This window comes from Cupressus sempervirens, chromosome 11 (assembly GCF_028749045.1).
Source record: "Cupressus sempervirens isolate cs-2001-9-10 chromosome 11, ASM2874904v1, whole genome shotgun sequence".
Lineage (NCBI taxonomy): Eukaryota > Viridiplantae > Streptophyta > Pinopsida > Cupressales > Cupressaceae > Cupressus > Cupressus sempervirens.
In genome coordinates, this window is record NC_143128.1 from 148,900,713 (window position 1) to 149,044,891 (window position 144,179).

General features: G+C 32.9%; 1 protein-coding gene across 1 annotated transcript; it reads right to left on the reverse strand.

The window, feature by feature from the left end:
* Positions 1–11,798: 11,798 nt before the first annotated feature.
* On the reverse strand, positions 11,799–13,519 carry LOC149528634 (bark storage protein A-like). The gene is made up of 6 exons (XM_089810190.1): positions 13,265–13,519; positions 13,086–13,153; positions 12,823–12,981; positions 12,526–12,732; positions 12,260–12,442; positions 11,799–12,164 (listed from the first exon to the last, which is right to left on the reverse strand). Exons 1-6 carry the CDS (start codon positions 13,482–13,484, stop codon positions 11,961–11,963), a joined length of 1,041 nt encoding a protein of 346 aa, XP_089666316.1. The 5' UTR covers positions 13,485–13,519; the 3' UTR covers positions 11,799–11,960.
* Positions 13,520–144,179: the final 130,660 nt, after the last annotated feature.

Below are 144,179 nucleotides of genomic sequence, written 5' to 3' on the forward strand. Positions count from 1 at the left end.
GGGGTCCTAGGACACCTAGGAACATATTATAATAATTTATATTGGTCGAAAGGGGTGACAGGATAGCCTATGACACCTTTTGATATATTTAATGATATCATGTGTTGCTAGGGGTCCTAAGACCCCTAGGGGCATATTATAATCATTTATATTGGTCAAAAGGGGTCATAGTATAAAGTATGACCCCTAGCGACATATTATAATTATATATATGGGTCAAAAGGGGTCATAGTATAACCTATGACCCATTTTGACACTTTTTATTACAAAATATGTCTCTAGGAGTCATAGGAGACCTAGGAACATATTATAATCACTTATATAGGTATGAAGGTGTAATAAGATAACCTATTGCCCCTTTCAACAGATTTCATTACAATATATGTCGATAGGGGTCCAAGGACCCCTAGGGACATATTATAATTGTTTATATGGGTCAAAAGGGGTCATATGATAACCTGTAACCCCTTTCGAAATGTTTCATTACAACATATGTCTCTAGGGTTCTTGGAACCCCTAGGCACATATTATAATCATTTATATGGGTCGAAAGGGGTCATAGAAATAGCTATGATTACTTTTAATACATTTCATTACAACATATGTCTTTAGGGTTCCTATGACCCCTAGGGACATATTATAATTATTTATATGGGTTGAGAAGAGTCATAGGATAACCTATGACACCTTTCAACACATTTAATGATATCATATATGTCTCTAGGGGTCCTAGGACCCCTAGGGACATATTATAATCATTTATATGGGTCGAAAGGGATTAGAGTATAATCTATGACCCCTTTCAACATATTTCATGGTAACATATGTAGCTAAGGGTCCTTTGGTCCCTAAGGATATATTATAATCATTCATATTGGTCAAAAGGGGTCATAGTATAATCTATGACCCATTTTGACACATTTCATTACAACATATGTCTTAAGGGGTCCTAGGACACTTAGGGAAATATTATAATTATTTATATGAGTCAAAATCAGTAAAAGGATAACGTATGACCCTTTTCGACACATTTGATCACAATATATGTCTATAGGGGTCCCATGACCCCTAAGGTCATATTATAATTGTTTATATGGGTCAAAAGGGGTCATAGGATAACTTGTGACCCCTTTCAACACATTTCATTACAACACATGTTGCTAGGGGTCCTATGTCACCCCTTTTTAAAAGAAAAGGCTAACAAGAGTAAAACTGTTCATCTTCAATGACATAAATTTGTATTATTATTTTGAATTTGAAAATAAAGTAAACTAATAAAATGTATAGAAATGGATGAAGTTTTGGATTATAATTTTTAATAATTATTTGTAATAAGGATTGGTATATTTTCCTAATTCTTATAGATGAAAATTTAGTTGCTGAAAAATGTTGAAAATTAGGGGCCTATTTCCCACCACAAAAATAGATGCAAATAAACTTATTTTCCTTTGATCTTAGACTATGTTATAGATAACATATATAGATAAAACAATCAAAAATAAAAGTTAGATTTAGTCCTATATTTTCTCTTTTGTACTTATTCAAATTTCAACTCACCTAAAATTGATAGTTTTCATCTCCCACCACATTTTTCAAAACAAATATATTATGACCAAGAGAAAAATTATACATTCTAAAAGAGGACTCTCTCCTCTATAATGTCGTATAATTCTAATTTTTTTGATATGATTTAAATTTTTTTCTTTCTTAAAATTGGCATATTTTTTAGTGTTAAAGTACGTGCTTGTAGAATTTTTTAATTACAATATATTATATCTAATTAAAACACTATAAAATTTATATGAGAATATTCTTGACTCTAATCTCGATAAAATGGTGTTTATATGTTATTAAAAATATATCATAAAAAATAGTAAGAGTTATTGAAATGCCACTTTTCTGGAATAATTGTATTTGTTTAGTAATTGGATACAAACTAGTATAAAACATACATTTAATAGACATTTCCAATTGGAAAAGTTTGATACCATATATAACTTAGCTAGAATGAATTTATCTAGATCATATGTTTGGAAAATTTTTATTTTTAGATAGAAATACTCAAATTCAGTCATTTTGATAGGTCAGCCTAAAAGGTGAACAACTTTGTACTTTTACCCAATCATTTCTATGGTCTGAAAGGGGTCATAGTATAACCTATGACCCCTTTCGATACATTTAATGACAACATATGTCTCAGTGGGTCCCAGGACCCCTAAGGACATATTAGAATCATTTATATAGGTCAAAAGGGGGTCATAGGATTAGCTATGATCCCTTTCAACACATTTCATTACAACCTATGTCTCTAGGGGTCCTAGGACCCCTAGGGACATATTATAATCATTTATATGGATCAAAAGGGGTCATAGGTTAAACTATGACCCCTTTTGACACATTTCGTTATAATATATGTCTCTAGGGTTTGCAAAACCCCTAGGGACATATTATAATCGTTTATATGGGTTGAAAGGAGTCATAGGATAACCTATGACCCCTTTCAACACATTTCATTATAACATATATCTTTAGGGGTCCTAGGACATCTAGGGACATATTACAATCATTTATATGGGTCAAAAGGGGCCATAAGATGACTTATGACCTCTTTCAACACATTTTATTATAACATATGTCTCTAGGGGTTCTAGGACTACTAGGGACATATTATAATTGTTTATATGGGTCAAAAGAAGTTATAGGATAACCTATGACCCCTTTCAACAAATTTCATTATAACATATGTCTCTAGGGGTCCTAGGACCCCTAAGGACATATTACAATCATTTATATGGGTCAAAAGGAGTCATAGGATAACCTATGACCCCTTTGGACACATTTCATTACAACATATGTCTCTAGGGGTCCTAGGACCCCTAGGGACATATTATAATCATTTACATGGTCGAAAGGGGTCATAGGATAACCTATGACCCCTTTCGACATATTTCAATATAACATATTATAATCATTTATATGGGTCGAAAGAAATCATAGGATAACCTATGACCCCTTTCGACATATTTCATGACAACATATTTATTTAGGTGTTCTATGACCCCTAGGGACATATTATAATTGTTTATATGGGTCCAAAGGGGTCACAGTTTCTTAGGGTTCCTGGGACACCTAGGGGCATACATTATGTGTTTGAATGGGTCAAATGGGATCATAAAGTTCCCTATGACCCCTTCTAACTTGTTAAATAAGAAAATACATTCCTAGGGGTCCTAGGAATATATATTATGTGTATGAATTAGTTGAAAGGGGTAATAGAGAGTCTTATGACCCCTAAGCATACTTAATGTCATCAAATGGGTCAAAAAGGTTCATAGGGTATTCTAAGGACATTTTGAGTCATTAGATCACATCATTTATCTGGTTAGGGGTCGTAGGAACCGTAAGCACACATATTGTGATTGAATGGGTTAACGAGTGTCAAAGGGTACCCTATGACCTCTTTTGATCCTTTTGAACCATTATATGTATTGTTAAGGGTCCTAAAGACTTTAAAAAGCATAAATTAAGTATCCTAAAAAGGGGCCATACTATTATAAATAATTTAGAAAAAAAAAATTAAAAAAAACTCATTCAAAAAAACAAATTAAAAAATGGGTATTTGATTTGAGAATAGGTATTCGATTTGGGAATGGATACCCAATTTGGGAACTATCAAGCACCTGATTAGGCTTTTTTTTCTCTAAATACCAACCCTCCATGGTCAACACCAAAAAATTCTTAAAAACGTGTTTTGGGCCTGTTCTTGTCAGTTTTTAACTTTGACAATATAGCTGATGACTTTTTTTTAGCTAAATTTGATGAAACTAAAAGGATTTCTTGAGAAAATTCTCTATTTTCCATTGATATAATGTTTGTCAAATTATGAGGCAAGTAAGTAATTATTAGTTATTTTTTAATGGAGTTAGCGACAAAGTGTTGATTGACATACTAATTGAAAAATAACGATAACTCTCAAACCATATAAGGTTTTTCAAATCCAAAAGATGCATCACATTCTATGCTTCGACTAGTTTAATAATAATAATAAAATTTATTTTTTTGAAATAGTTAAGTTAGTTAGACATGGGAGTTTTTTAATTCTAAAAACCAATATAGTAGAAAATTCATAATTAATTATTTATTTGGAATAAAAATTCCCAAAAATATGTGTCACATCTGGGCATATCATTTGATTTTCATTAAGGTGGTTAGATATACACCTACTTTTTATTTTTGCTCTGAAATTTTTGTAGTATTGCATTAAAATCCAAACTTTTGACCTTCTTCAGATAAGGCCTAGTACTTTAGAAACTAGATTAAATTTCCTACAAATTATTTTCTTACAAATTTGTGATATAAAGTTTAGAACCACTTTAAAATTATGTGTCAACTTGACATAACCCTTATTTGATAGTTTTTCACTACCACTTAAGGCCATAGTTTGGTTGACCATGATCCTGCACATATTGTTCACACTAAACTAAATTTAACCCTAACTATAAACCTCAATACAATGAAACTCTAAACCTACTCAGAAGTCTTGACATTTTTTAATGATAGAATGATATTAATTATGGGGTACCTGTGAGACAGATAGTGATAGAATGAGGAGAGGGTGAGAGACAAGAGGTGGAGATATAGGGTAAATAAGGAGAAGGATCTGGTGAGGGGAGAGAGGGGTGATAGAAAAAGAGACTAATTTAGGAAAGAGAGAGAGAGTGACGTGGGGTGGGGAGTGTCCAAAATATGAGATACTAGAAATAGTAAATAGAGTGAGGGCTAATATTTCAGGTTGACAAGTTTTTCTTTGTGTGTGTGTGGGTGTGGAGAGAGAGAGAGAGAGAGAGAGAGAGAGAGAGAGAGAGAGAGAGAGAGAGAGAGAGAGAGAGAGAGAGAGAGAGATATGGTGAGTGAGAGAAGAGGAAGAGGGTGAGATATGTAAGTTCAAGGGGTATATGTTAAGTAGGGTAAAGATATTATGAGAGAGAGAGAGAGAGAGAGAGAGAGAGAGAGAGAGAGAGAGAGAGTACATTAAAAGATAAACTAAACTCTAACCACAAAATAACCTTAAATACAATTTAATATTAAACATTTCACTAATTCATTACATAATAACCCTAGCCAAAAGTGAATCCTATTAGTGATTAAATGTTGACCGAAATTGAATCATAACCTTAAACCTAATAAACCTATAAATGATAATGAATCCTATATATAATACTAAATCAACTAAAAACCACATCCTTAACACTAAACTAATTTAACCCTAATTATAAACCTCAATAGACTCAAACTCTAAACCCACTCAGAAGCCTTGAAATTTTCTAGTATTAAACTAAACAACTACAACTCCAAACCTACATTAAGTTAGACTTATTTGTCAAATTAAAAAAAAATTCTTATACATATTAGAATTATACGAATGCATATTATAAAATTTATGTAGTAATATAATATTATATAATAAATATTAGAATTTTATTCTTTTAACATCCCCTTTGGATGCTACTAGCTATATATATAGAAAACTGAGATATAACGAGGCTTTCATTTACACATAAAAATATATTCATATTAAAAAATTAAAGTCTTATTATTTGTTGACTTTTTGTATATATATTATATAAATATATAATATGTATATAGCTAGTTAGTCTTTTCTCTTATCATATCATACTTTATATTACGTCTTCAAAATTTTCAAACTAAATAATTATTATGAAATTCTTTGAATATTAATTTAATATACAAGTTAACACTTCTATTATTTAAGATGTAAAGTCATGAAAGTTTCACTTTATTTATTCTTAAATTTTAATGTATTCAATCAAATAATTTTTACTTTTATTTTATATTATCTTTTAAATAAAATAAATTATTTAAATTAATTGATAATTAATTTTAGAACTTAAAAAATATATTTTAATTAATTCTAAACTATTATAGGCACTTGTTATATTTTAAAAATTTGTAGAATATTTAGATTTTAAGAAGTGGGTCTTCTAAACCTAAAACTATGGAGAACTACCCACAATCTTAAGCCTCTATAAGTGGCGAGGCTTAGGGTGGCCCTAATTCATAAAATTGTTGTTCCCAAAAGTAGCTTATACAATGATTAACAAGTGCCACACTAAGAATGCTAACTAATTTTAAAATTCATAATTTTTATTCATATAGTGACAAATACAGTATACATTTGAATTGATTTTAAAAATGATCTATTATAATAGTAAAAATAATAATAAAACTCATATATTCTAAACCATCTCTAACTCATCCCACTCATGAATATCCATCCATCACTTTAGTACTATTATTAAATCTAATAATGTTAAAGCATGAACTAATCCTTTGTGAAGATAAAATTCACACCTCAAACACAACAATTAGATTCTCTACTATTTGATGCAATTAATGAGACATTACACCCTACATACATAAATAAACATATGTCTAAGAGTTACACACGATCATCTTATTATGATAAAGTGGATGATAACTATCATAGATGATCAATTTTATGTTTTAACAAATAGACTATATTCCTTTTTATAATTTGAAATGTTCTTTAAAAAAATATTTAATCAACCTAATGAGGTTTGAAAATATTACTTAGAAATATGAATCATAACAAAATTTAAAAATGAGTATCAATATAATTCGTTATATATATATATATATATATATTGAAAAAAAAATGAACCAAAATATAATTTAAATTGAATTTTTTATATTAAAATATTATTTCTTTATTTAAAAGGAAATAGAAGAATTTTAATTAGGTATAATTTCCTATTGATATTTATGAAATAGAATTAAAACACACTAGCAATATAGAGGAAATAAGAATATTTTTATGAAATTTGTTGTTAAATAGATTTCTATTTTAGAAAAAATAAGAATATTTTTATGAAATTTGTTGTTAAATAGATTTCTATTTTATTGAAGTTATTTGATTCTTAATAAGATATATGATTTTTAAATTTACAACACAATAATTTATATATATTTTATTTTGTTCAATCTAAAGTTTTAAAAAATTCTTCAAGAAAAATAAATATATAAGAAATTGGTAACAATTTTTCTTCCTCTTTGCAGATCTTTGTATGCAAAGTAAAGTAAAACAACTGCTTGACAATTTTTAAAAATACTTCCACAACTACACATATTGTACGCGACGATGCGATGCAGGATAAACAAATGATTCGAGCGCATATTCGCACTTCCTAATATGCCTCCGTGAAGTGAGACAAGCTAGAATCTAGTCTCAGCATGCCGGCAACACGTGTTTTTTATTTTATATGTCCTCCTATGACATTGATTAGAAAAGACAAATGCATTAAATGGGAATTCCATATCTTTTAAAAGATAAGGTCCCTCCTCTGTTGATAACAAACATTTCCAACCACACAAGAATTCTTCCCTTTGTACCAGACCACACGGAGAAAGATAATAGCACTAATTATATTTGTGACGAATTCAGTCAGACAGTATTCCGAATCATACACGACACATAAATTGAAGTTAGATTGTCCAGATTGAATATAACACGTTTCCTTTGGGATGTGGATAGAAATAGGTAGCGAAAACGATAAGAGAGCGACTCGCACATTCACTATATGTACGCTTCCGAGTCACCACATGGCCTCTGCAAGCAAGACGAATACGCATCATCGCATTTAAATTGCATATGCAGGGTACTTGTAAAACATCGAGCTCATGGTAAACATCCCGACGCTATTGAGAGTAATAAGCAAAATTTATGGTATATCTTTGAATGATCATATCTTGATAGGCTCCTTGTCTTAATTCACTTGGGCAAAACGTATAGATGGGTTGATTCATAATATGAATCTTGACTTAGAACTATTGAAATTTTGTGGACTTCAATGAAGGTTTTGAATTTTAAGACTAAACTTATAATATAGTTATGAATTAATAGTTTAAGCTAAAATCCAAAGAATTTTCTATTGAAAATTAAAAGTAATTCAACCAATCTTTTGTCATAATGAAAATATAAATAAAATTTCAATTTTTGTTGAATTTAATCATCTTTAAATAAATTTCATAAGCAATAATATTTTATTGTTTTGAGACTCCTTGTTTGTAATTTTTGTAAGACTAATATTACTTTTTTTGATGGAGGTCATCCACAAAGACGTTTTAGGTACCCAATACGGGCTCACGCGTGCCTGAAACCTCTTCGGCTAAGAGCCAATGACTGAGGAGCATCCACATTGCCAAATTCGCTCGGGGCACGATCCCGACCTCATCCCTTTTTGATGTCTTTGGACCTTGCACTCAGCAATACTTGATCATTGGTGGGCTCTTTGTGAGCCATTCAACTTCACCAATAGACCAAGGGCCCATCGACAAGACTGATATTACTAAAAACATAACGAAACATAAAATGCATATTGTATCATAAAAAAAAATGAGAAGAAAAAGAAGAGTCATATAAGTTAAAGAAATGCAACTATTATGATCATATTATTGTACTTGTTGTAGGCTAGTACTATTACATTCACTTTGCAAGATTATTCAAATAGTTTAACATCAATCCACCAACCACAAGCACTTATTTTATAATTATTAAAATATATCTAAAGGTTTTTTATTCATATTTTAAGTTTTATATTTTATAGAAATTATATGATTGGTTGATTTGGTTTTGCATTATAGGAGCCCTTTTTTCGAAGGTTCTCCATATTGCAATATTTTTGGCTAAAATTTATGACATAGAATATTGAATTAATATGATTATTAATTTTTCACTACATTTAACCTTTACGAAATACTAACAGTATTTAAATTTAGTTGTTTACTTTTTTTAACACACCCTTTATTTGTCATCTTAAATTCTAAAACACCTTATACTGTAATTATATTGTAGTATATTCTAAATTCTAAACCTAATTATACTTAAAAATTCAAAAAATTCAAACAAAAATCAAATAAAAACTCTTATCAACCTAAATGGTTTTCACTTCCAAAGTTAAGTATGTTTTGAATTTAAAGTTTTTAACTATTCAAATGCTTTGTATGACTAAATATATTAAATTATCTAAATGATTGTAATAGGAGGACTATATTATTTATTAAATTTCTGAATCATATCATAATTCTTTTGAATTTTTCCAAAACTTAATATCAAAATCACAACCAAGATGAAGGTTAAGGAGGTTAAAAAATATTAAATTAAAAATCCCAAAGCAAGAGATATTATAATGATGTCAATTGATCAAATGCTTTAGTTTTCAAAGATGTATAATTCACACGTTGAAAAGAAAATCAAATGAGTGTACTCAAAAAGGTATATTCATTTAAAAAAAAGAGGTTCTCCATAATTTAAATTTGTGAATTCTAATATACTATAGTTTTATTTGAATGATAATATAAATTAAAAAATTTCTACACAATAGATAATTATTTATTAAATTATATAATTATATTTTATATATATATATATATATATATATATATATATATATATATATATATTAAAAAACTATTAAAAATTTTATTAACCACAAAAATAAGCAAGTGACATTATTTTTAAAATTTTTGTTTGAAATTTTTGATTAACAAAATAACAAATAATAAAATACAAAAGAAATTCTTTATATGACAAGTGCAATTAACATAATACAAAAGAAATTTTCACATATAAAAAAACATTACCATATAAATTATTTCTTATTAACTTTTAATTTATTTTTATTTAAATTAAAATTAGCATGGTATGTAAAATCATTGTATTTTCTATAATATTTTACTATAATATAATTTGACTATACCATTTTTTTTAATCTATGAATAAATCTTTCTATAACGATACATTATTCTAACAACAAGTACATGCCACTATGTGGCACTTGTTAAAATATCAACTTCTAAATCTTAAGTATTAATGTGTTTTAAATCGCACTCTTTCTTTTAAGCTAATTCAAAAATGAAACGATATTACAGATCAAGAAGATTGGGTCTAATATGTGATGTAATTACTATTATATTGTAAAAAAAGGTTGAGATTTTTTTCCTCCAATTTCTTCAATAAAATTTTGAAGTTAAAGAGCTTGTGAACCTTAAAAAATGATTGCCATATATTCTTCTTTCTTGGATAAGAGAATAACAATTTTATTAGTTTAGATTCTAAGTTATCAATTTAGAACCAAGGAAAAATAGTTACCAATGGTAGACTAACAATGATCTAAACTTCCTCCCTATTCTTGATTATAAAAGCTAACAAAATTGAAAATTTAGATCAGCAATATAAATACCAAAATTCAAAGTTCATTTTACATATTACTATTGACTTGGTGGTCAACACCTCCTTCAGCATTTGTGGTATGGCTTAACCGCCTCTCGTGGATCTGGGTAAGTCTGGTGTTTGCAACATTCATTGATAGTTCGAGCTTTTGGCATGAAGGAAAACATACCAACAATTGGTATCAGAACCTTAGGTCACGGGTTCAAATCTTGAGAGGTCTCCTTCATTCCATTGGTGTGGAACCCTCAATCGATGCTGAGGGGGAGATTGTTGACTTGGTGGTTAGCACCTCCTTCATGGTTCGTGATATGGCTTAACCACCACTCGTGGATCTGAGTAAGTTTGGTGTTTGTGATATTTGTTAATATTAGGTCTTATGTGGGTTAGAAAGCTAACACACCTAAATAAACTTTTTAAAGTTGCCCATCAACAATTTTAGCACCATTATACCTATTAACACAAATCCATGAGGTCTTGGAGCGGGGTATGGATTAAATCATCCATGTCAATTTTCTTCAACATATCATTTACATTGTTTTTTTTATAGATGAAAATTTTATTCTTACTTTGATAAGCCTTCATTCTAAAAAAATATTTCATGAGACCTAGATCTCTCACCTCAAATACAAATGGAAATTTTTAATTATGTTTCATTTTATAAATACAATACATATATAATAGATCACAAACATATAAAGTCATGATAAGAATATCAATACCTTCTTACTTAGAGTAAAATGTAGGTTCATATTACCTCTTTTGAGGCCATTCTTCTTAAAGTAGTCATCAATTATTACATACCATGATCATAGCTCTTTCTTGACGTCATAATTTTTTTCTTCAACTTGTAGACATCATATTATTTTCCTTCCACTTCATTGTGGTTAGATTACTTATACGTCTTCTTCTATCTACTAAAGAAGGAAATTTTCACATTTGTATGATGTATACTAGAATTATTTTGAATTGCTAATTAATTCATCATTCCAATAATCTCTTACTTAACTAATAGTGCAAATGCCTATTCATAATCAATGTCAATTTTTTTTATGTGAAACATTTTAACAACTAGTCTTTGTTTAGGTCTTTCAACACTCCCATTACTGTTTACATTTATCTTATAAAACCATTTGATGTCAATCTTCATCTTATCATGTGTAAGATTTGTAAGTTCCCTAGTATCATTCCCATGAATTATACTAAAATGTAAATTAGTTCTACGCAGCTGTTTTATTATTATTGCAAAGTTATAATTTGTTAAACTTACATCTATTATTTACATCCGTCTCCAAGATGCTTTAAAAACAGGAGAAACATATAGGGCAGTTTGTAGAAGTATAGTTGGGCACATTTGATGATAATGAAATGCATAGGATTCCAGCGAATTGTTGCGGAAGCAAACACCCTTTTAGGCGCCCTTGTAATAATAATTAGTTTTCTCTCGGTTTAAGATCAAAATATAGAAAACCGCACCATATTTTATACCGCACAGAGTCATTTTAACAACATTTTATAGAGCACCGGGTCATTTTAATATATAAAACTGCGATTTATTTAGAGGGAGCTGCCACCGTACTGATTAGGCTCCAAATACATAGTAGTAGGACTGACTCTGATAAAGCTGAAGCAAAATAAATAGATACATATTTACTAGTTACTCTGGTCATACGTATTTCACTGTGCCCATTTACTAAATTTCACCACCAGTTATCGAACGCAGGTTTGAATGATATTCCTGCGATACGAGTTCCTTGAAAAACGCACCGATTGCGGAACGAGCATGGGAACCCCACAGCTGCGGAATCACAAATGCATCGTTTCCTGCCGAAGACCCGCCTCCGTAGTTCGTCACCGATCTCATCGCAAGGAACGCTTTCCTCTCGCTCGCACAAACCTGCACATTATATTATTATTCCCATCTTAATTACTTTTACCCACTTGCCCAAATAAATAAATATGTTTCAAACACTGGTAGTGAGTCATACGTACCATTGCTATTGCCGCGCTCTCGGTGTCGATCGAAGCGATGTTCAACTTGTTATGGAGGAAGTCTCTGAATGCCTCGTTGTTCACGTAAAAGTTTGCACTGCCGCCCCTCTCGACTCTCCTTATCTCCGGCTGCTCTTCCAGACATATCAGCGATCTATGCACGCACCTCTCCAACTCCGTATCCTGCATTTATTATAAGGATCTCATGAGGACCCCAATCAATTTAGCAACACAAGCACCACTTGAAACAACTATGCATACAATACCTGGATCCTCTTCGCGGTAGCATACAACTTGTCATCCACATTGAACCAGAATTTGGAGTTGCCGTCTTCGGGCTTCGAGTAGAGAGTCTCTCGCTGGAAATATACGCTCTGCAGCCGATTGTTCACACTCTCTTCTCCGACGTTGTACTCTGCAAACGTCAGGTTTGCAATCTTGCGAGTGTAACTTCCCTCGTCCCCTCCAAATCTCTGAAATCACTCGAAATGAATATTTACCAACAAACCATATAGTTTATTAATCAGAGCAAGCGAAGGTAATGGAGCGTAATATGTAAGTACCTCCCAATACCAGAGGCCAACGTGTGCGAACTGTTGGGGAATGGCCACGTCACCAATCCTTAGACCTTTGGGGTTCGCGCTGGCAGCTCTTCCATAGTGGATTACCCCCTTCACTCGGAAGTGAGTCAGCAGCAACTGTGTCGTCTGCGCCGCATTCACCTGTGATCACCATAATCATACAATCAGTATGACCAAACTGCTCTCAATACTGATTTTGACTAGATCAAAACACACATTGTAATAATAATGAGTTTTATATATACCGATCCGCTTCCGCTCATAGCGAGAATAGTCCTGCACCCCTGAACTTCTCCCACGTAGAACCTTCGAGCTGTATCATCAGAATAAAGACAGGCGCCAGTTAGTATAACACCTCCGCTAATGTTAAGTGTGAAAAAGAGAAAAAGAAGATTGGGTGAGTAATGGTGAGAAGAAGTAGAACCAGAGATATCGAGAGAAGGCATGTCCTGGTCAGGGCGGAACCCTCGCTGATTCACAACTGCTTTGAGTTCTGCTTGACCGGCCACAACGAGAGCGTAATAGCCGCCCTTGGAATTCACAAGATTGATCTTTTCAGCCAGCTCCTCTGGAATCTCGGCATGGGAGAGAAACGGAAATGCAATCAGCAAAACGAGAAAAAATGCAGAGCTGTGGAAAGCCATTGGAAACTAACTCACAAGTGCTTCTTCTGTGGTTTGAATCAGCCTCCTCTTCGCTGCAATTTATAGCGCATGGCACCGATTAGTTCCCACTCTTAAAACTGTGTTAGGACCTTAATTAATTAAAAGTGACAACTTCACTTACGCACGTGAGAAAAAGGAAATAAGTCTTCTATGGTTTAAAATGTTTCTTATCCAGACGGGAGGAGCCTTATCTAATACGGACGATGAATTCATTTGTCTTTTGCAAATGAATGTCATCTCGGGACTCTGTTCTGTCACTTCGCTCTGAGTACTGGGCATCCTTTTTCTAGTCTTAGCATTGCAGAACTTGTACCTTTTAAAAAAAAGGTCAGATGTTTATTGTGGGAATCCGAGTTCTGGAGACCACCTTTCAGAATAAAGAATTGTAATGGAATGGAACTCTCTATGTAGTTTCTGGATTTGATTGGGTAAGTTTTTCTTTGCAACAATGATTCAGATAACACACATCATGAAAATCATGAAATTCAAATGAATGTAATTACATGTTTTTGCTTCAAATTAATCTTTCCTTTTCACAATTATTTGTTTATCAAATTTCAAAATAAGATTTTTTAAAGTTTTCATTTGAAAAAATGTTAAAAAATTTATAAAATGATTTGGAAAATGACAATAAAGGAGGGGAAAAGTTATAGAAGTCTGTTTCTTTAAATAAAAAAATCTTTGAGAACAATCTTAGGTGAATTTATTTACAGTGATCTAGTCTATTTTTAAAATATTTTAAGGAACTCATCAAGTCAATTAATTCAATAAGGAAGTGGTCTATTTTTATTAGAAGAATTGTCAAAAGGAATCAAATTTTTTGTACCTTTTTTTGCTAATACACAATTTTACCTCTTTAGTTATTTCTATTTTGTCTTCAAAACACTAGTGATTCACACTCTACTTGTAGTTCCTAATGTTGATCTCTTGTTTTTACAACATTTGTCATTGAGTTTGTTGAAATTAACATATTCCAAGATATGTACGCCATGTAACTTCTTCTAGGGGATCTATTTTAATAAAATTGTTATATTAACTTGGATATTCATCTCTTAGCAAACATGATTTTAGACATTTAACTATTGTAGTAGCTTATGAGTCAACCTTGCAATCAACATGACATCATCAATATACTTAATAAGTATTATAATTCCCATAACCCATATTAGATCTAACCAATAATCTAATTTGTTAATATAATCAAAATATGTTCGACCATGATAATCATCCTCACTTCAACCCAATTTCAACCCGAAATGTTTTTTAAATATTCATTTTCATTTTTAAGTATATCTCTTAATCATTATTCTAAATATACTCATACCTTGATCCAGACGCATCCCTTTCTACATTCAGCATTAAAGACTTTAAGATGTTTAAGGTGAGTAATGACAAGACCACCGAGCAAGTACTAGGTAATACTTTTTCAACGGCGGCTAAATCTGCTCCAGGTATTGGCATTAGTAACCCAGTCTCTCATAACAGTGATCAACCTAAATCTTTTTCTGAGGCTGTGGGTCGATCATCAGTCATTAACAATAGAGCTAGGTTTGAATTTCCAAGCGCAAATAACAATGATGTCTTCGAATTCGGTAAGACTCCTTCAGCTTCTCTGTCTCCTTTTGCCATTGTTCCTAATCCTGAAATGTTGGAAGAAATTGTTAAGGAAAAAGATAGATTAAGAGATACTGCAATTTTTTTCTCAGCTGTTGAAATTGATAAATGTCCACCAAGGAAATTTATGGATGACTGGTTCCATCATCACTGGAATAACAAAATTGGGTTGCATATTTCATTCTGTAGGCAAATACAAAAGGGTTTATATGTGATTTTTTTTGTGAATCATGATGCTCAAACGGAGGTTCTTAAAAAACAATATTGGAATGTGGGTTCAACATCATTTAGAGCTATTGCTTGGTCGCCAGAGGCCGTCCATGAGGAGGTTCTCGCACTTTCAGCTCCAAGATAGATACTGGTTAAAAACATTCCCCCTTTTTTGTGGCATTTTTTGCCGCAATTGCTTGAGCCTTTTGGTAAAATTAATCGAATGGATGAAACTATGAGACTCATCCCGCATATGGACACTAGAATTCTTATCTCTCTCTTGCCTGGTAAGGACCTTCCTTTCGATATTTCAATTAACATCCTTAATGATGCTTATATCTGTCCTATAGAGGTTTTGGGGGGGTTGAATGCTTGTTTTCTCTGCCGCAAAGAAGGCCACCTCCGTAAGGATTGTCCTATCATTAGGAGAAAACCTAATCCCTCCAATGATTCAACTAAAAATGTTATTAATCCTCCTGTCACCAGTAATCCTCCCCTTGAGAATGCTCTTTGTCGATCAACCCTTGCTTCTTCTTCATCCCCATCGCCTCACACCGAAACCCTTAACCCCACTATTGTTTCGACTAATGTTGGTCCTAAGATTGTTCAGTCTCACATTGTTTCATCTAAAATTGTTCCTAACCCTCTCTCTGCTATTACTGTTCGGCCTGAGAACATTTTGTGTGATACCACTCCTACATCTGAAGGTCTTCAAATGCTCCTGAGTCTTGATTTAGCTATTGATCTTAATACAAATGATGGATTTACTGTTGTTCAAGATAAGAAAAAAAGAAGAAGAGGAAATAGTTCCTCCATGCCTAAAAATTTTTGCCCCAACAACAGTGATAATCATCATGTTAAATTGTTAACTGGTCCTGCTTTGACTAATGCGAATACTGTCAGTCAGATTGTTGATATCAATCGTAAGCCCCAACCTAGTGAGTCCTCTCGAAAATTCCCTCAAAAAATCTTCCAAGAGATTGGGGAGGATTATGAATTTGAAATTATTCTAGCTGCCCCTGTTGCCCTGAAGTCTAATCATGGGCAGTGCATGGATGTGGATTCTCTAGCAAATATTGAAGATGACGTTAGTACCTACTCTCCTACTGCCAAGCGAAGAGGGAGACCACCTGGCTCAAAAAATAAGCCATCTATGACTAAACCAGGGAATTCCTCAAATAATTTTTTGGTCCTAGCTGATCAAGAGGGTATTGCGTGCTCCACTTCTAACATATTGTCTCAATGAATTGCCTATCTTGGAATGTGAGGGGTTTAGAGGCCCCCGATAGAAAGTTTGTTATTAAGCAATTGTTAAACTCTCTACATTCTATAGACTTCTTTATGATGCAGGAAGTTAAATCTGTGGGATTCACTTTGGATTCCAATCTCAATTTTATTTGGAAAGATGCTATTAAGTTTTGCACTAACCATGAGAGAGGTAGAGGGGGACTTGCCCTGCTTATTAGTAATAAATGGGAAAAACATATTACTAATAATGGATGTTCTCCTTGTCAGAGAGCAGTGTGGGTTACTTTGCAATATGATGACAAAACCTTCGGGGTCTGTGCTATTTATGCTTCAAATGACCCTAAGGAAAGAATTGAGCTCTGGAAATCGCTTATAGACCTCCCAAATATGCCTTGGCTTTTTGGTGGAGATTTCAACATGATTGAATCTCAGGATGACAAGTCGGGGGGCATTCCCTTTCATTGGAAGGATAATGAAAAATTCTATTGGAATAGATTTTTAAATTCTAACTTTCTTTTTGATCCTATTGCTGGTAACTTGAAAACCAACCCTGGATTATGGCACACTTGGTGCAACTTTCAACAGGAAAATGCTAGGATTTATTCCAGGCTTGACAGGTTTTATGGTAATAAGTATTTTTTCTCTTTTCCTCCAGACATCTCTGGAAATATTGTTTGGGTTATTGCCACCACTTTGTCTGATCATCACCCTATTTTGTCTAAGGTTAATTTTAATAGTAGTCCACTTCAACACAAGGCTAGAAGTAGTAAATTCATCTTAAACACTAGTCTCCTCATGGATGAGGATGTTCTTGCTGCTGTGTAGATTATTAGAGGTATCAATAAAATTAACCTTCAACACCTCTCCCATCTTGATAGATAGAAAACTAACCTTTCTTCATGGAGGATTTTTCTTCAAACCATTGGTCAAAAAAAGGTTAAGGATTACAAGTTTGTTGAAAAACAATTATCTTCTGAGTTGCAAATAGCTGAGAACAACATCCAAAGGGATTCCTCCAATTTGGATCTTCTCTCCCGTGTTATGGCTGCCAAAGATGCTCTTAGGAAGCATCAACAAGTTAGGATTCGTGGAGCCAGGATCAGATCTAGAGCCCACTGGCTCCAACATGGGGACAGGGGTTCAAAATTTTTCTTGAATCTTCTTAAACATAAACATATTAAAGAGTCCATTGATATACTCTCAATTGATAATCAAGACATTTCAGACCCTGAGATTATTATTCAGGCTTTTGCTGATTATTACAAGACTCTTTTTACTTCAGAGGACTCCTCTGATGCTGAGTCTTCAAGAAATAAATGCAAAATGCTTATTCCCAAAAAGTTGGACTCTGAGGATATTGCTGTGCTTGCTAAGGATATCTCTATTGAGGAGATTGAGGGAGCTATTAAGGCTCTCAATGATGATAAGGCCCCGGGCCCTGATGGTTTTCCTGTTGAGTTCTATAAATCCAATATCAGTTGGATCTATAAGGATCTCCATGACTTATACTCTGAAGCTTTGTCTATTGGCTCCTTGGGACAGGATGTTAATAGAGGGATCATTAAGCTCCTCCCCAAGGATGGAGATAAGACCCTCATTAGGAATTGGAGGCCGATTACCCTTCTTAATGTGTCATATAAGATTTTAGCTAAAAGTATGGCTCTTAGGTTAGTCAATATTCTTCCTAAATTTGTTAACTCTACCCAAACTGGTTTCATCAAGGGTAGATATATTCTCGAGAATCTCATAACTAGTTGGGAAGCCATGGAGTGGTCTAAATGCTCACACCAAAACTTGGCCATGCTTCTTTTGGATTTTGAAAAGGCTTATGATAGGGTTGAATGGAGGTTTATTCTTATGATGCTAGAGGCCTTCGATTTCCCTCCCTCCTTTTGTAATACTATGCAGGTGCTTCTTAGTGATGCTTGTGCTCAAGTTGAAGTTAACGGTGTTCTTTCTGCTCCTTTTTCTCTAGGGAGATCCATTAGACAAGGGTGTCCTCTGGCACCATCTCTTTTTGTGATTGCTTCGGAGGCTCTCTTCTATATTCTCAGAGATAATTCTTTATCTCTTGATGTTAGAGGTATCTATTTGCCTAATGATGAAGAGCTCATCAATTGCCAGTTTGCAGATGATACCGCGTTGTTCTTTGAGCTTTCAGAAAGAAATTTTAAAGCTTTGCAATATAAACTTAGTTTCTTTTGTTCTATTTTTGGGGCTAAAATATCTCAAGCCAAATCAGTTTGTTTGGGGTGGGATGTGCAGCCCCCAGATTGGTTTCCTCAATACAATTTTCTTTGGGGAGGCCCCAATAAGATCACTAGATATCTTGGTATCCCTTTCTCAGTGGATCCTGCCCTCAAGGACATGTGGTCATGGGTTCAAGAGAAGATTGATAAGAAACTTAACAAATGGCATAATAGGGCATTATCTCTGGCAGGCAGAATTCAAGTTTGCCAGAAGATGTTGTCCTCCTACACCATTTACTATTCCTCTGCATGGTTTTTTAACAATTATCAGATTGCTGAAATTCAGAAGTCCATCAGACAATTTCTTTGGTTTGATGGAAAGGGTAATAATAAAATTCATTCTGTTAGGTGGGCTTGGTGCCACACTGACAAGGCCCTTGGGGGACTTGGGTTGAAGGACTTAAGAATTCAAGGTATTGCCCTATCTTCCAAATGGATTTTTCAATCCATGGAGGGTGACTGTCCTTCGAAAGTGTTAGTTAGAAATAACATTGAAAGGGGTGTGCCTAAGAAAGCCAAATCTTGGACTAATCTCCCCTTTTGCGACCTCATTATTGGTAACTTTCGTGTCATGGTCCAAGGTTCCATAGTTTTTAGATCTATTTGGAAGGCTTGGGACCATGTTAGGAAATTCATCACTAACAAGGATTTTCGTTGTAATGATCAACTCCATGGTGATAGATCAATTTGGTGGAATCTTCACCTAAATGGTAAACCTTTGGCCCTTACCCAAGGGTGTTCTGCCAGATTGTGGGCTAAGAAAGGTATTAAACAGTTCATAGATCTCTTTGAGCAGAACATAATCACTCCTTGGGATGAGCTTAAAAATAAATATGATATCCCTGATTCCCATAAAAGAACTTATAACATGATTGTGCAAGCTGTTAATGGTCTTCCCACTATATGCCATGTTGATTCTCAAAGGCACCTAAAGTGTAAATGGCCTGGTGGAGTTGTCACGAATCTGCTTAAGGCCAAGAATATATACAGAATCTTTGATTGTAATACTAATATTATTGATCATGTCAATGTTGTTTGGTACTCTTCTTATGATGCTGATGTTTGAAAAAAATACTTTGATATCTTGTGGAAGAATTCTGTTGAGCCTAAAATTAGATGCTTCAGATGGTTAGTCATGTTGGACAGGCTACCTATTAAGAGAGATTTATCTAATTCTGATTTTTGTAACTTATGCATAGTTCCTGAAACTGGTAGACATATTCTTTTAGATTGTACTTTTGCTAAAGAAATATGGAGAATGTTTGGCATTGTTTATCCTATTGATGTTAATATTCTTGATATTATCACTGGTCATATTAAAGGTCTTCCTAAAGATACCAATTTATTTTGGAATATATTGTCATCTAACATTCTCTGGCAGATCTGGAAATGCAGGAATGAGGAAAGATACCAAGGTAAGCCAAGGGACCTTACTGAATTTTTTTGAAAGCTCACTTATTTTAAAATTTCTTTGCAGGTGCAAGCTACTATGTTGATCGAGCGAGACAAGATGAGACGGTTCCTTCATGATAGGCATGCTTCTTTTAAGCATGGATACCAATGGCGTAGAACCTTGGATGATTTGCAAGCTTTTGAGCAAGCTTACATTGGGCTAAATAGAGAAATTCGTAAGAAAGTGAATGCTAGAAAGGATGATTTATTTAGGCTGATGCAGATTCAAGAACGTAAAAGTGTCGTTTGGATGGAGGGTCCCTTAGGTTGGACTGCCTAGGTGGTCAATTACTATAATGTTCTTAGTTAGCTAGTCTTTCTCCTCTTTTTGTTATGTTGTACAGCTGAATCTGTTCTTCCTTAGTGAGGCTTGGCCTCCTTGTTGATTTTTGTGTTGGTACTTTGATTGCTCTTTTTGTTCCGAAACTCTTATATCTAATAGAAAAAAAAAATATACTCATACATAGAGAATCATCTCTCAATCTTATAATAAAATAACTAAAAATAACAATAAAATTCATCTTTGATATTCTATACTCAATAAAATACTATTTAGATATTTTAAATTTCTTTCTTTCATTTCTTTCTTCTTCAACAAAAATAATTCTGTGAAGGATTTTAATCTATTTAATTGTCAAGCAATTGCATTAAGTTCATTAAATGAACATTAATTTCGTAGACATTTAAATAATGAAAATTAGATAAATTGAGACGTGCCTCCAATTGCTTTTTATGTCTAGAGAGGCAGAGGCAAATGCAAGCGAGGCATATACAATGCTAGAAGCAAATCCAGTAGAGGAATATTCTAAGGAAAGAAAAAAATAGTATGACAGTTACAAAACAATATTTGAATACTAAAAATGAAATAAAAATATGAAATGTCATTTTTCTAGAAAAAAGATTTGGTGTAGGTTACAAACAAGATTTGGTATAAGTTCGTTCTGTCCAAGCACATATTTTTTGTGTCACTTAGGCTGGGGTCCTATGGAAGCCAGCTTCCTTAAAAATAGAGCTGCACCCGCTGAGATTTTTTAAGAAATTTGTAAGCTAAGCGGTCCTATGGATTTTCTAATTTGAGTTTCAGCTCCCAAATTTAAAGAAAAACTTTCTAAAATTTATTTTATGATAAAAGACTCTTTTAGTTTTAAAGTTTCAGTCTTTGACAAATGGCTAGATTTTTCCCTAAGCTGGTGGAGCTATTTCCAGCCCCACCCCATTTTTCATCCGCTTCCTAAAAAATGTGGGGCTCCTATTATGAAGGAAAATATTCTAATTAAACCTGTAGCCCCTAAAAAAATTTCTTATGGGACCTCCTCTACCTAAAAAATAGCCCTGTAGCCCCCCCTCATTAGACCCCTGCCTTATAACGGCTTCCAATCTTTGCTCCGAATCAGTAGTTTATTTGAATTTCTTGTCTGATTTTCCCATTCTAAATTAGCGTGAGAGAAAGCAGTTTCCTTTACATGATTATTAGAAAAAAATAACAGAGCGCTTGCAAATTTAAGTTGATTATAATAAATAGTAAATGTAAAGGAACTAGTCCTCCTTCAATGTTGCGCAGACTGTACTGAGTAAGTCAAGTTTGGAAAAATGAATCGTAAGCTGGATGACTGGAACTATTCTTCATGCCAGCATCTTAACTTCAATAAGAAGTATTCGTGCCAGAATTGTGGAGATCCAAGGCCCAGAGGGTCCCGTTTAGGCTGCTTTGAATATGGCTCTTGTAAGGAGATGGGTTCTCATGAAATTCCAAACTACTCGGTTGATTCCAAACAAATAATCACACCTGTTTTTTATTCTTTCGAATTTTTTAACTCCAAATGAGAAAATGAGCTTCAATATCCATGATTGGATAACTCAAAAATCAATAAGATTTTGGTCAAAATAGTTATGTAATCAATCTTATTAATTCTATTTTATGCATATTATTCATTAATAATTTGTTTAGAGTAATGTTTAGACAAAATCTTAAATTAATGAATGAGAAAATAGAGGAAATAAATTTTTGTGAAGCTTTCATAGTTCTTTTTCTAATTATGTTAGAAAATTAGAAAAGGAAGAAAAATATTATAATAACTACTTTAGAGAAGCTTTGTGATCAAGTAATCTAGATTCTAATTCTGTTGGACAAGATTATTATTATTTTTTTATATAAATTCAATTTTGTTTTACAAGATGGTATAATTCTATATTGCATTAAAAAAAAAATCACATTATATAGAACATTCCATAATTTCATTAGATTTTGGCATTATTTTTTAGGACAAATAGAATTATTAATCTCTAATTTTTTAATAGCTCAAATTATTCATTGAATTATAGAATTTATAAAAAACATTCTATTTCTATTATATTTTTTCTCTAGATTTAATAGAATTTGCAAAAAGTAGATATTTTATAGAATTTATTTAAAAACATTCTATTTCTCTTATATTTTTTCTCTAGATTTAATAGAATTTGCAAAAAGAAGATGTTTACTAAAAATTATTTTAAAACTAGGTAATGATTCATTTGTTTTTGTTTCAAATTCTAAAGTTATTTTAGAACTTAATATTTTTAATACCATATGCATCTAAAAATAAAATATTCAATGTTACAAGGAAGTAAATAAAGAAATAAAAAATATTAAATATAATTTTTACCAAAAAAAATTATAATATAAAACTATTTTAAAATTTCCTACCAAAAAATTGTTACCCCATGTTGAATTTTAGATTTTCCCGTAATAATGCTTACCTTTCATTACCCACTTTCTAATTATTTCTATCTATCATCTATATTTCTAATCCAAACTATTCATTCTATATATTTCTAATTCAAACATAAATTTATATTATCTACCTCCTTATTTGAAGGATTTTATATAGCTTTTGTTTATAAAAATAATATTTTCTTCAAAATTGAATGCTTAAGTCTTCTTAATCGATAAAAAAGTTTTAGAAATCTGTTATACATGTAACTTCTCATCTCTATTACCTAACCTATGGTTGCATTAGCCTTTGTATTTTATATTTTATGAGTGTTAACATTTTGTACATTTTTTATATGTTTATATAATACATTTTTAGCCTATCTTTTTCAGATCTTATAATATTTAATGGGGTTTTAAACTTTTATAGTTTACACTATATTTAATATTTTTATAAAAATTTCTACATTTCAAAAAAAAATTAACTAGAAGTTTTCAAATTTCAAATAATGAATTTCTCACTTTGTCATTTTAAAAAAATTTCTTTGTATTTATGATATAACAAGTAATGTAAGGTCTTTCAAATATGCAATGGATTTATTTATATGAATGATATAACAAAAATATAAGATCAAAATAGAAATAAATCAAATTAAATTTGCATACAAATTTTCTAAATAAATATTTTATTATTTACTCAATAATTTTATTCTAGATTGATCATATTAGTTTTTTGAACTTGAAAATTGTTAAATTATTTAGATTATAAAAAATAGCATAAACTTTATATGTAAAGAGTTTGTAGAAATGAACAAAATAAGAATCACCAAGAAATTGCCATGTTAATGTTTGGAATAAGTTTGGGGCATTCTTTTCGATCTTATGACATTTTCTCATGATGTATTATTATATTATTAATATTTGATTATTTGATAGTGTGAATTTATTGTCATTATTTTTATGATTTTATTATTTTATAGATAATATATGTCAATATGTATTATAGATGGTTAGCAGTCAATACTACTTGAACTTGAACTATTAAAACTACATGGTTTTAGATCTTTCTCAAGTTATAATAGGTTGAAGTTTATTTTCTATCATTCACGCATATCTACATACAATAGATTTAAATAATTTAATAAATACAATTAAATTCAGAATTAAAAATGATAATTTTTATATTAATATAATATAAAATAAAAATAAGTGATAATCAGATGATATATAATTTGTAAAGTCTATTTTTTAGCAAAATATATTTATTAATTATATCTATTTTTATTTCCATTCAATATATCACTTCTATCAGCTTTTTTGTTGCATGTACAAAATGCGCAACTGCCAGCATCAAAAAATATTTACAACATACAATAGAACATTTAGAAACATTTATTTCTAAATTAGAAATGGTCAATATTAGAAACTAATACAAAGAATTAAATAGTTCAAAGTTATTTTTAAAAATATTTTTGGTTGATTTTTTTAAAATAGAACCTTATCTTCAAATTTTAAAAAAGATAATGAATATTTGATTTATTAAGAATTTATATGGGAAACATATATCAAACTTCTTTAAATGAATGTAATTAGACATCAAGTGAAAAATATTTAGAGAGATATATTCTAGAATAAATTTAACCATAAACATTAAAAAAATAGCAACTTTAATCCCAATCAAAATTAAATATTAACCCTCATTATAAACAATAATTTATCTTAATCTTAACACTAAAACAAAACTAAAAACTATAATTCATTACAATGCTCATCATAACTTTAAACCAATATCCTCATCATACATATCAAAATATAATTCCAAATGGTGAAATCTAATCATAACCCTAATTTCTAAATTATATTATTAATGCTAAATCAAACATTCTAACCTAAACCCTAAATCCTAATTCTTAAGATAGATCATAGTCCTAATGTTAAACCTTAATATTAAGTGGCCCACCTTGAATTCTAAACCTAAATTCTAACCTTGATTTCTAGACTCCAACCATGGATAATAAACCCTAATCCAAAAGTTAAGCCACACTCCTAAATCTAAACACACACACACACACACACACACACACACACACACACACACACACACACACACACACACACACACACACACACACACACACAAAGAGAGAGAGAGAGAGAGAGAGAGAGAGAGAGAGAGAGAGAGAGAGAGAGAGAGGGTAAACATAGAAAAAGAAGGTGAGAGGATGGAGAGGATATATTGAAATATAATAATTAGCATTTGAGACATGTAAGTGAAAAAGAAAGAGAAGAGAGATATGGAAAGAGACATGGACTAGAGCTATATGATAATTAGTGAGAAGAGATGGTAAGAGTGCAAGGGGTATGGGAGAAAGAAGGAAGGGGAGAGGGGAGAGGGAAAATATGAGGTAAATATAATGATTATATATAATAGATGGACATGGTAATGGATGAATGAAGATGGGATAATAAAGAGAGTGAGGGGGGCAGTGGGAGGAGAGGAGTGGGTGCAAAATAAGCGAAAGAGATGTTGAGAGGAGAGATGGGAGATATGTATGTATGCCAAGACCGATCTTTCTTGAGTTCCATATTTCAATGCTAAGTTTAACCCTAACCATATTTTTAATGCTAAGTTTAACTCTAATGCTACTTCTAACTAGGCACTCTTTTGCTAAACCTAAGTCTAATTGTAACTCTAACCATATTCCAAATGCCAAATCCAACTATACCCCTAATTCTAACTAGACATCCTTTCACTATACCTAAGTCTAACCATAACCCTGCTTCTAATGCTAAGTCAAACCTTGACCTTGAATATAAATCTAACCGAGTCTAACTATAATCCTAACCTAATTCTAAATACTAAGTCTAAATATAACCCTAATTCTAACAAGACACCCTTTTTCTAAACTTAAGTCTAAATGTACCCTTAACCATTTTCCTAATGCTAAATCTATCTATAACCTTACTTCTAACTAGGCACCCTTTCCCTAAGTCTACTTGCATCCACATCCATAACCTTGTTCCTAACTATAAGCATACAAATATAAATTAATGGTTAAATATGATTCAAAGTTAAATAAATTATTAACATTATACTAAATTCAAGAAAACAAATCATGTATTCAAATTATTCAACTAAACAACTACATATACAATATTATTTTAAAAATAAGTAAGAGAATAATTTGATACTGACCTTACAAAAATAGAACTAATAATTGCAATCCAAACCCTGAGCCTTATTGCAACGATATCTGTAACATCACTAAAAAATGAAAAATAATTAGTATCATCTAAAATTATTCAAATCTATTTTTTGTGGTGCGTGACTATTGCTACTAGCTTATATATACTTCTATATACAATATGCTGAGAGCCATCCTTCTCGAGGCACCTATTTTAATTCAAATCATAAGCCACACAAAAAAACCATAGAATTTGAATTAAAATAGGTGCCTCAAGAAGAATGACTCTCGACATATTATATATATATATATATATATATACATATATATATATATATATATATACATATATGTATATGTATATATATATATACATATATGTATATGTATATATATATATACATATATGTATATGTATATATATATATATGTATATGTATATATATGTATATGTATATATATATATATATATATGTATATGTATATATATATATATATATGTATATGTATATATATATATGTATATGTATATATATATATGTATATGTATATATATATGTATATGTATATATATATATATATATATATATGTATGTATATGTATATATATATACATATATATATATATATATATATACATACATATATATATATATACATATATACATATACATATACATACATATATATATACATATACATATATATATATATACATATACATATATATATATATATATATATATATATATATATATATATAGAAGTATATATAAGCTAGTTCATACATGCAACTATCATGCTTTCTTATTAGCTGTGTATAGATATTGAATGATTGCATTCCAAGTGATAAGGCTAAAGTATTCGTTGATGTAAAACATATAGGGATTTACACAACCTATGAGAGCTTGGCATTGCATGCTTGCAAAATGTTACAAAGTTAAAGTGATATCATGCTTTTATTTTGTTTTGCTCGAAATTAATAAGTATAATTTAAACATCACAATAGCCTCTCCTATTATCCTTGACAATAATTTAACTAAAGAATGCAATACAATAAGAGCTGAAATTTGACATTATGGGACATGACTTTTTACAAAGGGACTAATGGTATCACATAGATTAGGGGGATGACATCTAAAACTTAGAATTACAAACCAAGGCTGCATCCACATTGGAAAGTTTTACTCTACTATTGGAAATCCATATTAACACTCATCTTAGGCCCAAGAAGTGTAAATCGATGGGCTCATTAACTGAAAAAATTATTAGTAAGAAATGCCAATATATCAATCTAAAAATTATTTTGCAGTCATTCATTATTAATTTCTTATTTTAAATAATTGTTGAACCAAAAATTTATTCATAGCTAAAATTAAAAATAACACAACTTCAACTTCACCAACAAAAATAAGGACAAATCATCCTTGCAAAAAATAATAAGGAAAGCCAATTCTACAAAATGAGGAATTATATTAAACTTTAGCAAATCAAGAGATACAAAATTCATTCTCTTACTAGCAGAACTCCAACAATCTCCAACTATCACTGGGCCCTTGCTCACACTTCAAGATTATTTTCTCTCATTGCAAAGTCATTTGCTAATAGTGCAAATGCTTCTCAATCTTGTGGTCTCCAAATTTCCCTTCACCCCCATTTATACTACTCCTATTGGAAAACCAATGGCCACGATTGATTCTCAATTGATAGTTGAGATTAAAAACACCCCAATAAAAAATAATAAAATTGGTTTCTAGTTTCTTTTAAAAGAGGTCATTTTTTAACAAATAATTGTTCCTACTCTAAAAAGTTTATTCCTACTTTAAAAATTTTATTAGTAGAACAATTTTTTACTAAATAATCACATATAGACAAACAATTTTCTAAGCTACACTAATTAACACTTCCTCTTAGTGAGGAACTTGTATTGCATGACACCCAACTTATCTATGAAGAAGATGAAATTTTCCTTCCCCAATGGTTTAGTCAGAATGTCTGCTACCAACTCCTTTGTACATATGTATTGTAGCTAAAAAAATTCTCTTTGTGCACAATCCCTGATGAAGTGATATTTGATGTCTATATGTTTAGACCTATCATGAAACACTAGATTCTCAAACAACTTGATGCAACTTTAATTGTTGTAGTGTATTATAGTACTCTCAACCCTCTAACCAAACAAGGCTACTAGCAACTTTTGAATCCATATAGCATCACATGTTTCCATGCTACTTGCTATGTATTTTTCTTCTACTTAACTCATAGCCGTAGACTTCTGCTTCCTACTATACTAAGATATAACTCTTGGTCCCAAACTCAAACAACACCCTGAAGTGCTCCTTTTTTCTGTTCTACTACCTACCCAATCTACATTAGTATAACCTATCAACTTGATTCCTTCACCTCAAATATATCTAATCCCATACGCAACTGTGCCATGCAAATAACAAACCACACGCTTCCTTGTTGTCCAATGCACTCTCTTTGGTTCAACCATGAAATAACCAAGAAAGTTTATTGCAAATGTATATATGTCCTAGTGTTAACCAAATACATGAATGACCCAATCAATTGCCTATGGAAGGTTGGATATACATCCTTTTCTTTGGATGTATCTACCTTCTTCCAATTCATGATCATAGGTATAGACATGGCTTTGCAATCCTCAATTCCAAATCTCTTTAAGATTTTAATGCAATATTTCCCTTACCCAAGAGAAATCTCTCCATCTATCTACCACACCTCCATGCACTAAAAGTAGTGTGCAAGTCTCAAATAATTCATCTCAAAATCTTCTACAAGGTCCCTCTTACTATCTTCTATGAGCCCTTGTAAACCTGTAAGAAATAGTTAATCTACATATAGATCAAGAAAGTTAACCTCACCCCCAATGACCAAGTAGTAGATGTTAGCATCTTCCTCACTCTTTGCAAATCCCATTTCTTGCAAGTATGTATCAATGTGCTCATATAATGATCTGGGAGCCTTCTTGAGTTTATAAAACTCTCTTTCTTCAACTTTCACTTGTAGGTCACTTTGTGGTGTGCTACAAATCCTTCTGGTTGTTCTACATATACCTCCTCCTTCAATTTTCAATTAAGGAATGTTATCTCGACATCTATTTGATGGATCTATCATCCCATATGTGTTGCAAATGAGATCAAAGCTTATATAGAGATATAACTGGGCACTAGAGAAAATGTATCTTCATAGTTTATTCCCTCCTTTTGAGAGAACCCCTTTTCCACTAACCTTGCTATGTATATTTTGATGCTACCATCTGCATCATGTTTTATCTTATAGATATAATATGATCCAAATACTTTCTTATCTTTTGGTCTAGGCACTACCTTATACACATCATTCTACATTATTGAGGAATATTCCTCAACCATAACATCTCACCATACATAATACTCTTCATCCTCCTAATAGAAGTAGGCTCACTATCTACCAAGTGATTAACTAATGCCACATAGTCATTGAACTTAGTTAGTTGTCTCTATTGTCTATTACTCTTCGTAGTAGCTCCCACAAACTCTTGAGCATCCCTTTGTATAACTTGAACTCCATGGTTCCCACTACAAATTGTAGAGGATGAAATATCAACCTCTATGTCTTCTTCATACATTTCCTCTTTGACTGGTTGCTCCATATTTTGCGAGTATTCACCAGCCAAGCCTACACTTATAAGTAACTCTACTTGAGCTTTGTTTCCCTTTGTTTGACTTTGAAGCTTCAGCTAGCTATGCACTTTGACCATTTCCTATGAAATCTATGGACCTTCTAAGCCTTGTCCTCCATGAATTTGATGTCATATACGACTATATTTCTTTTGGTCAATCCATTAAAAGTCTTATATGCCTTTGAGGTTTCATTGTACCCAAAAAAGTACCCCTTCTATAGATTCAGATCTAACTACATACATGTATCATTTGGAATATGACAATATGCCAAACTTCCAAATATCATAAAGTGACTAGTATCTAGCTTCTTTTGTATGAAAGCTTCTTCTAACATCATCTTCCCTAGTACCTTGTATGGAACCCTATTTTTTTTGTATACTATTGTACTACATGCCTCTACCCATAAGTATCAGGGAATATCCTGGTCATGCAACATAAACCTCCCTACCCTTGATATAGAATGGTTCTTCCTCTTAGCAACTCCAATCTGCTACATATTGTAAGGAACAATCACCTCTCTCTTGATTCCTTCTCTAGTACTTAACTCTTGGAAATCATTTCCTTCGTCCTCGCCTCCATTATCTCACTAAAGAACCATTACGTTCCTTCCTATCAAGTTCTCTATAAGAGCCTTGAACTCTTTGAAGTGACTAAAAACCTCATCTATGGTCTTCAAGAAGTATATCTAGGTCTTCCTAGAGAAATAATGAATAAAACTAACATAGTAATCATATCCACCAAGGGACTTTTTCAACATTGGTCCACATACATCTAAATGTACTTGATCAAGAACACCCTAAGATTTGGTGTAACTCTTTGGAAATTTTTTTTTCTCAAACTTCCCCAACACACATCCCTTAGACACATCATCATGCTCTATGCTTACCTCTAGAACACCTGTCATTATCTCATGAAGTAATTTAAGTGCCCCATGATGAATATGGCCCATCCTCCTATTCCATAGCTCTCCAAGATCACTAGGATTACTACTTCTCATGAGTGGCTTAGGAGTATCAAAGCACAACATATAAAGGTGACCACTCCTAACTCCAATAGTTATTGGTGATTTCCAATCGATACATGTGTACCTCTAAGGAATAAATTATACCAATTATCATGAAGGATATATATAGAAATTAGATTTATAGCTAACCTTGACACATGTAACACATCATGAAATGGAATTATCTTTCCATTCTCCCTCTAAAACTGAATAGTCCCTTTCCCAGCTGAGCTGAGTTTGGACAAGTTTCCCATAGAAACCTAGATATTGGTATTCTCTTCCTTAGAACTAGAGAAATAATCTCCCACTCCTATCAAATGAAATGAAACCTACTTATCTATAGACCAAACACACCATGAGGTTGAACTCAATATATAAGCCATGAGTGCAAACTCATCTTGCATTCTACTATAGAGCGCTTTTGTGCTTGCTGAAGATTTCACTTGCTTCCTTCATGTCTTCCTTTGTAGTTAATCACTAACATAATATCCATAATCATGACAACCAAAGCACTTGATCTTAGACATGTCCTTCTACTTATCACTTTGTGAATTTGATCTTATGCTAGAACCCTTCTTTGATTTCCTTTTCCCTACTAGGGAAACATTTTCTTATTCCACCTCACTTTTCTAACTCTTGTTGGCCCCATTGACAAGACTTAGTCTAAAATACTCTTCAGTGAAATTACTCTATATCTGATCCCAACTATTTAAGGCAAGATGTCCACTAAAAACTTGAAAGACATCCCACATTTTACTAAACCCATTTAGGCCTATCTGTATCATCTCATCATCAATAGGGCTATCTTCAACAACTACTAACTCGTACTTGACAAGTCTAATTCTAGTGAGATAACTTGCGTGAATTTTTAAAAATTGGCTGGGTAGATAAGTTTGAGTTGTCATTTATGCAAATATATACTCATTTTTAAGTGAGAAAAGTATGAAGATGAAGTTTTGGTATAAAGGTCTAGAAAATTGTCTATGTATCATGAAGGTTACCTATTAGCAAAGGACCAATTTTGATTGGTGAGCTTCATGGTTATATTATTGGCACATATGTAGTTACATGGTAGTAGAATAGTATGTCGGGATACTATACTTAAGTGCACAAGTCAATACAACTAGTATGGAAAGAGTTATTATGGTTTTACTAGTTGCAATTATGCACTGAGGGAACAAGAAATATAAAAGGAATAAGATATTTTATGTTAAGAAATTGTTTTATTTAGAAAAACAATACTTGAATAATTAGGGACCAAATTCTAAATGTTAATCCTAAGTGGGAAAAATATTTTTTGCATTTTGGGACATGTGTAAAAACACAAAGGCCGACATGACATAATAATATTGTATAATGAATAAATTTTGGAATGTTAAGTTTGTGACATTTTCTAGATATTGTGGTGTACATGTTTTATGATGAAAACTTGATGATTAAAAGAGTAAAGAATGAGTATGTGAAGATAGTATAGTGAGCTACAAATATCATATCAGATATTGAAGATATCAACAATGTAAAGAGGTTATTAGATCTTTAATTTTGTATATTGAATGTCACTGTATATTGTATGCTTAGGCAGTGGGTTCATCTTGCATAGATTTTGTAATTATAGTAAAAACTCCTATCAAAGTTGTGACTTCTAACAAGGCCTACTCCTCTAACAAGTACTGGTCCTCTAACAAGAGCCGAGACACTATATGGATGTAATAGATTTGTAATAGGGTTAATATCTTTCACAAGATACTTTTGATTAGTGGATCATTTGTGTGTACCATCCCCACTAGGGTTTTCCTTAGTTAAAAAATAATGGTGTTATGTGTTACATTTCTTTATGGTTGTGTTTATTGTTCAATTTAATTAGTTTATTTACTTATGCAAGTTATAAGATTATTCATGATAACCATAGTTGGGAAAAAGATTGTAGAATATTGATTCATGCCCCCTCTCAGTATTTCATATTTCTAACAATTTGTATCAAATCACAATTACTCATAAAAGGTCTAATAGCTTGAGTAAGATCTGTATGGATATGGACCAGTTATAGAAGACCCTAGAAGAAGCTCTTGAGAAACTTGATGTACTTATAGAAGAAAGAGTTACTCTGAAGGGCAAGTATGAAGATGCAAAATATTACATTAAGAAGTTGAAAGACAAGATATAATATATCAGATCCAAGAAAGAGCCTAAAGATCAAATCAAGGGTAGTGATGAATTTTCAAGGCTTAAGAAAGAGAATGAGATCCTAAAGAATTAGCAAGAGATTATAAATCTAAAATTGAGCTTGAAGGATGATGACAAGAATATTGAATCAAATTTGAGATATGATAATATAGATCCAAGATCAAAACTTGTGAACCTATGACATTAGAACTTGAATCTTCAATATTACAATGTATGCAAAACTGGAGAAGTACAATGTGATTGTGTAAGGAGAGCTTACACAGTCTACGAAACATCTTAAAAGGTTGTACTCAAGTAGTGAAAATATTTATGAGAAGATTTTGCACAGAGACCTTCTTATGGTAAGATTGGTCTTTGATATCTTGGAGGAGGATCATATAAGAGATATGAAACTACTAATGAACCATATCTTGTGATCCAACAACTTGAACATAGCAAAGGATCTCAACAAGGTTCAATCAAGTCAATTTGGAGACGTAACTAAATAATTGACCACCTAAAGAAGTAAGAAGACAATTTAATGGAAAGTGTTATGCATGCAATGAAGGTAGTCACAAAAAGAATAATTGTACAAGTAAGTATACTAACCCTATTTCTAGTTATTGTTATAATTGTTATGGTTTTGGTCATAGAGCTAGTGAATGTAGAAAGCCTATATTTAAAAATAATAATGGTAGAATGTTTAGAGGTACTAAGCTTTTAGATAATAAACCCATTAGAGGAACCAATTTTGTAAGAAATAGTATCACGTGCTATAAGTGAAACAACTTTGGCCATATTGCTAGAGATTGTAGATTACAGACTAATCAATTAGGACCTAGATATGGAAACAATGTGATAGCATGTCAAATTTACAACAATATGGGATATACAACAAGATTTTGTAGGATGAACAATACATGAATGCCAAATAACATGAGGAACAACATGACAAACTCATACCTTAGAAGGAATGTGAACAATGCTAAAAGGAATGAGAATAATAATGAAATTCATCAAGAGAATCTAAAAGAACATGTAGAAGACTACAATGAAACATTTGTTGCAGCTCAGAATCTAGCAAGTTTACAAGCATTGGTATAAAAGAAGTCTAGCAAAACATCTAAGGATAGGTTAAAGTCGGTGATAGTTGCTAACCAATCCCAATTAGACTAAATAATTTATCTCATAGTAAACATAAGGTAATTAGTATCAGAAAATTATTATAACCCTTAAAGATAGAATTGAGCTTTGTGGAGTTAGTGGGATGTAGAAATGGGTGTAAGGAAGCTATAGTTACATGCACATAATATTTTGAGTTCATATGTCAGTGTGTGAAGAGAAAGAAGTTCGTTGTTTATCAATAACAATATTTTGATGCCCGTGTACTTGTCCAATTAATTCATAAGTTAATTTGAAATGATTTAAGGATTGAAACCATATTTATGTGTACCATTTGATTATGTGAAGAGGTAAGGATAAATTCAAGTAAAATTAAAGAATGAATTGAAGTAAGTTGAAGAGAATTTGGAGAAAATTTGAATGAGCCCTAATTTTGTGATATAAGAGGTAATATACAATCTTGTCAAGTTAAATTGTGATGTTGTGTTCAATACTTTATCAGTTAGGATGGAAGGAACTACAATTCACAATCTTGAGGATATCCATAGACCTAAGATGAAGATAAACCCTATTCCACCATTGGAAGATGACCCTACAATAACATTTTCATAGATCGAAGATGAAGTGATGTATCTAGAAGATATAGGTACTATACAATGTGTAAATTTGAGGCTGTGGGAGAAGGAAAATTTTGAGGAAAATTTGATAAGATTTTCAACCAAAACATGTCATTCAAGGAAGGTTTCAATTACCTAGGTCAAAATGATGTTGCCAAAACATGAAGTATAACTTAGCTAATTTGGATATTTTCATTAAAGAGTTAAGGAGATGTATACATGAAGAAAAGGAACTATATGAGAAACATGTATTTTCGCATGATCATATGAGTACCCTCACATTTAACATCAAGGATAAAGAGAATGAATTGAAGAATGTAATCAATGAGATCAAGAACGCAAATGTTCAAGTGATTTTCTTGGAGCAAAAGATAAGAGAAATTTATGATGAAAGAAGGATATTGGAAAGCACCGGAGAGAAATTATAATAGAGGTTTTCTTTGTTGAGATAAAATTTATCTTTGAATATTGATACAACTTAGAGGTAGCTTGAATATTGTCTAAAAGTGAAGACATCTTATGAACAATTCAACAATGCAGATTTTTAAGCCACTAAGCTAGCATCTTATGGATTTACCTCTATCTCTAATGATATCAATCCCAATAATATATCTAGCTACACATAGATATTTCATTTCTTGTTGTGCTTCTAACTAAAACTTCAAATCAAATATCATTCTTTTAGCATTCCCAATAAGCAACATATCATTCACATATAGGACTATGATAAGAATCTAACCATTTTCAGATTTATAATATACACAATGGTCATATTTAGATCTCAAAAATCCCAAGGAAAACACACGAGTCTTAAACTTTTGATACTACATTCTAGGAGATTTCTTTACCTTACAAACAATATTTTCTTTACCTTTTTCAACAAAATTCTCTAGCTGTGACATGTAAATTTCCTCCTCCAAATCACCATGAAGAAATGTTGTCTTCAGACCCATTTTCTCAACTTCAAAACCATAAAATGATACAAGTGATAACAAAAATCAAATGGATTTCAAATTTTCTATAGGAGAGAATATTTCACCATAATTAATTCCCTCTAGTTGTGAGACCCCTTCACAACCAACTGTGCCTTATACTTCTCAACACTACCACTTGGACCCACTTTCTTCTTCACAACCCATTTATATCTAATAGGTTTATATCCTTCAATAAGGGCACCATATTCCATGTAGCATTCCTTTTCAATGCTTCCATCTCTTCATTCATGCCTTCCATCTAGGAAACTACATCATTCATACCAATGGCCACTCTAATAGTCCTAGGCTTATCAATGTTAGCAATCAAAGAAAATATAGAACTAGAATCCAAAAAAGGCTATCCAAACCTTTCAGGTGAATAACCATATCTACGAGGTCACTTCTTATCATGAGTAGGCCTCCTCATTTAAGTTTGAGGTTGAAGTTCTTTCTCTTATGTAGAACTTTCAGAGCTACTTAAGCTCTCATCATTATCAGGTCCATTAGGAGCTTGTAGTTCTTCCTCCTTATGAGTATAAGGAATATGAACTACTTCTTCTTTATGCTTCTCTTCCTTTACTGGTTGAAAATCAATTGTGGAAGGTTTAAACTCATGAAATATCACACTTCTACTATAGAGCACCTTATCTCACCTAGATCCCAAAGCTTGTAATCTTTCACACTCACTCCATAGCCAATGAAGATACACTTGACTTCCTTGTTCTATAATTTTGATATTTTCCCACTTGGCACATGCACTATGGCTCACAAGAAAGGCTCTAAGATGTCCCAACAAGGACTTCTTTCCAAACCACACCTTTATGGGTGTGTTCACAACAAGTGTTGAAGTAGGAGATCTATTAATTAAATAAAATGCAATGGCTACAAATTCAGCCCAAAACTTTTGTTCAAGGCCAACCCCACTCAACATACTCCTATCCCTCTCCATCAATGTTCTATTTATCCTCTCTACAACTCCATTTTTTTTGTGTGGATTGTATGTAGTTTTCTTATGTGCCTCATTGCCATGATCCTTACAGAACATGTTGATTTTTTTTTGAAAAAAACTCACTGCCATTGTTAGCCCTCAAACACTTAATGCTTCTACAAATGTTATTTTAAACCAAGAATTTAAATTCCTTAAATTGATTAAAAAAAAAAGATTTACTTATGAGGAAATACACAAATGTCCTCCTACCACAATCATCTACGAATGAGATAAAGTACACAAATCTATATATTGAAGGAACATTAACTGGGCCAAACACATCTGAATTAATTAATTTGATAATAATTAATTAACTAAAATAACATCTTATAATTACCTCTCACTTTCCTCAATCTACCTTTCCTCATCAAGTACCCCCCTTTGAATGTTAATGGAGTTGGGACCCAAATGAGATCTACATGGATCTTTGATGCAAACTTGGGAAGATATTCACTAATGTACACCATGGCCTAGTATACCATAAATACCTCTACCATAGAACCCTTAAGATGTGATCTTTTTCAAACCAAGCCCTTCATAAATTTGAAGTGCCTCTTAATCATCCACATTGACTAGTTTGTACAAGTCCACACAATTCAATCTCCTCAATTTGATGTGAGGTAGTGTTATTGAACATTGAAAAAAGTGTAAGGTAGACACTTTTTCATTTCAAACATAAGCTATGGAGTTTTTCTCCTCAATATTTTATATTTTTTTGATCAATTTCTTTAGATGATAACCATCTAAAAGAGATACAACACACAAGAACATATAAATCATATTTTAGATAAAAATATACAATGAATTACATAAAAAGTAAATCAAGTCATAAATATAATACATTCAGAACAAATCTATGAAATAACACTTCTAACCTCATGTATTTTTCAAGATCATATATAACTTATTTAATACTATTGTAAAATTGGTGTGGGAGGGATAGAGGTGAGACATAAAGCAATCATTAAAAATAATCTTTTTAATTTATTATGAAATAATAAAATAAAAATTTATTCATATATTGTAAATAGAGACCATGACTTACCTTGAAGAATGTATATCAATCATGTATTTTCAACCTTAGGCAAAAATCACCTTTCTTTGATATAAGACTGTTTATATTTTGACATGAGGAGGATAAGAAGAACTAGGGCCACAGGCACACCCAATAATCCAAACCACCTTGCAAATTTAACACAATGAATGAAAATGCACAAAGAGAACAACACAAAGAGAGAGAAAAAAACACTTTATTGATTCATAAAATAATCAACATACATGCCCAACTATAAGACCTTTTGGGTTATGACTAGCTGCAAAATACATTCAAGATCCAAGGTCCAACTTCAAATTTTCACATCCAGATACATATGCTTCTAACTTTCTAAGTTCACCCAAATCTCTCTAAAACCTCTCTTAACTCTAAACCTAAACACCCTATTTATACTTTCCAAAATGACTTACAAAAGATTCTAGAACATTAGATAATAGAAAGGTTGACCTTAAAAAGGTCTAGACATAGCCCAAGATAAGATTGTGTCATTAAAGTCACGATCAAAATTGAACACACAAGTCAGCTCCCAAAATAGAAAAAACTCTTCTAAAGTGCTAACACTCGACATCAATAGGAACACTTGGCACATGAAGGATCACCTAGCACACATTGTGGAACTTTGTACATACTACAGAGTGAGATGGGATAACACACTTAATGAAGATTAACATGATGTGGGATAACTTCAACTTGGAGATACTACAAAATTATTGGCATTCGACAATTGTTGCAACTTGGTAGTGACTCCAACTAGGAAACCACTGGCAGAATGAACACAAAGGAGCAGGATAATATATCAATCTAGGATGCTCCTGCATCAGACAACCAGGGTAGAAAGAAATGATTCTCTTGAATCATGCAAGTGTCACAACTTGAGATGAATCCAACTCAGATTGAGAAATCCATGTAGCATCTTCAACTAGTCTATTCTTCCACTTCACCAAATATTTATAGTAGTCTTTTCCTCTTGTGCTTTAACCAACCCTCTAATCCAATATCTATTCAACTTCTTCAATCTACTTCTTAGGATAATCATCAAGTACAATAATTTCATCATCTAACTCATGATACTTATACAGATCGACAACATTGAATATAGGAGATATATCCATGTCATTAGGTAACTCAACTTCATAAGCATTTGCATTGTCAAACTTCTTCCAAATCTTACAAGGTCCAAACTTCTTCATCTTCAACTTACTATATGTTCCAACTGGAAATATTCCTTTCTTCAAATGAACCATCACCTCATCACCAACCTCAAAAATATGATGCCTTTTAGACTTATCAGAAATCTCCTTGTACTTTTTATTACTTTGTTCTAAATTGAGCTTCACTTCCTTATGCAAAGGCTCCATCAAATCAACAAATTCTTCTCCTACAATACTTCTCTTTTCTTCACCAGCAACATCGCTTAAATATGATACTCCTCTAGGCTGCATTCTAGTAACAATCTCAAAAGGTGTCCTCCCTATACTTCTATTCACAAAATTATTATATGCAAACTTAGCTTGTGCTAGTACCATCTCCCAATTATTTTGTTCATCTCCAACTAAGCATCTCAACAAATTACCTAGGCTTCTATTCACAACCTCTATCTGCCCATTAGTCTACCGATGGAATGTAGAACTAAATTTCAACTCAATACCCATCTTCTTCCACAAAGTTCTCCAAAAATAACCTACAAATTTACTATCTCTATTGGAAATAATACTTCTTGGTAGTTCATGCAATCTCACAATCTCTTTGAAGAAAAGTTTAGCAACACATGCTCAACATATGATGTCTTCTTACAAGGTATAAAATGAGACATTTTAGAAAATCAATCCACAACAATAAATATAGAATCATACCCCTTTCTAGTTTTAGGAAATCTAAGAACAAAATCCAAACTGATGTCCCTCCAAGGTTTCTCAGGAATAAAAATAGGTGTATACAATCCAGTATTCTGACTTACTGCTTTTGCAACTTGACAAACTCCACAAGTCTTCACAAACTTGTACACATCCTTATACATCTGTGGCCAATAATACTTCTCTTTTAATAAACTCAATGTCTTATAAATTCCAAAATGTCGAGCCAATCCACCACTATGCTTTTCCTTAATTAGATTAACTCTCATAGAACTTCTAGGGATACACAATTGAATACCTTTGAGAAACATACCTTCTTGAATGAAATATTCATCATACTTACTGATGTGATCTGTTAGATTTTGTGCTCTACACTCTCTCCATACCTTAGAAATATCAAGGTCAATATCATACAACTCTTTCATTTCATCAAAACTTAGAACCTTAACCTTCATCTCATTCAACAAAGAACATCTTTTTCTCTATGCATCAACAACTCTATTACTAACTCCACTCTTATGCTTGATAAAAAATATAGAAATCTACAAATGCTCAACCCACTTCATATGTCTCTGATTCAATTTATGTTGACTTCTTAAGTACTGTAAAACTTTATGATCAGTATACAACACAAAATCCTTAGGAATCAAATAATGCCTCCACTTCTTCAAACTTTGAACAATAGCATAAAACTCTTGATCATACACATAATACTTCCTTTTAGCATCATTCAACTTCTCACTAAAGAAAGCAATAGGTTTACCAGCTCCATGTGTCCACTTAAATTCTTTTTTATCTCTTCTATTGTATCAGTCATAGCATTACAAACAACACTGGAATTCTTTATAAAATTTTTGTAGAAACTAGCCAAACCATGAAATGATCTTACCTCACCTGCATTCTCAAGTGTAGACCATTCCAAAATTACTTTAGCCTTCTTAGGATCCATTCTCAAACTATCATCTAAAATCCCAAGTCCCAAATACACAACCCCTTCTTGCATAAAAAAATACTTTTTTTAGATTAATCATTAACTTCTCCTCTTTCAATCCCTGTAATACTTGTCTAACATGATCAAGATGTTCTTGCTTAGTCTTAAGAAATATCAAAATATCATCCAAATAAATAATCACAAACTTGCCTTGAAATATTTTTAAAACTTCATTCATCAATTTCATGAAAGTACTAGTTGTGCATTAGTCAAATCAAAAGGCATAACCAACCATTCATACAAACCATATTTTTTCTTAAAAGTAGTCTTCCGTTCATTACCTTCTTTGAATCTAATTTAATGATAGTCATTCTTCAAATAAATCTTGGTAAAATACTTTGCTCCACTCAAATAATCCATTATGCCATCCATCCTCAGCATAGGAAACCTATATTTCACTATGATATTTTTAATAGCTCTGGAATCAATGTACACATTCTCCATTCTTCTTAGGTGCTAATATAACAAGTGCAACACATGGACTCAAAATTTCTCTGATTAATCCCTTCTACAACAATTCATGCACTTGTCTATTAAGTTCTTCATTCTCTGTAGGTGTCAATCTATATGGTGCTTTTTTTGGAAAACTAGATCTAGGAATCAAATCCATACAATGACTTACACTTCTCACTAGTGGAAAACCATTAGGAATATCCTCTACAACAATATCCTTATACTCATTCAACAATTCTACAATTTCTATTGGTACTTAGTCAATATCACCATTTTCTACTGTCACTTGGTCATTATTACCAACACTCGATCCTCTAGGAACTATATAGAAACAAACTTGATTCTTCTTCACTTCTTTTTCAAATTGTTTCACATTAACTATGAAATTTTTTATTATATTACAATTAACCTCATCTGGACTTTCAATCAAAGGCAACAATATTTTCTTTCTGCGATTCACCCAAAGAGTATATTGATTCAATCTTCCATCATGTACATCATATCTATCATATTGCCAAGGTCTACCTAAAAAAATATGAAAACAATCCATAGGCATAATATCACACAAAAATTCATGAAAGTAATGTCCAATCTTGAACTTCACAATACATTGTTCACTTACCAATATCTTATGCTCATTTTTTACCCATGAAACATGATAGGGTTTAGGATGCTTTAGCCTCTACAACAACAACTTTGTAATTAGCTCTTATAATGCCAAATTAGTATAACTTCCACTCTCAATGATCACCTTGCAGAATTTTCCATCCATCTTGCATATGATCTTGAAAATACTTCTTCTAAAGATAGGTTCCTTATCACTTCCCTTATTACATAAGGCTTTTCTCACCATAATATTTTCTCAAGCCTTAGGTCCACTAGGTGAACTCTCAATGTCTTCTTGAATCACAACATTTCTATTACCTTGCCCACTTTCACAAAATCTACATTCAAAAGATCTATGCCCGTCTTTACCACATTTGAAAAAATTTCCTTGAAAACCACTTCTAGAATAAGAATTACCTCTTCATGTTGGTAAGAATGAATACCTCCTTAGTAAGAGCTACCACAACTCAGTCTTGTCTTTGTCATCATTCCTCTATTTAGATTTTCGCTTATCTTGCATAGAACTGTCAGATCTACCAATTTCACCATAAGCTCTACCTCTACCTCTTTGGAACCTACCACTTCTATCTCTTTATCTTTTTTCATACTTCTTTGTCAAGATCTCCTCAACTTTCAAGGCATATTGACATGCTTCTTCCACACTTTCCAATTTTACAAAACTTATTTCATCCTAGATTCTAGATGTCAATCCATTTAGATATCTTGCAATTTTCTCAACATCATTATCCACATGTCTTGACATGATGTCCAATCTATAGAATTCTTAAGTACACTCTTTCACAATCACATCTTTATGTCTCAAATTTTTCATCTTTCTCAACAAGACAACTTGGTAATTAGTAGGAAGGGATTTGTTCTTTACCTTGTTCACCATCTTCACCCAAGTTTTGATCTTTTTATTTCCTTTCCTTTGTCTATTAGTTTACAAATGCTCCCACCAGAGTGAAGCATGACCTTTCAACTTAGTAACCACAAGTTTCACTTACCTATTATCAGGAGTTTTTTCATACTCAAAGAACTTCTCCATATCAAAGATCCAATCCAACACAACATTGGGGTCCAATTTTCCATCATAAAGAAAAAATTCTACAGTAGGCTTCAAATGTGCACTAGACAATACCCTAAATAATATTTCTTCATCTTGATCTTCTTTAGGTTCTAGATTAGGGTTTGGTACTACTACTATATCATCACTCACATCATCAAGATGTGCTCCTCTTCTCTAGGCTATCTCCACAATATCTAATCTAGCTACAATTTGTCTCAATGTATCCAATATTGCATTATCAACATTTCCTCTACCATGAACCATTTTTAAAAATCAGGTTCCTACAAGATCACAACCCTTTGCAAGTTATAGGTCAAATCCATAGATCTTCAACCCTACAATCAAATTTAAATTAGGGTTCTATACAATCCAATCTCCACAAGGATGAACCTCAAGCTCTGATGCCACTTGACACAAAGTGGGTAAGAAAAACTAGGGCCAAAGGCACACCCAACAATCTAAACCACCTTGCAGAGTTAACACAATAGAATAAAACACACAAAGAGAACAACACCATAGAGAGAGAGGACAAGATTATTTATTGATTCATCAAATAATTAGTATGCATGACCAGCTGTAAGGCCTTCTCTATTATGGCCAAATAAAAAATACATCCAAGATCCAAGATCTAGCTTCAAATTCACACTCCCAAACACATATGCAATACACTTTCTAAGTTTTGCAAAATCTACCAAAATTGCTGCGTCTAACCTAAGCCTAGACACCCTATTTATACTTGCCAAAATGAGTTATAGAAGATTCTAGAACATTAAAAAACAAAAAGGCCAACCCTAAAATGGAATGTACACATCCCAAGACAAGATCTTATCATAAAATTCATGATCAAAATTAAACACACGAGTCAGCTCCCAAAATACAAACAACTCAAAAAAATGTTGTCACTCGACATCAAAATAGGTTCACTCAGCACATGAAGGATCACTTGGCACACATTGCTAAACTCAACACATACTAGAGAGTGAGATGGGATAACACACTAATTGAAGGTTAACATGACGTGGGATAACTTCAACTAGGCATATACTACAAAATTACTAGCACTCGATAATTGTTGCAAGTCGACAATGACTGCAACTTGACAACGACAGGAAGAATGAACACAAATGAGTAGGACAACACATCAACATAGGATGCTCCTACATTATATTCACAACAAATCATGTGGAATTTTTTTTTTTTAAATTACTTCCTTTAATGCATCACTTTGCTGCTACATGAATAATCAAGGAAGGGCACTCGTATTTATGCGGTATGATTCATTGCTATTTTATTCAATCAATTTTTTTAGTGTATGATTGGATTCATGAATGTCATTAAAAAATTTGGCAATTTTTTCCCTATTACACCTTCCATCCAATATTTTCCATAGAGTATTTGTTACATTCTTTTCAATATGCATATGATCAAACAAATGCATGATAGAGAGATCCTTGTAACTAGTATAGTAACCTAGTATATTGAGTAAGATGACCTTTTATTCCTCTAGGAAGTTGGTCATTGATGCCTTGTTGACCTTCAACATCATCAATTACATCATTACTAAATAAAAGACAATATCAAAATATAAATTTCAAACTTTGGACCACAAATTGGACATTACCTCGACAGTTTAGTCGATTATATTTTAACTTCCATAGATGAGGTATCATTCTTCAGAGCATTGATGTTGTCTCTTCTTTCCCATTAAAAAGATATTTTTAGTAATTCAATATTTATGATTATTGTGGAGAAAGTTCCTAAACTCATGAAACAACTATTTTTCTAAACTTCTTGAGTGATGATATTTCATCTTTAGAGTACAAACTAGACATGCAAATTTTCCCTTTGTCTGAAGACCTAAAAGATCATGTATAATTATCATGTGCAACTTAAAGATAGAACAATAATGTGTCAGTACTATAAGATACCAATGATATGTGACCTTAATAATATAACATACAAAAAAAATGAGTTAGCCCAGGGGCATCATGTATTGTCCATATACACATTGCATAGAATTGAAATTATCTTTGTTCAATTGGTCTAGAGATGTCATACATAGTGACTGCATTCCATAACTTGAACAACTCATTAATAAGGAGCTCAATATACACATTCATATCTTTAACTTGGTATTGACCTATTAATTAAGTGAACATAAATATTACATAATTATTATGATTATTTTGATGCACTATTTATAAATTAATTTAGATAACTATTAAATAAAAATATAACTGGTATAATCATTGACAACTATTGGTGTAAATATGTATTCACTATTTACACTTACTTAAGTTTACTTAGGTTAATGCATTATTTTAATATTTATTTATTAGTCACCAAGGAGTATGTGCACTCTTGTGAGTTGTCATGTTGACAACACAGGAGTTCGTACCTCATTTATGCACATGGTGTCTACAACATGAGAGTTAGCACACTAATTAAGCACATGGTGTCTACAACATCTCCACATGTGGGACACCTCATCATGCTTATCCTCTCATTGTTGGATGTACATTCATGCACAATGGAGGACTTGTGCTTAGTTGTCAAGCTTATCTTCTGGCACCTTCTAGAGACATTCTAGATACACCTTAGAGGTCTTTATATACAAGCACTCCCAGTGTGTACAATCATCTGAAAACATAGTGATGTATCATGACATGCTATGATATATTAATCATACTCTTTTTTGCTCTACAGTTGTGCTTGTATTCAAGTTCTATGATCTTGGGTGAATTTTCCCTACGACAAATTATTACATGGTATCAGAGCTATACCAAATTCTTACATGGTATTAGAACTCTTGGAGAATTTCTCTTCACATAGCCATTTGAGACCATCTTCGTGCTTCATCACCTTAGCTCGAATCTAAAGTATCGCTATCATTGGGAGCATCTAGAGCCAAATATGACCTCATCATTACATCTAAAATGTTGATTCGGTTAAAATCGACTATAAAGTTACCTAGTCGAGACACGAGTCAATTGTGAGGAAATTTTTTTTTGCAAACCGGCATTCGAAGGACTAATTTGTAGAATTGGTATGATCATTTCAAATATGTACATTTAATTTTTAGATCTACATTTTTTTCATCTACATCTTTACAATTTTTTTTGAATTTGCATTATTTTTTAGAATTGTTTTCACCATCGGGCCATAGGAGAGATTTTTTGTAGGTGAAATTGGCGCTTGCTGGTGCAAATCAAATATTTGCATCATATTTAGAAGGTCAAAAAACCCCCAAATCAGATTTTGTTTCATCCAAATCAGACATCTAAGGAAAAATCTAGAGCATTTGATTTTTGGAGGCATGATGGCGATGATTCAGGAAAAATAATTCCAACAACTATCTTCAAACATCGATATCTCCCTCATACGGACTCCTTTTTGCGAGCAATTATTTTTGTTTCGGGGTAGAATTTCGTGATCAACACATTGGTGTAGGTGGTTTGAGATATTTGTTCTTGAACTTTTTTGCAACTTGCAAATCTCAATTTTTTCCACTTCAAATGCTTAGTACGGGCTCATCTGGACACATAATCAAGTTCTATTTATTTTGAAAGTGCATTTTTTTTTGTCTACTTTCCAAATCTACAATCAGATTATAGATTCTGTAGATGAAAATACTGCTTTCAAAAATAGGCCCTAAATTGGCTATTGTAATTGCACTAAGTATAGAGTGCCCAAATCATACATTGCGGGGTGGGGGGGGCAATTGATTTATTTATTTTGCATCCTTGGGGGTTACATTGATTATTCCATCATGGAAGAGGAAGATTTAATTATCTTGACACTAGACAGTTATAAGGAATGGTGTCAATTGGTTATCACATATCTTAGTTAGTACAATGTACTACCATATGTGAGAGGACTTACCTACAATGCAAACACAAGTGCCCTAATTTGGCATACTCTCTTTCTATTTATGGATATGGAGGTTATAGATTCACTTGAGGACATTAAGTCATATGATCCATATGTTTATTGGATTTATCTTTGGGAGACATATGGAGATCCTCATATTCCTCCATTCCTAAAAGATCTTTTACCTCTAGTTATAGATGCATCCTCTCCAGATGAGATTACACCTCCAGATGCTCCTATTGCTCCTACTAATCTTGTTCCAACCATAGATGCTTTGAATTTAGTCCAGCAGGAACCTTCATGTCTTCCTACTTTACCTTCATGCGATGACTTCCTTCCAGACATTGTAGATTTGTTCATAGAGTCTCACATTGAAGATGTGGGAGACATCATTGATGATATTCATATTTTCTTTGAGGAAAATTCTGTATCCATTTCCACAATGATCGATTCATGTACTTCACCACAACAAGATACAGTTTGTCCCAGTTCCAGCCTCAGGTGATGACTTCTTGACTAACATTTTAGGTCTGTTTGTGGAGTCACACATCGCAGATTTGGGAGACTTCTATGATAATATACTACTTCTCTTTGCTAAAGATTATCCTTCTACAATTGTTGCGAGGGCCCACTCTAACCCTCATGTCTATTCTCTACATGATTAATCTTTATAGGTTGGCATGATTGTGGATACTTATGTACAACATCTATAGGAGGTCTCTCTATCATTTGAGGATATTGTTAGATCTTTGAAATAGGTTCTACAATAATCCTTGCTAGATCTGCGCTTCTTCTTAGTAGTTTTGGAAGGAGCCATCATCAATATCAACACAGGGACACTTATGCAGGTTTCAGAGACACCGTTCATTATAGAGATTCTTTCTCTATATAGGGGAAGCATCTCACAAGTACCCTTGCAATTTTTTGTTTCCAAAGGGGAGGAACATCATTCAACAGTCATGGATCAGCTTCTACATTGGAGCATTTCTCACTGATCGACACACTACTTTTGGGGGGGGGGGAGAGGACTACCTTGTGTCCTTCTTCTTCTCCTTTATGGGTAGAACATTTTCCTCTTAGGGGGTTTTTTCCTTCTCCCATTTCTCTTTTGTATATACTTGATGTATGTCATAATGGGGGGTCTTGAATACTCCATCCATCCGTTCATCTTGTTTTCATCTCTCTTTTTGGGGAAGGGTTTTTCCCACAAGGTTTTCCCTCTTTCTCCACTTTATGAGAGATTGCATTTCATTATGTACATGGGTACCTAACATGGCCTAGTAGCTGGGACCCATTGTGTATTTCATCCTAGTTCTGGTAAGCTTAAGGGCATTCCCTTAGGTTGCACTTAAGAGGGGATGTTGGTGTAAATACGTATTCACTATTTACACTTACTTAAGTTTACTTAGGTTAATGCATTATTTTAATATTTATTTATTAGTCACCTAGGAGTATGTGCACTCTTGTGATTTGTCATGTTGACAACACAGGAGTTCACACCTCATTTATGCACATGGTGTCTACAACATCTCCACACATTGGGACACCTCATCATGCTTATCGTCTGATTGTTACATGTACATTCACGCACAATGGAGGACATGTGCTTAGTTGTCAAGCTTATCTCCTGGTACCTTCTAGAGGCATTCTAGATGCATCTAGAGGCATTTATATACATGCACTCCTAGTGTGTACAATCATCTGAAAACATAGTGATTTATCAGGACATGATATGATATATTGATCATACTCTTTTTTTGGTCTATAGTTGTGCTTGTGTTTGAGTTCTATGATTTTGGGTGAATTTTCCCTAAGACAAATTCTTACATGGTATTAGAGCTATACAGAATTCATACAACAACATTATGTGCTCACTCTTTATTGACATCCAAGGAGGAATGTTATTGTTAATAACAAAAAAAGGCCAGACTATGTAAATATATCTCATATCTCCAAATGGATTGACATCATCCATTGCTAATGAAAGCTTGAGATTACGACGTTCTTCTTTAAAGTGTGGTCATTTTTTTCCTATGTCTTTAAATGTAGAACCATCCTCAATCATTCATATAATGTCATCTTGACTTCTATTGTATGCATGGTAATCCATATATTGTACCGAGCTAGTACACTTGAATAATCATTCAAGACATGGAATAATGGAAATGTACCAAAGAACCTTGCAAGGCACCTTTTTTCTTATTTGATCTAACCAATATCTACTAATATGAAAATCAGAGCATTTTGTTGCAAATTCATGTTGTTTATGATATAGAATGTGATCATTGGGACATGCATGTATTGTCTAATACTTCATTCCAATTTGATTCATAATGGTAGATAATTTTCAGTACAAATGAGGCAAAATTTTTGATGGTGGTAACAAAACCCACCTATCAACCTACAACAACAAATATGAATTGTTAATATAATGAATATTAATGGTATGCTAATATTGAAGGTGATAAAATTGGCATACCTTAGCATATGTGGCATTGCTACATTGCACAAACCGTTCATAACCTTCAAGTTCACCAACAATACTATAATAGAGAGAAGAGTTGTTTGAGAGCCTTGGTATAGGGGCTGCTATGCCTTCTCAAATATAGGTATATCAAGACCATCTTCTTCATCATTATAAGATGTGCCAGTACCATCATCATGATCATATTGATCAACTATGCTAATACCATCTTCTTTAATCATGTCCTATGACACATTATCAGCTACACCAATACCATCATCTTTAATTGTGTTATTTTTCATAGGATCATCTTCTTCCATGGGAGTATTATCCTCATCTTGGATATTCACACCTCCATGTTCCTCTAGTTTGAAATCCACATTCACCAATTGACAAGAAACATGCCCCTCTTCAACATGACCATGTTGCCTACAATGACTCTAGACTGTTGTGATTAGAATTTTTTGATTCTTTAAGTCCTTACACTTTTTGCAAGGACAATTTTATTTATCAACATTTCTTTAGAACCAAGACCACAATCTAGCAATTAATTCATTATTTTTTTATGGGTTCATATTGCAAGGCATGGTCTTTCTTAACAGGAAAATATATCACATTTCAAATGAAAAAATTGGTGTAATTAATGTGTATATCTACAAAAAATATTGGACATCTTGTACTTAATGTTTATATCTGCACATATGGTTTTGAAAGAAAAAATTGGCGTATTTAAATTTGTATATCTACAAAAAAAATTGGACATGTGCTTAATTTTTATATCTGCACATATGGTTTTGAAAGAAAAATTTGTTCTAATTAATATATATATCTGCAAAAATATTGGAAATGTTGTACTTAATGTTTATATCTACACATATAGTTTTGAAATAAAAATTTGGTCTAATTAATGTGTATATCTACAAAAATATTGGAGATGTTGTACTTAATATTTATATCTACCCATGTGGTTTTGAAAGAAAAATTTTGTCACCTAGCTCAAATTCACCATTATTCTTTTTCAAAATCCCACCTTTGCATTTCATCCCTATTCATCACATTCTCACCCAAGGATCAATCCATCTCACCCCTATAAATATGCTCCATTTATATCTCCATCTAATGCATCAACACAACTCCCATTTCATATTGATTACTTATTTGGACTATCTTTCTCCCATTGATAAATTTTGATAGTGGTGAAGAACTAATTATCTTAGTTGTTGATGCGAACCAATAGACATTATTGTCTAGCTTAGGGATATAACGAGAAGATATGTGTGCAATGAAGGAAATGTTGTAATTTTTCTTCATTTATGCCCCTTCATTTTGGATTTGTTCAAGAAAATCCCGTCAATGCTAATATAAAACAATGATGTATTTTCTAAGAGTTTACAATTGTTCAAAAAAATTAATATTTTACAAGAAAATGCACTTGAAGAACTATTAGCTTAGAATCAAGAACATGGTGTTGATTTCCCTCATTAGGTCTAACATAGGCACCATGACAATGATCTCGTATTTTACTAGCATGCCATATTAAAATATTGGGCATCCTACACAACTTTTGTACACTTTGCGTCTTTAATTTCTTTATTAAAACATTCATGAAAAAGAAAAAAGACATGTATCATTTCCCTTTAGGTCCGACATAGATGCTATGACAATGATCTCATATTTTCTCATATTTTACTAGCCTTCCATATTAAAATTCTATGTGAAGTAACAAGAAAAAATCTCTTCAAACAAACTTGAAAAGACAATTTTATGTTAGATTATGTTGAATTCAAGACTTCTCACAATCAATCAATTTGAACAAAGAAGATACTTTTATGTCCAATTTTTTTAAATTCAAGATTCCTCACAATCAATCTAAATGGATTTGCAAGCTCAAAAAGATATTTTTATCAAGACTTCTCATAGCCAGTCTGAGCATATTGACATCTACAAGAACATGATCCACAATAAATGTGGATATAAACCAAGGAAAGAAATGGAAATAAATTGAATGTGTGAAAATGGTCATTCCTCATCTATAATTGTATGTAAAGATATTTTGTAATCTCTACTAAAAAATAATGAAACAAACATCCAAAGAATGTGTGAAAAATGGATTCCTCATCTATTATTGTATTTAAAGATATTTTGTAATCTCTACTAAAAAATAATGAAATAAACATCCATTTCTATCATGGTGATTAGTGAGCTATCCCAATTCAGAACCTTATTCTGAAGAGGAAAAGAGAAAATTTGAATGAAACTATAGGATATTGAGCTAGTAAAATTTCTTATGAAGAAGTCTTCTCTAATCCAATAGGATTTTGTTTTTAGCTAGGAGAGATATGGAAGAGTCCCCACCATTTATTTGGTGGTCAAGGATGATAAACTCATTTGGGAATAGTTAAAAGGATTTATCGTAACCAATTTAAGACTAACCTACTTTATTCTTTCTTATCTTTGACAAGCATCTCAATAATATATGACAAAGAGGTAAAATGATTTATCATAATGAATTTAATTTAATTTAACTTAATCTTTGACAAAAAATTATATATTTTGGAATAACAACATTTATACCACTAGATCATGAAAAAATATATCAAAATATGTGAAAAGGAATATAAAAAGATTGAAGGAATATATGAACATGTTATTTGGAAAGGGTATCTATAGCTATTAAATAACTAATTTCATGTACTCTAAGTTCTTAATAATATAGGGCTATTGTTTTGGCTTATAGAGAGTTTAAGGATTTCCAAAATTAATGAAGATGAATTTGAAGTTGTCATCAACATATTGGTTTATAACAGAATCTTTGAAGAGGGGCTACATTCATGAAAATATCATGTTAGAATAAGTCCTTATCTATATGATTGTGATCTTCAAAATAAAATATATAATTGTAGTTAAAATTCCTTATCAATTTGATTGATATAGCTGCCATGATGATTTTCGAGTCAAATTGTAATGCTAGTAATCTTTGACTTGTTTGATTCACTTGATCATGTCATATAGATATGTTTCATCATTCAAGTTTTTTCCTTAAATTTATGTCATATGATATGATATATCTATTATATGTGTTCATATTTTCTTCATATCAACTATTGATGACACATGTTGGTAGTAAATGGTTATTTCAAACAACATTGAAGTTTTTAGTTTTGAATGTAATTTATATGTTCAATATGAAGAAATGTGAGATGATGTGATGTATCCATAATAAGTCATATTGGTATTCAATATTTTTAATGCAAATGATCTTTTATTTCTTGATTTACTTGATCATGTGATTTGGAAATATCTTATCATTCAAGACTTTTTCTTCAATTTATATGAAATATTGTAATATATCCATTGTATTTGTTCCCTTTCTATTTAGTGGTCTCTCTTTTAAAAAATGATGACACATGTTACCACTTGGTCATTATTTTCAATCAAGTTGTGATGCAAATATCCTTCACTTTCTACTTTCTTTGACTTACTTGTGAAATGTATGTGTTTTATCTTTTTCTTATATTGACATGACATGGCATGATGTCATATATCTATTGTATTTGTTCTCCCTTTTCTTATAACCAAATATTGTGAAAGAGTCAATTTATTAAAGAAAATTAGTGATGGAGGCAAAGGTAGTGGCAGGGGAAAACACACACTTTATGTTGGTTCATGAAGGATGTCATGGAGGTTGGTGTTGGTTAAAACTTCTCCCTCTCATAAGAAATGCAAGTCATTAAGGCTTAAATATTGGAATAATAGATTGAACAAACTTCTATGCTGGAAAAAAAATTAAAAACATAAAATAAATTTAAATTTTTTTTTGTTCAAATAAACACAACAATATTTTTTAATCAAATATCACAACCATTAAATTTTATCACAATATTATAAATTATTCAAAATCCCAAACATGCACAAGAGAAACCACTCCAAGCAAAAATTTAGTAAACACTAAACCAAAAAGACAACTAGGTAGTCTACTTAAGTGAATGAATAAAAGATTTCAATATTGTCCATGAGGTTGAAGCAACCTATGGGACCTAAAATAACACACACCTCCAAAACATGCCACAGAAGCCTCAAAATAATTTGTAACCTCCTCTTTAGGTCTAATCTTTGAAAGTGAGTTTTGGTCAATAGCTTTGTTGTTTTCTCCAAATTTTACCCTTAAACAAGAGCTTAAATTATTTATTTTTAATATGTCTTTGTAACTCATATAGATGTCATTATACATTAGGTACTCCATGACAAGATGTCACTCTATCTCTACCACTTCCATATTGAAAAATAGAAATATTATCTTTGCTCATTCTTAGAAACAATGCAAGAACTAAATAATAGAGGCCAAGAGATGTAACATCCTCTTGAGTTCCATATATATAAGAGATAATGTAAGCTACACCAATAGAATATCCAACTTATCAATTCAATTAGTACCCACTAAATTGAATTCTTGTAGCTATCCTCCTCACATTGAAATCAACCTGCATGAATACAAGAACATAAACAAAGAAGACAACTAGGTAATATATACTTTAAATGAATGAAATATTTCAATATTGTCCACGTGGTTGAAGCAACTTGTGGAACCCAAAATAGCACACACTTCAAAAACATGATAGCAGAGCCTTAAACAATTTGTAATCTCCTCTTTATATTTGTCCTTTAACAATGAATTTTGATCAATAGGTTTGTTTCTTTCTTCGCTCAAATGATAGCCTACATTGCTTATTTTCAAAACGTCTTTATAACTAGTATATATGTCATTATACATTGGGAAATCTATGGCAAGATGTCAATCTATCTCTACTAGTCTCATAATGAAAAATATTATTTTTCCTCATTCTTACAAAGAATACAAGAGCTAGAATAAACATAAGCCTAGAAATGAACAATTAACTTGAGTTCCACATACAAAATTCTTGTGTAAGCTAAACCAATAGAATAACCAACTTATCAATTAACTTCATACCTACTAGATTGAAATAAGCTCTCACATTAAAATTAACCTCCTAAGGATACAAAGACACAACCTTAGATGACCCTCCATTAAAGAGGCCTAAGGATCTAGTATCCTCTTAAATTTCACATGCAAGATGCTTACATAAGAAAGTATGTGAACTACACCAAATATAGTAACTTATCATTGGAATTATTACCAACAAGATTGGATTCACATTCCCTCCTTTCCCAAAAATCAACCTTCGTCCAATCATCTTCCACCACATGTATGGCCCTTAGTGTCTATAAATGTAAATTATTCAACTTTAAGTGGGATAGGTACCTATAAAATCTCCCTAGTCATTGTTTTGAGTTATAATCAACTATATGTAAGACCCAACAACTCACCATGGAAAGATCAACTTTTTTCTATAATATGAATACATTATGATGATTTAGGTTCAATTTGTGTCAATCAACCTACCCAAAAATCTTACACATAACATCATTGTGGGTATCAATAATTACATAAAATAAACAATACAATAATCCAACTATCTCAAAATGAGATAAATGTAATGTTTGGTGACATTGAATTCATTTATATCATTAAGACAATATATAATTAACAAGACCAACTTACTAATAGGAGATATAGACATAACATGCTGGTTTCAGAAGCACTTGAAGTCATTTAGTTTAAGTAAATTTGACAAATTGATAAAGTGTTGAAAGCATTGAGGTAAGTCACTCAGCACAGGTTGAGTGCATCTTCTTTTTTTAATAGCATAGTATAAGTAAATTGATTTGATGTTGGGTCTTTTTGCACTATGAGAAGGAAAGTAGGTGGTTTTTTTGGCTTGAAAAATGGAAGGGAAATGATGGTGGGTTGTTGGGGCTCTCTCAATTTGTAAAGGTAAGGAGATTCGGGCTCCCAATCATGAACAAAGGGAGGGAGGTTGGGGTGGTCTTTCCTCTCCAATTCCAATTCCTAAAGTAGTTGTTCCATATTGAGATCACCTATAGATAGTAGGGGGCAGGTTCCCAAGGTGATTGTAGTTGACCAATTTGAAATGGAAGCATTTGCCATAGAGATTGGAGGTGTAGTTTTAGTAGCATTTGACCTAGTGCTAGTTGTTTCAAATTTGAACAATTATGTCTAGCTACTCAGCTGAGACCATGGTTGAAGTTGTCCTTATAAAGTATAGAATAGGGGTAGAGCATTACCAAAATCAATACGTAGGAACATACAAACTCATTAAGACCCATATTCCCCCACGATGTTTAGCTCCCGCGCACAATGAAAAAATAAATGATTTGAACTATTGATGGAGTAGATCTAGAAACAAAACATAAATAAAAATATATCGATGCAAAATTCTCTTACCTCAAATGGCTCCCATGCACACAAATCGCATCCCACCTCCTTTGGCCAAATTGATCATGTGATGAAGCTTTTTTTCTTTTTTAATTATCATGAACCTGTTTTGGTCAAAATTTTGACCAATTTGGTAAAACCTAATTTGGTAGAAATTTTGACAAACTCTAGCATAAGAACAAAAAATATATATTCAACAATCCAATTAAGGGCTTGGTCGAAATGAAAGGATGAAAATTGACCTATAATGTATTAGTGAACTACATGATTCAATTCTTATATAGTACTTCAATTTTATCGTTATTTTTTTAAAATGTATGATTAATCCATTTTGAGTGTACCACTATTTAAAAATATGGATATTTATAATTTCTACTTTATTTAATAAATTTCAACAATTTTAACCATATTTTTAGTTAAAGGTTTGGCTTTCACCTAGTTTCTTTGATTGAGACTTTGACCATATTTCTACAAAGATACATGATTATGATTTTTAGAGTAAATATTGCTTTTAAATATTATTCATATTTTAATTTTAAATTAAATCATATTTCTTGTTTCATACAAATATGTATTTAAATACAATACAAATTTCATTAAAAAAAGTATTATTATCATTTTGTTTTTTTTTAAAATTCTTTTAAACATCATGAATAATTAAATATTAATTTTATATATGTTTGGGGAAAACATAGCCAAAGCTATCATATATAAATCTATAAAATAAAAACCTAGTTGAAGGGCTCCACAAGGAAAGAACTATGAAGAAAACCTCATTTCACTACCCAATTACAAAAATAATGAATCCAAATAATCATCATTATCTGTTAGCTAGATCAATGTTCCTTACCTAGACATTGCTCACTTTTTAGAAGATCAATAAGCCCCTTATTTGAACTAAAACAATTTTTTTATAGAATGGGCTTCGAAACTAGTACAATCATACCCCAAATTCAAAAGGAACTCAACAACACATTTTCCTTCCTGGTATGTATGAGATATTGTACAAATGTTAAAAGTATCAGAGAGTCTCCATATTTGGACAAAAATAAATGTCAACTTACGATTACAAGTTTTCCTCTTAATACATGCTTGAATAATAACCAATGAGTCACCCTCTACATGAACTCAAGGGATCTTCAAGGAGCTGGCTAGAAATAACCCATGCAATAAATTTGTGGCTTCAACAATATTATTTGTGCTTGGTGGAATAGCTAAGGATTTCAAAGCAATTGAAATCCCAAAATGATTCCTTGGACAGATACCAATACCCGATTTCCCCAAGTAACATCTCAAGGCTCCGTCAAAATTAATTTGTATAACTCCATGTTTAGGGGGGAGCCATTTGATCTTATTCATGTCCATACCTCACACATTACCATTGAGATGCATGAAGCTTGGGAGATCTAAATAAATTTCCACTCTTTAAGCATAGAATCATCCCAACTGGAAAAGAAGATACGCGAAGACTTATTCTTAATATTATAAAATATATTCATATAATATAAATGACTTATTTATTAAAAATTAATAAAAATAATTAAATTATTAAATACTAGATGTATTCGTATTTTTAATTTTTAAAAATTCTTATATTTAAAATTAAGAACATGAAATTGAAACTATTTATATGAAGAATGCAAAAAAACAAGTATTTTGAATTAGATCATACAACTTGAAATTGCAATGACTTCATATTAGCAAACATTCTCTTATACCATTTATTTATTATTATTTAGCCTATGTGTCTATCTAATAAGGCATAATTTCAACATTATCCAACACACAATATGAACTTACATGTTTATGGTCATTAGGGGAAGAGATCTAGTTGGGATCCAACGATCGATATTGTATTCTTATAGATTTTCTCTAATCACCGCCTTTATAAAGCTCCTAAAAATGATAACACATGGACTAATAGCCGATAACAAGTATACTAATAGTGATCACATGGGTACTAATATAGATCGTTGTTTATCTTTCTTGGTTGTTTATTGATATATTTGTGCAAATAGGAATTTTTTTTATGACTAGCTCTAGACTAACATTTTGAAATGATGCTTTTCTACCACTTCACATTGTAAGACTTTTAAAGAAACCTCTATAAATGTAGAAACACCTAAAGTGTAGCTTTAAGCTCTTAAATCACATAAAAAATAGCAAATTTAAACTAAAGTTAGCCTAAACAACTTTGGGGTCTCTTTGCTATTGTTTATACTCATAATCCAATATTTCACTTTGTAATCTATACTTGAGAGAAGAAAAGATATCTTCATTTCACTCTTACCTATCACTTTTTGCAAGCACCAACAATGGGTTCTAGAAATTTTTATACATTTTATATTAATCAATATTTTGGCCTTATTTCTTGTTAAGGGAAATCAATCACTATCTATATGAACCTATTCAAAGTTGTCTAGATGAAAATAAAATTAGGCCCACATTTCAATTTTTACACTTATTTTATTATTATTTTAATGTATGTAAAATTGGTGTTCATTTAATGAATTTAATACAATTGATTGACAATTAAATTGATTAAAATCCTTGGTAAAATATTTTTTGGAGGATGAGAGAATTTAATGTTTGAGGATGATAGTATAACTAGCAATGGCACCTTTGGGTGTAATGGGTACATCGAAATGTACTAGTAGGATGTTGATCTCTGCAGGCACTCTTAAGAAATACAGAACAATAGTTTTTTCATGTACACAAAGGAAAATGAGGCTAATGTATGGTTCTAAGATACTATTTGTAATTGTAGATTCTTTAGAGAACAAGACCTTTTGGTTGTTCTCTTTTGTGAACCACATGCTTACATATAATTGAGATAATATGAATATGTATGAGTGAAAAGAAGCAGTTCTCCATCTAAGATTAATAGACACCTCCAAGTAGTTTAATCAAATGTTTTCATTTCATAGGGTTAAATCTCTAGTACTATATAGAATAAATTACAATCCAAAATTAGCTTTTTGAGATTTTTTTGCCTAATTATAAACCATACATATAAACAACTTTGTAACACTTCTATTTGGCACAATGTAAACTATAAAAAATCTTCTTGTAACCAAAATCTTGTGTCCTACTTAGAATGTAAGTAGCATTAGGATACAACAGACTATTTCTCCCCTGAAGCATTGCCCAATTGATACCTTCAAGGAATGTTGCTACATCTCAACTATGAAAGATGATCAACACCAATGAAAATGACAATATTTAAGATAGTAGTTTATGTCTTCATATCCAAAAAACATTTATATATATCCACCCAGATACCTCACATGTGAATAAACACCACATCATTTTTCCCAAAGTTTCATGCATCTAAGTATTGTTTGAAAATTCTGCATTCAAATTCACATTAGACAATTACATAATAAACACTCAGACCTTCAAGAATCTATGAAATGATAATATATATGAATTTTCAATGATTAACTTATTTTTTTAGGGAGAAATAGAAACCTAAATATTTGGCACCAAATGTGAAATTTGATCAGTTACTTTGTACTCATTTAGACTTCTACTGCTCTATTCATCCAAATCACATAAGCAAATGCAAACAACACCTCGTGGATCATGAGATGCCCGAGAAGAGTTATGTCTAGTGTTTTATTGTCTAACTAATACATGAAATAATTAGTACTAAGCTATATAGAAAATTAATCATGAGTCCTACTTGACAACCTTATAGCAGTCAAGAAGGTATTTTATTAAAATTTATACAATTAAGATAACTATTATTGCAAGGTCTTAAGGGGTTGTTTACCTCATAGCCAATCACGCTCTTCATCAAGAAGACAATTTTTTTTTGTAAATGGGTATTTGGGAAGATAGAAAGAATTTGAAAACACTTGTCAATCTAAAATCATTGCCCTTGGAGAGTCAAGATCCTTCTTTAAGAGAAGAAATTGCAAACATGATAAATATTAATATATTAATAATTTAGTAAAATATATTTTGAATTCATTTGAAAATACCTTAGTAGGTCCTACATTGCATTAAGAAAATAGTTTAGCTAGCCCATGAGCATTGTAAGAATTGCGAGCACAATGAGGACAAACAACAACATAGATGGCTATTAACTTTATTGTACTTTAAAGCACAATAGTAGCAAACAATATTTTTTTTTGAATAGAAGCCTTTTAATGCTAGAGAAAATGTGTGAAAAAAATGTATAATATTTTTGGATCCTTGTGATTTCTTGAGAAATAGGCAATAATAACTAAGGAGAGTAGGATTAGTCACGAGTCTTTGGTATCTAATGTTTAATCTCTATTAATCCCAAATGAGTGCTAAATATTTTTCTACATTTTGATGTTCTTGATAGTGAAAAGTGTTCAAGAATGAAGTTCCCAGAGATCTTATTAGTAGATTGGAACATAATAGTTTGATTTTTCAGCAATGTCAAATAAATGTTTATAAGTTGCAAACATTGATGGACAAAACACAAATGGAATATTTTAATTGTTCAACCATGTAGGATAATTATTTATAAGTTTCAAACATTGATGGACATAACACAAATGGATATGTGTATTTACATAACACTATAGAAGTTATTTTACATTAAATTAAAAAGGAGGCCATATCTAAACTTGTATTTACATTCTCTTATATGTAACATTTTGTTTCTCTCAGTGTTCTTCCCAACTTCATTCCCAAAAAATTAATATCTTTATAAAACCTGGTATATCTTTGGATAGAAACCCTACATGGTCAACTTTAAAAATGTTCCAAAAACGTGTTTTTGGCCTGTTCTTGTGTATTTTTTTAAAAATTCAAACATGTATGTGACAACTTTTTTTTCAATTGAATTTGATGAAATGAAAAGGGTTTCTTAAGAATTTTCTTATCTTTCCATAAATGTAATGTTTGTCAAATTATGAGTTCATTAAGTAATTATTAGTTATTTTCTAATGTAGTTGTGTATAAAGTGTTGATTGACACACTGATTGAAAAATAACTGTAACTTTCAAATGATACTACATTTTTTAAATCCAAAAGATGCATCTCATTCTATGCATCTTCTACTATAAGGGAAAAAAAGAAAAAATAATTTCTATAGAGTTTTGAATTAGGTAAGATGGTCAGATATGACAATTTTTTTATTCCAAAAATACTATCATAGAAAATTCATAATTAATTACTTATTTAGAATAAAAATACCCATAGGCGTGAGACTACTTAAAACTAGAAGCTTATTAAAAATATTATCATTTAATTTTGATTAAGGTGGTCAGACATACATCCACTTCTTATTTTTATCCTAAAATTTTTGTTCTATTGCATTAAAATTCAAAATTTTGACCAATCAATTTCTATTTTTTTAAGATAAGGTCTAGTAGTTTAGAAACTACATTGAATTTCCTAGAGACTCTTTTCTATCAACTTTTTGATAGAAAGTTCATCACAAGTTAAAAATTGCACATTGAGTTAACATAACCCTAATTTGCTAATTTTTCACTACCACTTAAGGGCATAGTTTGGTTGATCATGATCCTATACATACCCTTTATGATGACATATGTTAGCACTTAGTCAGTGTTTTCAATCAAGTTGTGATTAAAATAGCCTTTACTTTCTACTTTCTTTGACTTACTTGTGAAATGGATGTGTTTCATCTTTTTCTTCTATTGACATGAAATGGAATGATGTCATATATCTATTGTATTTTTTCTCCTTTTGCTTATAATCAACTCTTGTGAAAGAGTCAATCCATTAAAGAAAAACAATGATGGAGGCAAATGCAGTGGTAGGGGCAAACACACACTTTGTGTTGATTCATGGAGGATGTCATGGGGCATGGTGTTGGTACAAAATTCTCGCTCACCTAAGAAATGTGGGTCATTGAGGCTTAAATATTGGAATGATAGATTGAACATAAAGGATTAAATATTGGCATAATAGATTGAACAAAGTTCTATGCTGAAAATAAATTACGAACATAAAAAAGAAATTTGTTGAAATAAACACAATAATGTTTTTTAATCAAATATCACAACCATTAAATTTTATCACAATATTATAAATTATTCAAAATCCCAAACATGCACAAGAGAATCTACTGCAAGCCAAAATTTAGTGAACACTAGACCAAAAAGACAACTAGGTAATCTACTTAAATGAATGAATAAAAGATTTCAATATTTTCCATGAGGTTGAACCAACCTATGGGAGCCAAAATAGTACACACCTCCAAAACATGGCATTGAAGACTCAAAATAATTTGTAACCTCCTCTTTAGATCTACTCTTTGAAAGTGAGTTTTGATCAATAGCTTTGTTATTTTCTCCAACTTTTATCCTTAAACAAGAGCTTATTTTTTTTGTTTTTAATATGTCTCTATAACTCATATAGATGTTATTATACATTGGGTACTCCATGACAAGATGTCAGTATATCTCTACCACTCCCATAATGCAAAATAGAAATATTATCTTTTCTCATTCTTAGAAGTAATACAAGAAATAAATAATAGAGTCCAAGAGATGTAACATCCTCTTGAGTTCCATATACATAAGAGATAATGTAAGCTACACCAATAGAATAACCAGCTTATCAATAAACTTAGTACCCACTAAATTGAATTCTTGCAGCTATCCTCCTCACATTGAAATCAACCTCCTTGAATACGAGAACATAAACAAAGAAGACAACTAGGTAATCTACTTTAAATGAATGAAAGATTTCAATATCATCCACATGGTTGAAGCAAATTGTGGGACCGAAAATAGCACACACCTCCAAAATGTGATAGTAGAGCCTTAAATAATTTGTAACCTCCTCTTTATATTGTCCCTTTGGCAGTGGGTTTTGATCAATAGTTTTCTTTCTTTCTTTGCTCGAATAATAGCTTACATTGCTTATTTTCAAAATATCTTTATAACTAGTATATATGTCATTATACATTGGGCACTCCATGGGAAGATGCCAATCTATCTCTACCAGTCTCATATTACAAAATATTATCTTTCCTCATTCTTACAAATAATACAAGAACTAGAATAAACATAAGCCTAAAAATGTACATTCCCTTGTATTCCACATACAAAATTCTTGCATAAGATAAACCAATAGAATAGCCAACTTATCAATTAATGAACATACATACTAAATTGAATTAAACCATCACATTGAAATCAACCCCCTATGGAGACAAAGATACAACCTAAGATGACTGTATATCAAAGAGGCCTAAGGATATAGTTGTTAGAATGGGGTTGTCATTACACCAGCAGATTGATCTATCCAATGCCTGATAGAACCACTCAACTTATACTATAGAAGAGGTAGTTAAGACCTTGTCACGAATCTTGAGGGGAGTGCTAAATAAATTTCCAACAATCTCCTCCTTAGTATTACCCAAGGGTCCAGGATTCGAACCTGTGACCAAGCTCTAATACCACTTGCTAGAGTGAGGTTGTCATTGCACCAAAAGACCAATATATTAATGTCTAATATAACCACTCAACTTATAATACATATGAGGCAGTTAAACCCTTGTCATGAATCCTAAGGGGAGCATTGAATAAATTTCCAACACTAGTATCCTCTTGAATCTCACATACAAGATGTCTACATAAGCAAGTATGTGGACTACACCAAATAGAGTAGCTTATCATTAGACTTAGTACCCAGAAGATTGGATTCCCATGCCCTCCTTTCCCTGAAATGAACCTCTGCCCAATCATCTTCCACCACAAGTATGACCCTTAGTGTCTATAAATGTAAATCATTCATCTTTAAGTCAAATAGGTACCTATAACATCTCCCTTGTCACTGTTTTGAGTTGTAATCAACTATATGTAAGACCCCATAACTCACCATGGACAGATCAACTTTCTTCTCTAATATTAATACAAAATGAGGTTTTAGGTCCAACTTGTCTCAATCAGCTTGCCCAACAATATTACACCTAACATCATTGTGGGTATGAAGAATTACATAAAATAGAAAATACAATATTCCAACTATCTCAAAACAAGATAAATACAAAGTCTAGTGACATTGAATGCATTTATATCATTCAGAAAAAATACTCTTAACAAGTCCAGTTTGTTAATAGGAGATACATACATAACATGTTGGTTTCAAAGGCACTTGAAGTGATTTAGTTTAAGTAAACTTGAGAGATTAATAAAGCATTGAAAGCATTGAGGTAAGTCACTTAGCACGGGTTGAGTGATTTTTATAGTTTTATTATGTTTTTAATAGCACGATATAAGTAAATTGATTCAATGTTGGGTCATTCCACGCTATGAGAAGAAAAATAGGTGGGTTAGGTGGCTTGAACAATGGAAGGGAAAGGATGGTGGGTTGTTGGGGCTCTCCCAATTTGTAAATTTAAGGAGAGTTGGGCTCTCGAACATAAACAAAGGCAAGGAGGTCGAGGTGGGCTTGCATCTCCAATTAAAATTTCTAAATTATTAGTTCCATATCAAAGTCTCCTACAGATAGTACGGGGTTGGGTTCCAAGGGTGATTATAGTTGATCAAATTTAAGTGGAATCATCTGGCATAGAGATAGGGGGCATAGTTTTAGTAGCATTTGATCTTGTACTAGTTGTTTCAAAATTGAACAATTCTGTCTGGCTCCTCAGCTAAGACCATGGTTGAAGATGTCCCTATAAAGTACACAAATGGGGTAGAGCATTACCGAAATCAATAAAAAGACATATAGACTCATTATAACTTCATAATCCCCCATGATGTTTAGCTCTTGTGCACAATGGCAAAAAAATGATTTGAAGTATTGATGGAGCAGATCTAGAAACAAAACCTAAATGAAAATAGATCAGTGCAAAATGATCTTACCTCAAATGGCTCCCATGCACACATACTACATCCAACCTCCTTTGGCCAAATTGATCGTCTAACGAAGCTTTCTTTTCTTATTTTTCATTATGTACCCAATTTGATCAAAATTTTGACCAAATTGGGAATATATAATTTGATAGAAATTTTTGGTCTAATTTTTTACAGAATAAAAAATTAGAATTGAGTCAAAATTATAGCCCCAGTTTTGAGAATTTTGAGAAAATCAAGCCCTTTAAATGTTCATAAATGCATAATGTACCCAGTTGTACTTTTGATCCCTAAGAGGTGTTGAATGTTTCTAAAACCTTCCATTCAACCTATCCACTTATTCCATGAAGTTAAATTGTCATTTTGAGCCATTTCCTGAAGTCTCATTTTGAGCATTTGTCAAATCTGCATTTTCACCTTAGTGTCAAATAGCAGCAAGAGGCCATGTTTGCAAATGAATATCTCACACCCAAATTTGTTTCATGACTTGCTACTTTGGGAGTATTTACTGTCCATACTAGAGAGCCCATATTTCAGATTTGAAGTCATTTTGAATCTATTTGACTAGGTTTCGAACCACTCAAAGTTGTGTAGTGCCTGCCCCTAGTTCACTTTTTTTGTTTTAATTGCCAAACTCTTTTAGGCCAGTTTTATACTTGATGTTTAGTAGCATTACTTTCAGATTATCAGATGTTGTTTTACACTCAATTTATTATATGATGAGATTACTTGGTACTCTATATTTCATGCATGTATGATGATTATTCAATGTTTTCAATTATCGATGATGATTAGTTAGATGGTTTATTATCACATGTGCTTTCTTATGGATACTTACCCCATACTGCATGTGTATGGTGTGCGTGTTTTTTTTTCTTTATGTATGGTGTTTCTGATGTGGTTAAGGAAGGGAGTCATAGTCACCTACTAGTCGGGATCTACACGATGCACCACTTCCTGCCATTGTCTGTTTAGCTTAGAATATTGTGTCTGTACATGCGTGGATTTTATGCAGGTTGCAGGTACCGGGTATCGACTTCCCTGAATTGCCAGGATGAGCGTACCCTATCGCATTATCTCAATGGTAAGAGAGGGGAGATAAACTCTTAAGTCCAATTCCTAAACCCTTTAGCCAATTGTCCTAATTGGTAATTAGGACAAGTATCTGAGTTAAGTACCCTCCGAATGCATCAAATGATGTTATTTCGTGATTACAAACCTTTTGTTTTATTTAGTATGTGTTTTTCTATGATGGGTTTTCGTATGTTTCTTTATGAGTCCTTGGTGTATTTTCTATTAATTAAGTCTAATTAAAAAGATTAATTAATGATTTAATTTAATGAAAAATTAATTAAATAAAATAATTAAATTTGGAGATAAAAGTTCAAAGATAAATTTAGAACATGATAATATTTATTTAATTTAATAATAATATATTTAGAGTTCATTTTTAAATAAATGGTAAATATTATTGTTATTTAAGTTAATTAAATATTTTATCAATTAAGTTTCTAAAATAAATTAAAAAGTGAAAATATATTAATTATTAAAAAGTTGTAAGATTGCATGATGCAAGCATGAGTTGAAAATATAAAAGAAATTAATTAAAAAAGATTAAATAAGTGAATATAATAATATTATTTTAATTTCATAAAGTGTGCATGAGATTAAAGTAATAAGTTATTAAAAATAGAAGTTAAGTGAAAATTGAATAAAGTTATTTGATAATTCATTTAATCTGCATTAAAAGATAAAGCAAAGAATTAATAAAAGTTAATTTTGGAGTTAACTTAGTTGACCAAAGAGTCCTCTCGAGTGAACGCACAATTAGTGCTCCGATTTGAGGAGAAAACTCCTTATCACAACTTGGGGGTTCATTTTTCAAGGGAGGTGAATTTTGAAGAGAAAATTTTGGACCGTGAATTTTAGAGACAGGAATTTTGGGGAAGAACTTTGGAAGCAAATTTCAGAAGGAGAATTCTAGGAAAGATTTTCAGAAGAAAGTTATTGAAGAGGAGCGAGTTCTCTTATAGTTTTTGGGGTTTTTGTATTAGCATCAGGTTCAGGTAGGGTCTGGTATCTTGACCCCTAATTGATTTAAGAAATTTAATATGTTTTGTCTACTTCGTGATTGTAAGAACTTGTCTTCTCAAATGTGTGAATTATTCGTTCTAGATCTGTTGCTATTCGATTTCATCTGTAAATTTAGATTGGAAAGCTAATTTAAAAACCTCATTCGTAGGTAAAAAAGGGAAATTGGATTAAATCGAGTTTTGGGTTGAATTAAAATTGAATTGAGAAATTTAACTTGGAAATGAAAATTTGATTGGTTCAATTTATTTTCCTATCAAATTAAATGATAATCTTTTAAAATTTTTAATATATATATATATATATATATATATAATATATATATATAATAGAATAAACATAATAATAATAATAAATTATTATTATTATGGAGGGACTTTGTATTGTTATAGATATCGTTTTTAAAAAATAAAAAAAATTTATATAAAAAAAATATATTTATATTTATTTATGGGGTGGGGGGGGGGAGGGAATTACCCTATGCCCCACCCACTGCTACGGCTCTATGTGATAGTGCCTGCGTCGCAGGTACTGCGACGTCAGGTACCAAGTACCTACCGCCGCAGGCCCTGCGACCGCAGAATTGTGGCAGGCCGCAGGCCGTTTGTTAAGCCGACAGACTTATTAAAACACGCATTTATTTATTTATATATATATATATATATGATTTTAATTAGTATTTAAATTAATATTATTTATATAAAGGTTATATTATATGTAAGATTTGGTAATAGTTTGTTTAATTATTAATAAATTTAAAAATATTAATATATTAAAAATTTATAATATTAAATTATTATATATGAATTTCATATAAGTTTATTTAACATTTATTTATTTAATAAATAATAAATAAATAACTTTAATATGATTATTTTTTATTACATGAATTATTAATTAAATTAGTTGAATATAAATTAATTAAGTTTACTTAATAATTGAAGATTAATTTAACGAAGTTTAAAATTTATTTAGTAGTGTTAATAATTAACAATTTTGATTTTAATAAACTTATAGTTATTTAAAATCAATAAATCGTTATTTTTATTAACTAAATAAATGAATGGTTATCTTATTATTCTTTTAAGAATTTGATCTTTATAAAGAGGGGAACTTTATATAATTGAGTCGAATAAATGAATGAGTTATTGGGTGGATTTAACTGAGAACATTATAAACTTGAAATAGACGTTAAACTGGAACATAAACCTTACCTTAACTCAACAATATATTATCATTCAGACCCAACTGTGTGATGACTCTGTTTTTCTATGAGATTATTTTGTTGTCTATGTTTTCAGGTTTTGGGGTTTGTTCTAGTATTGACCAGTTTAGGTTGTTACCAGACGCTCGGGGTTGTGAATGTGATGTTATGATGATTTGGTCTCGATCTTTCTTAACCTGACCATGGTAATGAGATGGAGTGCTCTATGATATGGATGTTTTTACTATTTGTTATTGCTTTCTAGTTTCCTTGTGTGAAGCTGATGGTGTATGTATTTGAAGTTACCTGACTTGACCATTTTGGAGTCTTCGATCAGTTTTGTGTTCTATTATTGGGATTCTTTCTAGTTACTCGTTGGAGAACCATTGGATATTTTGATTTATCATTGATTCCTTCATGTGCTGATAGAGATTTGTTGTGATCATTATGATTATTATTTGATGCTATTTAGTTGCTCATGGAGAACTGATGTGATGATTGTGGATTATATTTATGATGTTTTCAGTCGCTTGTATAGGACTGAGGCGATTTTATTATGATTCTTTGATTTGTGATTTCATGAGCCTAGGGTAGGTTATCTATGTGTAGTGTTGGGAAGTGGCTTGCAATGGGGATCGGGGCCCTAAGAGGCTGCCTGGAGTAACCCATTGTAAGTTGTTTTAACAAGTGAAAACATCTCACCTAAATACTGACTTAAATGAACCTAATAAGATAACTGTATGTTCTCTCCCATAGCTTAAGTGCTAGTATAGGCTAGGATGGGGTAGAGAGAATTCTTGGTTACGAACTTGCATTCTGTAGTATGCGTCGTCAATATGAGGGGATACTAGTGGCTGCAGGGATCACTAGGGACCCGAGATTCCTAAGGGATTGCTCGGGTAACTTCTACGTGACTTTTGCGATGAAACTTTCCCGCTTGCATAGCAGGTTTCCTACGTGTCTTTTTGTGCCTCTGGGTCTAGATGTCTATCTATGTTGGAACCTTTGAGTTAGTGTACTTTTAGGATTTCCCAGACTTAGAGAGTACTTGTGTTTTATGTTTTGATATCTTGTTTGGGATTGAGACTATCTCCTCAGCGCGGTGGGAGTGGACCATTTAGGTTCCACGTGATCGGGTGGTAGTGATTTTTACTCTTACCATTGAGATCCGTATGTAGTTGTCGTGGCTGGAGTTTTCTTGGTTGGCATTTACCTTCATTCTATTCATGGATGTTTTATCATTATGGATGTGTTGATGTTTCATGTATGGTGAATGATTTCATTTATTTTTACTGTACTTGGTATCATGGATTCATGGAGGTTGATGCATTTCTATTTTTACATATGTATATTCTTTTAAGCCTTTCATACCCTGTGACATGTACAATGGATGATTGAGCATTCCGAATTAATTTGCCAAGAGGCATTCGGAGCAAATGTATATTATGGACATTGGACTTTAGTATTATTCTTTAATGTGGATGTGGTAGTTGTTAGACTTAGAATTAATTAAATTTAAAAGTAACTCAACATCTTGGGATCCTTAAGGAATGTAACCTGTTATGTATGATTGTTGATGATTACATGTTATTGCTTCCGCTACTATGTGTTTGATGTGTATGTTATACATTCTTACTTTAAAAAAATATTTTTTAGCAAACTTAGTAAAACTTTAGGTTAATTCTTTTGGATCTCTTGGCGGGGCATTACAAGTTGGTCATTTATTGTTTTGTGCATGTGTAGTTGTTCACAATTTTGGGAAGCCCTGTTTGAACAATTATCTCTTTGATCCAGCTGACTGAAATGAAGAAATTATTTTTGCATTGTGTTCCAAGGGTCAAACCCTTCATATGTTCCAATTTTGAGATCATGAAAAATCCATTTGATTAGTTTGCTGACATGATTAAAAACCTAGTTTACATTGTTTTGTTATGGTTAAGGTATCTTGATTGATCCATACCCCTGTTCGAAATGTTATAACTTTGATTCTATGATTGGTTACCCTAAATGGATTGTACCATCATGTTGTTCCTAAAAATATTTGAAGTATGCCAATTATTAAGTCATGACGAATCCATCTGCATACTTTCTTATGTCTATCCGTTTACCAAAAATTACTTTTTGGCACATTTTCCAATTTAAACTTTCTAAGTGCCTATTTTTAGAAATTTGCCTAATTTGTCCTATTATTTTTCATAAGCCCTAATTATGGATTCTTATCATTTGAATGGAAAAGAACCTATATCCTGGTTTTTAGAACCCTAAGTGATCAATAACCTAGTTTATAATGTCGAACCCGAGCCTAGTTTATGTTTTTTAACACTGTTTGCCTATAGGATAATTGAAGTATGGATGTTCATCAATGAAAATCATTTGACTAGGGATTTGTCATGGGTTGAGAATATGTAGTGTGATAGAGGGTGTAGGATTGAACACTCATGCCAACTTTCGTGGCCTAGTTACTTGATTGAGTTAGTTTTTAAGGCCAGCTGGCAGGCCTCCAGACACAAATTCACAATTTGTAGAATTGATTAAAAGTGAGTTTTAAATAATGAATTGATGATCGAATTTGAATCTTGTCAGTCTAAGATGTCCAAATGAATCAATTTGATGGGTCAGTTGTTTGAAATGAATTTTTTTTTAGCCAGACCCATTTTGGGGCCCAACTAATTCTATCAGATTGATAAGCTATTGGGAAGTAAAATAGCTCAGAAGATGTTTTAGTGACTATGATCATTAAATGATTGTGATAGGAAGTTGGATAAAATAGATCAAATTATTTAAAGAAATATGGAGAAAATTGGCTGGAAAAAGTCTTAATAAAAACAAATTTGAATGAGGGTCTTGCTATATATTGAGGCATTTAAAAAAAAAAATGTTCATAGTTTGCAATTATAGTTGATATCTTATGGTGGGTATAAAAACACGTCTCAATTTTTTGTCCTTTCTCCACAATCAAAACTCCATGATTTTCAATCTATAAATTAATAATAGAGAGGGAGATGAAAATATTAGTGCCTATCTTGGATAGACATGAACAGAAAAAAAAGCATAGCAAAATCAAGTTGCAGGTGGAAACAACTAAGAAGACAGTTGTGTTACTTTGTACAAAGGATGGTGATCAGCATAATAACTTATATGATGTGCAATGCATGTGGTATGAATTAGCTTCTGGTGAGAATTTATTTCAGATAACTTTCTCTTAGGTGAGTTTTAAAGAAGTTCTTAGCAAAAGAAAACTATTATCCTAATATGAAGGAAGACCAACTTGACTTCCATTCATATTGCTTAAGGAAAATTATAGGGGAGCAGCCTTGCAGAAGGAAGACCATTGTAGCAAACTTGGAAGCATAGAGAAAGCCACAAGTCAAAGATAGAAAGCCTTTCTCAAGGCATACATACCTAGGAAGAAGCCACAACAATGTTTTGAATCGTAGCATAAGAGGACACCAACATTTTGTAGTAGAGGAGTATGACATATAAAACATTTTGAAAAGGAAGAAGACACTCGTGACTAAAAGGAGTGACATGCAAAAAGAGAAAAGTCACTTCAAAGACAAGCCCATAGCAAAGAGACAAAAGGTATTAGAATTAAAGTGCACAACAAAGAAATAGAGCCATATGATCAAAGGGAGTGCCACAAGTTTTTTTTTTTTTAAATAGTGAGAGCTCACACCAAGAAGGGAGTCGTTTGGAGCAAAAAGTTAGCAGCTAGCTAAGATAAAAGGTAGCGGCAAAGATTAAAATAAATTTTCCCACATCAAAGGAAAATGCATGAAGAAGATACCATGCCAGGTCAAAAGAAGAACAAAGGGAAAACAATGTAAAGTGATATATCCCACATTGGGTAGATAAAGTTTTTTTTAGTTGTTTAAATAGAAGATCAAACCATATGCTTAGTTTCTAAGGACAAGAGCATTTTAAAAGGTCATTGACATGTGAGGACCTCACCACTGACCTAGTCATTGACAACTAGCATGAAACATAAGGATAATTTTAAATGAAGATGTACTTTTGATGATGTGGCAATGGAGGCTAAGATTTTGACACGTGTCTTCATCCAACAGTGGGTGCATGCCTACAAAAGAAAGATGCTTGAGGTTTAAGAAATGCGGGTATGTGAGAATTTGACACATGGCAAAGGGTCCCAACTGGTGATGAGGTGGTGCCATAAGAGCAGATCAAGACTGGTGCATGAGATCATGCAAGAAAAATATGCAAGGTAGTTAAGGAATGCAGGATTGCAGGAGACCGACATGTGTCAGCGAGCCTCGCTCAGATGGTGACATACAGATGCAATGGAATGGCCAATTAGATCATGACACATGGCACTCGATGGCAAGGTTTAGCCAGTCAAAGACTGCCACATGGGACCCAGTCAAGCCTAGGTTGACCCCAAAATTGAAGCAGGTGAGGAAGAAACAAAATAAGTTTAAAATGTCATCTTAAATTTTTTTTTTTTCAAAAAGGGTATATACGTCAATAAATTTTAAATTCAAAAAGGGTTTAATATAAAGTTTTAACAAAGTTTAAACTTTAGATTATTTTAAATTTTTGAAAATTTGAAATATTAAAGTTGCAGACCTGAGTTTTTATAAGAGGGGAACATTTTTCAAAATGGCTTTTTGGAGGTTCTTGGTAGGAAAATAGAGCGATGTTATATATCACTGGAATCAGGAGAAGACTAACTTTCCAATTCTAAAGTTAGTTTTTGCATAGGAAGCAGTCTGTTCGAGCAATAGGAGGTTTTCTCCTAGATTCCCAACTTGCAACTATATTCAAATGATGAAGTTCAAAACTATTTTATAACATGGAAATGACCTGAATGTAGGCAAAAGACAATGAAAATGTAGTTTTGGTCAATTTTGATCACTTTTAAGTTAGTTAGATGGGGATTTCACCAACATTTCATGATGCAGTTTAGATTTTTGGTAACACAAGTTTTCATCATTTCAACAAAGATATTTTCAAATTAGTTACAGGATGATGATGAAAACCATATCAGATCAGATAGGTAGAAACAAGAGAGAGGTTATTCAGTTGCAAGGGATGGAATTCCAAGTGGACACGTCATTTTGAGATCAAATCTAGGAATTCATCTATCTTCTATACCTTTCTTTCTTTCATCCATTATAAGGGTTCCAATTTTTTCACTGTGAGACCATTGTTGGTTGGAAATTTTCAGTCCTTCTATGAGACCACTTTGTTGGATCCAGATCTGTGATTCCACCTTCATTCTTCAGCAAATTTCTTTTATATGAACACCAGTAGGAAAGATAATACAACTAGTTCAGATCTTTTAGGTGTTTCATGTTTTGATTTCATGCATATGAGTGTATTGTTTCAAGCAAATAAATACAATGAAGTAGAATTTCCTTAGTTTTATTCTAATTATCGTCTCTTGTCTCAATAATTTGCAATCTCATGTGGTCTAGGAACAAAGATCTGAGATCCATTTGCATCCCTTTAAAGCTATATGTCAAATAGGTTTTGTTGTTGGAACAAAGGACCAAGTAAATGCTTGATGTGTTTGATAGGATTGTTGGTTATGTTGAGAAGGATATTTCGTGAGAATGAGCTCTAAATGAACACCAATGTCTGAATCACAACTTGATTAGATAGATCTAATGTCTAGGTATATGAAATATGTCCTAATATCACAAATGTATGCATTGAATTCATGAAATTTCCCAATGGTTAAGACACTGATCAATTATAGAATCACTTGCTATATTGCAGCATATTTGAGGTTTTGCTGAATCAACATCATTAATCAAATATTTTATTGAAGAACCTAAATGTGATGCCCTCACTCAGCTTGTAAATATTATAGGATTTGCATTTAGCTACTACAAATTTATGTCATTTCATAAGTCATTAGGAGACATAAGGGTCTTTAATCTACTTAATAGATTTAGGAATATGCTTTGCACTCGTACCATATTGATTAAATCTGAGGTCCATCCACCTAGGTTTCTCAAAGCCTAAAGTAGAAGAAGGGTCAAGCCTTATAGTTGGCCTGGTGTCTAAAAGGATATGTTGAAAATGGGAGTTACCTACCCCTAGATGTGTCATATTCTCATTGGGGTAATTGGAAACCTACAACATTTTCAAACACCAACAAAATGGCAACTCTACTAGGGAATCTGTGAAGTAATTCACTATTAAAAGGACAAGAATATCTGGTGTAAGTTGAATATTTCAGTCCTATTTTCAATATGATTTTTCCCATCCGAGTCACCAACAAAATGGCAACTCCATTGAGGATGTGCATATAGAAAGAACCAAAATCTCTGGCATGAAATAGATTGGATATAGCATATATATTACAAGAGGTGTTTCTTATTTCCTTTCTGAAGTTTCATGCACCCCAGTAAGTTTTTATCCATTTGCAGCAATAACTTCAATGTTGAATCCAAATTGTGTTGTTACTAAGTTTTGTTTTCTATCAATTCAGTCGGTTGTGGTTTTCACAATGCTGTTGTAAATTTAGAGTCAGAATTGTTTGAAGTGGTTTCTCTCTTTTAAGTGTTTAGAGATTAGCAAAGTTCTACAAGTTGACAATCCAGTTCAGATCTGTCATGTTATGAATCATGTTTTAAATCTTTCTCACATTTGTGAGTGGTGACTCTCTAAAGGACCTCTGTACCAGTGTAGATTGGTTATGTATAGTTGTTTTCAAGAGTTTTTAGTTGAATTAGGCAGGTCTAAAAGTTGTGTTGAATTTTAAACAAGAAGAGAGAGTATATGAATTTTTATCTGATAAGTTTTAAAGTGTTGATTGATTTGCTATCATAAAAAATATGAATGATTAAAAATGAATAACAACAATGTTTTCATCTAGTTCTCCTCAAGGAGATGACGGCTCTATAAGGATTCGATTAGTAGTGTGAGGAATTGAGATCAACACTAGTGCCAAACTAGCAAATCAGTGTTTTCAGCATCAACACTTGAGGTATTTTATTTTTCATGAAGTTATTCTTGTCATGAAATAAAGTGGTATATGTGTGTGTTCTCCATCAAGTGATTTTTAGTACTAGGAGGAGGAGAATAGTTTAAAAAGTTTTATACACTTCATTGGATAGAGTTTCAGCTATTATTTTTAAAGTTTTGTGAAGTGTTTGAAGAGTGATTCATTGGTAGAAGGTTATGAGCCTACTGCAAATTACAAATTAGAATTATGGGTGAATGAGTTTCATACCTTTGAAGAATGTCAAGTTTCCTTTCATCTAGTATGTAGTCGGTCAGTAATATTTGTAGATCTATTTCTACCAAGTGATATATGCCATTAAATTTCAATGGTATTCATGGTTTCCCAAATCTCATTCCTAATGATATTACAATAAATTGCCTAAGTTTAATGGGAACCATCTTGTTTTAGCTAGTCATCATGTTGAATTATTTACTAATTTGATGGGTGACTATGAGATTGCTCATGAGGATGTGCACATGAAGTTGTTTGTTCAAACCTTAGAAGGTGATGCTAGAGACTGGTTTTCTTTTTTACCAGCGTGTTTCATTTCATCTTGGGGTGAGTTGCATTCCACCTTCATGGAGCAATTTGGAGAATGGGTAAGCATATCTGATTCTTATGATAAGTTCTTGAAGATTCACATTGAGAGTAGTGAATTGGTTCCTCAATTTAACATTAGATTTGCAAAAGTTCTGAATGAGATCCCTGTGAGCTATAGACCTAATGATCAAATGTGTTTAGTTGTTTACATTGATGCATTTGACAAGAAAATGAACTATCTACTAAGGGATAAAGAACCACAGACATTATATCAAGCTTTTATGACCGCTAGGGATATTGAAAATAATTTGAAGTATGGATTGATTAGAGGTCATTTTTCTATGAATAATTGCCGGTATAATGTGTTTGAAAGAAAGGATGAACATAGTGTTGATGCTTCAATTTCAAATTAGAATATCAACACCCTTGTTGTGGGTTTTAATCAAGTGGAAAATTCAAATCAGAATATGTGTATAAGGTCAGTTTGGTTACAAATGAAAACACATATGTTCATGATGCTACAATAGTAAGAAATATTTTAGACTTTGATAAGGTTCAACATTATATTGATTTTATGGATCAAGGTTTAGCTATAGCAGTAAGTTCTTCTCACGATAATTATATGTATGATGATGTAACTAATGCTTCAAACTTTGAGGTTGCTACACCTAGGTCTCAATCTTGTACAAGTGAGGAGGTAGAGAGTTATCTCTCTGATCATGAGTTTAATGTTGCTGACCTGACATGTCATGGAGAGATAACACAAGATGAAGAATGCGAGTCACATTTATCTCAGTCATAGTTAGAAGAACAAAGCACAAATGTTTGTAATGTTTCAACAATAGATGGTAAGATGGATTCACTTGAGAATGTTATAAAGGTTTAAATTGAAATATATGCATCTCAATATTAGTATGAAGGAGTTGAAAGTTATCTTCCAAGTGATAGAGGTGAAATTGTTGATCCAATGTATTATGAAGAAGCCTCATGTGAAGATAATGATGAGAGTGGTAACTCAAGTCAAGAAGAGGAAAGTGCTAGTATGTGTTCATTTTCATATGAATCAGATGCTGATTTGGAAGAAGAAAGCAATGGTGGTAATGAAGATTCATTTGAAGGTGAAGGTATGACTTCATTTTCTAAATCTAAAAAGGAAAGTGCATCTCAATTTTTGCATCATACAAGTTAGTTAGTCAATGAATGATTTAAGAGTGATTTGTCCTCAAAGTATGAAGATAAAGAAATGTTGAATCCAGTTGATGTTAATGAATTTGAATATGAAGATTTCAGTAAAGGGTTGTTAATTGTTCCTACATTAGACAATAAATTTTCAGCATGTACTGAGGGGTTTAGGAATGAATCATTGTTTATCCATAATGGTTATCCTAAACAAGATAGTGAAGAGAGCATAATTATGGACACTATATGTTTGGTAGAAGAAATAGCAAGTGAGTCTTCATATGGTTCTGACTTTTCTTCATACGATGAATGTTTCCATGAGGATGAAATGGTTAGTGAATTTAAAGTATATACTAATGCCTTATACGATGAAGGTTGTGATGATGAACAACCCATCTTTGTCCAAATGTTCAAAGATGATCTTTGCATGGAGTCATCAATCCATTATTTGAAGAGGACACGAAAGTTTCAGTTTTAGTTGGGTTAGATGTAAATGATGATGAATTATCATACTGTTGTAAGAAATAAGTTTATTCTTCTTCTTGATGTGATAGTGAATATACTAATCAGCATTTCCAATATGATCATGATGACAAGGTGTTTGATGAAGATATTATTGAAAATCAGCATGCACCTTGTAATGAATTTTATGATGGACACTCTAATGTGGAGACTAATCTGTTTGCTGATTGTGAAGAACCATTTGAAGATTATGGATTAGTTCTAGACTATGACATTGATGATATCTATGAGTATAAATCTTATAGTTCCTCTGAGTACCATCCGATTATGCATAAGGATACACATTTTCAAGGTATGTGTGATTCATTTCCCTAAGTTGAGTATGGAGCTTTCATATTCAAGAATGATAGCATCCATGAGTCATTAAATGAAGAGGATTTTTAGTTTCAATTTGATAGTTATAATCATGTTTATCAGAACTTTCGTAATGAGCAAGTTGTAGAAAATGAAGTTTGTTGTCATATGCATTGTGAAAGTCAAGGTTTAGACTCAGTTTTGCTAAGTGAATTCATTAAGAGTGATAATATGATTGGTGAAACTGATAGGAGAAGTAATTTCAGTTTACCTCATGCAAGTTTAGATGAAAATTAGGTTTTTGATAGAGGTAAAAAAATTTATTGAAATTCGATGACCCGAGGTCATCATTTGTACATAGTAGGTAGTTGTTTTCGCTTTCAATAAAAGCTATTCGAGAGAGTTTTTGTAGTCAAGTGTGCGATCTGCTTATCCCAGAGATTTGAGTCCTTGCCATGCCTACAAGGGACATGCATCCCCAGATAGAGCCACTGTTGGACTAATTTTTTACCGAATAAAAAATTAGAATTGAGTCAAAATTGTAGCCTTGATTTTGAGAATTTTGAGAAAATCAAGTCCTTTAAATGCTCATAAATGCATAATGTACCTGGCTATACTTTTGAGCCCTAAGAGGTGTTCAATGCTTCTAACAACTTCCATTCAGCCTATCCACTTGTTCCATGAAGTTAAATTGTCATTCTGAGCCATTTCATGAAGTCTTGTTTTGAGCATTTGTCAAATCTGCATTTTCACTAGTGTCAAACAACGACAGGAGGCCATGTTTGCAAGTGAATATCTCGCACCCAGATATGTTTCATGACTTGCCACTTTGGGAGTATTTACTGTCCATACCAGAGAGCCTATGTTTTAGATTTCAAGTCATTTCAAATCCGTTTGACTAGGTTTTGAACCCCTCAAAGTTGGTCATTTACTGTTTTGTGCATTTGCGTAGTTGTTCACAATTCTAGAAAGCCCTGTTTGACCAATTATATGTTTGACCCAGTTGACCCAAATGAAGAAATTCTTTTTGTATAATGTTCCATGGGTTAGACACTACATATGTTCCAATTTTGAGATCATGAAAAATGCATTTTATCAGTTTACTAACTTGATTAAAAACCTAGTTTACATTGTTTTGTTATGGCTAAGCTATCCTAATTGATCTGTACCCCTATTCGGAATGTTATAACTTTGATCCTATGATTGGTTAGCCTAAATGGATTGTACCATCATGTTGTGTCCTAAAAATATTTGAAGTATGCCAATTCTTAAGTCATGACGAATCCATCTGCATACTTTCTTATATCTATTCGTTTACCAAATAATTACTTTTTGGCACATTTCCTAGTTTAAACTTTCCAAGTCCCTATTTTAAGAAATTCACCAAATTCGTCCTATTATTTGTTATAAGTGCTAATTATGGATTCTTATCCTTTGAATGGAAAAGAACCTATATCCTAGTTTTCGGAACTCCAAGTGATCAATAACCTAGTTTATAATGTCAAACCCGAGCCTAGTTTATATTTTTTAACATTGTTTGCCTACATGATAATTGAAGTATGGATGTTCAGAAATTAATATCTTTTGACTGGAAATTTGTCATGGGTTGAGAATTTGCAGTATGATAGAGCATGTAGGATTGAACACTCATGCCGATTTTCGTGGGCTATTTACTTAATTGAATCAATTTTTAAGGCCAATTGGCAGACCTCCAGACAGAAATTCACAACTTGTAGAATTGATTAAAAGTGAGTTTTAAATAATGAATCAGTGATCGAATTTGGATCCTATTAGTCTGAGATGTCCAAATGAATCAATTTGATGGATCAATTGTTTGAAACATTTTTTTTTTTAGCCAGACCCATTTTTGGGGCCGACTAATTCTGTCAGATTGATAAGCTATTGGGAAATAAAATATCTCAAAAGATATTTTAATGACTATGATCATTAAATTATTATGATAGGAAGTTGGATAAAATGGATCAAATTATTTGAAGAAATAAGGAGAAAATTGACTGGCAAAAGTCTTAATAAAAACAAATTTGAATAAGGTTCTTGCTATATATTGAAGCATTTCTTTAAAAAAAATGTTCATAGTTTGCAATTATAGTTGATATCTTATGGTGGGGATAAAAACACGTCTCAATTTTCTATCCTTGCTCTATAATCCAAACTCCATGATTTTCAATATACAAATTACTAATAGAGAGGGAGATGAAAATATTAGTGCCTATCTTGGATAGATGTGAACAAAAAAAAGAGCATAGCAAAATCAAGTTGCAGGTGGAAATGGCTGAGAAGACTACTATATTACTATTTAAAAAGGATGATGATCAGCATAATAACTTATATGATTTGCAATGCATATGGTATGAATTATCTTCTAGTGAGAATTTGGTTTAGATAAGTTTCTCTTGGGTGAGTTTCAAAGAAGTTCTTAGTAGAAGAAAACTATTATGTTGATATGAAGGAAGACCAATTTGACTTCCATTCATATTGCTTAAGGAAAATTGTAGGGGAGCAGCCTTACAGAAGGAAGACCATCATAGAAAACTTGGAGGCATAGAGAAAGCCATAGGTAAAAGATAAAAGACCTTTCTCAAGGCATACATACTTAGGAAAAAGCCACATCAATGTTTTAAATCGTAGCATAAGAGGACACCAACATTTTGTAGCAGAGGTGTATGACATATAAAACATTTTGAAAAGAAAGAAGACACCAGTGCCTAAAAAGAGCAACATGGAAAAAGGGAAAAGTCACTTCAAAGACAAGCCCATAGGAAAGAGACAAAAGGTATTAGAATTAAAGCCCACAAGCAAAGAAATAGAGCCATATGATCAAAGGGAGCACCACAAGTTTTTTTTTTAAATAGTGAGAGCTCACACCAAGAAGGGAGTCATTTGGAGCAAAAAGTTAGCAGCCGACTAAGATAAAAGGCAATGATAAAGGTTAAAAAAAAGCTGCCCACATCAAAGGAAAATGCATGAAGAAGAGCCCACGCCAGGTCAAAAGAAGAACAAAGGGAAAATAATGTAAAGTGATATATCCCACATTGGGTGGGTAAAGTTTTTTTTTAGTTATTTAAATAGAAGATCACATCATATGCCTAGTGTCTAAGGACAAGAGCCTTTTGAAAGGTCGTTTGTGCATGAGGACCCCACCACCAACCTAGTTGTTGACAGCTAGCACAAAACATAAAGATAATTTTAAATGAAGATGCACCTATGATGATGTGGTGATGAAGGCTAAGATTTCAACATGTGTCTTCATCTGACGGTGGGCGCATGTCTACAAAAGCAAGATGCTCGAGGCTTAAGCAATGCGGGTATGCTAGAATCTGACATGTGGGAAAGGGGTCCAGCTGGCGATGAGGTGGTGCCATAAGAGTAGATCAAGACCAATGCATGAGATCACACCACGTGTTCAGATTGACAATCAATGCAATTTTGCAAGACAAAGATGCAAGGTAGTTAAGGAATGCGGGATTGCAAGAGACTAACATGTGTCAATGGGTCCCGCTTAGATGGTGACATGGCAGATGCAAAGGGTAGGCCAATTAGATCATGACATGTGACACTTGATGGCAGTGATCAACCAATCAGAGGCTAGCACATGGCACTCAGTCAAGCCTGGGTTGACCTTGAAATTGAAGGGTGTGAAGAAAAAACAAAATAAGTTTAAAATGTCATTTTAAAATTGTTTTTTCAAAAAGGGTATTCAAAAAGGGTATACATGTTAGTAAATTTTAAATTCAAAAAGGGTTTAATGTAAAGTTTTAACTTTAGACTATTTTAAATTTTTGAAAATTTAAAATATTAAGTTGCAGACCTGAGTTTTTTAGTAGAGGGGAACATTTTTCAAAATGGCTTTCTGGAGGTTCTCGATAGGCGAATATAGTGATGTTATATATCACTAGAATCGAGAGAAAACAAACTTTCCAATTCTAAGGTTAGCTTTTGCAAATGAGGTAGTATGTTCAAGCTATAGGATAGTTTCTCCCAGATTCTGAACTTGTAACTATATTCAGGTGATGAAGTTCAAAAGTGTTTTATAACATGGGAATGACTTGAATGTGAGCAAAAGACAATGAAAATGTAGTTTGGGTCAATTTTGATCACTTATTAGTTAGTTAGATGGGGATTTCACCAACATTTCTTGAAGCAGTTCAAATTTTTGGTGACACAAAAGTTTTCATCATTTCAACAAAGATATTTTCAAATCACTTACATGATGATGATGAAAACCATATCAGATCAAATGGGTAAAAACAAGAGAGACGTTATTTAGTTGCAAGGGATGGAATTCCAAGTGGACACATGCCATTGTGAGATCAGATCTGAGAATTCATCTATCTTCTATATCTTTCTATCTTTCATCCATTGTAAGGGTTCCAATTTTTTCACTGTGAGACCATTGTTGGTTGGAAATTTCCAGTCCTTTTGTGAGACCACTTTGTTGGATCTAGATCTGTGATTCCACCTTCATTCTTTAGCAAATTTCTCTTATATGAACATCAGTAGGAAAGATAATACAACTAGTTTAGATCTTTTAGGTGTTTCATGTTTTGATTTCATGCAATTGAGTGTATTGTTTCAAGAAAATAAATATAATGAACTAGAATTTCCTTAGTTTAATTTTGATTCTCATCTCTTGTCTCAGTAATTTGTATTCTTATGTGGTCTAGAAACAAAGATTTGAGATCCATTTGCATCCCTTTAAAGTTGTATGTCAAATAGGTTTTGTTGTTGGAACAAAGGACCAAGTAAATGCTTGATGTGTTTGATAGGATTGTTGGCTATGTTGAGAAGGATATTTCATGAGAATGAGGTCAAAATGAACACCGATGTCTAAATCACAAGGTGATTAGATAGATCTGATGTCTAGGTAAATGAAATATGTCCTGATATCACAATTGTATGTATTGAATTCATGAAATTGCCCAATGGTTAAGGCACTAATCAGTTATAGGATCACTATTTATACTATTGCATATTTGAAGTTTTGTTGAATCAACATCATTAATCAAACATTTTTTCCCTTTCGTGTTAAATAACCTAAATGTGATGTCCTCACTCAACTTGTGAATATCATAGGATTTGCATTTAGTTACTATAGATTTATTTCATTTCATAAGTCATTAGGAGATATAAGGGTCTTTTATCTACTTAATAGATTCAGGAATATGCTTTGCACTGGTACTATATTGATTGAAAATGAGGTCCACCCACTTAGGTTTTGAAGAGCTTGAATTAGAAGAAGGGTTAAGCCTTATAGTTGGCCCGATGTCTAAAAGGATATGTCAAAAATGAGATTTAGCTACCCCTAGCTATGTCATATGCTCATCAGGGTAATTGGAAACCTACAACATTTTCAAACACCAACATAAATTTTGACAAACTTGGTTATAACACACACACACACACAAACACACACACCATAGCTTTATATAACTTAAACTTGTAGGTTACTATCAAATCAACTTTGCAAAAATATAAACATGAAACATAAAATATTCAATAACACATATGACAAAATGATTTAACATGGAAATACAATTTGGAAAAAACCACTAGTAACATGCTACCCATTCTCACTCTTCTAAAGTGATGCCCTATGAAAGGCCAACCTTATTAAAGGTTACAATGGACACTATTAAATGTGACCCAGTTAAAGGATTTCAATCATAAGGACTTTAGATCATTCACATGGAATGCCACCAAGTTAAAGGATTTAAAAAATGAATGCTAGTTCAAACTTAATCTAAAGGATTTACTTTAGGCTGGTATAATGATTAGAAACTAATAGTAATGCTTCATCAGATAATAACTTACAACACACTTGTAGATAACAGATCTCTATTTCAGTCCTCCATTCTTCTTGGCTTTCACTCAATTCATCTCTGATAGCTTGTTCACCCTTGAAGCATCCATACCCTTAAGCCTTCTTGCTTTGCTTGCTAATGTAGACACTTCTCTTAGGCCACTAAATGAAGAAATACCCTAGACTCCTTGTCTTCCTTAGGCTCTCACACTTGACAACCTTTTCTTTTGAGCAAACATCTCTATAAATAGAGAATTAAGATCTTTTCACATTTACCCTCGTTCATCCATTTTCGGGTTAGGTTAGATTTGGTAGGATTTAATGAATCTACCCTTTATTTCATTTCATCCCCTTCTATAAAATTCTCCTTCAATCCTCTTTGAATTCTCCTCAAAATGATTTACCTTGAATTTTGTGCCACTATCTCATCAAGCTTATCTTCCACATAGTTCACACAATCCAAGAAATCAAACTTGTTAGCTTAGATTCATCAAATTCTCGATCTTTCTCATAATGTTGACACTCGACATTAACTGCTTCTAATGCTTGGCACATACTGCATTTCTTGGCATCCCCTATCAAAATACTTGGCACAAACTAAAGTTTACTAGTGCTCAAAATTAACTAAACTTTACTTGGCTTACACTATTTCACTCAGCTTACACTGAAATTGACTTTTGTTAGCTCCAACTAATTTTATGCTTGGCTTACACTAACTTTGCTTGGCACCTACTATATAGATTATTAAGCTTGGTAGACAAACTTCATTTAACTCATTCTTTTGAACTTAATCAATGTAACCATCCTTTGCAACCTCAAGTAGATTATCAATGTACTATAATATGACCATCTTAACTAATCCTTGTACTATACTATATCATAACTCAACCTTTTTTCTAGGTGCTATTGTTACCTCATTTGATCAAATCCTCCTCATCAATTAGACAAATTATAGTGCATAAGTCATATATGCAATTTTCTTACAAGAAAGTAGTAGTTTTGACATCAGTGACAAAACAATGATTAAAACACATATTCATACTTGTATCAATCTATTTTCAACAATCTCCCTCTTTGCTTAAATCATGTATAAGAAATTGTCTTACCATCAAGTAGTAGGTTTGATGTCAATGAAAAAACAATGGTTGAAATACATATTCATAAATGTATCAATCTATTTTCAACAATCTTTCTCTTTGGCATTGATGGCAAACCAAACTGACAAAACTTAATCAGTATAGGCAAGAAAATACTAGAAAGAAAATAATTCTTTGTATTGAAATCTCTCCCTCTATTAGCAACTTCCAACTTCTAAATAGGTTACAAAATTTCTATTCTAATCAATAGACAATCAATCAACTCATCCTTATGATTGACTCTTGATCACTTCTTATATCTCTATTTATGTCTCTCTTTCTAGATTTTAACAATCAAGAGGATCGGGATTTCTCCCTCATCTCCCTCAATAATATCTTCCTTAAACTATCTCCTTCTTTGACAATAATGCCAAAGATGTGTCATCTTTAATATGTAGATATGAACATTCTCAATTTCTCCCTAAGTCACCTAGCTTGTGATTGATTTGTAGTTCCACCTCTTTGATTACGTTAGGCAACTCCTAAAGTATGATTCACTACATCAATATGTAACATATGTCAAGGAACTTTTTTTGATGCAAGGAACTCCTCATGATTCTTAGATAGCCTTTGATAGGGGTATCACCCAAAGTTTACCTCTTAGATGCCCATGAGAAACCTTAGGTAATGTTTTTGTGAAACTATCAGCTATTTTCTCTTTTGTGTTAACATATTCCATCTTCACCTATATATCTTGAACTAACTCTCTTAAGTAATGATACTTGATTGCAATGTGCTTATTCTTTGTATGCATCACATGATTCTTTGATATATTTATATCACTTGTATTATCACAATAAAGTATCAGAGGTTTAGTGATTTCTTCTTTTATACCTTTGAGTAGTTGTTTGATCAATACAATGTTTTTACAATTTACTGCAACAACAACATATTCAGCTATAGCAATAGATTGAGAAATGAAGTTTTGTTTATTGCTAGTCCATGTAACCAAGCTTTTGCCTAAGAAAAACCCTCCTCCACTAGTTCTCTTTCTATCACCAATATTTCTTGCCCAATTAGAATCAATGTAGGATCTTAATTCAAACTTTTCATTTTCTTATAGTATAGACCATAGTCTTCTATTCCTTTCAAATGTCTCATTATTCTCTTAACTCCCATCAAACAAGTCTCCCTAGGATTAGCAAAGAATCTTGCAACTTTCCCAGGGGATAATGCAATAGTAGCTCTACTATGTACTACATATTGTAATGTTCCAATCATGGACCTATATAATGTTTGATTTATCTCAGTTGAATCACCATTCTTTGACAATTTATGTCCTATTACCATAGGCGTGCTTATTGTCTTGGAATGCTCCAATCCAAAAAAATTCAATATCTCCTTAACATACTTTGAATGAGTGATGTATATACTATATTTCATTTGATATACTTGCAAACCCACAAAGAATTTTCTCTCTGCAAACATAGAGATCTCAAATTCTTTATTCATTTAATTTGCAAAAGCCTTACATAAAGTATATTGACCACCAAAGATGATATTATCAACAAAAAATTTAGATAACAAAATATCTTTCCCTTTCTTTGTCTTCAAGTATAGATTTTTGTTATTAGTAGACCTCTCAAATTCAATCTTCACAAGATAATTATGAAGCCTCTCATACCACATTCTTGGTGCTTTCCTCAAACCATATAAAGCTTTGTGCAATCTGCGTATCATGTTCTTGTTGTTTGCATCAAAAAATCCTTCTAGTTATTCTATAGAAACTTCTTCCTCTAATATACAATTAAAAAATGCAAACCTAACATCCATTTGGTAAAATTTGAATCCTTTGTATTTAGAGTAAGCAAGCAGAGTTCTTTCTCTTTCCCGTCTTGCAATAGGGGCAAATGTTTCTCCATAGTGAATCCCTTCTTCTTGTGCATATCCTTTACAAACTAATCTTTCCTTGTTCCTTGTGACTTCACCATTTTCATCTAACTTTTTTATGTATACCCACTTGGTACGAATCACATTTTTATTTTCTGATCTAGGAACTAGACTCCATGTTTTATTCTTCTTAATTTGTTCAATCTCTTCTTCCATGGCTTTACTCCAATCCACATCCTCTAAGGCATCTATCACTATTCTAGGTTCTCACATGCTCAAAAAGCATGTATACTTTCTCAACTTGTTCCTTGTCATTGGTCTGGCATTTTTTATCTCCAATGATTTGTGCAATAGGTTGATGTCACTTGAAATACTTAGGAAATCTTGGTTCTATTCTAGTTTCTTCACTTGGTCTCTCAACTTTTGAATCACTATGTACATCTTTGTCAAGTAGTTCAACATCTCTTTCACGTACACTAAACTCAAAATCAAAATGTGCCTCAATTTCATTTTATAATTTTGCATCTAAATGCAGCTCGGTTCCTTAATGCATCTCAACATTCGTAGTATGTGATGTAAGAGACACTGAAATTTGTTGTTGGTTTGCAACTTGATTTACAAAATCTTCACCAACAGGCATACCTTCATAAAAGTATACAAATAAGTTGTATTCTTCTAGTTCCTTCATAGGTTCAACCTCATATACTTCTGTATATTCATCAAATTTAATATTTGCACTTTCCACAACTTTTTTAATGATAGTATCTAAACACTTATAAGCTTTACTTCATGTTTAATAACCAAGGAATATACCACCTTCACTTCTTGCATCTAATTTACCATTCCTGAAATTTTTTAAAGCATAACACTTGCTTCCAAATACCTTAGAATATTTTACATTGGGTGAGTATCAATATCATAGTTCAAAAGGTTTAGAATGAGTACCTTTCTTGATTTGCAAATGGTTCAAGGTATAGACAACTGTACTTATAGCTTCTCTCTAGTATTTTAAGGAAAGATTTTTCTCCATCATGAGTGTCATAGCACAATCCATTATAGATATGTTCCTCCTTTCAACATCTCTATTTGTGGACGGGTCCTAGGAGTGGATGTACCTATCTTTTAATTCCTCTGTCATTACAAAACATCTGAAACTCATTTAATGTAAATTGTCTTCCTCTATCAAATCTCAAATATTTTAGACTTTTACATGTTTCCTTCTCAACTCTTTCTAAGTACCACTTAAACATTTGGAAAGCATTTGATTTCTATTTCAGAAACATAACTTTCATCATTCTAGAATAATCATCAATAAATAGTAAAATGTACTTATCTCATTTATAGCTTTGCACTTCAATTGGTCCACACAATTCAACTTATGAAAAATCTCTAGTATCCCTATAGAGGTATGAGTCTGATGCAGGAGCATTCTAGGCTTTCCTACAATCCTGCATGTTTGGGGGGATTTTGGTCAAGTGTTGAGGAGCATCAAGCTTGGATTTTGGTGAAGCTATATTTTCATGGTTAGTGATGTGTTGGAGACACATTGGGTAACCTTTCCCCATGATTTCATAGAGATTGGATGGATTGAGTGGAAGTTTGAATTATTTTTACCATGCTACTAGAACTATTTTTTTCTAGTTTCTAGGTGCTTGTTGCAGAGTGTATAAATAATTGTCCTTAATGAATGAGAGACTGTGCACCTTAGGGATTGAAGAGGGCCTAAAGTTCTTCGTTGTTTCAATAGGAAAGTCCTAATTTATTATAGGTTGGGAGATATGGAAATTCTCTCAGATTATCAATTTCTGGCAGTTTCATGTAACAATCTATTATGTGTGACTTTCAAGATGGATGCACACTTTTCCTTAAGGAATCAACCTTTGTACATTGAAGGGGTTGTAGAGGAGTAGATTTATATGTATAGTTCAAAGCATGAGTTTGAATTCAATTGGAGCTAGGAGATATCATGATTTTACTCAGATATCAATTTTTGGAATTTATATGTTGTTATAGGCCAACTTTTGGCATTTAATTTATGTATTTGTATTTAATTTGTGTTCTGGGACAACTTGTGGCTTAGATCAGTGTAAGGAATGGTCTTGTGGTGTCACTTAGTCATAGATTTTTGGGATGGAATGAAGGATAGATGTGAATTTGAGGTGCAAGAGTTGTAGCTTAGGAACTAGAGGATCTCTTGGTGGACCTACCAATACAAGTGTGGATTCTTCTTGGTGTTCTTATCTAGTTGTGTATCTAGACAAGCTGATATTGGTTGTAAGTTGGATCTTGTTGGATCTTGTAGAACTAATTATATTTTTTAATTTCTATTTGTATTTGGCCCTAACCTAGAAGGCTTTACAACTGGGCATATTACATGTAAATAGTTATATATCTATGAATCAAGAATTGTAATTTGGTATCAGATCTTGCATTGTTTTTTCTTGGTGTTGTCTTTCTAATGCATGGTGATATTGTTGGGGGCTAACACATCTCCTTTTGGGATTCTCCTACCTTGCACTACATTAGATGGTATAAGAGTGAAGGTTGTTCCTAAGTGTGTAGACAAATTGCCAAAGTTGAGGTAGTTTGCACCAAGACTTGGGTTGAAGAAGGTTGATCTTGTGGCTAATTAATCTTCTTTATTAGTGGATTTTTTGTAGAGGGTTTGCTAAAATTTTGGAAGATGCCTCCTAGAAGATTAGACATTAGGGAAATTGTTGATCTTAGTGATGTTTTAGAAGAATCAATCTCAGACAAGAGTTCAAATTTGAGATTGCATTGATGAAGAGTGACATAATTGCTGAAATTGTAAGTACTTTAGGTGGTGTACCTAGGCATGTGGGTACTAAAGGAAGTTATGAGGAAGTTCCTGAAGACTTTGAAGCTACTAGATCTAGTGGTGAGGATATAACTGATCATGTGGAAAGACCTATTGGAACTAGAGCTGGTCAGTTTGCTAGGCCTGGATCTCACTTGAAGCTAAAGCATAAGATGAAGGTTTCTAATTTTTTGGGTACTTTGAATTCTAAAGATCTGATTGATTGGATTGGTGAATTGGAAGACTACTTTGAGCTTGAGGATATTAAGGATCTACTTAGAGTAAGGTTGGCACAAACTAAGTTGAAGCGACATGTTTCACTTTGGTAGAAAGAACTACAAAGAGATAGAGAAGAGGAAGGTGAAATGAAGATCACTTGATGGAAATTGATGGTGACTAAGTTGAAGGCTAAGTTCATTCCTATTGATTATGAACCTGAGTTCTTTAAAAGGTCATAGAATCTAAAGTAGAAGGATATGACTATCAAAGATTATACAGAGGAGTTCTACAAGTTGACTATTCGGTCTAGGTGTAGAGAATTGTCAAAAGAAAACGTAGCTCAATATATTAATTGTTTGAGATTCAATATTTAGGATGTGGTTGGTATGCTAAATATTTATGTAGTTGAGGCTGCTTATCAATATGTTTCAAGATCAACAAAGAAGCTAAAGAGGAAGAATAAAGGTAGTTCTCGAGGGAAGGAGAAGCATGATAGTTCAACACAAGTTAAACCAAACGTAGAGGTGAACTAGAACCCCTTGAATAAAAAATAAGGATAGGTGGAGGTGTGTTCAAAGGTAATTGTTTCAAGTTTGGTCAAGAAGGGCATAGATCTTTTGAATTTCCAATTGGGAGGACAACTATTGTTGTGAATGAATTTGCAATCTAAGATAATCAACCTAAGCAAGGAGAGAGTTTTTTGGCTCAACTAGTAATAATTGGTGAGAGCCCATTGGATTTTTGTTAGAGAAGTAGCTTGTTCAGGACTTATTATAAGTTTGGTGGCAAAATTTGCAAGGTGATTCTGGATGGTGGTAGCACTGATAACCTTATTGCTAAAGAGATGGTTCAAAAACTTGGTTTGAAGAGAATCAGGCATCCTTATCCTTATAGGATAGGCTGGTTGCAAGGTGAACATGCTTTGGAAGTGAGGGAGAAAAGCCTTGTTAATTTCCAAATTGGACAATATAAGGATCAAGTGTTGTGTGATATTGTGGCTATGAACAGTTGTCATGTGTTACTTGGTGGACCTTGGCAATATGATTGTAGGGCTGTACATGATTGTGTTAGGAATGTGCTTACTATTAAGAAAGGTGGTAGGAAGTTTTCCCTATTTTCTTTGTAGAATGAAGAGCTTGGTAGTAGAAACCTAAGTATTGGCAGCCAAGTTGAGTTGGAAAATTCTAAGAAGGTGGGAGATCAGCATGGAGAGCGGACTTATGGAACCCCTATGGTGGATGTGAAGAAGAAGAAAAAAACAAGGGAAAGAGTGTACAAGTTGAAGACTTGGACAATGTGTATGTGAAGAAATAGTTTAGGATTTATGTATTGAATCCTAGAAGATGGTCTTCTAGTTACTAGAACATCTTTTCAAGCCTGAGGTGTCTAATGCAAGAGCATCCTAGGCTTTCCTGCAATCTTGCATGCTTAGAGGGGATTTTGTCAAGTTTTAAGTAGAATCAAGCTTAAATTTTTGTGGAGCTATGTTTTCATTGTTAGGGATGTGTTGGAGACACATTGGAGAACCTTTTCTCATGATTTCATAGAGATTGGATGGACCGAGTGGATGTTTGGACTATTTTACCTTGCTATTGGAACTATGTTTTTCTTGTTTCTAGGTGCCTATTGTAGAGTGTATAAATAATTATCCTTAATGAATGAGAGGCTGATCATGTTAGGGATTGAAGAGGTCCTAGATTAATTCCTTTTATCAAGAGAAAAAATCATAATTCATTATAGGTTGGGAGATATGGCAATTCTCCCCCAGTATCAATTTATGGCAATTTCACATGACAGTCTATTATGTATGGCTTTAAGGATGGATGCACACTTTTCCTTCAAGAATTAACCTTTAAACATTTAAAAGGTTGTGGAGGACCTATATTTCTAACTATAGTTTGAAGCACAAGTTCTAATTCAATCAGAGCTAGGAGATATCATGATTTTACTTGGATATCAATTTCTAGACATTTAGTTGTTGTTGCAGGGTGACTTGTGGCATTTAATTTATGTATTTGTATTTAATTTGTGTTATGGGCCAACTTGTGGCTTAGATTTTTATGAGGAGGGTTCTTTTGGAGTCTTTTAGTCATAGATTTTGGGGATGGAATGAAGGATAGATGCAAATTTGAGGAGCTAGAGCTGCGACTTAGCAACTAGAGGATCTTTTGGTGGACCTGTAGGTACAAGTGTGGATTCTTCTTAGTGTTCTTATCCAATTGTGTATCTAGACTAGCTGAGATTGGTACTAAGTTGGATCTTGTTGGATCTTGCAGAACTGATTGTATTTTGTAATTTTTTTTTAATATTTGGCCCTAACCCGGAAGGCCTTATAGCCAAGCATATTGCATGAAATCAGTTATGTATCTATAAATCAAGAATTGTAATAATTTGGTCTCAGATATTTCTTTATTGTTTCTTGGTGTTGTCTCTACGCTATGTGGTGAAATTTTTGGGGGCTAGGACATATCCTTTGGAGATTTTCCTACCTTTCACTACATCAGAGTCTTACTCTTAAAACCTGACATTGTCATTTTGCCTAATTGACATTATTTGCAAATTATATTGTTAGGCTTCTTCGTCTTAGGCAAACCTCTAACTGTACTCATGTTACTGATACTAACCAAGTTATCCAAATTAACATGACATAGCCTCTTGTGCGATAGCCACACATAATCAAATTCTATAATTAAACAAGTAGCATCCTCTATATCAAGGTAGAATAGATTACCTCTAGTTTGATCACTTTTTCCAATTCATTTTCATCAGTATCATATATCTTAGAAATCTTGTTTTCAAACTCAACCTTAAAACCTAAATTGTTCAGTTGTGACACACTCAAAAAACTATAGTTAAGCCCTTCAACATAATAAGCATTGTTACATAAAATCTTTTCTATGAGTTTGATAGAACCATTTTATTTTATCAGACATGGTGCATCATTACCAAACCTTAAACTATTTCCATCATAATAAGTCAAGGTAATGAACTTATTTTTATCTCTAGTCATGTGATATGAGCACCCACTGTCAATGATCCGTTTGTCATTATTTTTCACACAAGACACTAGTGTAGTTTCCCCATCCTCATTAGATTCATCCTGCATTGCAACATACACCACTTCATCATCATGATCATTAGATCCATCTATTGTTTTCTCTTTAGCGATGTAGCAAGAGTTCATGCCTTTGTCTTTGTAAGCTTTGTTGTCTTCATCTCTTCTGCTTTTGTACTTGTCACCACCTTTGTAATTCTTCTCCTCTAGATATCTAACAACAATATGACTAACCTCATTGTAATTGAAACACATGATAGGTAACTTACCTTTCAACTTTCCTTTATCTCAGTGAAATCTCCTTGCTAGAAGTGCTCCAAGTTGATCTGCATCTTCCTCATTTGCATCACTATTGCTAGACACATATTTTACCTTTTTCTTCTTGTTCTCATCACGTTCTTTCAATGACAACTTAGCTTTGAAAGTATATTCGATATTTTTAGGTTTGTAGTTATCAAAATTAGATAGCTCAAAAGAAGTGAACCTACATCATTCCCTAGTATACATCTCAGTTCTTGTATTGCAGAAACACTGATAGTATATATGGGCAAAAGTGTTCTCAAAACTTTTCTTAGAATAATATCATCATCTATTTTACTAGCAGCTCCTCTTATTGTATTAAAAACATCTTTTAACCTAGAGCAATATTAAGCATTATTGTCACCTTCTTGAATTCTCATATCATTGAACTTATCTCTAAGAACTTTAGCTTTGGCTCTTAGAACATTTTTGTCACCTCCATAGATAGTATGTAGAGAATCCCACATTTTTCTTGCACTATCGCAACATTTGATATCATCAAATTCAACATAACTTAGGACAGAGGCAATCTCCAACATTGTCTAGTTCTATTATTTCTTCTTTTTAAATCTTTAGCAATTAGGACTCTAGAAAAATTAACATTCTCAATGATAATGGTAGATTGTGCATGATCTCCAAGACCTCCTAGGTGTAGCTTCATCAAACTTTTCCATGTAGGAAACTTATCTCTACTAAGCTTGGGTACCTCTCTTTTTGACATATTGATCCTTTTGCTTCTAGTACTTTCAAACTAGTCCTCTTAAGTAGATGGCTCTAATACCAATTGTTGGAATTATTTATAATAACTTAGAGGGAAGTGTGAATCAATTATCCAAGGTCTAGATGTATAATTAAAATTTTTCACAACTTAGTTAACCCATATCCATAAAAAAAATTCATCATACATGCATCCATTAGATTATGAAATCATGTAAACTTGTAGGTTACTATCAAATCAACTTTGCAAAAATGTAAACATGAAACATAAAAGATTCAATAACACATTGGACACAATGATTTGATGTGAAAATTGAATTTGCAAAAAACCACTAGTAACATGCTACCCATTCTTACTCTTTTGAAGTGTTGACTTATGAAAGAATAACCCTATTAAGGGTTACAATGCACACTGTTAAATCTAACCTGGTTAAAGGATTTCAATCACCCTATTAGGAGTGAGCCTTGTTAGATGACTTTAGATCATTCACTTGGAATGTAACCTAATTAAAAGATTTACAAATGATTGTTAGGTCAACCTTAATCCCAAGGATTTATGCTAAAATGGTATAATGATTAGAAAGTGACAGTAAGGCTCGATCTGATAATAACTTACAACACACTTGTAGATTATTGATCTCTATTTCTATCCTCCATTGTGCTTGGCTTTCACACACTTCAGCTCTAATAGCTTCTTCACCCTTCAAGCATCCATACCCTTAAGCCTTATTTATTTTCTTTCCAATGTAGATAGTTCTCTTAGGTCACTAAATGAAGCAATACCCTAGACTCCTTGTCTTCCTCAAGTTCTTACACTTGACAACATTTGCGTCTGACCAGACATCTCTATAAATAGAGAATTAAGATCTTTTCCTATTCATCCTCCATCCATTTTAGGGATATGTTAGATTAGATAGGATTCAATGAATCTACCCTTCATTTCATTTCATCCCCTTATAGAAAATTCTCCTTCAATCCTCTTTAAATTTGCCTCAAAATAGTTTACCTTGAATTTTGTGCCACCAACTCATAAATATTATCTTTCATATAGTTCACACAATCCAACAAATCAAACTTGTTAGTTCAAATTCATCGAATTTAATCTTTCTCATAATTTTGACACTTGGTAGTAAATGGCTTCTGATGCTTGGGACATACTATGTTACTCGAGATCCTCTATCAAAACACTAGACACAAACTAAAGATTATTGGTGCTCAACATCAACTAAACTTTACTTAGCTTACACTAAAATTGACTTTGCTCAGCTCCAACTAATTTTCTACTCAACCTACACTAACTTTGCATAGCACCTACTGTGCAGATTATTAAGCTTGGTAGAAAACTTTGTTTAACTTGTTCTTCTAAACATAATCAGTGTAACCATCCTTTGCAACCTCAAGTATATTATCAATGCACTATACTATAACTATTTAAATTGATCCTTGTACTCATTTTGTATATCATAACTCAACCTTTCCTCCAAGTGCTATTGTTAGCTCATTTAATCAAATCCTCTTTATCAATCAAATAAATGATAGTACTTAAATCATATAAGCAATTTTCTTACCAACAAGTAGCAAGTTTTACATTAGTGACAAGACAATGATTGAAACACATATTCATTCCATGGACTATAAAAATATCTAAGTCTTTCCAAGTGTGCTATGATGTTGGCATCATAACTACCAAGGTCTTCCTCAATGTTGTGAAATGGACAACACACCATTAGTTTTGTCCAACAAAATGTAGAGAATGATTTGTCCTCTAGTGGAGGGATTATAGTGAATCATGGAGATACCCACAGAATTCCCTTTTTGGGTCATTCCTTCCATTGGTTTGTTTTGCAAGATTCTTTGTAAGACCACTTTTGTGTTAACTCTAGAAGAGATAATGATTCAAGTTATGTAGGTCATGCCATGCATACATCAATATGGTGTGGAGACATGCTTGAGGTTGTTGGGGAGATAGAAATGTGGTTGATAAGTTGGTTGTGTACATTAAGGTTTACAAATGTCCTACTACATAGGGTTAGGGGCAATTTGAGCAGTAACAAGTAGGTCTCCTGGGCACCAACATCTCTTATAATTGATTCATTATGAAGATTGAGGTAGTCATCATTGCATGCATGATTGACCTTTTCCTATTCATCTACACTAATAGAGATGTATGAATTAGTTTGCACTGTCCATGGGGCTTTATATCGACAAACCATAGCAATCTATTTTTTTTGGAGTCAAGTTTGTGTTGTGTACTTTGTATGTGATTGGACATGATTGACTAATTCAGTGTAATCATTGAGCATGTTACTTGTTAAAATAGAGGCAGTGTCTAGTAGGCAAGAGTCATTTGTTCATGAGTGGAGTATCACCTCCTTTATTTGTTCGATGGTCCTTGGGTTCCATGCAAAGACATAGTTGTCAATGTACTTAACTGCATTGTCTTCTACCTATGCATTATTCCAATCAAGTTTCTCAAAGTTTTGGGTGCTAGGAAGCCAAATCAATCCATGAATATGTGCAAACTCTCTATGTTTCCATACTTACCTAAGGAGGAATGTATTTATTAGGTGGTATGAGTATCATCATAATTTAATTACTAGATATAGTTAACTTTGTATCTATACCAATAGTCTTTAACCCCCAAGACCTTTTCGAGGACTTCCTCTCAAAATGCAGTAAATCTGTGGTGCATATATAAAGAAATGAGATGAAGATTTTGCACTATGTTTTGTAGCCTCCATGAGCTTTCTAGACGATGGCATAGTGGTGTTGTTGAGGGCATCATGTTATGCAAGTTGGCCCATTTTTTATCTGTTGTACTCAATGTAAAAAAAATTGTCAAACAACCAAGCTGTATAACCATTTCAGACAACTTGCCTCATCTTTCATTCCAAAAAGGCCTATTTCCATTAATCTTTGAGATAAAATGCATAAGTTGTTTTGCAAGTTTTTCATCTAGTAGGTCCTTTAGCTTTGGACGAAGGTCTACAATAGTTGTAGGTAGTGCCTCATCTAGTTGTCTTTGGATAATAACTAATGTTGTACACTAGTTCCAATGCCTCATGAGTAAGTTAAGAAAAATGTATCTGAATCATGGGTGCATAGTTGTAGGTAATGCTTCTTCTAGTTGTCTTTGGACAATAGCTGATGTTGTAGACTAGTTTTGATGCCTCATGAGTAAGCTTATAAAAATGTATCTGAATCATGGGTGCTACCCAGATCAATTATCATGACACCGTATAAGATGCACAACATATTCATGGAGGTGTACTTCCTTTAGTCATTGTTCATTTAGATTTGCATCGACTTTAGGAGACAATGTAGGAAATTCCATTGCAAATAAGCATTCTATGACACACTCATTTATCAGTTGTGATGAAGTAGATGGCCATTGTATTGTAGGAATTGATGGTCCTATTCCAAATTGTAGTGCAAGGATCTCATTTTTGCAACCTCAGTGGATGCAAGTGGTAGATTTTATATAAAGGAGGATTGTTCTTGTAAAATAGTTTTAAGATAGTCATCCCTATATCTTTTGTCACTAAAAATCCCAATTATTGTTGATCAAGAGTTGATTTTGTTTGACACAATAGGTCTAAGACATCAGTAGAGGTAATAGGAAATGATACTAGTGCAACTTCATCTAGGTGTACATCCCAATAATATGGATCATTTTGGATTTTGTACTTCAATTATTGATATATGTGGTCCTTGCTAACATAGAAATTGTATTGTTGTTTACCTATACTCCTCTTCTAAAAAATTATAATATCACATTCAACTATGTGTCTTGGAAATCCTCAACTATGTCAAATGGATAGGTTGTGTTGGATTGGTTAAGTTGTAGTGGACATTTTGGAAGGACAACATGGTTATAAGATGGTGAAAATGTAACATATAGGGTTGACAAATGAAGGCTTGAGTATGTCTCTCGGTGTCACTTATTGATTATTTCTACAAGATCGCATTACCATTTTTTTGTAGCTCATTTCAAGCTTGTCTATCAGCATCATATCATTCTGTACTTGCATCTTTGAGCCAATTTCTTTGATTATTTACAATAAATGGTGTATTAATGATGGATATTTGCACATTTAGTATATGAACCAAAAACATGTGTTAAACAAGAATACTTACTGGGTATAAATAAATGCTAGGCATAATAGTTTGGAATGTACATGGAAGTAGATTGCACAAGCAAGAGAGGAAGGTATGTTGTATAGTTTACAAATTATAATATATTAGTACATGTGATTTTACAACATAGTAGAATAATAGTAATTTTTAAACACTAATATAAGGATGACATTAATTTTGAGATGTGATATAATAATGTCAATTTCATTTTTTAAAAACATATTTCTAAATTTGACCACTTATGTATGTAAAAATATAACACTAGTAAAATGAGAATGTTAATGATTTACATAGAGAAAACAATATTGTTTTATAATTCGTGGTCTAGCTGATTGGCCAAAAAAGGAAGAGTGATCTTGTTCAATAGACATAGCATAGTCTATAGATAACTTTTAAATCTCTATTCTAAGTAATGACAAAGTTATATAGCATAAGAAACCTATAACCTTGCAATCACAATTGGAAACATACCTATCACTAAAGAGTACAAGGTTGGTATAATGATGCTTTGGTTTTCCTAAATCATCAAGTATTGAGATGAAATGGAAAAAGAATTATAATTGTAACATTTGTATACATGACTATATTATAAGAAATTCTAACTTAGTTACAATTTTCATATAGAAAGCAATAGTCTTTTAGAAGTTTTGGTCAAGTTCATTTACAATAATTACAGGTGAGCTTGTCCAAAATTCCTAACTTGTACATAATTACAATGTCTCTATATTAAAGCATTACAGATGTGACTCAAATGTTCTTAAAGGTTTTCATAATGATGCTTTTCTTTCCTATCCATCAAATGTCACTTCTCTAATGTTGACCTGAAATAGAAACTTTTGATATTTTTACTCTTGCAAAAAATTTCCTTGCCAACATCAACTTCTGCAAGTAGTAGCTAGACGTCTTCTATAGAGATACCCAACAAGGCATTTGCAAGGTTGTCAAATGTTGTAACCTTTTCAAGATCACATGTTGCATCTTTCAAGTACATTTTTAGAATGTAGGTAAAATCAAAATTGAGAATATTGAGAGAAAACTTTGAGCATTCAAATGTAGTTAGAGAGGTTAGCACAACCTATTTCCTACATTTTTTATTCTCCACAATACACAGGAATGAGAGGTAGTAGAAGTTGTCGTGATGTAACTGTGTTACAGTTGCTTTGATACAAGTGCCTTCCTCTTGGAAAATGGTTTTGTGGAGTAAATATGAGATAGGGATTGGAGTGTAAAAGTTCAAAGTGGTTGAGATGGCACAAGATAAGGGTCTTGGAGTATTGTCAAGGCTTTTTTTGATATACCAAGTTCTGATTGTAGTGGCTTCTAATATATCATGATTTATTACTATTGAATTCGGAGATATACTATATATATGAGAAGATTTAATTAAGAGTATTGGAGGGTTTGGTAGTAGCGGTAGTGTTGCTATAGTTATGCCCTCAACATCACAAAGTTCCCCTGATAGGGTAATATCAATAGTACAATTTGATAGATCAATAATATTAATTTTTCATTTGTTTCTTTTAGTACCATCTACTTTGTGAATGGTTGATGTAGGGAAGATAGATAGCATGATGCCAGTGACATAAAATAACATGATTTATAGGTAGACACTGTAAAGATTCTATGCTCTGGATTTTAAAGGAGTGCATAAGAATGGTACTTTCTATAGTTGTAGATAGAGTTATGGTAGATGGAATTTTCCTTAGTGATACAAGTAAATTATGTACTCAACTTACACTGAAATTGACTTTTGTCAAGTCCAACTAATTTTATGCTCGACTTACACTAAATTTGCTTGGCAACTACTATATAGATTATTAAGCTTGGAAGACAAACTTAGTTTAACTTGTTCTTCTAATCTTTATCAATGTAACAATCCTTTGCAACCTCGAGTAGATTATCAATGTACTATAATATGACCATCTTAATTGATCCTTATACTACTTTACTATATCATAACTCAACCTTTCCTCTAGGTGCTATTATTACCTCATTTGATCAAATCCTCCTCATCAATCAAACAAATCATAGTACTTGAGTCATATAAGGAACTGTCTTACCAGCAAGTAGCATATTTGACATTAGTGACAAAACAATAATTGAAACACATATTAATACTTGTATCAATCTATTTTCAAAAATCTCCCTCTTTTCTTAAAGCATATACTAGAAATTGTCATACTAACAAGTAGCAGGTTTGACATCAGTGACAAAAAAATTATTGAAATAAATATTCATACTTGTATCAATCTATTTTCAAAAATCTTCCTCTTTGGCATTGATGGCAAACCAAACTAAAAAAACTTAATCAGAATAGGCAAAAAAAATATCAAAAAGAAAATAATTCTTTGTATTGAAACCTCTCCCTCTATCAGCAACTTCCAACTTTTGAGTAAGTTACAAAAATTTGGTTCTAATCAACAAACAATCAATCAACTCATCCTTATGACTACCTCTTGATCACTTCTTATATCTTTATTTATGTCTCTCTTTCTAGATTTCAGCAATCAAGTGGATCGGGATTTCTCCCTCGTCTCCCTTAGCAATATCTTCCTTAAACTATCTCTCTCTTTGATAATAATGCCAAAGACATGTCATCTTTAATATGTAGATATGAACATTCTTAGTTTCTCCCTTAGTCACCTAGCTTGTGATTGATTTATAGTTCCAGCTCTTTCACTACTTTAGGCAACTTCTAAAGTAATATCCACTACATCAATGTCTAACACATGTGAAGCAACTTTTTTTATGCAAGGCACTCCTCATGCTTCTTAGATAGCTTTTGATAGGGGTATCACCCCTATTTTACCTCTTAGATACCCATGAGAATCCTTAGGTAATGTTTTTATGAAACTATTAGCTATTTTCTCTTTTATGTTAATATATTCCATCTTCGCCTATTTATCTTGAACTAACTCTCTTAAGTAATCATACTTGATTGCAATGTGCTTATTCTTTTTATGCATCACATGATTCTTTGATATATTTATATCACTTGTATTATCACAATAAAGTATCATAGGTTTAGTGATTTCTTATTTTATACCTTTGAGTAGTTGTTTGATCCATACAATGTTTATACAATTTACCGCAACAACAACATATTTAGCTCCAACAATAGATTGAGAAATTTAGTTTCGTTTATTGCTAGTCCATGTAACCAACCTTTTGACTAAGTAAAATCCTCCTCCACTAGTGCTCTTTCTGTCATCAATATTTCCTGCCGAATCAACATCAATGTAGGCTCTTAATTTGAATTTTTCATTTTCTTAAAGTATAGACCATAGTCTTCTTTTCCTTTAAAATGTCTCATTATTCTCTTAACTCCCATCAAATGATTCTCACTAGGATTAGCAAAGAATCTTGCAACTTTCCTAGTGGACAATGCAATATCAAGTCTACTATGTGCTACATTTTATAATTTTCCAATCATAGAGTTATATAATGTTTGATTCACCTCAACTAAATCACCATTGTTTGACAATTTATGTCCTATTACCATAGGTGTGCTTATTGTCTTGGAGTGCTCCAATCCAAAAAATTATAATATCTCCTTAACATACTTTGACTAAGTGATGTATATACTATATTTCATTTGATGTATTTGCAAACCCACAAAGAATTTTCTCTCTCCAAACATTTACATCTCAAATTATTTATTCATTTAATTTGAAAAAGCCTTACATAAAGTATATTGACCTCCAAATATGATATTATCAACAAAAAATTTAGATTAAAAAATACCTTGCTCTTTCTTTGTCTTCAAGTACAGATTGTTGTTATCACCAGTCCTCTCAAATTTAATCTTCACAAGATAATTATAAAGCCTCTCATACCATGCTCTTGGTGCTTGCCTCAAACCATATAAATATTTGTGTAATATGTATATCATGTTCTTGGTTTCATCAACAAATCCTTCTAGTTGTTCTATATAAACTTTTTCCTCTAATATACCATTCTAAAATACAAACTTAACATCCATTTGGTAAACTTTGAATCCTTTGTATGCAGAGTAAGCAAGAAGAGTTCTTACTCCTTCCAGTATTGCAACAGGGAAAATATTTCTCCATAGTTAATCCCTTCTTCTTGTGCATATCCTTTACAAACTAATCTTGCCTTGTTCCTTGTGACTTCACCATTTTCATCTAAATTTTTTCTGTATAAGCAATTGGTGCCAATCACATTTTGGTTTTCTAGTCTAGGAACTAGACTCCATGTTTTATTCTTATCAATTATTTCAATCTCTTCTTCCATTGCTTTAATCTAGTCCACATCCTCTAAGGCAGCTTTCACTATTTTAGGTTCTTGCATGCTCAATAAACATGTATACTTTGTCAACTTTTTCCTTGTCATTGGTTTAGCATTTTTTTATCTCTAATGATTTGTTCAACAAGGTGATGTCACTTGGCATACTTAGGCAATCTTGGTTATGCTCTAGTTTCTTCACTTGGTCTCTCAACTTTTGTATAGCTATGTATATCTCTCTCAGGTAGTTCAACATCTCTTTTATGTACACTAACCTCAGAATCAAAATGTGCCTCAACTTCATTCTATAATTTTGCATCCAAATGCATCTTGATTCCTAAATGAAACTCAACATTCATAGTATGTAAGTCAAAGAACATTGATACTTTTTTGTTAGTTTGCAGCTTGATTTAAAACATTTTCATCAGCAAGCATACCTTCATAAAAGTATAAAAATGAGTTTTATTCTTCTAGTTCCTTCATAGGTTCAACCTCATATACTTCTGTATATTCATCAAATTCAACATTTGCACTTTCCACAACTTTGTTAGTGTTAATATCCAAACACTTGTAAGCTTTACTTGGTAAGCTTTACCTTCTTCACTTTTTATATCTAATTTACCATTCCTAAAATCTTTTAAAATATAATAGTTGCTTCCAAACACTTTAAAATATTTTACATTGGGTGAATATCAATACCATAGTTCAAGAGGTGTAGAATTAGTACCTTTCCTGATTTGCACATGGTTCAAGGTATAAGCAACTACACTTATAGCTTCTCTCCAGTATTTTAAGGAAACATTTTTCTCCATCATGAGTGCAATAGCACAATCTGTTACAGATATGTTCCTCCTTTCAACAATTCTATTTTGTGTAGGGGTCCTAGGAGAGGATGTCTATCTTTTGATTCCACTATCATTACAAAACATCTCAAACATTTGATGTGAATTCTCCTCCTCTATTGGATCTTAAATATTTTAGACTTTTACATGTTTCCTTCTCAACTCTTTCTAAGTACCACTTCAACATTTGTAAAGCATTAGAATTCTATTTCAAAAACATAACTATCATCATTCTAGAATAATCATTAAGAAATAGTATAATGTACTTATCTCATTTGTATCTTTGCACTTCAATTGGTCCAAACAAATCAACTTATGAATCTCTAGTATCCCTTTATAGGTATGAGACTAATGCAGGAACATCCTAGGCTTTCTTACAATCCTGCATGTTTGGAGGGATTTTAGTCAAGTTTTGAGGAGCATCAAGCTTGTATTTTGAAGGAGCTATGTTTCCATGATTAGGAATGTGTTTAATAAACATCAATGAACCTTTCCTCATGATTGGATAGAGACTTGATGGATTGAGTGGAATTTTGAACTATTTTTACCTTGCTACTAGAACTGTGTTTTTCTTGTTTTTGGGTGCCTATTGCAGAGTGTATAACTAATCATCCTTAATGAATGAGAGGATGTGAACCTCAAGGATTGAAGAGATCCTAGATTAATTCCTTGTTTCAACAACACAAGTCACAATTCATTATAGGTTGGGACATATGGCAATTCTCCAGGAGTATCAATTTCTAGCAATTTCATGTGACAATTTGCGATGTATGATTTTTAGGATGGATGCACACTTTTCATTGAGAAATAAACCTTTGCACATTTTAGGGGTTGTAGAGGACCTATATTTATATGTACAATTCAAAGAAAAATTTCTGATTCAATTGGAGCTAGGAGATATCATGAATTTACTTGGATATCGATTTCTAGAATTTAATTATTTTTGCAGTCTGACTTGTGGCATTTAATTTATGTATTTGTATTTAATTTGTGTTCTAGGAAAACTTGTGGTCTATATTGGTATAACTAGAGGTCTTGGAGTCTTTTAGTCATAGATTTTTGGCATGGAATGAAGGATAGATGTGTATTTGAGGAGCTAGAGTTGGGGCTCTGGAACTAGAGGATCTCTTGTTGGACCTACGGGTACAAGTGTGCATTCTTCTTGGTGTTCTTATCTAGTTGTGTATCTAGACAAGATAAGATGGGTTGTATACTTGATCTTGTTGGATCTTGTAGAACTGATTGTATTTTTTAATTTCTATTTGTATTTTGTGCTAACCTAGAAGGCCTTACTATCAACCATATTGCATGTAATCAGTTATATATCTATAAATCAAGAATTGTAATTTGGTATCAAATCTTGCATTGTTGTTTCTTGGTGTTATGTTTCCACTATGTGGTGATATTTTTGGGGGATAGGAATTATCCTTTGGGATTCTCCTACCTTTCACTACATTAGGTGGTATCAGAGTGAAGTTTGTTCCTAAGTGCGTAGATAGATCACCAAAGTTGAGGTTCTTTGCACCAAGACTTGGGTTGAAGAAGGTTGATCTTGTGGCTGATTGATTTTCTTGATTGGTGGATTTTTTTTAGAGGTTTTGCTAAATTTTTTGAAGATTTCTCCCAAGATATTAGACCCTAGGGAAATTTTTGATCTTAGTGATGTTGTAGAAGAATGGATCTCAGAGAGGATGAGAGAAGAGTTCCAATTTGAGATTGCATTAATGAAGAGTGACATGATTACTAAAATTGTAAGTGCTTTAGGTGGTGTACCTAGGCATATGGTTACTAAAGGAAATTATGAGGAAGTTGTTGAAGGCTTTGAAGCTATTGGATCTAGATAGTAGTGAGGATAGAGTTGATCATGTGGAGAGACCTATTGGAACTAGGGCTGGTCAGTTTTCTAGGCCTAGATCTCAGTTAATGTTGAAACATAAGATGGAGGTTTCTAAGTTTTTGGGTACTTTGAATCCTAAAGACCTAATTGATTGGATTGGTGAATTGGAAGACTACTTTTATCTTGAGGATATTGAGGATCCACTTAGAGTAAGGTTGGCACAAACTAAGTTGAAGGGACATGCTGCTCTTTGGTGGAAAGAACTACAAAGAGATAGATAGGAGGAAGGTGAAATGGAGATCACTAGATGGAAGTTGATGGTGACTAAGTTGAAGGCTAAGTTCATTCCTACTGATTATGAACTTGAGTTGTTCAAAAGGTTGTAGAATCTGAAGCAGAAGGATATGACTGTGGCAGATTATACAGAGGAGTTCTACAAGTTGACTATTTAGTCTGGGCATAGAGAATTGTCAAAACAGAAGGTAGCTTGATATATTAATGGTTTTAGATTCAATTTTTAGGATGAGGTTGGTATGCTAAATATTTATTTAGTTGAGGATGCTTATTAGTAAGCTTTGAGAGTAGTGGAGAAGCTAAAGAGGAAGAATCAACATAGTTCCTTAGGGAAGGAGAAGCATGATAGTTCAGCACAAGCTAAACCAAAAGTAGAAGGTGAACCAAAACCCATTGAATAGAAAAGAAGGATAGGTGGAGGTGTGTTCAAAGGTAATTGTTTCAAGTATGGTCAAGAAGGGCATAGATATTTTGAATGTCCAATTGGGAGGAAAACTACTATTATGAATGAAGTTGCAATCCAAGATAGTCAGCCTAAGCAAGGAGAGAGCTTATTGGCTTAGTGAGTACTAATTGGTGAGAGGAAATTATATTCTTCTTAGAGGACTAGTTTTTTTAGGACTTGTTGTAATTCTAGTGGCAAAATCTACTAGGTGATTATGGATGGTGGTAGCACTAATAACCTTGTTGCTGAAGAGATTGTTCAAAAACTTGGTTTGAAGAGAATGAGACATCCTTATCCTTATAGGATTGGCCAATTTCAAGGTGAGAATGCTTTGGAAGTGAGGGAGAAATGCCTTGTTGATTTACAAATTAGGTAGTACAAGGATCAAGTGTTTTGTGATATTATGGATATGAATAGTTGTCATGTGTTACTTGGCAGACCTTGTCAATATGATTATAGTGTTGTACATGATTGTGTTAGGAATGTGTTTACTATTGAGAAAGGTGATAGGAAGTTTTCCATAATTCCTTTGTAAAATGATGAGCTTGGTAGGATGAACTTGAGTATTGGTAGCTGAGTTGAGTTGGCAGATTCTAAGAAGGTTGGAGATCAACATGGAAAGCAAACTTATGGAACACCTGTGGTGGATGTGAAGAAGAAGAAAAAAAACAAGGGAAAGAGTGTATAATTTGAAGACTTGGAGGATGTGTATGTGAAGAACCAGTCTAGGATTTATGTATTGAATCCCAAAAGATGTTCTTCCAATTACTAGAACTTCTTTTCAAACCTAGGGTGTCTAATGTAGGAGCATTCTAGGCTTTCCTACAATCCTGAATGTTTGGAGGGATTCTAGTCAAGTGTTGAGTAGCATTGAGCTTGGATTTAGGTGGAACTATTTTTTCATGGTTATGGATGTGTTGGAGACACATTGGTGAACCTTTCCTCGTGATTGCAGGATTGAGTGAATGTTTGAATTGTTTTTTCCTTGCTACTGGAACTATGTTTTTCTGGTTTCTCAATGCTTGTTATAGAGTGTATAAATAATTATCCTTAATGAATGAGAGGCTAACCAATTCAAGGATTGAAAAGGTCCTAGAATAATTCCTTTTATCAAGAGCACAAATCCTAATTTATTACAGGTTGGGAGATATGGCAATTCTTTTGGAGTATCAATTTATGGCAGTTTCATGTGATAGTCTACTATGTGTGACTTTCAAGATGGATGCACACTTTTCCTTGGGGAATCAGCCTTTACACATTTAAGTGGTTGTGGAGTAATATATTTCTAATTAAAATTTGAAGCACAAGTTCTAATTCAATCAGAGCTAGGAGATATTGTGATTTTACTAGGATATCAATTTCTAAACATTTAATTGTTGTTACATGCCAACTTGTGGCATTTAATATATGTATTTGTATTTAATTTGTATTTAGGGCCGACTTGTGCCTTAGATTGGTATAAGGAGGTGTCTTTTGGAGTCTTTTAGTCATAGATTTTGGGGATGGAATGAAGGATAGATGCAAATTTGAGGAGCTAGAGCTACAGTTTAGGAACTAGAGGATCTATTGATGGACCTATGGGTACAAGTGTGGATTCTTCTTAGTCTTCTTATCCAATAGTGTATTTGGACTACCTAAGATTAGTTGTAAGTTTTTTCTTTTTGGATCTTGAAAAATTGATTGTATTTTGTAATTTTTGTTTTTATTTGGTCCTAACCCAGAATGCCTTACAGCCAGACATGTTGTATGTAATCAGTTATATATCTATGAATCAAGAATTGTAATTTGGTAATAGATCCTGCATTTTTGTTTCTTGGTGTTTTTTTTTCAGTACATGGTGATATTTCTAGGGTCTAGGACATCTCCTTTGGGGATTCTCTTTCCTTGCACTACATCAGAGTCTTACTCTTAGAACTTGACTTTCTCATTTTGCCTAACTGACATTGTTTGAAAATTATATTGTTAGGCTTCTTTAACTTAGGCAAACCTTTGACTCTTCTCATGTTACTGATACTAACCAATTTATCAAAATTAACATGACATAGCCTTCTATGCCATAGTTGCACATCATCAAATTCTATAAGTTAACAAGTACCATCCTCTATATAAGGGTAGAATAGATTACCTCTAGTTTGATCACATTTTCCAATTAGTTTTCATCAGTATCATATATCTTAGCAATCTTCTTTTCAAACTCAATCTTAAAACCTAAATTGTTCAGTTGTGACACACTCAACAAATTATAGTTAAGTACTTCAACATAATAAGAATTGTTAAATAAAATCTTTTCTGTGAGTTTGATAGAACCTTTTTCTTTTATCAGACATGGTGCATCATTACCAAACCTTACATTATTTCCATCATAATAATTCAAGGTAATGAACTTAATTTTATCTCAAGTCATGTGATGTGAACACCCACTATCAATGATCCATCTGTCATTCTTTTTCACACAATACACTAGTGAAGTTGCCTCATCCTCATTAGATTCATCATTCATTGCAATATACACCACTTCATCATCATGATTCTTAGATCCATCTTTTGTTTCCTCTTTAGCAATGTAGCAAGAGTTCTTGCCTTTGTCTTTGTAATCTTTGTTGTCTTCATCTCTTCTACTTTTTTACTTGTCACCACCTTTGTAATTCTTCTCCTATAGATATCTAGCATCAATATGACTAACCTCATTGTAATTTAAATAGATGATATGTAACCTACCTTTGAACTTGCCTTTATCTCAATGAAATCTCCTTGCTAGTGGTGCTCCAAGTTGATCTACATCTTCCTCATCTGTATCATTGTCATTGGACACATATTTTAACTTTTTCTTCTTCTTGTCATCAGGTTCTTTCAATGACAACTTAGCTTGAAATTAGATTCAATATTTTTAGGTTTGTAATTATCAAAATTAGCTAGCTCAAAAGAAGTGAGCCTACCTACCATACCTTCAAGATTTAGATCATTCCCTAGCATACATCTCAGTTCTTGTATTGCAGAAACTCTAATAGTATATATGGGAAAAAGTGATCTCAAAACCTTTCTTAGTATAGTATCATCATCTATTTTACTAGTAGCTCCTCTTATTGCATTAACAACATCTATTATCCTAGAGTAGTATTGAGCATTATTTTCACCTTCTTGCATTCTCATATCATTGAACTTATCTCTAAGAATTTTAGCTTTGGCTCTTAGAACATTTTTTTCACTGCCATAGATAGTATGTAGAGCATACCACATTTTTTTTTGCACCATCACAACCCTTGATATCATCAAATTCGACATAACTTAGGATAGAGGCAATCTACAACATTGCTTGGTTCTGTTCTTTCTTATTTCTTAGATCTTTAGCAGTTAGGACTCTAGCAAAACTAACAAGCTCAACAAAAATGGTAGATTGTGCATGATATCCAAGACCTCCTAGGTGTAGCTTCATGAAAATTTTCCATGTAGGAAAGTTATCTCTATTAAGCTTGGGTACCTCTCTTTTTAACATATTGATCCTTTTGCTTCTAGTACCTTCAAACTAGCCCTCATAAGCAGATGGCTTTGATACCAATTGTTGGAATTCTTTAGAATAAATAAGAGGGAGGGTGAATCAATTATCCAAGGTCCAGATGTACAATTATAAAACTTTAGAACTTAGTTAACCCATACCCATTAAAAATATTCATCATACATGCATCCATTAGATTATGCAATCACTTAAACTTGTAGGTTATAGTCAAATCAACTTTGTAGAAATGTAAACATTAAACATAACAGACTTAATAACACATTTGACACAATGATTTAACATGAAAACCCAATTTGGAAAAAACCACTAGTAACATGCTACCCATTCTCACTCTTTTGAATTGTTGCCCTGTGAAATGCCAAACCTATTAAAGGTTACAATGCACACTGTTAAATGTGACCTGGTTAAAGGATTTCAATCACCTTGCTAGGAGTGAACCTTGTTGGATGACTTTAGATCATTCACTTTGAATGTCACCAAATTAAAGGATTTATAAATGACTATTAGGTCAACCTTAGTCCCTTTGCTTCTGACCAAACGTCTCTATAAAATAGAGAATTAAGATATTTTATCGTTCATCCTCCTTCATCCATTTTAGGGTTAGGTTATATTAGATAGGATTCAATGAATCTACCCTTCATTTCATTTCATCCCCTTCTAGAAAATTCTCCTTCAATCCTCTTTGAATTTACCTCAAAAATAGTTTACCTTGAATTCTATGCCACCAAATCATCAATATTATCTTCCATATAGTGCACACAATCTAGGAAATCAAACTTGTCAACTCAAATTCATTGAATTCAATATTTATCATAATGCTGACACCCAACATTAACTAGCTTTTGATGCTTGATACTATGTTGCTTGACATCCTCCATCAAAACACTTGGCTCAAACTAAAGATTATTGGTGCTCGACATCAACTAAACTTTACTCGGCTTACACCTTTTCACTCAACTTATACTAAAATTGACTTTTGTTAGCTCTAACTAATTTTCTACTCAACTTACACTAATTATTCTTAGCACCTACTATGCAGATTATTAAGCTTGGTAGAAAAACTTCATTTAACTTGTTCTTCTGAACTTAATCAATGTAACCATCCTTTGCAACCTCAAGTAGAATATCAATGTACCATAATATCACTATCTTATTTGATCCTTGTACTCCTTTTCTATATCATAACTCAACCTTTCATCTAGGTGCTATTGTTACCTCATATAATCAAATCCTCTTTATCAATCAAACAAATGATAGTACTTAAATCATATAAGAAATTGTCTTACCAAAAAGTAGCAAGTTTGACATTAGTGACAAGACAATGGTTGAAACACATATTCATTCCATGGACTATACAAATGTTTGAATCTTTCCAAGTGTGCTATGATATTGGCATTGCAACTACCAAGGTCTTCCTCAATGTTGCAAAATGGGCAATACACCATTAGTTTTTTCCAATAGAATGTAGAGAATGATTTTTCCCCTAGTGGAGGGATTATAGTGAATCATGGAAATACCTGCACAATTCCCTTTTTGGGTCGTTCCTTCCATTGGTTAGTTTTTCAACATTCTTTGTAAGACCACTTTTATGTTAACTCTAGAAGAGATAATGATTCAAGTTATATAGGTCATGCCATGTATACATCAGGATGGTGTGGAGACATCATTGAGGTTGTTGGGGAGATGGAAATGTGGACGGTAAATTGCATGTGTACATTAAGGTTAACAAATGTCCTACTACATAGGATGAGGGGCAACTTGAGCAATAAGTAGTAGGTCTCCTCAGCACCAACATCTCTTATAATTGATTTATTATGAAGATTGAGGCTATCATCATTACATACATGATTGACCTTTGCTTGTTTGTCTACACTAATAGAGATGTATGAATTGGTTTGCACTATCCATGGGTCTTTATATTAACAAACCATAGAAATCTTCTTTTTTTGGAGTCAAGTTTGTGTTGTGCACTTTGTATGTCATTGGACATGATTGACTAATTCAGTGTAATCATTAAGGGCATTACTTGTTAAAATAGAGGCAGTGTCTAGTAGAAAAGAGTCATCTATTTGTGAGTGGAGTATTATCTCCTTTATTTGTTTGATGGTCTTTAAGTTCCATTCAAAGACATAGTTGTCAATGTATTTAACTCCTTTGTCTTCCACCTATGCATTATTCCAATCAAGTTTCTCAAATTTTTGGGCACTAGGAAGCCAAATCAGTCCATGGATATGTGTAAACCCTCTATGTTTCCATACGTACCTAAGGAGAAAAGTATTTATTAGGTGGCATGAGTATCATCATAATGTAATTACTAGATATAGTTAACTTTGTATCTATACCAATAGTCTTTAGCCCCCAAGACCTTTTCAAGGACCTCCTCTCAAAATGTGGTAAATCTATGGTGTATAAATAGAGAAATGAGATGAAGGTTTTGCCCTATATTTTATAGCCTCCATGAGCTTGTTGGATGATGGCATAGTCATGTTGTTGAGGGCATCATGTTCTACAAGTTGGCCAATTTTGTATCTGCTAGATTAAATGTGAAAAAAATTATCGAACAACCAAGTTGTATAACCATATCGGACAACTCGCCTCATCTTTCATTCCAAAAAGGCCTAGTTCCATTAATTTTTGAGGTAAAATGCATAATTTGTTTTGGAAGTTTTTCATCTAGTAGATCCTTTAGTTTTGGATGAAGGTCTACAATAATTGTAGGTAGTGTTTTATGTAGTTGTCTTTGGACAATAACTAATGTTGTAGACTAGTTTCAATGCCTCATGAGTAAGTTTAGAAAAATGTATCTGAATCATGGGTGTTGCCCAAATCAATTATCATGATACCATATAAGGTAGACAAAATATTCATAGAGGTGTACTTCCTTTAGTCATTGTTCTTTGAAATTTGCATATCCTTTAGGAGACAATGTAGGAATTCCATTGTAAACAAGCCTTCTATGACACACTCATTTATTGGTTGTGATGAAATGGATGGCCATTGTATTGTAGGAATTGATTTTCCTATTCCAAATTATAGTGCAAGGATTTCTTTTTTGCAACCTCGGTGGATGAAAGTGGTCGATTTTATGCAAAGGATGATTGTTCTTGTAAAACACCTTCAAGAAGCTCATCCTCTATAGCTTCTATCACTGAAAAGCTCAATTCTTGTTGATCAAGAGTTGATTTTTTATGACATAGCAGGTCTAAGACATCAGTAGAGGTGATAGGAAATGATGCCAATGTAGCTTCATCTAAGTGTACATCCCAATAATATGGATCATTTTGGATTTTGTACTTCAATTTTTGATATATATGGTCCTTGATAACATACAAATTGTATTGTTGTTTAACTATACTCTTCTTATTAACAATTATAATATCACATTCAGCTATGTGTTTTGGCGATCATCAACTAAGTTGACATGTAGGCTTGCATTTTAGAGCTATGCAGACAAGATTGGGATGTCAGATGGATAGGTTGTGTTGGATTGGTTGAGTTGTGGTGGACATTTTGGAAGGACAATAGGGTTATGAGATGGTGACAATGTAGCATCTACGGTTGAAAAATGAAGGCTTGGGTATGTCTCTCGGTGTCACTTATTGATTGTTTCTCCAATATCACATTACCATTTTTTGAATCTCATTTCAAGCTTATTTTTTGGCATCATGTCATTCTGTATTTACATCTTTGAGCCAATTTCTTTGATTATTTGCAATAAAGGGCATATTAATAATGGCTATTTGTACATTTAGTATATGAACCAAAAACATGTGTTAAACAAGAATACTTAATGGGTATAAATAAATTCTAGGCATAATAGTTTAGAATGCACATGGAAGTATTTTGTACAAGCAAGAGAGGAAGGTATGTTGTGTAGTTTACGAATAGTAATATATTAGTACATGTGATTTTACAACATAGCAGAATAATACCAATTTGTAAACATTAATATCAAGATGATGTTAATTTTGAGATGTGATATAATAATGTCATTTTTATTTGTTAAAAACATATTTCTAAATTTGACCACTTATGTATGTAAAAATATAACACAAGTAAAATAAGCATGTTAACAATTTACATAGAGAAAATAATACTATTGTAAAATTCGTGGTCTAGCTGATTGGCTAGAAAAGAAAGAGTAATCTTGTTCAATAGACATAGCATAGTATATAGATAACTTTTAAATCTCCATTTCTAAGTAATGAGAAAGTTATATAGTATAAGAAACCTATAACCTTGTAATCACAATTGGAAACATACCTATCACTAAAGAGTACGAGGTTGGTATAATGATGCTTTATTTTTTCCTAAATCATCAGGTATTGAGATGAAATGAAAAAAGAATTATAATTGTGACATTTGTATACATGACTATATTATAAGAAATTCAAACTTAGTTATAATTTGCATATAGAAAGAAACATTTTTTAAGAAGTTTTGGTCAAGTTCATTTACAATAATTATAGGTGAGCTTGTCCAAGATTCCTAACTTGTACATAATTACAATGTGTCTATATTAATGCATTAGAGATGTGACTCAAATGTTCTTAAAGGTTGTCATAATGATGCTTTGTCTTTCCTATCCATCAAATGCCACTTCTCTAATTTTGACCTAGAACAGAAATGTGTTTTTTTTTACTCTCACCAAAATTTCATTGCCAGCATCAACTTCTACAAGTAGTAGCTAGAGGTCTTCTATAGAGATACCCAACAAGGCATTTGTAGGGTTGTCAAATATTGTCACCTTTTCAAGATCACATGTTGCATCTTTCAAGTAAATTTTTAGCATGTAGCTAAAATCACAATTGAGAACATTGAGAGCACACTTTGGGCATTCGAATGTATTTAGAGAGGTTGGCATAGCCTTTTTATTACATTTTTTATTCTTCACAACACACAGGAATGAGAGGTAGTGGAAGTTTTCAAGATGTAACTGTGTTACAGCTGCTTTGATACAAGTGCCTTCCTCTTGGAAAATGGTTTTGTGGAGTAAAGATGAGATAGGGACTGGATTGTAAAAGTTCAAAGTGGCTGAGATGTCATTAGACAAGGGTCTTGGAGAATTGTCAAGGCCTTTTGTGATATACCAAGTTCTAATTTTAGTGGCTTCTAATATATCAATATTTATTGCTATTGTAGTTGGAGATATACTATATATATGAGAAGATTGAATTAAGAGTAATGGAGGGTTTGCTAGTAGTGATAGTGCTGCAATAGTTATGCCCTCAACATCACAAAGTTCACCCCATAGGGTAATATCAATAGGACAATTTGATATATCAATAATATTAATTGTGCATTTGTGTCTTTCAGTACCATATACTTTGTGAATGATTGATGTAGGGAATATAGATAGCATGATGCTAATGACATCTATAACATGATTTTTAGGTAGACACTATAAAGATTTTATGCTCATGATATTGAAGGAGTGCATAAGAATCGTACTTTCTATGGTTGTAGATAGAGTTATTGTAGATGAATTGTGTAGGAAAACCTCAAAAGGAATAGTGGAACTATTGTACTTTGTATTGGCAACCCCAACTCAACCATTAGATATGACATAAATAGTACCTTATTGAATTAGATCATAAAATTTCTCCACCACATTATTGAAGCACATGATGTATATCATAGTATTCACCTTATCTACAAAGTCAAAGCCAAACACTTTGCAATCAAGTCTAAAATTCTTGAAATTATGTATTGGCATTTTCCTTAGTGATCTTCTTTTTATTGACCAAGTCCTATGATAAGGGGTTAGGGCTTTAATTGGAAGCATTGTTTACCTATAAAACATGTTGTTTCACCACTCCAATTTGTTTCTTTCAAAATTTCTCCAACTTCAATTTCCTTATTGTCTGACAAAATACGGTTAACAACTTTTAGCAGAGGAATTGGTGATCCAATTTGTGTTTTTGAAGTTACAAGTAGTTTAAAATTAATGATTTCAATAGCTCTATATTAAAAGAGGAAATGATTTCATAGTAGAAAATTTTGAGTACATGCATATCTATAGAAAAAAATAGAGCTAAGTATGTACGTGAAATTCAAAAGCATCTTGCACTCATAATCCATCAAACACATAATAGATCCTTCTTGTAAGGTGTTGTTCACAATGAGATTATTAAAATGATGTGGAATGAGGTAGGGATGCATGTATATGCCATCATAAAGTTGTAACTAATGTGTCACAGCTACAGTCTGTTGTTTCTTTATTGGACATGTAGTTGCAACTTGTAAAATAAGATTTTTTGTTGGTAAGTTTTCTAGAATGTGTCTAATGGAATTTATAGTTATCATAGCTATTCTATGCACCTCCTTTCACTGGTCAAGGGAGAAATTTTCATAAGAAACTAAATATCTATAATTTCTCAAGATCTAGATTAGAAGGCATCTAGAATAGAGAAATTTTCATAAGCAAGTAAATGTTTATAATTGTTCAAGGTTGAGATTAAGAGACATCTACAATGTTAATGGTGCAATAAAATGTACTTCAAATCTAGTTTTAAGATTTAAGATCTTTTATGTACAAGAATGACCCTGGGTTTTGATGTTAAAAGGCACTAGTCAAGGGAAAAATTATCATAAGAAACTAAATGTTTATAATTTCTCAAGATCTAGATTAAAAGGCATCTAAAATAGTGAAATCCTCATAAGTAACTAAAGGTATATAATTTCTCAAGGTCTAGATTAAGAGACATCTACAATGATAAATGGTACAATAAACTATACTATAAATCTAGTTCTATGACACACTATCTCTTAAGCACAAGAATGGCCCTAGGTTTTGTTGTTTAAAGGTAAGAAACAAGACATTAGTTTTCCTAAATCTGTACTCCTATTATGTTTTGTTTTGATCTATTTTGTATTTTTTTGTGACCCATTCTAATAGGAGAAAAGGGAAACTACAAGGGAAAAAATGTCATAAAATAATCACTTGTTAGTAGTAGCCAAGGAAAATGTAGATAGCTATAGTGTGTGAAGGAAAAATTGACCCATGTTATATTCCAATGTTCAGTCTCAAATAATAACAGGAGTAAAGGGAAACTGCAAGGGAGAAAATGTCATAAAAGAGTCATTAATTATTAGTAGCCCAAGAAAGTGTAGATAGCTATAGTGTGTGAAGGAAAATTTTTCCCATGTTATATTCCAATGTTTAGTCTTAAAAAAATGCAAATGGTTATGCTCAAACATGTAAATTTTCTTTTTTCCCATTTCACTCTTCATGTTTTTTTTTAACTTACCCTTTTTGTATGTGAATTTTAATGTAAGAGGGGTGCCATAAATGTACATATTTTGACAATTTTATAAATTAATATTTCTACATAAGTTCAAGAAAGCTTATAAATCAACATTTATGTGGTACACCAAATAAGTGCAGGTGCTAGGCATTTCCTAAATCAATATCTTCAGCTTTGCCTACATTGGTGGTTACATAAAAAATTCATCTCTAACAAATGTGGAAGTGAGTTCAATACATATATGCTACAATTGATTTCCATAAGATAACCCTCTACTACATAAATACTTCTCTTAGACCATGAGTGTTGCTCACATGATGAGGATGAACATCATTAGAGTTTTGTATATACTTTATTATATTTTGAACTTCTTAAATATTTTAGCTATCCCATGAGCATTGTGAGCAAGATGGGGATGAAAAACAATAGAGATGGTTATAAACTTCATTGTACTTTGAAGCACACTAGTAGCAGACAAAACCTTTTTTTTTTAATAGAAACCTTTTAATGCTAGAGAAAATGTGCAAACAAAATTTATACTATTTGTGGATCCTTGTACTTTCTTGAGAAATGGATAATAATAACTTGGGAGAGTAGGAATATTCATGAGTCATGGTATCTAAGGTTTAATCTCTATTAATCCTAAAGCACTACTAAATATTTGTCCACATTGTTATGTTCTAGATAGTGAAAAGAATTCCAAAATGAAGTCCTTAGAGATCATATTAGTAGACTAGAACATAAAAGTTTAATTGTTCAACAATGTCAGATAAATATTTATAAGTTGAAAACATTGATGGACATAACACAAATGGATACTTGTATTTACATAACACTAGAGAAGTTATTTTATATTATTAATAAGGAGGGCATATCTAATCTTGCATTTACATTCCCTTAGACGTAAAATTTTGATTCTCTCAGTGTTCTTCCTAGCTAAATCCCTTCCAAGCTTCTCTACTCTACTATTTGAGGCATCAACATGGGTTTTCCATTAGCAAGCAATGCAACTTTGACCTTGGCCCTAACCTAAGGTGTCCACTCGCACCTTTCATGTGCAATCCTCTTCAATGCACTAGCTATAGTTTTATCATCTCCCATAGTTTTTATTTGGGAGTAATTGTAATCTTCAGATAGAGCATTCACTATCCTTATGAAGGATCACAGACCTACATTTTCTTTTTGTTAGCTTAATGAGAGTCAATCTTTTCCTAAACATCATATTTAAAAACTAAAACTTAGTACAAATAGAATGACAAGTATATGGAAGAAAATTTATGTTCACTAATAACATAGTACTAATTTTAGAATAACAAATTAATATTCTCTATAGGCCAAGAGATAAATTTAGTGTAATTATTAAATGAGCACAAATAAATACATTATATGTGTACCTTTTGGTAAGTATAACTTGGATTGTACACCAATGGTGTCCTCTATGCTGTTAAGATTGCAAAAAACCTCTCTGGAACATAATATGGGATATAGTTACCAATAATAAGTGATGCACAATCATTTCGCAAAATCAGAATAGTGCAACAATTTTTCCAATGTTAAAGTATACCAAAAATGAATAGTGCAGACCTATATGTGATTAATAAAAGTTAGGTTTGACAAAAGGTCTCAAACATTTAGATGTCCAATTTTGACCATGTTGATGATTTTGCATTTGAATCTCTCCATGTTTATGTAAATCCAACATTATATAAAAATAAATAAAACTTAGTAAATATGGGAAATAGTCGCCAATGATGACTGACATGCAAACATTTTGTAGAATTGCAATAGTACAAAATTTTTGCTAATATTAAACTACACATATGAAATGTTTAACAAAAGGTTTTGAATGTTTAGATGTTCAATTTTAATCATGTTGCTCATTTTGCATTTGAAGCTCTCTGTGTTTATGTAAATCTTAAATTTGTTGATTTAGTATTGCCTTTGTTAACTTCTATTGGGGAAAAAATGAATAAAAAAGTAGCAACATTATTTGATAGAATATTAACTCGAAGACTTAAAAATATTTTACACTCTAAAATGACCATTAGAAAGGTTAATGTTGGCCAAAATTTCCTTCCTGCCAAAAAATTGAATTCAAAATGCCACAGCCCACCCAATGGTCACATCCCACCTTTAATATTAAAATATTCAATAGAAATACAAAATAAATGAAATAAGACCTTAATGTATTTCCTTATATTCCTAAGTTCATTTTTCCAGCCCTGCAACTTTCTCCATTGTCAGATCTTGATGGATCTACAATTGTTGCATTTATAGATTTTGGAGGTACAAGACCTTTATACAATCTAGGGAAGTGACATGAGGACATGTGTCCTTGCAGTCTCGAGTGGAGAATAGGCAGTTGGCCATGGCAGTTAAAGATCTTATTCACAAAGTTTCAAGAATTTCATGTTAGGATAAGGTTCATACCATGATGATGTGAATTGTATGAGGGCAGTTAGGGCCCCAAGAAAATCATAAAGACAATACAAAAGCTTAAACCCCTATAGTCATTAGGTTGTAGAGATGTTGGAGATAGGCTACAAAGTAGCAATTGCAGTTAGTTTGAATGGGTTCACAATTTTCCAGGGAAAATGGTTAATAAATATAGAAAGGTGGTGAAGCTGTGAATTGGATAGATTGGTCAACTCATGAAGACATTGTAGGCTGGAAAAGGAAATAGGACCATTGGCCTACATGACTCTTTCTATATAGTTGACCTATTTGACTACTAACTTCTTTCGATTTGTCAAGCTAGGAATGGGAAGAAGATGGCTTTCCTATGTGATCTAATCTTCTTGATCGATCCCAATAATTCTCAAATGAATTCCATGCTAAAAAGATGTACGGAACACACTCTCATCAACTGGCTTTCCATCTACCTAGTCAAAACAATATTGGTTATCATTCCTATCTTCTTGATGAGTTTGTTTGGGCAAAATTTTGGATTTCATTGCATCTGAACATGTACCAAGGTCAAACTCTTTGTAGATTTGCATGATTTTCCTCTACAATTTTAATTTTAGTGGTTGAGCTTGGATTCTTTCTGAAGCTATCTCAGTTATGGTTGAACTATATAAGAAAGTTTTACTACTCTCCTAAGGGTTCTCTATTTTGTGATTTTTAAAGCTTATGAATGTAGTTTGATAGTTGAAATATCATATGATCATGTTCATTCTTTTTGGATGATTAGATCAAGCGAAACCATTGTATTCCTTCTTTGATTGTGTTATCTTTTGGCTTATCTAGGATATTGAGATTGAAAAGGTATAGATAATGGTATATTTTGAGAAATCTATTAAGTTCTAGTGCATTCATTGGGAAAGAAGTAGACCCTTATACTATTTGGTTTGTCACCACTTAGGTTAGATTAAGTAGATTTCTTTCATGCATTTCTTCTACCTTTCCCTCTTCAAGAATAGTTAGTTGCACTTAATAGTAAAGGAAATCGATCTTTTCTAAAGACACAACCTCAAAATTCAAGTCCCATAGCTTAGAGGTTGTTTAGATGTTACATAAGGCTTCTTGCAACATATTCACTTAGGCAAGGGTGCAAGCTTTTGTCTCAACAATTTTTGGCATGTGTGGTTGGACTCTATTTCAAAAGATCTCAAGTTTACTATGTTGGGAACAATTGATTAATTTTGTGTTGTCTTTGATGTTACAAAAAATGTCATATCATTTCCAATTAGTGTATGCCAAACTTACTCAAGCATTGAAGACAGTTTCCTATGTCTATCGAGCATTCCAGAGTTTTCCTAGTTTAGAGGACTATTTATTGAGTTCACTCAAGTGACAAAGGAAAGTTTATAGAAGTTGAGTGTGAGCTGAGCCCACTTAGTTAATGAAAGAAAATTTGGATGGAACCAGTGTTAATTGAGCTCACTCGATCACTAAAGGAACTTTCTAAATATGTAGTGTCAACCAAGTTCACTTGGTTAGCACAGGAAAATCATTTTAAGCTAGTACCTATTGAGCAGAGTTGGTTAATGAAGGATTTTTTTTGTTTTGGCATATTAAGTTCAAGTGAAATATTTGTTGGTTCTAACTGACTGAGGAGATGAATATTAATTATTCCAAGTTGTATTCAAGCCAACTTGATAATGTGTAAGATATAAATATAAGGTCAACTTGAGGATTGAATGTGTGGAACATAATTGAATATTTTGATGATGCTTAGAGGAAGCAAATTAGAAGGATAAGAAAAATATCCTTGGTGAGCTATAGAGATACATTCGATCAGGAAGGATCAAGTATACAAACCAAAATTGAGATCTGTAATCAGTAATTTAGTTGCATAAGAAATTAGGTTATCTCATTGTTACTTTCTAAACATTGTAGTAGTGATCTAAATCTCTTAACAGAGTTGGCTTAACAAATATTTGTAAATCCTCTAACATGGTGGCATTTCTATTGAAGTGTCTAAAGAACTCTAACAAGGCCACTCCTAATAGGGTGATTAAATCCTCTAATAGGGTCACACCTAGCAGAGTGTTTTGTAACCTTTAACAATGTTTTTTGCTAATACGGCTCACTTTAGAAGAGTGAAAAATAGTAACTAGTTGCAATTAGTGATTTTTTCCAAATTGGGTTTCCACATTAAATCTTGGTGTCACTTGTGTTCATGCTATTTCTTTTGTGTGTATGCAACTAAGTTAAAGTAAGATCAATCACAAATAATATCTCAAGATTTTCATCTTAATCATTTGTTGATTCGTTTTAGTGTTTACTGAGTTAGAAATTTTTGTTAATGTAAACCAAGTGCATGTGTATTTACTAAGTTACGTTAGAGTTCAGAGTTTGATTTATACAGATATCTAAGGGATATGAGTTTTATTTTTTGTGGTAACTGATTCACCCCTCCCCTCTTAGTTACTCCACTTATATTTCCAACAATTGGAATTAGAGCCTCTTGGTGCTTGTAGAGAAGGTTTCAAGAACCTAAGCTAAAGATCATGATGTCTTACAAAAGAGAGATTCCCAAGTTGAATAGAGACAACTTTTCAGCATGGCAAGGACTTATGAAGTTACATTTGGAAACTATCAATGATTCATGATGCAAATATCTTGATAGTGATACAAGACTTCTATTAGAACATTATCAATTGAAGAAATTGCTGAAAAGAAAAATCATAACATCATGATGATTGACATTACTTCTGCTCTCAATTATGTTGAATTGGATGGAGTCAAAAGTTGCACTATAGCTTATGATATGTGGATCAAGCTGAAAGTCATCTATGGAGGAGATGACAATGTAAGAAGAGATAAAATTGAAAGTCTTAGAGGAAATTTTGATTAGATGAAGATGAGAGAAGATGAAAACATTGCCAAATATGTTGAGTGAATTAAAGCAAGTTTGAGTGCAATCAAAGCATCTGGAGGAGACATTGTTGAAAAAATAGTTATAAGCAAGGTATTTAGAACCCTTCTTCCTATCTATGCAATTAGAGTATCTACTATTCAAGCGATGAGATGTGATCCAAATAAAAATATAACTTTGAATGCCCTAGTTGGAAGATTGACAACTTTTGAATTAGATAACTATGATGACTATGTCCCTAGTTTCAAAGGTGTTGAGTTTGCATTTGAAGCCAAGCTTTCACTCAAGAAAAGGGGTAAGAAATCAAAAGCCAATCAATCATAAAGTGAAGAAGAAAAATAAAGTTCAGACATTGATCTTGAAGTTGTTGAATCCCTACTTGCAAGGAAATATTCCAAACAGAGAGGAAAGTATAAAGATAAGATTCCTCTAATCTATTTTTCTTCTGAAGAAGTTGGTCACATTGCTGCAAAATGTCCCAACAAAGAAATAAGAGAAGAAAAGAAAAGAAATAAGTTCAAAGGCAAGAAGGAATTCAACAACTAAAAATACTACAAGGAAGCAATTAGTACTACAGTGCATACCTTAAACTGAGTACAACTAAGAAAGACTCAAATCAAACTCCTTATGAATTATGGTATGGCTATAAACCCAATGTAAGTTACTTGAAAGAATTTGGTAGCAAATGTTATATCTTGAAAGAATCCAGGAAAGGTAAATTTGATGTTAAAGGTGATGAAGGCATATTCCTAGGATACTCCTATAGAAGTAAAGCATACAAATGTTTGAATTTGTCTATTCATAAAATCATAGAAAGTGCACATGTGAGAATTGATGAGTTTGCATAAAAGAATGAAAAGGAAAGTAGCAAAGAACATGAGGATTACAAAAGGTTAATGTATTATGAACTTGATACATTACCAAATCTATCTAGAAGTCAAAACTTTTCACTTCCCAAGTCTCCAAAATCTCCAAAAGCTATCAAGTTACATCTAGTATAACTTGAGTCACAGTCTGAAGAACCCGAGTTGCAGTCAGAAGCTACTAAGTTGTTGCTAGATTAAATTGAGTCTAATGAACTTGAGAATTAGATAGTGGGACCCAACCTTAATATGGAAGATGATGAAGAGGTTAGTGGAGTAGACTCTAGATATAAAGAACTTGTATTAGTAAGATATGTCAGAAGGCATCATGCACTTGATCAGATCATTGGAGACAAGTTAAATGGAACAATGACAAGAAACAAATTGAAAGGTACATGTTTGTTTTCTTAATTTGAACCTAGAAATGTTAAAGATGCTTTGTATAATGAAATTTGGATTGAAGCTATGAATGAAGAAATTGAACATTAAAAAAAAGAATAATAAGACTTGGACTCTTGTTCCAAGACCCAAGGATAAAAATGTAATTGGCACTAAGTGGGTTTTCATAAATAAGCTAAATGATGATGGAGAAGTTTCAAGAAACAAAGAAATGCTAGTTTTTCAAGGTTATTCTCAAAAAGAAGGTATTGATTATGGTGAAACTTTTCCTCTTGTTACAAGATTAGAAGGCATTAGAACTTTAATAGCATATGCAACATACAAAGGATTTAAAGTTAATCAAATGGATGTAAAATTTGCATTCTTGAATGGAATTCTTGATGAGGAAGTCTACATAGAACAACCTGAAGGTTTTTTAGATCCTAGAAAAAGAGATATAGTCTCAGAATTACACAAATCATTTTATGGTCTCAAGCAAGCTCCCAGAGCTTGGTATGAAAGACTTCATAACTACTTGATAAAGATTGGTTTTCAAAGAAGAAATTATAATAGTGGTCTATACATAAAAGAAGGACTAGACAAGAAGATTGTGTTGGCATAAAAATTAGTGGATGACACTTTATTTATAGGAAATTATGACTTGTGTAAAGCATTTTAAGAAGAAATGAGTAAAGAATTTTACATGTCTATGTTTGGAGAGAGAAAATTCTTTGTTGGATTGTAGATCTAGTAGAAGAAAGATGGTATCTACATTACTCAATCCAAATATATCAAGGAGATACTAGATAGAATTTTGGAATGGAAGATTCTAGGCTAGTTGGAACTCCTATATCTACTGGACATAAAATTTCTAAAAATGATGATTCTAAGGAGGTGGATCAAACAACATACAATGATTAAAAAATTATAGTATTTAGTACACACAAGGCCTGATATTGCATTAGAGATTGGTATGGTGGCGAGATTCTCAGCAAATCCCAAAGAAAATTACATGATGGTAATCAAGAGAATCATGAGATATCTGAAAGGTACTAAAGACTATGAATTATGGTATAGAAAAGGAGGGAACTTGGATTTGAAAGCATTCATAGATGCTGATTAGGTAGGAAGTGTTGATGATTGAAAGAGCACTAGTGGTGGAGCATTCTTTCTTGGTAAAATACTAGTGTCTTGGACAAGCAAGAAACATAATTGTATTTCTCAATCCACAACAGAGGTAGAATATGTGGTAGCAACAAATAATTGTTCAAATGTTGTTTGGTTCAAGCAACTGATGGCAGGCAGGAAGATAGAAATCAAGGATCTAGTAGTTATCTTCTATGATGACACCAGTGCAATTAATATATCAAAGAATCCTACGATGCATACCAAAAAAATACATTACTATAAAATATTATTTTTTGAGAGAATTGGTACAAGATAAAGAGGTAATATTGGAATATGTGAATACTAACAAAAAAATTGCAGATATATTCACTAAGCCATTAACTAAGGATGCATTTCTATATCTAAAAGTTAAGTTAGGGGTCATTCCCCTATCTAAAGCTTGCTAAATTAAGTTTAGTGATGCATCCTTAGGTAATGGCTCAATGAATATATCAAAGAGGGAGATCACATTGATAGAGGGATATGACTAACTAAAGGCAAAGGGAGATCACATTGATAGAGGCAGTTCTCATGGATAAGAATCAAAATGAAGCTAAGGATATGTTCCTTACTTTATTCTTTCTCTAAAATTTCATTTCATTATGACATGTTGTGTTGCCATCAATCCCAAAGAGGGAGATTTTTGGGAACAATTAATTAATTGTGTATTTTCTTTGATGTTACACAAAATGTCATATCATTGCTAGCCAGTGAATGTCAAGATCACTCAGGCATTGAAGATATTTTCCTATGTCTATTGAGAACTCTATAATTTTCCTAGTTCATATGATAGTGTTTACTGAGTTCACTTAGGTGACAAAGGAAATTTTATAGAAGTTGAGTGTGAACCAAGCCCACTCGATCAATGAAAGAAAAGTTGGATGGAACCAGTGTTAATCGAGCTCGCTCGATTACCAAAGAAAATTTATAAATATGAAGTGTTGACCAAGTTCACTTGGTTAACATAGGAAAATCACTTTGAATTAGTATCTATTGTTTAGGGTCAGCTAACAAAGGATTTTCTTGTTTTGGCATATTAAGTTTAAAGTGAAAGGTTTTTCAAATGATTCTAGCCAACTGAGGAGATGAATATTAATTATTCTAAGTTGTATTCAATCTGATTTCACAATGTGTAAGATATAAATATAAGGTCAAGTTGAGGATTGAATGTGTGGAACATAATTGAAGATTTTGATGATGCATAAAGAAAGAAAATTAGAAGGATAAGGAGAATATCCTTGGCAAGCTGCAAAGATACATTCAATCAAGAAGGATCAAGTATACAAGCCAGAATTGAGATCTGTAATCAGCAATTGAGTGACATCAAAAATTAGGTCATCTCATTGTTACTCTCTAACCATTATAGAAATGATATAAATCTCTTAACAAAGTTGGCGTAATAGCTATTTGTAAATTCTCTAACAAGGTGGCATTTTTGTTGAAGTTTCTAAAGACCTCTAACAAGGCATTCCTAATAGGGTGATTAAAACCTCTAATAGGGTCACACCTAATAGCGTGTTGTGTAACCTTCAACAGGGTTGTCTCATAATAGGGCTCACTTCAGAAGAGTGAGAAAATAGTAACTAGTTGCAATTGGTGGTTTTTCCCAAATTGGGTTTCCACGTTAAATCTTGGTGTTACTTGTGTCCATGTTATTTCTCTTATGTATATGAAACTAAGTTAGAGTAATATAAATCACATATAATATCTTTAAATTTTCATGTTAAGCATCTATCGAGTTATTTTAGTGTTTACCGAGTTACAACATTTGTTAAAATAAATTGAGTGATTGTGTATTTACTAAGTTACATCAGAGTTCAGAGTTTGATTTGTACTAACATCTAAGGGATTTGGGATTTATTTTTTGTTCTAATTCACCCCTCCCCTCTCAGTTACTCCTCTTATATTTCTATCCCACTAGTGTCAAAGAAAGATTTCATGTACATGCTAAGGAGATATTATTGCCTTTAGTATTTAGGCCTTCAAGAGGCTCACTTTCATATACTTGGCAACTCCATGTCTACATCTTAGTTTCCATACCAAAGTTGTTGTGACTCATGCCCAAGGAACACACAAGGGTATCTTCTAAATAATTTTTAGTACTGTAAGATTTCATTATCAAAACCTAGGAGAAAGAAGATTGTATTGCATCTATCACCAACTAGGAGTACACAAGAAATCCATACACCTACAATATCTCCTTCTACCCCTCTTGTTGATAGATCTTAGCCTAAAATACCATTTTCTCATATCAATAGGTCACTTTTTTATATGGTTCTACCTAGGGCTCATGCCTTTTCTAGCTTCAATGGTAGAAGTCCTCTTTTGCTAGCCAAAAGACATGACATACCAGTATAAAAAATAAAGAGCATCCTTGATTTTACTAGTGAGACTTCCAACTCCCCTGTTGAGCATATTTAAGAAGTTTCAAATGTTTGTAATATTTATGGTATCATTGAGGATGATGTAGTAGTTAGGCTTCTAGCCTCATCCTTGAAAGGAAAAGCATTGCAATGGTATAGAGGGTTGCCTCATAGCTCTATAATGGATTGGGATGGGTCAGGAGTAGGGCTATGTAAACATTTTGAGGATAAAAGTGATCACCTATCAGAAGTTGTCTACTATAAAGAGAGCCAAGCTCCATGAATGTATGATAAATTTTAATTATAGATTTTTAAAAATATGGGATAGAATAGCAAATATAGTGAAGCCTACTCCTAATAATGCTTTCCTACATTACCTTAGATCTTTCAATGGTGACATAGCTACTACAATGCAAACTATGGAAGGAGACACTCTTCCTACTTCCTATGAGATTTCCATTAGGGAAGGGAATAACTTGATACAGGAAGAAAGTTAGCTCCAAGTCCTCCTATGCCCTTCCTTCCTTATATTCTAAATCACTAACCAAGAGTAGCCCCTATTTCCACATCTTCCATATTACAACACCTTGCTTTAGCCCCTCAAGCCTCTACATCCTCCAATGAGATAGATAGGATTGAGGTCATGTTGCAGATATTGATGTAGAGTATAGATAAAAGGCTTCAAGACCATAGTTTTGATATGGGTAAGAGATTCCAAGATCAAAGCTTAGAAACACAATCTATTAGGTAGGTTATTGGTCAGTAGCAATCATCGATTCAGAACCTTGGAAATGAGGTAACAACCCTCAAAGGACAACAATACTAGATTGTTAGATCCCCTCAACCCTTACAGTCATATGGGCTAGCACATCAAGGACCAGCCCCATGGGCATGTAAAATAAATATTTTAATGGTATGCTTTATGTAACTCTAGATGAGTCAAGGGTAATTATTCATCAGAACAATCTAGCTCAGGAACAACAAGGATACAAATATGGTTGTCCATCTAATGATCAGAGATTATTTCCCCAAGCCTTAATTGTACAAGATATGCCAACTATTAGAGTAAATTATTAATGATTAATTATCTTTTCTATTTACTTAAGCTTTCTTAGGTTAATGCATTTATTTAATATTTATTATTTAATAGTTGTAGTCATTAGTTGTTGACAATATGAGAGTTTGTTCCCTTCTAGCATATTCCACCTTTTTGTGGAAGAGTGCTTGGTTGTCAACCTTATCTTCTACCACCTTCTAGTCTAGCTTGTTCTACAAGCTTCCTTGAGGCCTTTATAAGCAGTCTCTCTCTCATTGTAAACATATCGCATTGTTGCATTCCATTGTAAATACATATTTTCTTGTGTTTGCATATTTTCTCTCTTATGTCCATTTAGGGTTTTTCCCTTACTCTGCACTCTTCCTTCCTTAGCTTCCCTTTGATAGGTTATTGCATGCAAGTGATCTTGGGCATCTTCAAAGTTGGTTTTCATCAACTCCAACATGGTATCAAAGCCTTCCTGCTGTTGCTTCGTTGAAATATTTTTGAAGATATGATTCAGAGACACAAACCCTAGTTTGTTTGTGCATTTTTCTTCAAATCGGGGGAATAGAAATTTTTTGGAGCACTTTGGGGTAAAATGAATGTTGCCATTGGATTTAAAAGGCCATTTACAGTCAGGATCCATATGAAACTTTTCAATTTTTGAGATAGAGCTCTGGGAGGCAATTTTTTTTTGTTATAGGGCCTTCCATACAGACTGTATGAACATTTTTGGCAAAAAAATAAAATAATTTTTTTTTGCATAGTGCCACTACCGCACCACTATGGGCCAGCGCACACATAGTGTGCAGTGGCTGCAGCTGGTAGCGTTGCCCTTCCTGTGTCATGGCTCAGCCTTACACTACGCTCCGCCTGAGTGCCAGCTCCTATTGGTAGCAACACCTTTGTTCTCTGCTCCACTAGCATTTTCCACCGGTGTATAGCTCCTCCTCTACCTGCCTACATGGACATAGTTTGCAGCTATGTTGGTAGTCTCTATGTGTGACACATGGGTGCCATGTTGGCACTTTGCCACGTGGCCCTTACCACATCACCGTCATATCAGCCTGCTTGCCACGTGGCATCCAGGTGGCAACCACATGGCATCTTTTTTTGTTGTGACAAGTCACAAGCTGTCAATTTTAAGCCAATAAAATGCTGACATCAGCATTGTATCATCCACCTCTTGCACATCTCTGAGGTCCTTTCTGACCTACTCTTGGTTTTTTGGTCATAACTTGAGTATACAGAGGTATTTTTCTGATCTGAAAGAAGCAACGGAAAGCCGATTGCAAGACAGAGACATTGGTGTAGGTATTTTTAGGTTTTGATGCATTTTTCTTGCCCATTTTTTTAGTTGAAGTCTAAAGTTGTGTTTTTGACTCCGACTTGCATATCTTTTGCGTCCCATGTCAATTTTTTGAAAATGTTATATTTTTGGAAAGCTACTTTTGTCACCTTTTTAGAAATGTAGTCCTTTTTCTTAGATTTTTGCCTATGCTCTTTCTATCATATTTTTTGTATTTTTTCTCTATGGTGGATATCTTGGGTGTTTTAGGTCTGAGGATCATTTTCCTAGCATGGTTTCTTTTGTTTTAGGCTATCCTATCTTTTGTGTTAGCTTTTTTCCTATGCTAGTCATTGTAGACATCATTTTTAAGCTCTTTTGTATACACACTAAGATAAAGTATCACTTTTGCATTTTGGGTTCATGAATGTTGTTTTTGAGTTAGTTTTACATGCACTATTTTTATAAAGCACCATGGGGAGATAGTTGTTTTCTATTTTAGGCATTCTCCTTTTTTCAAGTGAATGTCCCTTCCACAACATTAGCCCCATGCAGCATCATTGTGACCGTGTCTTTATAGGTGTTTGTACCTCTTCTTCTCTCATCATTCTTGGTTCGTCTGTAGGAGACTTTGGCCCATCTTCTTAGTTTCCTATCATCTCACCCCATCTGCATTAAGGGGAGTTATGTTGTTGTTCTAATGCATCCTTGGTTCGATGGTTCAATAGTGTGAACTATGTATATAGTGGTTGATCCTATATACAAGGTGATTGCAGTGGCTAGCTACCTATGCATTTTGGTGAGATGGATCATCTACCATATAGACATGCTCGATTTGTGCCATCTTCTTCCTTGGAGGTTCTTCAGATTAGTAGTTTCTTTCTTGATGGCAGAGATTTGCTGCTTCTTCATGCTTCTGTGATGCTCTTCATGATCACTCCTTGTTCCTATTTTAGGGGACATTTCCCTAGTTGGAGGCTTCTTCAATTCTTCACTAGGTTCTTACCTCTTTTTGGGGGAGGGTTTTTCCCACATGGTTTTCTCTCTTTCCCTATTTTCAGAGGTTTCATCTCTTTACATTATGCATGGGTACCTAACATGGCCTCATTGTCGAGACCCATTCTACATTTCTCCATTTCTTAGTTTTGTGAGCTTAAGGCATTTCCCTAAGTTGCACTTAAGGGGGGGTGTTAGAGTAAATAAATAATTATTAATTATTTATTCTATTTACTTAAGATTACTTAGGTTTATTCATTTATTTAATATTTATTATTTAATAGTTTTAGTGGTTAGTTGTTGACAACACAGGAGTTTGTTGCCTTCTAGCATATTTCACCTTTTTGTGGAAGAGTGCTTGGTTGTCAACCTTATCTTCTACCAAATTTTAGGTTGTTCTACAAGCTTCCTTGAGTCCTTTATAAGTTGCCTCTCTCTCATTGTAAACATATCTCATTGTTGCATTCCATTGTAAATACATATTTTCTTCTGTTTGCATATTTTCTCTCTCATGTCCATCTAAGGTTTTTCCCTTGCTCCATGCTCTTCCTTCCTTGGCTTCCCTTTGATAGGTTATTGCATGCAAGTGATCTTGGGCATCTTTGGAGTTGGATTTCATCAACTCCAACACCAACAACTTCAAAACAACAATACAATGCAAATTAGTCCAATGTTGGATATCAAGCTCAAGTTCAGGGGAATGCTTCTTACGTAATATTTGGTAAAGGATATCTTGGTGATTGAGGTTAGAGGAACAATTGTAATGCAACCATGCATGCCATGGACCCAAAGATAGCAAGAGGGGTAGCCACACTAGTTCAAGATTAGAGTTGCAAGAAGAAAGAGGAGCCTAGGGCAATTTATATACCAACACAAGGTGAATCTTCAAATTCAATGACCCATACACAACCCCACAAGGAAGGAAGTCAAAGTAAGAAAATGAAGGCCCCTCTATTTTATATCTCTTTAGTCATAGTAGATAAAATAGTTCGTAATTGCATGATAGATTGTGGTTCTTGCACCTCAGTCTTGCCTAAGAGGAATTTTAATCAGCTAGGCATAAGATATGAGTCTGTGACTAATGGGATTATTTAGTTGGATGGAATTTCTTGTAGGACTATAGGAGTATTCAAAGATATAGAGTTGACCCTACATGCATGTCTTGGCTGCACTATGTTGTAGGATATAATGGTTATAGATCTCCTTGCACACTCTACCATTTTCTTATCCATAGATTTCACTACCAAGATTAGTGGTCGATGTATTGCTACTAATTGGTCCTGGATCTTTTCTAAAGATAGAAATGGCACAAAGAATTTCATCATGGCAGAGACATTCAATAATAGGCATGTGGAGCCCTACATGGTTGGCCCTTCAAATATGAATTACACTATCTTTGATAGGAGGAGGATCATTGCAATATTTTTAGGAATGAAAATGAAACTATGTTAGGGGTCTATGTTATGCATGAGTTGAATGCTATCATCCCAAACCTAATTCAATATGAAAATGTGGAGGTACCACCCAAGTCATCACTAGCTAAGTGTTTTGAGCATCAAGAACAAGCAGAGAAACCAGATGATTCATGATTTTATCAAGGGTTTGATGAAGACATTTTTAAGGACACAAAAGGAGGTTCTAGTTATCAAGATGATAGGTATGAGTATAAAGATGAGCCACCTTTTGTATTTGATACTGGTGGGGTATAGTATTACAATCAATCACTTAATGGCAGAGGGATGATGTTTGAGCATGTCAAACATTCCAAGGTTAGAAAGAAAGGGAGTTATTTCAAAAAGCTATTCAATGGCTTTGTTTGAATTATTTTCTCTATTGTTCATGTACATAGTTGGAGTAGTTTTGTTTTCTATTCTTTCCTTTTTTCTAAGAAATGATAGACACAAGTTGTCTCTCTATGAGATAGCCAAAATTTTGAAGTTTTGAGTCTTGCAGAAGTTGCAGAGGTAGGGTTAGGATTTCAATAATGTACATATCCAAGCTTTTTATGACTCCATAGCCCAATGGGTGCTTTAGGTCACTAGTCTTATGCATAGCAGGCTTGTATCCCCTCTAAGAAACTAGAATTATTGGCCAAAATTGTCATCCCGCCAAAAAATTGAATTCAAAATGCAATAGCCCACCCAACAATCACATCCCACCTTTAATATTAAAATATATAATGAAAATATGAAATAAAATAAATAAGACTTTAATTTATTTCCTTATATTCCTAATTTTATTTTTCTAGCCCCACAACTTTCTGCACCATCCAATCTTGATGAATCTACAATTGTCATGTTGCCACATTTTGGAGGTACAAGGTCTCTATGCAATGCAAGGAAGCAATGTGAGGACATGTATCCTTGTAGGCCCTAGTGAAGAATAGGAAGTCGGTAGTGCTAGTTAAAGATTTTATTCGTAAAGTCACGAGCATTTCATGTTAGGATAAGGTTTAGACTATGACGATGTGAATTGTATGATGGTGGTTAGGGCCCCATAGTTTGCAAGGTTGCTGAAATTTTCTATTAGCCAAGGAAACCACGAAAATGATCTAAAAGCTTAAAACCTTGCAATCGATGGGCCAGAGAGATGTTAGATACATGCTGCAAAGTAGTGGTTGTGTTTATTTTGACTAGGTTCACAATTTCAAAATGCAAATGGTTAATAAATGTAAAAAGGTGTTGAAGCTACAACTTGGATAGATTGGTCAACTCATGAATACCCTAAAAGCTAGAAAAAGGAAATAAGACCATTGGTCCACATGGATGTTTTTGGATGGTTTAATTGTTTGACTACTAACTTCTATTGATTTGTCAAGGCAGGAATGGGAAGAAGATGGTTTTCTTGCATGATCTAATCCTCTTGATCAATCCCAACCACTCTCAAATGAATGCCATGCTAAAAATATGTAAGGAACATGCTCTCATCATCTGGTTGTCCATCTACCTAGTCATAACATTAATGGCCACTATTCGTGTCTTCTTGAGGAGTTCTTTTGGGCAGAATTTTGGATTTCATTGCATCTGAACGAGTACTAGGATCAGATTCTTTATAGATTTGCATGATTGTCTTCTACAATTTTAATTTTAGTGGCTGAGCTTGGCTTCTTTCTAAAGTTGTCCCAATTATGCTTGAACTATAAAAAAAAGTTTTGTTACTCTCCTAAGGGTTCTCTTTTTTCTCTGATTTTCAGAGCTTTTCTATAATTTTTCCTATGCTTAATAGATATTTTCTCTATTGTATCCATTTTCTGTCTACTGAGTGTGTGTGTATTCTTGTGGCCTCACTTGATGAATATATTTTGACAATTGAAATATCATATGATCATGTTCATACTTGGTGGCTGATTAGATCAAGTGAATCCATTGTATTCCTTCTCTAATTGTGTTATCTTTTGGCTTATCTAGGATATTGAGATTGAAAAGGTGTAGATAATGGTATATTTTGAGAAATCTATTGAGCTCTAGTACATTCATTAGGAAAGAAGTAGACCCATTTATTATTTGGTGCATCACCCCTTAGGTTAGATTAAGTAAATTTACTTTCATGCATTCCTTCTCCCTTTTCCTCTCCAAGAGTAGTTAGGTGCACCTTCATAGTAAAGGAAACTGACCTTCTCCAAAGACTCAATCTCATAGTTCAAGTCCCACAACTTGGAGGTTTTTTCCATGCTACACAAGGCTTCCTGAGACGTATTCTCTCAGGCAAGGGTGCAAGCTTTTGTGTCAATAGTTTACATGGAATCTCTGCATGAAAAGTAAAAAACAATAGTTTTATGATACAATCATAGTAATAGCAGGAAAATATATATATTTATTAACTATTTAGATTATATTAGATACAATGTCTCCTCATTTTATACAAATTTCTAAAATTTACACAAATGTAACAGCCATTTTCTTCAAGTAATTTGTAAAAATGTTAAAGCTAGAGTTTCATTCACATCAAAGCCTTAATGGTTGGTGAATGCACTATATTAAGGATAAAAAAAAGTAATCCAAATAGAATTCAAGCTTTAACATCATCTTTAGGGGGGAAATCTCTAGTTGTGTTTGATGATTTTTGGACTCTACCTACAAAAGCTAATCTATTTGACAATCTTAGCTAGTCGATTGATAAAGATCAAAAAAAATATGTTTAGCACAAGAGATCTTTAGAGGAAAAAATATATAGTTGTGTTGGATGATATTTGGACTCAATTTGCAGAAGCTAATCTATGTAATAAAGTTGGCTAACCAAGTGTTAAAATAAAGAAATTATCAAAGGATTATGGACTTGAGGTTGGTCAAAACTTCTATGTTGATTAAACTATTTATGGTTGGCATAATATTTGAAGATCTTAAAACATTATAGAATTTTTCTCTTTGATAGTTGGACATCAATGAAAACCTATTGTTTTCATGAAGAACGATCATAGTTGTCAATAGAAAGTGCATTTAAAATTATAGTATTCCCTATATTTATCAATGGAGAGCACACGTGGTTTCATTAAGTTTGCAAGGTGAAAGTTTAGTTGATTTCCTTAAGTCGGTGTGAAGAACTTGTGCTAACTATTAAAGCCCTATAAGGTTATAGGAAGTGAATTTGGTTTATAGTTTGTTAACTGCAAAAGCTCTATAATGTTGTTGGTATTGAATTGGGGAAATAGTTTATCTTCTAAAAGAGACCTTATTCTCATCATGTGATAGAAATTATAATTTCTTCACATGTACCATTGTATCTAATGGTTTTTTAACTACTTAGTCTAAAAATTATTACTGTAGACACCTAAAAACCTTTAGAAAATAAAGTATTTTTATTTTCTAAAAAATTCTTGATGACATCATCATTTATTAATTAATTATTTATTTAATTTATTTATTTATTTTTGTGCCATTAAATCCCTTTATCTTAATTAAAAATATTTAATTAAGGAATTCCTCCCAAAAATATTTAAATCTTATTTAAACATTATTTCCTTATTTATTAATTATTTAATTAATAAATTGACCAAAAAATCCAAAATAAATAAAATTTTTATTTTTTGCCCAAAACTTGGCAAATTTCCTTAAGACCACTAACCTCTTCCAAAATCTTCTAATCCTTCTTTAATTTTAATTAAAGGCTAATCCCATCATTTCCTACCCCTAATCCCAACTCAAAATATTTAATTAAGATTAAATATTAATCCTCATGTTTATTAAAAAAGTTTTAATAAATATCTCCTCAACCCAAACCCTTGAAATAAATAAAACTTTATTTATTTCCTAAAAATATAATTTATCCTCATCCTAAGAAGTTCTAGACTCTTCTAGAAAGTTTTTATCCTCATCCTAGGAAATTCTAGACTATTCTAGAAAGTCTTTATCCTCATCCAAAGTCTAGACTCTTCTATAAGATGTCTTTAAACCTAATCCTAATCCCCTCCTAACCTTGTCACATTCCCTAAACATGGGTTAAAACTTACTAACCCAAGCCAAAGTTAACAAATATCTCCTCCTTCACCCACCCTCATTAAATGCCATCCACTTGCCTATCCCTAAGCTAATCCTAAAACATCCTAATCCATCCTCTAAGCATTTTCACAAGCCTAAGCAAGCTTAAAACCCTCCTAATCAAGCCCAAGTCGAAATTGCTCTCATCTCCCTCAAAATATCTCAACCATAAAACTTTATGAAGCCTACTAGGCCATAAATGACTCTTCCAAGCCCTTTTATTGCTCTTACAAGTCATTATGAGGGTCTTTATGAAGATTTTATCCCTTGAACCTCCTTTGTTGACTCATCCTTCCCCTTTCCTCCATCCTCTCACTATGTGACATGTCTCACTCCTTGATTGGCTGTAAGGAAGCACAATCCATGTGCTCTTCTCTCATGCAATCTAAGCCCTCCATGAGCTTTTTCCCATCCTTGCATCTTAGCCTTCAATCCCTCAAGCCTCTTGCCTATAAATTGGATCCTTCCCCTTTGCAAAATAACATAATCCATGAAGTAAAGTCATAATGCCATTTTAAGAAGCCATTTTATATCAAAACCATACACTCACACCCAAATTCCAACTCCATTTGAAGCCCTTTTTGAAGCATAAGCTTGAGCATACATCCTACCTATTTAGACAAAGCCACTCAACAAGAGAGCTTCTCATTGAGAGAGTCCATTAATGGCTCATATTCTCAATTGAGAGTTCATCTTACTCTATCTTGAAGTTTATGAATTTTGTTTAATTTGTAGAAGCTTTATTTAAATTTGGTTTCTATTAGCATACTAACATTGCTCATATACAATTACTTGTACATAATCCTAACATGAGCTCATCACTGACAAATGGAACTATCAAGGTGGTGGTCTAGGACCAGAAGAAAGAGGCATGCAGTGCCCCATCGACGCACACAAGTGGGAATCGAAGTCAAGTCTTGGCTTTGGCATACCCACAACTGAGGGCACCAATACAGACAGTCACGCTTTTTTGAACATTCACCGCGACCTTGTCGAAATCAAAGACATTCCTGAGGAAAATGAAAAGAGAGCCTACGATGATATCCTAGACCAAATCTCCCTCAGAGACTCTGTTCTCCAAGAACTATCCATCCACTTCATTGACTTACCACTCGCCCATCCACAACTCATAGATTGGGACCAACCAAGTGTCATACACATTGATGAGTTCACATTAGAGGAAGCGCTTCTGAGATTCATGGGCGCTGAAACACCTCACAAGAAAACAAAGCCAGATTCTTCCTATATCTACAAGCTAGATCCCAAGGGGTATTTTGGAGAAAATCCCCAGCCTAGTTTTGATACACCCAAAACTGGAACTAAGGTGAATCTGAGACTAGCTAAGGAAGCGAAGAAAACCCCTCAGCAAGAACATCCAGAGCCACAAGCAGAACATGAGGATTTAGCATTACCTCCTCAAGATAATCGACCAGAGATATCTTCTATTCTAATTGAGGATAATAGGGAAGTCAACATCGGTTCTTCAGAGATCCCTAGGCTTGTTCACATTGATGCATCCCTATCACAAGACCAAGCTGATCTCCTCTTTGAGGTCTTAAGAGAGAACATTGGCCGATTTGCATGGTCATATCAAGACATGCCAAGGCTTGATCCAAAGCTTGTAGTTCATCATCTTGCAGTCAATCCACAGATCAAGCCTGTCAGACAAAAGCTTAGAAAAATGCACCCCAAGGTGCCATTACTGGTCAAAGCTGAGTTAGAAAGAATGTTAGCTGCTAAGGTTATCCGATCTATCGACTATTCAGATTGGATCTCCAACATGGTCCCCGTCACTAAGCCTTTTGGTGACATCAGAATCTGCACTGATTTTAGAGATCTTAACAAAGCTTGTCCAAAAGATGATTTTCCCTTGCCCAACATAGATATGATTGTAGATCTTACAGCTGGACATGAAATTTTGTCCCTCATGGATGGATTTTCTGTGTATAATCAAATCAAGATTGCAGAAGAGGATCAGCATAAGACATCATTCACTACCCCTTGGAGAACCTTTTGCTACAACATGATGCCTTTTGGCCTAAAGAATGCTGGGGTTACCTATCAAAGAGCTATGACAACCATTTTTCATGATCTCATCTATAGCATTTTGGAGGATTATGTGGATGGTATCTTGGTCAAGTCTCATACCTTCATGGATCATCTTGCTAACCTGGAGAAAGTCTTTGATAGGTTAGCCAAATATCATCTCATGCTGAATCCCAAGAAATGTGTCTTTGGGGTCACATCTGGCAAGCTTCTAGGCTTTATAGTTTCTAAACAAGGTATATAGATCGACCCCAAGAAGGTCAAGGCTATCTTAGACATGCCTCCTCCCCAGACATTGTGATCGCTTCGTTCTCTTTAGGGAAAGCTTCAATCTGTTCGACGCTTCATCTCCCAGCTTGCAGATAAGTGTACAACATTTTCACATTTACTGAAGAAGGATGAGAACTTCAAGTGGGATCCTTTATGTCATCGTAGCTTTGACCATCTCAAGCAGTATCTCATCAATCCCCCTATCTTGGTTCCACCAGTTCCTGGTCGTCCCTCGATTTTGTACATATTAGCAACACCTATTGCTCTAGGGGCACTTCTAGCATAGCTTCATGACTACAACAAAGAAAGAGCTATCTACTACATTAGTAGAACCCTAGTTGGTTATGAACTCAATTACACTCCTATGGAAAAATCTTGTTTCGTAGTTGTTTTCTCAACTCAAAAGCTTCACCATTAAATGCTAAGTCATACCATCCAACTAGTCTCCAAGATTGAACCTCTCAACTATATGCTCTCTAGAACAACACTTACAGGTCATTTGGCCAAATGGGTTATGCTCCTTAGCGAATTTGACATCCAATATGTGGACAGAAAGGCAATCAAAGGGAAAGCTATAGAAGATCACCTAGCTAATGCACCTCTAATAGATGCTTATCCATTGATCACATAATTTCCAGATGAGCATATTTGTCTAATTGAAGAACAACCCCCATGGAAACATTATTTTGATGGCTCATACACATCTCATGGATCAGGGGCAGGAATATTGTTGGTCACACTTCAAGGAAATTACATTCCAAAAGCCTTCAAGCTACAATTCCCTAGTACCAACAATATAGCTAAATATGAGGCTCTCATAGCAGGATTAAAGATAGCTGCAGAATGGAACATTGCTGAGCTACAAATCTTTTCCGATTCTCAGCTCATCATCAAGCAAGCCCTAAATGAATATCAAACCAAAGATGAAAAGCTATTACCCTACAAAGAGCTAGTTGATCAGCTAACCCAACATTTTACAAAGCTTTAGTTTACACAAGTACCTCGAATACAGAACAAAGCAGCAGATGCTATGGCTACTATAGGCTCGCTCTTGGAAATTCCCCAAGCAGCTACACAGTATGAGTTTTTAGTGGAGCAACTCCTCACACCCGCCTATGCGAATGAGGATTCAAACCGTGTTTGTATCTTGGTTGGTCCCTAATTCCCTTGGTACCATGAGATTCATGCTTACCTTAATGATGGTATCATATCCCCTCACCTCACACGTACCCAATGCCAGAGCCTCATCTAAAAATCATCCCGCTATGTTATCATAGCCAATACCCTATATCGTCGGGGTTATCACGATACTCTCTCTTGATGTTTAGACCAAAATGAGGCCGCGATGGTGTTAAAGGAAGTACACTCTAGACTTTGCGGTGCCCACACGAGTGGTATTGTCCTAGCGTGACAAATTCTTAGAGCAGGCTACTATTGGCCTACCATTGAAGAAGACTCCTGTGACTTTGTCAGAAAGTGTCTCCCATGTCAGCAGCATGCAAATCTTGTGCACGCTCTAGGAGAGGATCTACAGCCTATTGCACCACCTTGGCCTTTTGCTTGTTGGGGCCTTGATCTAGTTGGAACTATCACACCCCTCTCATCTGATGGACATAAATGGATAATAACAACTAAGGACTATTTCACTAAATGGGTGGAAGTAGTCCCCCTAGTCTCAGCTATAGGAGTTCAGGTCTCCAAGTTCATCTTGTACCACATTGTTTGTCACTTCGGCATCCCATCCACCATCTTCACCGACCATGGAGGTAACTTTTAAAATCTCAACATGGAAGAATTATGCACTTCCCTCTGCATCCATCACCACTTTTCTAGCCCATATTTCCCACAAGGTAACGGCCAGGTAGAGGCAACTAACAAAACCCTCCTCAAAATCCTAAAGAAAGTTGTCAATGATTCTGGCCATGATTGGCACCTACAAATAAATCCATCCCTATGGGCCTATAGAACTTCCTTTCGTACATCCACAGGCACAACTCCATACTCCCTAGTCTATGGTGCCAAAGTGGTACTACCTATAGAGGTTGAACTTCCCTCCTTGCACATATCTTTGCAAGGGCAAATATCAGAAGAAGAATACAGAGTAGCTCGGCTCACCCAGCTAGATCTCTTAGACGAGAAGTGACAACAAGCCTATGATCATCTCATAGTCTATCAAACTTGTCTCAAAAGGAATTTTAACAAGAAGGTGCTTCCACGACACTTTTAGCCAGGTGACATGGTCCTTAAAGAAAATATGAAAGTCCAAGAAGATCGAGAAAAGAAAGGCAAGTTTGAACGTACATGGCTTGGTCCTTATGTTGTCACTGCTTCCTTTGGCTCTGGAGCCTATCAGCTATATACACCAGAAGGAGAAGTCTTGAATGATCCTACTTACATCATTCATCTCAAGAAGTTCTATGCTTGAAGATCCTTGGTATACCTAGCTTTTGAAAAATACAAAAAAAAAAAATAGTAAAGAGAAATAAGCGTCCAATGGTGAAAACTTGGCAATTCAAGCGCCTTGGATAGGTACCTTGGTGAAAACTTGGTAATTCAGGCACCTTGTGTACTAAGACTAATCCATTATCTATCACTATCCTATCCCTCATCCATTCACCCACCATCCCATAAAATACCTGCTTGTTCCCTTGGTGTTCCAACCAAATATCCAAAATCTAATGGAGCTTGTAAATACCTCCTGTATAGCTTGTAAAATCTTGTACCTCAGCTTGTAAAATCTTGTACCAAAGCTTGTATTATACCTTGTAAATCTTGTACCATACCTTGTATATCCGAATCTTGTCCAAAGTTTGTACCATATTCCAGCCTGTAAATAATCTTGTATCCTAGCTTGTATACTATCACATGCACACACAACCCCATTTTCACTTAAGCTTTTTGCAAACCATCTACCTATCCACCTATCACCTATTATATACATCCCATCCTTCACAAACATTTCCATATCACAAAAACCAAAACATGAGCAAACTTGTACATTTGTAACATATCTTGGTCCATCAGCTTGTACATCCTCTTTAGCTTAGTACCATTGTATCTATCTAGCGTTCATGTCAGTTCGTCCTTGATTAGCATCTTGCACCCATCGCACATCTTGGTTAGCTATTCCAATGCATCCTTTAGCTAGATTTCCTGTCACCAAAGTGTTATCTTTCTTAGTTCAGCTTGCCAGATGCATCACTCATCCAAATCCACCAGCTTAGGTTCTCTCCGATAGGTCCTTGCAGGATATAGCTTTCCTCATGTCTAATCTTGGTTCGTTAGTACCTCATCCTACCCATCTCATTGGCAAACAATTCTTTTTTGGATTTTCGCTTTCTTTTGATTTGGACTCTTCCCTGTTGGGTCTTGAAATATCTTTTCCAAGCAATCTCCTTGTTCCCTCCTCAAGGTTGCCACGATCTTCCATATCATGGTATACTGCAAATGGGGCAATCAGAGTGTAAGGTCTTGATCATGTCTTTTGTTTGTTTTTCTTTTCTGCTTGTGGGTTACCCAGTGTCGGTTCCACGCTTCTTCCTTTAGGAATCATGTGTGATGCTGGGGAAATCCTTGCATGTTTGTTTTGAGTCAGTTCGTCAGTCCTCTGGACAGTTGGTGAAAAGGCCTTGATGTTCTTGGTAACCTTGGCAATTAACCAATAGTCCTATAGCAAATCTAATGCTCAACTACATGGTGGTACTTCTCTTTGAAGTATCCCCCTGCTCAAAAAGCTTCAATGGTTTTTCTTCATCTCCATTGTCCCCCATCCATATCCAGCATCTGTCTCTCCTACCCTATCTTATGCATCGATATCTCTTTAAATCACTCCTCACCTTTAGCTTTAGGGATCCACAATCCTAGTCTTAGGGATTCACCAATCCAAATCAATCCACCATGCCTCATCTTTCGAGATCAACAATCCTAGTCCTAGGGATCTCCAAAACCCATCTTCCACCAATCTGACTCTTTGAAATCCTATTGCATCAGCTTTTTAATCCCCTCATCCATCTCCCCATCTTGGATTCTTTTTATAGCGCTTCACTCCTTCATCCTCTGCAATCCTTGAGATCTTAAGCTTGCTTCCTCTTGTGCCTCTGATTCTCCTTTATCATTCTCCCATAGTGAGAGTTTGAGTTAACTAAACCTCTTCTCTTAAGCCAAGCTGAGTCTTCTTGCTCATCTCGGATTCTTGTACTTTTCAAGAAGCCATCGAGCCTCGCTTTCTCTCCCCGCCACCTTCTTGAGGGGGCATCTCACAGTCCATTCTCTCCTCTTCTGCTCTAGCCTTGGGCATCTTATTTTCTTATCTTTGATGCCATGCCACTTGCGGCATCACATCAAAGAGGGGCAAAATGTAGACACTTAAAAACCTTTAGAAAATAAAGTATTTTTATTTTCTAAAAAATTCTTGATGACATCATCATTTATTAATTAATTAATTATTTAATTAATTTATTTATTTTTATGCCATTAAATCCCTTTATCTTAATTAAAAATATTTAATTAAGGAATCCCTCCCAAAAATGTTTAAATCTTATTTAAACATTATTTCCTTATTTATTAATTATTTAATTAATAAATTGACCAAAAAACCCAAAATAAAAAAATAAAATAAATTTTGCCCAAAACTTGGCCAATTTCCTTAAGACCACAAACCTCTTCCAAAATCTTCTAATCCTTCTTTAATTTTAATTAAAGGCTAATCCCATCATTTCCTACCCCTAATCCCAACTTAAAATATTTAATTAAGATTAAATATTAATCCTCATGTTTATTAAAAAAGTTTTAATAAATATCTCCTCAACCCAAACCCTTGAAATAAATAAAACTTTATTTATTTCCTAAAAATCTAATTTATCCTCATCCTAAGAAGTTCTAGACTCTTCTAGAAAGTCTTCATCCTCATCCTAGGAAATTCTAGACTATTCTAGAAAGTCTTTATCCTCATCCAAAGTCTAGACTCTTCTAGAAGATGTCTTTAAACCTAATCCTAATCCCCTCCTAACCTTGTCACATTCCTTAAACATGGGTTAAAACTTACTAACCCAAGCCAAAGTTAACAAATATATCCTCCTTCACCCACCCTCATTAAATGCCATCCACTTGCCTATCCCTAAGCTAATCCTGAACCATCCTAATCCATCCTCTAATCATTTGCACAAGCCTAAGCAAGCTTAAAACCCTCCTAATCAAGCCCAAGTCGAAATTTCTCTCATCTTTTTCAAAATATCTCAACTATAAAATTTTATGAAGCCCACTAGGCCATAAATGACTCTTCCAAGCCCTTTTATTGCTCTTACAAGTCATTATGAGGGTCTTTATGAAGATTTTATCCCTTGAGCCTCCTTTGTTGACTCATCCTTCCCCTTTCTTCCATCCTCTCACCATGTGACATGTGTCACTCTTTGATTGGCTGTAAGGAAGCACAATCCATGTTCTCTCCTCTCATGCAATCTGAGCCCTCCATGAGCTTTTTCTCATCCTTGCATCTTAGCCCTCAATCCCTCAAGTCTCTTGCCTATAAATTGGATCCTTCCCCTTTGCAAAATAACACAATCCATGAAGTAAAGTCATAATGCCATTTTAAGAAGCCATTTTACATCAAAACCATACACTCACACCCAAATTCCAACTCCATTTGAAGCCCTTTTTGAAGCATAAGCTTGAGCATACATCCTATCTATTTAGACAAAGCCACTCAACAAGAGAGCTTCTCATTGAGAGAGTCCATTAATGGTTCATATTCTCAATTGAGAGTTCATCTTAGTCTATCTTGAAGTTTATGAATTTTGTTTAATTTGTAGAAGCTTTATTTAAATTTGGTTTTCTATTAGCATACTAACATTGCTCATATACAATTACTTGTACATAATCCTAACCTTAAATATTAATCATAATTAAATCCCTAACCCCATTCATGATATAAATCTTAAGCATAATCATAACCATAAATATAACCCTAAAAACTAACCATAATGATATGAGAAAAAATAACAATGATTCAAACCTCAATCTTAATTAAGACTCTAATTATAATCCTACCTATATACCTAACTATGGAATCTAATCCTAATCAATGTCTTACCCCTAATCATAATACTAACCATCATATAATTAAACCTAACCAATGGATGATGTTTATTAATAATAAATAATAAACTAGTTTTCACACCAAAAAGTTACCATTTTAGAGTAATGGTTTGTATTAGGATGTTTTCATATGATGATGTGTATCATGGTAATGGTATAATTGATTTATTTTAAAATATTAGCAATCATATTATGTAAAGTTATATAATTTTTTGTTATTTTGGAAAAATGTAATAAAATATTAGATTTTAAAACTTGGTCAACAAAATAGTAAATTTTAGTATAAAAAATTACAAAAAAAAGAATTTAAATAAAATATATGTATATAATTAGTTCTACTCAAAATATTGTGCAATATTTATTTATTTATTTATTTAACCATAATATTTTTTAAATTTTATAAGTTCAGACTATTATATCACAGAAGGAAGTGAGAACAAGAATAGAATAGAGATATAGACCTAATTTTATTGATAAATTTTTGTCATTACAACAATACTTGGGCTATGGTTATGCCTCTATTTATAGACGAGTTTGAACAATCATATACTAGAAGAAACTTCTAGAATTCAAATTTAAAACTATCTACCTACCCTTGATGCTGAAGTTTGAGATTTATGAAAGAGACATGACTTTTTACTAGTCCAATATTTGACCAGAGATTGGGATTTTTCCCCAAAAATTTGATTGTACTACCCTCCCAGAATGGATATATTAGTCATCACCCAAACCTCTTCTTTAGGCTATCATATTTTCTTTGCTAGACTGCTTGCTCATGGATTCCCTCACTACTCCATATAATTTATCCACTTCTTTATCCATTGGTTTTTTATTTGTCCAGCTATTGATCAGACATAAAAAATGTATTCAAAGAAACTGAAGCAATATGAAATTCAAATTTTCGAAATACTAATTGTAGGAAGGGCAAGTATGCACATAGAAGGATCATCTAAAAGAATCAAATCTAATGGACCATTATGAAACTACAACCTAGTGTATAAAAGAAAGGGTATGATAAATTTACATGTAGTATTTGTTTATAGGCTAATGGACCATTATAAAACCGAAAGAAATTACATAGATCTAAAACTCCCCAAATTGAGTAATAAAATGGTAAAGGAAACTATAGTACAAATTTTTTTTTTTCTGAATTTAATTTGTGCTTCAAAATTCCTATCACATATCCATATCACCGATCAAACACACACAACACAGACAAATAGAGCTGAATTGAGGGTTTTTGGCCTACCTTATTCATTGCAAACCTTGATAAAAAATCTCTTAAAAGAAAACACAGTTTTATGGAGTTAAGAGAGATTTAATCATTTGAATCTTACATATTCCCAAATTCTTGTAGGAAAACTTACTACAATAAATCTATACAGATGAATTGGAAATGTTAACGAAATATGTCTAACAAAGCTC

Bases quoted from the DNA above. Each gene is read 5' to 3' on its own strand.
- LOC149528634 (XM_089810190.1), bottom strand. From the start codon at position 13,484: ATGGCTTTCCACAGCTCTGCATTTTTTCTCGTTTTGCTGATTGCATTT. The intron at 12,982-13,085 runs GTATATATAAAA...TGGTGATCACAG, and splicing joins CTATGAGCGGAAGCGGATCG to GTGAATGCGGCGCAGACGAC. The intron at 12,165-12,259 runs GTACGTATGACT...TATAATGTGCAG, and splicing joins AGAGCGCGGCAATAGCAATG to GTTTGTGCGAGCGAGAGGAA.